The 144,179-nt window shown below is 39.5% G+C and overlaps 1 pseudogene; it reads right to left on the bottom strand.

The window, feature by feature from the left end:
• Positions 1-55,268: 55,268 nt before the first annotated feature.
• LOC149167256 (uncharacterized) lies at positions 55,269-117,982 on the bottom strand (annotated as a pseudogene).
• Between the last annotated feature and the right edge of the window lie 26,197 nt (positions 117,983-144,179).

The following is a 144,179-nucleotide window of genomic DNA, read 5'->3' as shown; positions in this document are numbered from 1 at the left end:
CAATTGCATAGTAGATGAATGTTGCTTTAGTCAATCTCTAGTTCAGTTTATGAATTGAACATTTGACTTACAAGCACTCTAGATGCCCTTTTTGTAGCTCAGTAACCTCCCAATATCATTCCTCTGTACTTTGCTCTTTACTGTCCATCATAGCTCAGCTTAAATCAATGAAATCAGCTACAAATTTGAGCCAAAACCCACCTCAGTTGTGCTCCTTGGCCCATCACACTGTCTGTCACTATCAACCAGTATGCATCACACCTCCCGAGCCAGAAAAGTGAGATTCATCCCTATTTCTATGAAGCCCAGGTGCAATGACTGACTGAGCCTATTTCCCTTCTTGAAATTTGGGGTTTTTTGTCCTTGTTTTCAGCTCTGTTTCATTGATTTGCTGCTTATGAACAGTGCCTCATTACTGAAGCCTACTTGCATTACATAGATCAGCCTCCATTGGTTAGGATTAGTAAAAAAATTATGTATTTTTACATCATTTACAATCCTTTTTCGAAAAGTTACTTAAATCAACTGTCGTTTTGATACAAAGAGTGTCGTAAGTATCGTTTTGTATCAAAAAGAGAAGTGTCCTCAAGTCTTCCTTCTCTGAATAGTTGATTGAACTTTTTGTCATGTATTTGATTTGATTTGTTGTTATTCGAAGTATCGAAAGCATTCTCTATTTGAAATTGAAAAGTGTCATTTAGTCTTCCTTTCTATTTTGAAAAAAGAAATTGTCGAAATGTCACTTTGAGTAAAGTATTTCAGATCTCTTGCTACATTTGTTTCTCCTTTTTGAAACTTCACACATTAAGGGAACGAAAAAAAAATACATGCATTTGCATTTTCATTTAGCTTGTGTGCGAAAATGATTTAGGAAAGTGCATTTAGAGTGTGCTCTTTGCTCTTTGTTTGAAAGAATCATGATTTTCTTTCCCTAGTAGCTAGGATTTTCATTGATCAAAATAAACAACAATTGTTTATCATTGTAGATTGCATTTTTAGGAATTTCAAATCAACATCACATGATGAACCATTGAAAGGCAAGCTTTTAAACAAGATCAACTCTAAAATAAATCTCAACGAACCTAACAACGCTTTGGAACCTAACGTAACACATCTAGAGGTCTAGGCTAGAGATGTGTTCCAGCATCATAAAATCTAGTATCTATCGTTTTCATTGAAGGTTGGGTGATTCCTCCTCTTTGATATGACAAGTGCTAGCACGGACTTGTGCTCCCCGTACCGTCGAGTATATATTGGGAGACCACAATAGGCTTACATCTTTTATCCATAGGAAGACGTGTCTGCTGCCCTATCGATCACAATGCACTAAAAACAACATTCAGGAAGATTAACTGCCGTACATAACTCCTTGGTAATTTCTCTTTAATTTATCACCAAGGTGTATATTGCAGTTTTGCGATTGGTTTGGTAATCCCTCTGTCTAGATTTCCAGAGTAGTCACTTTCCTTCCTTTTCGACTCTTTAAAGAAAATGTCCATCTGAGCACTTTTCACTTTAGGCTCATTAAAAATCAAAGGGGACTGGAGTCATCTTTAGCTTTTTCTCGACTCTTAAAAATTGAAAAAGCAAAGTTGCATCAAAGCAGCATTAAAATTTATTAAATTCAGAATAACATCCTTGTTCCTTCGTTGATCTTAGGTTGAGATAATGGAGTCCACCAATCAAGGAATCCCTTTCAAGGGGAATCCTAGTCCATTTTCTTCTTTGGGAAATGTTGGTGCTCTGTATATGGCTACATTGTCCCTCCCAAGAATCACAATTGGCCTGCCAGTCTGGCTTTTCACAAACTCTGTCATTCAAAATATCGTAATTCCTCAGAATTCAAATCAACATCCAGTTGATACTGAAGTTGACCCCTCGCCTTCTTCTTCATTTGTTTCTCCCTCCCCTTCTTCCTCTTTACTTGGTCAAAATAGTGATGCTAGCAACCAAGTGGCCAAGAAGAAGAAGAAAGGGAAGGAGAAGAAGAAAAAAATGCCGATTAAGCAAGGGGGCAACCATGAATCATCTGGTGAAAATCCGCACATTAAATCTCCCAGATTTCCTTACATAATTTGTAGAGGAGACCATTTTCATCGAGATTGTCCAAGCATTCCTCGGATCTTGAGAGAATGGTCGCCCCGTTCGCACCAACCAGTGTCATCAACCTCTGGTGATCATGTTGAGAGCACACCATCAACTAGTAATAATGGACAGAAAGGAAAGGTAAAAATTCCATGTAGGTTATGTGAAGGGGATCATACCCTTCTCCATTGTCCTTTTTTGGATGAAGCCAAAAGACTCTTGCATAGCCGTCCTACTTCACTGTAGTGACTTCCATCTGGATACAAGAAACTCTCCCCAAGTCATTTACTAGTTGAAAATCTGACTGACATAACTCAACTGTCAGTCGAAGCACTTATAGCTGAAAGTGAATCTTCTGAGTCCATACCAGACCAAAGTCAATAGGTCGAGGTGGAAGTCGACCCATTTTTACCTTTAGAAGATCATACCCTTCCTGAAGAGAGTGAGAACGATACCATTCAAATTATTTTTATCACTTCAGAGTTCGATGAACTTGGGGGCAATCCACCCATTCCATCACAGCAAGAAGAGAGTCCCCCAGTTCCTTCTACTTAAGGGGTTAATTCAACCATTTATTCGGTACCCCCTCCAAGTAGTCTAGTCACTTCCTTTGATTGGAATCGACTAGCAAGATCCCGCCTTTCGTCTAAGGTACCATTCCGGATCATAGTACAAGTTTACAAAATGATCTTGTCCAGCACTATCATAGATGAAGGGGCATCAGTGAGTATCCTTTCCTCAACTACTTGGAAAGTGCTTAGTTTGCCATTTCTTATGCCTGTCATATAGAATCTGTCAAGCTTTAATAAAGGAACCGGTCGATCGTTAGGGATCTTTCCTAAGTTACCGATAACTTTGGGAAGGAAAACCATTCACCTAAACGTGATGGTAGTCCTAGGACCGTTAGATTACAATCTACTCCTCAGACATGACTATTCTTACAAGATGGAAGCTATTGTAACAACACTCTTTCAAGTGATGTGTTTCCCGCATGAAGGCAAAAATGTCACCATTGACCAGCTTTCATTCCCTGGTTCAAGCATAGCTCCAAGTCGAGCATCATCCCTAAATGGTCCTTTCGTGTCGAGAGTCTCTCTTCAACATTAATTCCATCCACCTGATTGCCGGGAGTAGTTCGGTGAATGTAATGAAGCTTAGGGGGCATGAACCATTGTCTATTTGGTGGACAAACCCAGCTAAAAAGATAGGTTTCCCAGTAAGTAAGTGATTGGTCTGACACACCATTCACCTCTGTCTATTTGGTGGACAAAGCCAAGGAAGTGTTTTGTCTAACCGCTGACAAAAACCATCCTACTTAACCACAATGATTTCCCTATGATGACTGGAGACTCTCTTTTTCACTATGCTGGGGGCATGTAAACCTTTTTTTAATTTCATTTTCTAGCTTTTTAGTTTTTTAGCTTTTTTATCTTTTTAGCTTCTTAGGTTAGGTGATTGGTCTGACCCACCATTCACCTTCATCCGTGTTGCGGACGAAGAAAAGGAAGTGTTTTGTATGTTCCAAGGACAAAACCATCCTACCTATCCTCAGTAGTTCCTTAGCTTTTTTAGTTTTTATAGCTTTTTAGTTTTGTCATTTCTAGCTTGCATAAGAAGAAAAACTAAAAACTGAGCATAGTTATTGCATGGTTTAAACTTGTTAAAAAATAAACCTACCACTGAGCATAGTTATCACATGGTTTAAGCTCGTTAAAAAAATAAACCTACCATTGAGCATAGTTCCCCACGGTTCAAGCTTGTTAAAAAATGAACCCACATTCGGTAAATAACCTTTGTTATTGCCATGCTATCAGCCTTTTGAGCCCTAGTTGTGTTCCTACCATCATTGCCATCCTTTTGGCCAATCATACGCTTCCACTTGATTGTTTACCCTTTTGAGGAACAACTGCAATGAGTGGTCCTGTTAGCCAACCTCTTCACATGACCATATTTTGAGAAGTTCCAAGCTTACACGAAACCAGTTGCTACCCTAAATGCCACTCGTTCCTCAAAAACCAAGTTTGCTTTAAACTCATTTCAGACTCATTAAATATGAAAATATTGTCGAGCTATTTGCCTTTCCAGATTGCTAAAGTGATTGGAAGTGCCATCCCTCCTGTATATTTTAGTCTTTTTTGGACCTGAGGGATTATCTCACGAAAAGGTTCGAGCGCTTGTCTTTTCGGCTCGCTAAACATTCTAAAAGTCATCCCATCTGTATTACTTTATCCTTTTTTAGACTTAAGGGATTACACTATGAAAAAGAACTGCTAGAGTTTCCTTTTCATCCCTTTTCAAACTCTCTAAACATGAAAATGACCGAGTTGTCTTTGTCGTTAAACTCATTAAAACAATAACAACAAACTTGTCCACCTAGACAAGAATGAGTTTCACTGTCACTAGACTCGCTAAGACATAGTGACGGGTTTGCCTGAAGGGAAAATTATAGAACAAGCATATGTTATCCTCCTCAAGCTTGACAAAAATAAAGAGGAACTAGTCAGGAATGACTTGGTAAAAATGGAAGAGAACTTGATGAATTTTATAGTAGCAGGTCACTCTTGAACATGACACTTTTGCTCCATCACCTTGATTGAGTTGGGTTGGGTTATTTCGTTCACCAGTCATTTCACCATTGGTATTCCACACCATCCATCTATTGGGGTTAATGCTACCAATCCATCTCAGTGTCACCGATATGTTCAAGAGAAGTCATTCAGTTGAGAAAACACCATCCAGTTAATGCATCATCCACTGCAATACCTTCACCCTCCATTTTTCATGACCGCCATTCCTGAACCTTGTGTCGTCAGATCGTTTTCACCTCCAGAAAATCATTTGCTTCATTTCGTGTCATAGATGTGGGATACATTAAGGCCCTCCTACGATGGGCCACTTCTTGTCGACATCAACTCATTATCCAAGAAGTTGACTTAGAAACACCCCTTTCAGTACTTTGAAGCTTGCAAGACTCAATGGCAAGTTTCTCACTTCCGGTGACAGGTTGACATCAATGGCCTTCGACCAAAAGATTTTGCGTGGTGTTCGACATTGGATCATATATTCACACCACTTGAATTGTACTGTAGTACCTTGAGGGTCATCATCATTATCGATGATTCCTCTCGCATCTGTTAACAGCTCACATTATTGGCTGGTAATCAGGTGATGTCTTTCCATGTTTGACTTCACAACATATCTTCACATGGATTGACATGTACATCGGGCGAAGATTGAACGAGATTGAAGACCCCGGATCTAGTTTCATCCATCTAGGTTGTGATATATTCAGGGATATAAAGACATCAAATGTACATAGAAGCTGCACAGATGGTCATCCGAGCCAGAGGTGATGAATCTAGATTTGAAGAATCACCAATCTGCAGATATCGATGACTATCTTTTCTATGTACATGAAATGAATTTATAAATTTGAGCATGGGAATGCCCGCCTCAACTAGATCATGAAAATTATATTATGATGATGTATTTTATTGTATCTTATACAGGTCACCTTTCAGTTTCGAAAACCTCAGATCCTCATGATAAAGCATTTCACTCGACATCAAAGATTTACGACTTCATGCTTTAGGGGGCAACTGTTATAGACATATTTGGGCACTACAACCCCAATCTTATATGTCAATAAATTAAGGGCTCTCTAACCACTAAAAGTGTTGTTTCGTACCCTAAAGGATCATGGTCAACTGATTACATCATTCCGCAAAAGTTCCACCTGAAAAACCATCCAAAACTGGCCAAAACAGGACCATACTAACTGCTCCACTGTCAGGGAGCGATGCATACTGACTCCTACACTAGCCAGGTGCGATGCATACTAATGAGGCCTTCTGTAGGGTGCAATGAGCAAGGATGGACAAATGTCTGAGACAGTTTGCTAAGTGGATGCTCATGGAATCTTCTAGAAACTTCTCCTATGACACTTGCCTCTCTGAATTCGCCTAGGGATGAGTAAGAGATCCAAGAAATCTCCAAGTGGAACCAAAAACAACAAGTGGAATTACACTAATCAAAACCCTAGAGATGACTCACACCCTTGGACACATCTATAAATGGATCCCTCATATGAGAGATCTGGAGGCTGGAACTTTGTAATTTGCAAGGAAGTGTTGATAGTTTATGGTTGAGAAAGAGCATTGTATTGTTGGTATGATCTTTCTTTTCATGAGGTGAAGAGGGCTTTGATGCTGGGAGGATGATGCCGGATCAGACAGCTGGGTTGTAATTCTCCCTTTTATTTAATAAATTTCTTTGAGTTTTCTTCGATACAACTGTGCAATTGTGAATGTTATTATTTGTGAATGCCATTGTATGTTCATTATATTTTTGATTCTGCAATGTTTATGATATAATAGATCAAGATGCTTTGACGATGTTTTGTTACTGTGCCTCTACAGGTATTCTCTAAGTGGGATAAGTAGGAGAGGAGTCACAAGCTTTGTCAAGGGGGAGAGAGATCAAGCAAGGAGTCAAGCGGAAGATCCAGGTTGGTTCCTTTGCCTCTCTCTTATCTATCATACATAGAAGAAATCCCAAATTGCTTTGATTGTTTGTTTCTAAGATAGCTGTCAATCCTAGAGGGTTAGTCGATCGAAAAGACATTAGTTTTCCCGAAAACAGTGGGAGATCATTAGAATAGACTTCCTAGAAGGGATTGAAGAACCGAAGAAATCAAGAGCTATCCTCAAAGCCTTAAACACAATTTTTCTAATAAAAGACATCGCATAGGAATGAGCTTTGAGTTTTAATAGCTTTAGGCCAATATCCTTATGAAATTCTGCATATAACATTATAACCAAGATTATCTCTTTGAGATTTAACACTCAGTTACTAGTGTTGATTTCAGATGAAATCTCCAATTTCCTTGTGATAGTCCAAGAATTCACCCACTCTCTAAATACGTGGAGGATGCAATTTTCTCAATCTTGATCTAGCTAAAGCCTACAATACAATTAGATGGGACATTCTTCAAGAAATTATACTTAAACTATTTTCTCAGCCCAATAAGTCAAATGTGAGTAGCATTTCTTCTCTTTTGCCTCCATTGTTATTCTCATCAATGAGGGTCCCTTTAATTTCTTCAAGGCCTCTAGAGGACCTCAGAAAGGCTTCCCTCTCTCCCTATTCCTTTTCACTATTGGCATGGAACCACTTGGTAGAACTTTGGTTAAGGAAACATGGTAGACCTCGTGAAAGATTCCACCCTAGTTAGTAAACCTACTCTTAACTTTTTTTTTGTTCTTTTCTCGAAAAATTATGGAATCTATTTATCTATAGACATAAAAGTTGGTGGACAATCATGTACAAAAATTCAAATATCTTTGATTGTTCTGGACTATTTTTGTGTGCTTTCCCCTCTGTGACGGACAAATTTTGGGTAACAAAATTGTGGCAAGTATCCTGGGCATTTCTAGGGAGAAATATTGAGACACTTCAGTATCCCTGAAGCAGATTTCAATATCGTGAGGCCACCCGTAGACATCTACAGGCCGCATGAGCCACATCTCGGGTGTAGGGCCAAAATCTGTTGTAGTAGAATCATCTCACCCCCTGTGAAGCATACTCTTCATATCCCCTTAGGCACTTTAGCTGAGCATTGGAACCCTATTCTGAGGGTTTTTTGATCCTGTTCTGAGGTTATTCAATCATATTCTGAGGCATGGTTGTATAGATATTTGAGACATGGTTGTTCCCACCCTGATGGCACATCCAAGGAACTTTATCAATTTATGTGGAACTCAGCCACATTCCCTGAGGTAAATTATGTATTGTTGAGATTTGGTGAAATCTTTCCTAATGTTTCTGTGAAGCAAGAATACATCTACAAAGTGATCCTGAACTACAATTTATCTTTCCATGGATAATTATTCAGATTAGTACAAGTTGTGCAGGTTGTAGAAGAGTACAACTAGACTAGTAATTTTAAAAAGGATAAATTTTTTGACATACAATGTTGTGAAATATTGGTGGAAAATTTGTTGGTTATTGAAAAATTAAATTTTGTGTATTTTTCCCTCGAGAGATCATATTATCGTTGACTAGATTTTTTTTTTTGTAAAGAGATATTTGTTGTTGTGTAAACATCTATTGAATTTCTATTGAAAACCTTAGAATTAAAGCCCTAGGAAGGAACAAAAATTATCCTTGGTCACTACACAATTTACCACTAGAATAAAGAAATATTAATTTAAATAATACATCGCATTTTATGTTTGATGGGAACAAATAATGAACAAGATGATGCAATACTCTTCCAATGCCTTGTCAATTTTAAGTTGGGTGTAATATATTTAATTTGTAATCCAACAGTAACTACTATAGGCTATCAAAGAAGCCATAGGAAAACAACTCTGAATCCATTAACTGTCCAATGCATTAATATTTGTCATTATTTTACATCCTCCCCAAAAATTAATATTCAAATTTATTTTATGCTTTGTTCTTATATCTATTTTTTATAAATTAAAATTTGATGGCTTCCTTAAATTTTTCCTTGACATCAGTTTTATCTCGAGAGATACCATCATAGAAAACCTAAATGCGACAAAAAAGAATATGATTCTCACAATTTAAACTCCAAACACACAAATGCTAACATTAAAAGTGGATTTTCGTTTACAGGAAATAAGGCTCTAACCCAAAGTGGTCCCTCTCATGAGTTTGGTATTGTAATCCTTACTAATTTCAAGAAAAACTACAAATAAAATATCTCTCAAGCATTTATGTAATATTCCACAAACATATAATCTCATGTTAATGAAAGAAAGGGAGAGTTGTAATTAGTTTAAAAATCCTGGAAGACATCATGTGTTGCATTCATCTCTGAAAGGAGACTTAAAAGCCTCATGTGTACCTTAGGGATTATGGGCTTTGCTTGGCCCACAACCTTTTATTCACAATCTCCTAGATTTTATAGTGCCTAAAATACACTATAAGTGACATATTTGAGAATAATTTATTGAATTTGACTACCAAATGGTAATTTACCTATAATGGTTTTAACTTTTACTTACTAATGATTGATGGATGGCCCTTACTGAGTAACTTCAAGCTAAGTTTATAAATGACATTTATTTGTATTCTTTTATGAGTAGTGATTCTTTTGTCCTTGCCACAGCCATCTATTTTTTTGTAATCAAAGGGTCATTATATAATGATACACATTTTACCTTAATACACAACTGCACTAAGTTTGAAGTTACCTAAACACATAGTTTCACCTCTTCCATTCCATAAGTAAGTTTTGTCAATATGGTGGTATGCTAGATCAGTCTAAGTGGGTCACTGGATATGCCCCCCACCATGGTTCAAGTCTCAGCAATGGCACACACTCATGCTTGTGCTCATGCTTGTGGGTGGGCCACCACACATTAGCAGTCAGGGCCAAGTGCATGTACTAGGTGTCTTTTGTGGAAAATATACCCTCCACACACGACCTATTAGCCAAACAAATCCAACTTGAATGTCATTGGTTGTAGTCTCTCCCAAGTAGGGCAAAGTGAAGTAGACATATCATGATAACAGGAGTCCAATCAACAAAAAATGTGGGTTTACTAAAATAAGTGTAAGTTTTATCTAGTTATTCAGTAAAGTTTCCTAACATAGTGGCAAGTTATAATGCTTGCAACAATTATGAACATGGCAAAAAGTTTAGGCTATATCACAAGGTTCACTGAACTTCAACCATAAAGTTCAAAATTCAATGAATTCAACCAAATTCAAAGCTTTGTCTCGAATTCATAAAGATTAATACCTATATTTGTGCATAGTTTTAAAAACCAGAACCAAGTTTTCAGCCAACCCAGCTATCTAATCAAGTTTTGAACCAAAATTGGGTCTAATCAGGTTCAATGAACCGGATTTGAAAAAATACATATAAATAGTTAATCTATAATGAAATAATCTATTTTTAAGATTTCAACCCATGATTCCATGTGAATATATCAAAATAGAACTGAGCACAATACATATCAACAACAAAATACGTAATCAATGAGGCTCTAAATTGTCTCTAGATTCCAAAAACAATGCACCCACTAGCCTATTACAAATCACTGATCAACATGATCACTCATCAAACTCATCACATATTCACCACTACTAGAACTTCAGAATCAGTTTCCTCAACCTTACAATATGGTAGAAAAATACTAACATGCCTAACCAATTATTTTGATTTGAGTGACGGGTGCATTTTTGTTAAGGCCATAGAAAAGGAGTTCGACAATCAATACCACGAAAATCAAAGGTACATAAAATACTTTGTGCTCTTGATTAAACTCCAATCCCATACCCTCACAAATGATAGAATTCAATGAGAATGTTGCAATCCTAACAATCCTAAAATCATGATAACTATTAAGCCTGTTGAATTTTAAGCGGATATGAAATTCTAGTTTCTAACATATGAAATCCGATAAGGTTGGAACCAATATAAGACATCCTGTGACAATTAATGGTACCATTAAAAATTTAAGTAAAAATACTTTAAGAATTTAACATTACCATTGATTGTCGTAATTGCTAGGGTTGAGTTAGGTTTTTGTTTAGATCTAAGGTTTAGGACGGGGAGGGTTGGTTTTATATCCATGGGGGGTTTCTTGGGAGGGAGATAACCTCTGGGTCGATCCATAACAGCCTAAAAAATTTCCAGAGAAGATCCCAAACTCCCACAACATATGTGAGATATCACTTAGTCACCTAAAAAAGGTCCATCCAACCATGGTATAGCAAGAAATTTGAACACTAGATATAATGATGGCCTGGGTTCAAATACTCATAGAAAATCAAGCTAAGTTCAAGACCTAGGTTTCTTGACACATTTGATACTCCTCCATGGTAGAACATAGTCAAACGTAAAATGTTTGTAGTGTGGATCATCTAGGAAGTTGTGTGCCCTGAAGAGGAAAAGTATGCCTTGTCTGTTCCATGGATTGGGCTAATTAAAGTAGATAAAATAGTTCTTTTAGATAAAATAGTTCTTTTTTTTATTTAAAAGAATTATCTATCAAAGTACCACCCAACTCTTGTCTGGCCACAAATTAGTACACAAGCAACAATAATAACTAGGGTCTAAAAGTTGGCATAAGATAAGGCCAATTTCAAAACATGTTTTCCTGTGACAGAATAAATACTCCTAAATGGAACTTACTCAAGCAGGGGTAACCTTTTTTGTTAGTATGGATCATACATGAAGCTTAAATCATAGAAAGAAGTTTGGGCCTCCTCTATTCCATATATTGGGCTATATAAAATGGATAAAACAATTATTTTCATTTTAAAGAGAATTCCATAACAAAAGTCCATCCAGGCATGTTCTAGTGGAAAGTATGAACATGGAAATAATGATGAATAGGTTCAACAACTAGTGGACTCAGTACATGTTCTAGTGCAGCCTTTTATTTATATTATTTTATGTTCAAGTACTAGGAATACTGGGTATTCAAGTCCCAAATGACTTTAATAGAATAGATACGCTCAACAGCAACCACACATCAAAACAAGCATGTTTGATCAAATAGGGCTTGTTGTAGTGGGAAACAGAAGGCACTGTTATTGCCCCCTACTAGGTTTCCCATTTGAATGTGGATGATTCTTCTGATCTCTTCCAAATGGTAAGGCTAACTAACCACATCTTATAAAGTAATAACCACCCTCCAACATAAAGTGGGTTTAACAGGTGTTTTATCCAGTTACTTAATAATGGCACAATGGTTGCAGTGATGATAAACAAGCTAAAAATCTCGGGGGGCTCACTACCCATATTAAACATCTTCTGTGTAGACATAAGGCCTAGATGAGGTCTTGGGTTACTTTGATAGAATATATACTACTTGATAGTAGCCCTGAGCCAAATGTTACCTCTTTGTAGTGTGGTTCATATATGAAGTTTATCATCATCTAGTAGCAAGTTTGAATGCTTGCAAAAGCTAGTTGGCTCACTATCTGTGCTACTGCAGTCTTCTATTTAGACAATTTTAGGTCCAAGTCCTGGGGTATTTGAGTCCTAAGTGACTTTAAAAGAAAAATACCCTCAGAAGGAACTTCTAGTCATAATTGGCTTGTTTCATCAATGGGGGCTTTCCTGGATGGTAAAAGTGGGGCACTGTTACTACCAAGAAAAATTTCCTAACACACTACAAATCACAGGGGTCCATTACGCATACCAACATGGCCTTCTATGTAGATAAAGCATCATTCAAGTCCTAAATTACTTTAACAAAATAGATTCTCCTCAGCAACGTCCCTTAATCAAATGTAACCTGTTTGTCAAGTAAATAATCTACAGGTAAGCATGATTTCTCTATTTCATAAACTAATCTGTCGTTATTTAATAGAATTCCCTAACAAAGGGCCCATCCAACCATTTTCTAGGGGTAATTTTGAACACCAACATCAATGATTGGCTAGGATAAAAACCTATTAGTCGCACTAACTATGCTAGCACAATATTTCATTCAAATGTTTTTAGGTTCAAAGCCCAATGTGAATTTGATATAAGAGGTACCCTCAAGAGCAGCTGCTAGATAAAGAAGTTAGATGGGTTAGTGAAACCATGGTATTGTTATTAGCCCCATCGAGGCTCAAGTCATCCCGCGACATTTATGCTCACTGAAATTCATTCTTTGGGTTTGATACTTGTGATTCCTTCCACTTCTCTATCTCGGTTTTTGTTGGGGGTCACGTACACGTTTTTCATAAAAATGTAGGAATAGATAGCCTCTCAGTTGAATGATCATAATACCATAATATGACAACATGAATTTGTACTCTCCTAGAATGGTGTAGGTTTTAATTGTAAGATAAAACACTACCCAAATAAATCCCCCATTTGTAATACAAATCTCATATGAAATTTTATAGTGTGAACAATAATTTAGCCTCTTTTATATCAAAGTGTGATGATTAAAATGGAAAGAATATTTTATGGTTATTTAACAATACAATGGAATTGGGTAGAATACCTGATGTGTCATTGTTGGATGAGAACAATTGCATGATGGATGGAATTGGTCATGCCTGATTTGAAGACGAGTCTGAAGGCAGTGTTAGAGGAAATTCTCAATGGTGAGAGTTAGGATGTAATGGAGTTTGCTTTGAGTCTCCTCCACGAGACCATACATGTTCAGACACTATAGTAGGGATTCTCCTTTGAATATCCAATGAGGGTTTTTCTCATCCGGCATCAGAAGCATACACACAACATTTCATATGTGGCTTAGCATCTATTGAACCCTTTAGAGTTTTCTCTTATTTCACCACCCATGTTCTCCCACCAATTTGAGCTCTACGTCCAGTCACTCCTTTGCATAGGGCCATGGGGCTTCTTGAACATCTTCCCATCTGAAAACATTTGAATGGCTACACAAGATTAAAACACAAAAAAATTCCTATGAAAGGAAAGGGGAACGAGGAGTGAGGAACATATATTGCTGAGTGTTTATTAATTATTTATTTCATGGATATGTGTCATTGTTATGTTTATTCACCTTTTATCCCATGAGTATGTGTGATTGTTAATTTTACTTACCTTCTTTCCATTGCTTATATTCCTATTGTGTTATTCCTTTCCAAAGAAAAGAAAGCTATCATTAAAGGTTAATGATATAATGTGTTTTGTCACTCCATTGTAAGAACACTCTAACCACAAAAATATTTGCATGTTATGCACTATGTAATGTTAAATCTAACGATTTAATTATTACTTTGTGAATTGTTGAATAATACAGTATATTGATTGCCTTTTTAATATTTTCTTATATGTTCTCATTTGAAATATGATATAGAAAACCTATAGAAGTATAGGTACAATTGAAGAAAATGAAACAAAAATTTTATTTATAGACAAATACATGAAAATTTAGAAATATCACATGAGTGAAAGATTGCATTGTATACCCAATAAATAAATTTCAATTTCACTTACCAATGAGCGATATTTTTGTAGCATATTTAATTCTTTTGAGTTATCCATTGTTGCAATAGTGTGTCAAAGTTTTTTATTCTTTTCTGATAGATAAGATAGTTCATTCATGTCTTAGACCTTTCTCATATAGTGTTAGTATCTCATGACCTTGACAACCATGACCTTGATAAATAACGACACATATTTCATATCATCCCTCCATTTGAACCTATCACTTTAAAATATTTTCTCTCACTCAGTGTTGATAACTTCAGAAAATTTGTAACAAAGAGTTATCTCTGATGGTTTATGTAAGTGTCGACAATTTCTAGAACTTGATGTTCCTTTTTATAAATTATTTTGAGAAACACACTATGAGGTGGAAATTTGCACCATGTAATAGATTTCCTACAATTTATATGTAAAGTTTGAGAAGCAAGTACTTTGCAAATGCCACCCAATGTATGAAAGACACATTGTGAAAAATTAGACCATTAAATCTTCTTCAAATAGGAATGTCTAGCTAGCTGGAAGGGAACTTAATGAACTTTATGAGGCTTTATTGAACATCACCACACCTACAGAAAGCCAACAAATAGGACCTTTCAAATTTACATAGGCCCTTCCCTTACTGTATGTCACACCCCTCTTGATATCTAGATTAAAAGGGCTAGCAGAGAACATTCAAATTCATAGACCATATCATTAATATAGATTGATTAGGGAAGATAAGAAAAAATGTTTGGAAATTCAACTATCATAAGAATCTGAAACAATAGAGTCGTAATATGTATTGACAAAGGAAAAATTAGGGGGAAACCAACAATTCAATAAGCACCAAGCTCTAATGCATGCACTAGACAAAACATATAAATCTATCACTTTACTTTGTCACTTGCAATAGATAGATGACCTTGACAACCAGCGAAACATCTTCGATATCTTCCCTCAATTTGAACCTATCACTTTGAAAAAAAAATTGTCCCTTGGTGTTAAGACTTTCACAGAATTTGTAACAAAGAACTATATCTTATTATTGATGTAGGTGTCAACAATTTCCAAAACGCGATGTTCCTTTCTATAAATTATTTTGAGAAACACACTATGAGGTGGCATGCTACACCACATAATAGAGTTCCTACATTTTATATGCCAAGTTTGAGATGTAAGTATTGTGAAAATTCCACCCAATTATTTCACTTCACCCATCCCTTTTTGACATGCCTTTCTGGTGGCTTGGACTACACATATGGACGCTAGTGGATGGCTTAATAATTGTGAAGTTGTTATACATTTTGACTTTTTTTGTTGGAATTCTACTATATAATTTTGATCAAGATTATGATTTTTCATTGTTTAGAATGTGATCTTTAATGCATAAATGGATTCAACACTTTGAGATACCTGAGGCACTCATATTGTTGTAGTGTACCAACTGCTTATCCCTCCAAGGTTTGGAAACTTCTCACTATTTTTGAAAAATTGTTGGTTTTGGCATTTCATCAAACAATTTGACTATTCACTCTATTTTTTTCATTGTGGGTTTCAACTTATATTTTAGTGTTTTCAACATGTAATGGAATTGAAAATACAAGATAAATCAATTCCAACAATAATATAACAACAAGTTGAGCAAAGATAATGGCCAAGTCTTTGTTATAAACCAATGCATTACAAGTTGTCCTCTTTTTTTGTATGGATATGTAAATATGGGCTATTGTAGATGACCGTTATTGGTCAAATCACACCCAAATTTAGACTAAAGCCATGTTCCTCTATTCTCTTCCACTTTCAAGCTCTAAAACACAAGTATGTTCCTCCCACAATAGGTAACTTAGTTCTATTTACAAATAGTGAGGAGTATGGGTTGATTTCCACTTTATTTCAAACTTCCATGACCCTCCAAAATCTACTTTAGCTGTCAACTTATGAAATATTATTAATACCATTTGGTGCAATCCTATCTCTTCTTCAAAGTTCTCCCCTTTTTATGCTAAGTAAACCCCTCCAACTCTCTATTATTAGTTAGGTACAGGTATAGCCTATAAGTTCACCTTCCTTCCATAGAAGCTTGACCCATTTATAAGGTATAAATCTTTTTGACACTCAGTAAATAACACATAGAGATTCACCCTCTAAAACTTGACTAATACACCTTTATTAGAGGGTAAACTTGACCCACAATTTATTCTTAGCAACAATAGTCAATACATTCAAGAGAATTTTTCATCTTTTAATGAACTTGTGTGCCATCCTTGATTGGATTTTACCCTTGTAAAACCTTTGCAATGATCCCATATACTTCTTAGAGACTTACGCCCTCTAAGCCAATGAGAACCAGTCCACACTAAATTATTTTCTCAAGATTTCCTTCAGCAATTGTTGGGGACTAAACACCCTCAATTTAGCCTCCAATATCCTTTGCCACAATACATTTCGACCCTTATTTTACCATAGGGAATTTCAGACACCAATAGAAGGAGAAGTGAACCCCAAAATCTCTAGAACTTCACTATTCAAATACGCCATTACAAATTTATCTGATGGAACGTTAATTTGAGGAATAATTCAAGAAATTATTACCTTAGTGAGTCCCAAATCCTCCCCACTTTGAATCACTGTCAAATTTCTCTTCCAAGGCAATGCACCCAATGGTGAAATCTATATGATATCAATTCAATCTAGCTAGGATGGTTTTCTCACCACCAAAAATAGTGATTATGATGGATGCTTGTGATGCAATAAAATTAGAGACCTTTCTTCTTATTGTTGATGAGTATTTTAAGGTGTTTTAAAATGTAACTAGGTTCAGTCTTCATAATGACATGTAATTATAATCTTTGTAAATGATGAAAAGAAGAAATTAAAACTATTTTGTGATGCTTGCTTCATGGGTTTCATGCGGAAGATATTTTATCTAGTTGGTTCCCATTGAGAGCCTTCAGATTTGTCATTTGAGTCAAAGAGTTAATGTCATCTATGGAGAACCCTTCTTGGGATATGTCAACTGTATATGACTCTATAATATCCCTCCAACGACAAGCACAAAGTCTTCCTCTTCATGTTGAATTCAAGTCACAACAACTATATAAGAAGAGACAACTATAAATAGGCACCTCACCCTATTTATCACAGACATAAAATTTGGATGATTGTCATGGGTGCTAGATTCCGATTATCTATGATTCACATAACCATTTCAATGAAGGCTAGAATTCGGTGAAGATTACAATTTAGTGTGAGGTAAGGGAATTTAGATCCCTCTAAGATTCATGTTATAGTAATAGTGAAGAAGTGTCAAGTGAGGATGTCAAGTTAAGATAGGAAAGGAAGGGACAACAAGGAAGAAATCAAGTAGCAGTAAGGGCTAATATTAGTCAACAAAAGTTCAAATTTATTCCTGAGTTTCAGATGGATACATTGCAGTGACAAGAAGATAAGTAAGTTCTAATCACAATGACAAGGAATCATTACTATGACAAGAAATAAGGTCTCGATAGCACCAAAAATAGGCAGTGCCTTTGGTTTAGAATTTTGTATTACTATTAAAAGAGAAAGTTTGGTTTCCTTGACAAACACAATGAAGATAGTTGGGTGTCATCACATATGGTGTGAAATCTGGAGAAGAAGGAATCGAGAAAGAATGAACAAGAAGATGGAAGAGGACTTGTGTCTTGGTCATGGAGGGGCTACTAGGTCAAGGTTCTTGGTCTTGGTATTCATCAATTGGAATCTCTGAAGAATAATTTGTGTGGGTTTTCCTCTCAAAGAATGAGAGGTTTTGACCCTGCATGATACCCTACATTCTGTGTCTCTTCTATATTTATGTTCATGTATTGGTTATTGTTTGATTAACAAGAACACTAATAATATAAGAAGAAGAAGATCCTAATCTAAAGAAGTAAAATCAATTCACAAAAAAGTTACTAATTCAAGATAAATCACCTAATGCTAATTCCCTCGATTTGTCAACATGGTATAAAAGCTATGGTGTCAAAGTCAAGAAAAAGGGAATATCATCAAGGGACACTCAAAGATTAAATATCAAGAATGGGATAAAAGAAAGTTGAATAATATTAAAGAGAAGTTCAAAGATCTACATCGAAGAATCAAACCCTAGATCAAAGAAGAAGGTATACTTCAGAACAAGTCTTGGGATTATCAATCAAGGCCAAAGCCATATTCCTACTCAAGGTAAATATATCCTCACATCAAAGTAGCTATAATTCTACACCAAAATAAGTGTTGGATCCTATAGTCATGTTTCCAACATCGGGGGATATCCACTGTATGAAGTTCCAACTAGACCTCACACCATTTGGTATAGGAGTCCCATCTAGTATGATGGCCTAGTTGCCATTATCTTAAATATTTTCCTCAATGCTTACTTTTCAGCACAAGAGAGTGGTTCTCTTTGTCTTTTGAGAAGTGATGTTTGAGTGCCTAGTGATTGTAAGTGTCTCTTGTGTTGATGGTTCTTTCACCATAGAGGGAGAGGGTGGGAGTGAGTCCCAAGTTGGTTGGGAGGAAGTCCCAACTCTGTTAGGAACACAAAACACAATAGGATGTGCACAACTTCCAAAAGAACAGTCCACACGGATACCACAATCACAACACAGAAGGGAAGACAACACGTACAAAAATTAGCGGATGAGTCCGCGTGAGTGCAATGGTTGTTATAGCAAGTTTTATGTGAAATGTCTATTTGATGTCCGGGGAGGTAACCAACATAGGCGAGACATCTTCAATAGCATATAAAACACATTTTCATTAGCATATATGTATTACAACAAGTTAATGAGTTCAAGTGCTAAACACAGGTTAAAGCAACATGCATTACAAGTGTTCAAGATTAGTCTTACAACAGTTAAAATACATGTGTGAAAATGCTTTGGCCTGTTAGTAGGCTTCTGAATTAATTGAAAGTTCCAAGACATATCATTATACCATACATCACTGACGTAGTGGGTGGGGCATTGGAGCCACTACTCACTCCTCAAAGAAAAGATTACAGACTCTAGAGGCTATGTGGGAGGAGTTGAGGTGAAAAATTCCTTTACATGTACAAATGAAGGGGTATTTATAGCCAAGGGTGAAACTAACCCTTGTGGTTGTTTGACTACCCTCATGACTATTTGACTTCCATGACTTTTCGTACAACAAGTGGGTCTCTTGAACTTCCATGTTACATTACATTGATTGACAACATGGCCCACAGTAGATATGTGGACAACATTACTCATAACATGACTCAAAATGACAGTGTTGGTTCATTCGTGTTGTTTCTGGTGTGCATGTCCAGCTGCAGTGCTGCTGGGTGATGGATGTCCTCAAGGTGTGTCACGGATTCACCTCCACATGGAAAAGCATATAGAGCCTTCGATGGTCATTGATTCGCTTGATGTTGCATTCACACATTTCTCCTTTCTTGTATGTTGGTAAAATTGATAGCTTCATCCGTTCACGAAAGGTGTATGTTCGTCTGTCTGTACATTTGTGAAAACATCTTGCATGTTTTCTAATACATCCATCCGCAAACACATATTTCCATGATCATCCATTTGCGAGCACATCTCTTTGCATGCATCATATGTTCATCCATTGGTGAACGTGTCCTTCTACATGTGCTCCCTTTGTTCATCCCATCTGTGATTGTGCCATGTTTGTTTGTGTAGCTGTGTCTATAGTCACTCATGACGAGATGATATCAAATCCATAAACCTCCTAGTCTACCACGATGCATGATCATTTCGTATGTAGGTGACTGGGAGAGGTGAGAAGGTTGTGAGGTGGGATGGAGGCTCTTAGGCATTGCTGATCGAAACTATGCAGGATTCACTGGGTGATGAAGATGGGGAATCTAGATCGACCATGACTGTCTACAGGGTCTAGCTCGGCTTGAGGAGAAAACCACTCAGCTTTTGAGAGGAATAGTCCAGGTTGTGGGAAGGTTGGGTAGGGTAAATCTGCACAATTTGTGGAAAGAGCGGGTAGCAGGAGCTTGGCAGTCAAAACTGCGGAATTCCTGGAGGTAACTGGTAGCCAGTTGTCGGGACACTGGCAGCAAAAAATGCGAAATTCCTCAGGAAAACTAGCATTCAACTGTTGGGTCACTAGCAACAAAAACTACATAATTCCTAAGGAGAACTGGAAATCAGCTACTGGGTCACTGGTAGCAAACTATGCAATTCCTGAGGGGAAATGGCAGACAGCTATTCAGAGTTGGTAGTGGGAAAAATTGCATTGATGTTGGGAGGTTCGCCTTCTGATCACCTCTACACAATTTCTGAGCCGAGTTGACTGTTGAGCAGCAGAGGACTTGCTCATGAAAACTGCGCAATTTTCTTGATGAGAAGTTGGTCGACTATCAAGAGGGATGGCTGGAAAAATTGCGTAATCTTCTAAGGGAGACACGGACGGGAACTGGGTGTCTGTCCGACTTGTCTGCATAATTTTCTCTGTCAGCGAAGTGGGCAAGGTCTACATCCTCTATGCAATTTTTGAAGGGAGTAAGTCCTAAGGTGGCTACTGGGTCAAACTATCTGGTTGACTATCATCAAGGTTGATTGATCTACTTCTGGGAAGCACATCTTGAAATGGCTTGCTTGCGACTTCTATGATGTTCTAGGTGACAATCGATCGAGTCGATGGCGAGGTGATTGTCTGGTTGTCAGAGGGGAGTCCAATCGTCAGGACTTCAACAAAATGATTAAGTGTGTGAACGAGTGAAAGATGCATATGTGATCTTGCAAACAAACACTTACATGACTTGCCGATGAGATGACTCAAACCATCCAGACACACATGCTCAACATGATTGGTTGATGGTGTGAACGATAAGTGGCACACTTGTGATTGATTGCTAGTCAAACGTGATGACACTTATGCAATAGTGTATGTGACTTTGTGTGTGAGTGTGATAGATGTTTTCATAGAGAACACAACATGTACACACGAAACAAAGACCTTCAGCATGACCAAAACATGGTCGCGAGCATGACATTGACCTCAACTTGCAAAATCTTGGGTGAAATGATCAAGCAATGTGGGTGCGAAGACTTACACAGGCTCATGGAGTGAACCCGAGTGTGTGGAATAATCAAGTGAAATTCTCAAGGGAAGCTTCAAAATTGGATGTAGGCCAAAATTTTGGAGGGTGGCAGTAGCCGCTACAACACTTGACGACACACTGGTAGAACTCCAACTTCTCTATTTTGGTTCATTATCAGCACAGGGCCTTGATCTTCTGCGAAGTATTGAATCGATGTATGGGTTACTTCAGCTTCCCCACTTACCCCATGGACATACGTGATTCACCTTTTTTCAACTTAGTCAAACACAATCAAAAGTTCAGCTTGATCACAGTGTTTCGAAATCGGGAAGGGTAGTTTAGCTTGTGAGTTGAAAATTTTTAGAGTAGAAGTTTTCATCTCTGGTGTTGCTCCACTACTAGTAGGCCTGAACAGTACCCTGACAGAGTCACGCGGGAAAACACATAATGCTCCACTACCAGCGAGTGTGGTCAGTGCCCCGGTGGAGTTGCATGCTTCACCTCTCTACACGGGAAGTCTTTCTCTTCTTTTGCCTTTGTAGTTTTTTAAGAGGACTGTGCATAGGAACTTATTTATTTTTGGGGTGGAAGAGGGATCCCAACTTGTTAATAGAAGAAGAGGTTGGTCCTACAGAAAATCATGTAAGACCTGTGACATAGGTTTGCTCATTTAGATTTTCTCCTTCTCTGTTTCTACTAGTTGGATGAGCTTGAACACATAGAGCAGAAGGATGAGTACAGGCATGGGGCTTCCTAGTGTGGAAACAGGCTCATCGTTGGACCAAAAATCCCCTTGCAAAAGGCTTGTATTTTCTGTCAATACTTCATCGTCCAAAGGTTATAACCAAGCATAGATAAGCTGGACATAAGACTGGCCAAGTGCTGCAGTGTCACAAGTTTCTTCCAATCTCGGCCACATACTCTATTCAAAAGAAAGAACGCAGTAGTTGGCAGCACTTATTTCCATAAACAAAAATAATAAGGTATTAAGCAAACCAAACAAATGAAAAAAAAATAGTAAGCAAACTAAACAAAGTGAAAACAATATCAAGCAACCAAAGCAACCAAGTCAGCAAGCAAACAAACATGCAAACCAAAAAGCAAATACAAGAGAAAATGAAAACACTACTCCTACTCCTACATTAAACGATCGAGGTTACGTGAAATGAAATTTCCAATGAAGCCACCGTAGGCGTACCTGACCTGTAGTCACAAAGATATGAGTGATTAAAATAGATAAAAATAGTGTGTGACAAAAAATGAAAAAACTTGAAAAACTTGGACTTGAGAGAGAAGGTCTTGCTTGTGGTCAGAAGAGTGTCTCACAACCACCCAACGCACACGCTTACCTCTTCCATGAATATCATTTTTCAACAAAATTCGAAGGCCTCTTGCGAGTGTGTGTTGTTCTGCACCAAGTTTCTTAGTGAGTGTGAGGAAGGACTCAAGCTTGTTACCTGCAACACAACTCACCAAATAACATTGTTCCAACCATTCAATGATTGGATCATAAAATTCGTGATGGCTACTTTGAAATATTTGTGATCTTTTAGAAGATGGATTCCTAATTCGAGAGAGGGGATCACGATAGGAATCTGATATGGATAGATAGATATGGTCATTCTCATCAGTCATGTCAGGATAATGAGGGCCTACCATAGCCATCAGCACAGGCCAAGGTGACCCACTTTCTTTATAGAAATGTAAGAATAAAGATGTTACACAGTGAAAATCATAGTGTGTGAAGTGACTCTCATTTGATGTAATGCTGCAAAAATGATAAAATGCATGACAACCACCAAAGGTAGAAGAAAAATCAGACCAGGCGATCGACATGGCCGCTTCCCAGTTTGATATGAACAAAGAAAAATTCTTAACAATCGTGTAAATTCTCTGAATGAGGGAACCAAGTTTGTTGTCCACTAGACATGATAGAACACCCACCTGCAACTAGTGAAAAAGTGCGTAGGCATCATGGTAATCACAAAAATGTAGAAAGGATGTTAGCACTGTGAATGTGTGAAACTAGTTGGGGTGGTGAAATGAGAGTAACTTTATTTGCGCAATAGGTTGTGCGCTTGTCATCACACAGGGAGATTTCTAGTGTAATGAGTTGGTAGATTTGACATGTGAAATTTGCAAAAAGACCAAGGAGTTGATTACGAGAGAGAACATCCGATAAGTATGATTCTAGATAAAGATAGTCTTTGAGATGATCAAATTCATTGTCCCATGTTTAAATGAGGGACAAACACTCCCAACCCAAATTGGATGTAAGAGAGGTGCATGAAGATGGGCGTGTTGTAACGAACTCATCGATTTGATCATTAGCGAAAATATGAAATTTTGAAATATCACACCTAGAATAGTAAATATTCTTTACATGGGGATCCAAGTCAAGTGCAACCATGAAGATAGACAGATTGTGCATGAGAAACAAGATCTAATTTGGTTTTGTGGGCTTACCAGAGTCACGAGATCGTGACATAACCATCAATGAATGTTGAAGTGCCTCAACTCACTGGCATGTCCCGGAACATTCCAGAATTGAAAAATTGCATTTTGAGATATGAACCAAATCATGCATGGCTTGAGGATGGTTGTTGTTACTAATTTCACAACTACTCTTAGAATGACAACCATATTTGTCATAGGCTTCATCAAAATTTTCAGCAAGCTTACTTAACGAGGTGTCCTCATGCAACACACACGATGATGACGAGTGGGAAGAGTCTTATGTGTTGAGACTATTTTCATCATGGAGAACCTCATTGCCTTGTGTCGATCAAGGAGATAGCTCATGGGATGAAGAATCAAGAGAACGTGGAATATCCCTGACACATGTTGATTTGCTATCAATGATAGGACACACGGGCAAGTGAGGTGCAGAGGAAGCTTTGATATGGATGTCTTCTTTGACTAGTGTGCATTCTAGATTTGAGTTAGAGTGTACATGAGATGATAGTAGATCATAAGATGTGCTTAGGCATTCATCACAACGTACAGAAGCGTTGGAGTCATGACAACCCAAGACTAATAGTTGATCGAAATAATTGATTATGCATGAAGTTTCACCAAGATTCATGGATCGAGAATCAATCAAGAATGGAGGCTCAATGTTTTGACAAGAATTGATTATGTCTTCACCATCCTACTCCTCCGTTTTGTATGATGAGATTGCCTAGCACATGACTGCTACTTGAGCCAATAGCTCGAGAATCAAGAGAGTGCGTGTAGCTAGCTTGTGAAGTAGATCACTCAAGCGAGTCATGGTGCAAGGAGGTATGGCTTGTAAATTATGGAGGACGGCAGAGATGTAGATTAGACTCAAGACTTCGGTTATAAACAGTGACGTCCAGTTGTACAATGGAGGGATGATTTTTCACCATAGGATTTCTGAACCATTCTGGAATTTCCTTTGTTAGGGTGGGAGACAACCAAGAAGATGGTTTGGGAACATGTTGCACAGATTTCTCAGCTTTGCAACCACTGTGACGAGGTACCCGCTGCGTAGATTTCTTAGATTTGCGGTTGATGCGAAGGGGCACCTCTTCAAGACATGAGGTGTCTCGTGATCTGTAATAGTCGAGGAAGAAGGAAAAGCATGAGGTTCACCATTTTGAGAGACATGAACCAAGGGTTTCAGCTCTCCACTCATGAAGTCAAGGTCCACAAACTGTTCGGGAATTTCATGACATAGGTGAAGTAGGTGGGTAGAAAAGCCCTCAACTAATTCGCAGGGCTTCATTCTTAAATGAGAGATTCTTTGATAGACATTTTGGTGGTCACACTCATTGAAGGCTTCGTGTATCTCCTTGACGAAAGTGAGAATGGAATGGATGGAAGCAAGTGGCAAGTTATGAAACTACCTATTAGCATGACCTTCAAGGGTGAGGAAGAAGAGAACGCAAACAAGCTCATCACTATAGATTTCATAAGATTCACAGAAATGAAGAAAATAAAAAATGTGCTCTGTTACAGACATTATTTCCTCACCGTCAAACTTTAACAAGGACAAGTGATCAAGAAGATCATCGGGGATTGATAACTGAATGAGGGAGAAATGAGAGAAGCATCCTGGGAGAATGAATTTTGTTTTATTCATTGGGTAAGAGATTCAGCCCAAATATACATGCTTAGCTTGTCATCTATCCCTCCTTCTAGCGCCAAAATGTTGATGGTGCCGAACCCGCCAACATCAAGGGATCTCCCCGGTATGAAGTCCCAACTAGACCTCACACCATTTAGTGTAGGAGTCCCATTCGGTATGATGGCCTGATTTCCACTATCTTAAATATTTTCCTCAACTCTTACTTTTTAGCACAGGATAGTGGTCCACTTTGTCTTTCAAGAAGTGAGGTTTTTGTGCCTGGTGATTGTAAGTGTCTCTTGCGTCAATGGTTCTTTCAGCGTAGAGGGAGAGGGTGGGAGTGAGTCCCAAGTTGGTTGGGAGGAAGCCTGGACTCTGTTAGGAACACACAACACAACAGGACATGCACAACTTTCGGAAGAACAGTCCACAAGGATGTGGAAGTCAAAACACACAAGGGAAGATAAGACGTACAATGCGCAACAAATGAGTCTGCACGAGTGCAATAGTTTTTATAGCAAGTTTTATGTGAAAGTTTTGTCTGATGTCTGGGGAGGTAACCAACACAAGCAAGACAACGTTAAAAACATATACAACACATTTTCATTAACATATATGTATTACAACAAGTGAATGTGTTCAAGTGTTAAACATAGGTTAAAGAAACATGCATTACAAGTGTTCAAGATTAGTCTTACAACAATTACCATACATGTGTGAAAACATGCTAGCTTGTTAGTAGGCTTTAGAATTAAGTGAAACTTCCAAGACACATAGTTACACCATACATCGCTAACCTCGTGGGCATGGCATTGGAGCCACTAATTTCTCCTCAAAGAAAATGTTACAAACTCTCAAGGCTATGTGGGAGGTTTTGGCATGTGGGGACCTGACCCTGATTTAGCGTTAGTTAGCCGAACAAATCCTTACACTATTGGCCCTTTCGACATCAACCCACAGGGTGTCGACTGAAGTTTCACCCAAAGCAGTATGGGGGGATGTTGGAACCAATTTTCTGTACCCTTAGATGGTCGTGATGTTGGTTTATTATTTCTCTTCTTGCCTTCATGTAGGTCACTAAGTTCTAGGGATTTCCAGACTAGCTCTCTATTCCGTCGTTCATTACCTTTGCAAAAGGGTATGATTGACCTTCACGTAGCCCTAACCTGCAACTCAAGTACTTTCGCGCTACTATGGCAACATACCATGCAGATTCCCAAACTAGCTTAAGTGTCTTACTTATATTATTAGACAATCAAAGTTAGCACCATGTAAACAGATGTTCTTACTTACGTTCACTTAACCAACGTAATTACACACATTTGCACATCATATAAGCATTATAAATGAAATTCATACATAACATGTTAAGATGCATTAACGGGAACAAAGACATAGAATTTGCAGAATACTTCTCTTTATTGATATATTTCAAGTGATTACAGACTCTATCCACCTTGAACACACAGCTGCAAGGGTCTACACACTCAGCTATGGACTTCCACCCTAGGCCTTTGCACACTCAGCTACAGAGCCTCTCCCTATGCTATGACCTGAAACTTAGACTTCTTACTTTAGAGCTATGACTATCTTATTCCAAAACCATGACTCTAAAACTACTTAGATCTTAGCTCTTTTTATACAATCCCATGGTCCATGGACCATGGGTAGATCGTTTACAGCCAACATTACTTTACAAAAATAAGGGTAGACAACCCTTTATGACTCATGACAACTTCACACTCCACCACCACAAAATGTGGAGACTTTACTATTTTATTATAAGATTCAACCCAAAACATGGGATTTTAGCCCCAAAACTGTCCTTGGGGGATCCCATTCCCAACAGGCCCCCAACACAAACACTGTGACTCACCCTCGAGTCACTCGGCAAGTGCAGATATCTTTGCGTGAAGACCTTCCAGTTTGACTTGTATGACGGCAACCTCAGCTGTGCACTTTGCAACCACCTACTTCACATCTTTGACCATCTGCTTGGTAGCTACTCCTAAACTGTCAGCCTGAACCTTTTGTTGCGTCGCTCACAGATTCACAAGCTTGCCTTCAATAGATCTTGTCACCATGTAAGCCTCATCCAACTAGAGCTTCAATCTTGCCTTTGACACTGCTTCCTTGTGTTGCACTGCATCCACCTATTCGTTCACCTGCTTGGCCTCTAGCAGCTTTTCTAGTCTTTGTGTCAGCGCGACGGTTCATGCTATGCCCTTAACCTCATCGTAGTGTTGTTGTAGCTCTCGCGATTCCGTCTCTAGTCACTGTACATTGGGGTCCTCTTGTGTTGGCTTCAAGAGGACTGAACCAAGTTCAATTTTAGTTAGCCAAACAAAGCCCTACACTAATGACCCTTTCGACATTAGCCCGCGGAGCGCGGACTAAAGTCTCACCCAAAGCAGTATGGGGGGATGCTGGAACCAAGTTTTTGCACTCGTGAGATGGTTGTGATGTCGGTTTTATTCCAACTATACCTCCCTTCACGCAGGTGCCTTCGCTCTCTACTCTACCCTTCAATACCTTTGCGAAGTGTTACAATCGGCTTTTGTGCAACCCTAACCAGGGGTTGCAGTCTTTTCGCACCGCTAGAGCAGCAATTTGTGTTGTCTCTCAAACTAGGTTAAGTATCTTACTTATCTTGTTAGCAGATCTTAGTTAGCTTTGTGTAACCAGATTTTCTTACCTGCGTTCACTTAGCCAATATATTTATACACATTTCCGCATCATATAAGCATTAGAAGTGAAATTCATACCCAATATAACAGATGCATAAACAGGAAATAAATGCGCAAAATGATAGAAAAATTCACTTTATTAATGATTCCCTATAGTTATAAGCTTGACTCGCCCTCCGCACTCAGCTGCAGGGGTCCGCGCACTCAGCTGCGGAGCACTGAGCTTCTACACACTCAACTGCAGAGCCTTTACCTGCATTACAACCCAAAACTTAGACTTACACTCTAGAGTTATCTTGCATAGATCTTCACTGCTTAGACATTTTTTTTTTCTTCTAACTACTTAGAGCTTTGCTCTATTTATACAATCCCATGGTCTCTAGACCATGGGTAGATCTTTTACAACCGACATTACATTATCAAAATAAAGGCAGACAACCCTATGACTCTTTAACAACTACATGCTCTACACCCACAAAATGCGAAGTTTTTCCATTGGAATTACAAAATTAGACCAAACTCTGGGCTCTAAGGCCCAAAACTTCCCTTGGGGGATCTTGTGCCCAATAGGCCCCCAACACAAACATCGTCACTCACCCTCAAGTCACTCTATAGGTGCGGATATCTTAGTGCGAAGACCTCCCAATTCTGTTTGAATCGTTGCAACTTCGGCAACGCACTGAGCGACTGCCTACTGGACTTCCTCCACTCACTATTCAGTGACCGCTGCTGTTGAACTACCCCCCTGAATCCTCTCCTGAGTTGCTTACAGTTGTGCGAGCTTTGCCTCAATGGATGTTGTAATTATATATGCCTCATCAATCCATGGTTGTAGGTGCGCTTTTAAGACCGCTTCTTTGTGTCGAGTGACATACACCAGTTCCTTGAGTGCATTTTCCTACTACATCTATGCAAGCCTTTATGTAAGGGAAACCATCTACGTGGTCCCTTTTACCTCATTGTATTTTTGTTGCAGCTAGCGTGCCTCTGTCTCTAGGTGCTCTACATTCAGGTCCTCTTGCAAGCTGGTTAGGACCTTGAATGACTGTTCGAACAGCTTCATGTAGTCTGCAACTACACTGTCAACCACCGCGATCACTGTTGTAACCATGGTGGTACGCTGTTCCTTAACCTCTGACGACGTTGAAGGCTGAGCCTTCAACTATAGTTCTATGATCTGGAGGTTTAGCTCCAGCTAAACCCTGACCATCTCTACTCTTGGATCGTGCACCCATGTGGATAACTTATCGATGTGCGCCTCCACTAGTTCCTCTGCTTGAATTTCCAACTCTGGGACCATCTGGAAGGCTTCCTCTATCACCTGCATAATTTTTTGATTCTTCTCGACTACCTCATTGCACTGTAGGCCCAACTGTTCAATGTTGATGCATTTCTTGGTCACCACCTACAGTGTGCAACTCTCCCCGAGTGTAAGTTCTGCGGTGATGCCATCATGTAAGAGGTAGAGTGTCTCCTAAGGGAATGTAGCCATGTTCAACCCTAACCCTTTCAAACTGCTCATCGTGGGTCTATCGATCAATTTCTGTAGTAAGTGCCCCATCAGGTAGCACTATCATGTTGGTTACCTTGTTGCGCAACTTATCTTGGCAGCTGAAGTGCTGACTGCGAGGTTGGTGGACACTATGCCAGCCTATGAAGCGTGAACCTCGAACTCCTGCAGCTCTGTTTGAAGAGTCCCCAATACCAACTATTGTTGTTCCTTAAACTGTTGGAGAGCCTCTGCGATGACATCCCTCACCATTTCACCAATATCATGCAAATCCCCCTCATTGAAGGTGATTGGGTCGATGTCTTCGATGCCTTCGCTTTCTTTTGCAACATTTTTTGTTCTCATGGTCACGAATGCTTGAGTTAGGTGGATGTCATCTATGGGTCTGAACCACCTTGTTCTGTGTCAATCTCTAGTTAGGGCGAACGTGACTTATGTCCTTCAAGCTCTTCTTATCCTATTTTCTATTGTTGTTCCGCCAACTTCGCAACATCGTGTGCTACCTGGGCCTTAGTCACTACTTCTTCTTTCCTGTGCTTTTCTGCCTGTTGCGCTATATGAATTTTTGTCTCTTATTTCTTGTGTTGTGCAGTGGACTACTTTTTTCCACCCCGGAGCTAGCTGGCGTGCGCAACTCCAGCGTCCAAGACTCAAGGTCTACGAATATTACATTGTCGGTCACCAGGTATGGTAAATCATTCCATGTCTTCGTAGGGTCCTTTCGTGCCTTGATGAAGACATGGTGGAAATCTGCTTTGAACTCTACGAAGCTCTGCAAACTGTTTTAGACTGTGGGCGATAACCACGGCTTGCGATTGATCCCCATATGGATATTCATCTCCATGAATATCCAAAATATCTTTCTCTCCTTTATCCTCTGCACATCCTTGGTCGCCCACAGCGAAGCGTACTTCGCTGCCTCTGGAAGGTCCAGCGTGACTGAAGGGAACTAACTATCTTTGGGCAACACTCATGCCACCAATACGATCGACAATATGAGCCATGCATAATGAAATGTTTTTCCCTGCACTTGTGCCACGTGGTAGATCGCAAGGAAATCCCAGCATAGAAAGTTCACCTAGTTGAACTAGACTCCTTCTGCACATTGTGCCACTAGTGCAACCACTGGCATGGGAACCTCATCCCACGTCACTTCAACATCACCTTCTGTTGTAGGGAAAAGTATCCGACTCGGATGACCCTAACCCACTCTAAGGGTGACAGTTTCTTAGCAACAACTGTAAAACAAACTACTGAAAGTTTACTTCTTTATGAAAGCAAAAGAGAATGGAGGAAGCACTAACTGTTGCCTTGCGCTTAATGTCGAATCCAAACTCTCCTCTTTGGCCGCTTGCTCCTAGCTCTTTGTCCTTCTGCTCGCCCAGCTACAATGAGATCCTGCACAATGACAAAGAAGGAAACTACAAGAGGCATGCAATCATAACTGGTTCATGGATTAGTGTAAACCAAACATGCAATCATCACAATATATAATTGAACAAAATCACGTAGAAGAACCTCAATAGCTTTTATTAATGAAGAAATAAAGGTTCTGAGAGGATTACAACCATTGCAGGCTCCAACCCAGCAACACCTCCCAGCAGAAAGAATTGCTCTTCTTCACCTCTCTCAAACAATCACCCAATAACTCAAGAATGAAACCAACAACATATCACTACTTTGCACAAAATTCCAGCCTCCTGAGCTCATAGGAGAGAGCTCAATATATAGATGAATTGAGAAAGGATGAGTCAGCTTGCAACTGATGTGTAGCTGCCTTGTGTCCTCTCTCTCTTCAGTTAATCTTTAGTTGATCTTCAGTTCTTGAGTCCACTTGGTGAACCTTGCTTCCACTTGGAGAAACAAAGCCTCTGACTCATCACAAGGCGAAATACCTGATCCAAGTGTCATTTTTGGAAGATTCCAAAGCTATGACTCACTCTGCCACATGTCCAAACTCGCCCAACGTAGGTGGCCTTTGTTCTGCCTGCTTTGCAACGCAGGTACACCATGGAGCAGTTGTGTTTCAGCGCAAAAACCCAGTGAAGCACCTGCTTTGCTTTCAGGATTGCTTGTTTTTGAGTGTTTTCAGGTGGAGAACTGATCTGAGAGCTGTTGGTTTGCTGACCTTGTTCCTCTAGGGGTAGGAACATCATGTTTAGGGAACTTTGGATCCCTTGGATTATTGACAATTCATGCTTGTTGCTGTAAGGCACAAAATTGTCTATAACAGATGCCCCCTAAAGTATGAGGTCGTTTATCGGGTGAAATTCTTTATTGAGAGGATCCGAAGTTCATTCAATCTGCTGAGAAGTGTCCTGTAATAAGATACAATACAATACATTATTTTTCATACATTTTTCATGATCTAGCTGAGGCGGGCATTCCCATGCTCAGCTTTATAAATACATTTTGGTACATAGAACAGACGATCGTCTGATGGTAGACTGATAATTCTCTGCCGAATTTATCATCTTTTGAGAAGGATGATCATCTGTTGCAATGATGTACATATCAAATGTCTTTACGTCCTGAATATATATCGCAGCCCGGATGGATGAAACTAGATCCGGGGTCTTCAATCTCTTCCGATCTTCACTCGATGTACAAGTCGGTCCATGTGAGAATTTCTTGAAGTCGAACATGGAAAGACATCGCTTGATTACCGGTCAATAATGTAAACCGTTAACAAGCGCGAGAGGAATCACCGATAAGGATGATGACCCTCAAGGTACGGCAGTACAATCTACATGGTGGGAATAAAGGACTTGGCGTCGACCACCATGCAAAATCTTCTGGTCGAAGGTCATTGATGTATACCTGTCGCCGGAAGTGAGAAACTTGCCATTGAGGCATGCAAGCTTCAAAGTACTGAGGGGGGTGTTCCTAGATCAACTCCTTGGATAATGAGCTGATGTCGACAAGGAGCGATCCGTCAAAGGAGGGCCTTAATGAATCCCACATCAGTGACATGGAACGGAGCTAGTGATAATGATGAGGTGAAAACAAACTGTGATGTATGATTCAGGGTGGCGGTCATGAAATGGATGAAGGATAATGTATGGCAGTGGGTGGAGCAGGGTTGACTCTTTACAGAACCACATCTCTTGAACATATAACGACACTGATGTGATGGATTGGTAGCATTACCCCAATTGTGGATGGTGTGGCGAGGACCATGATTCTGCGATCGGTGAATGAAACAACCCAACCCGAAGCGGATGGAGGACAAAGTGTCATGTTCAAGAGCGACTTGCTACCATTAATACTGTGAGGTTCTCCCAATTTTTCCCCAGTCATTGCTGACTAGTACCTCTTTATTTTTGTCAAGCTTGAGGAGGATAACATATGCTTGTTCTATAACCTGCCCTTCGGGCAAGCCCATCGCTATGTTTTAACGAGCCTAGCGATAGGGAAACTCGTTCTCGTCTAAAGACAAGTTTGTCGCTATTTAATCATTTTAACGAGTCTAACGACAAGGAAAACTCGGTCCTTTTCATTTTTAGAGAGTCTGAAAAGGTACGAAAAGTTAACTCCAAAATTCCTTTTTCGTCATCTAATCCCTTAAGTCCGAAAAAGTATAAAACAATACAGAAGGGATGAATTTTCGGTTGCTTTAACGAGCCGAACAAAACAAGCGCTCGATCTTTTTGTGCAATAATCCCTCAGGCCCAAAAAGATTAAAATCTAAAGGAGGGATAGCTTTCCGGTCGCTTTAACGAGCTGGAAGGCCAAAACTCGGCAAACTTTTCATATTTTACGAGTCAGTGAAAAGAGCTCAAAGAAGACTCGTCTTTTGAGGAACGAGTGATGAACAGGGATAGCAGCAGATTCCAGGTACAGGTTGGAACTTTCCAATCACGGCAATGTCACAAGGATGGCTAAGTGAAATCACTCTTCGCAGCTGTTCCTCAAAATGGGTAAACAAACATATGGAGGTGAACGATTGGCCAAATGAACGGATGGAGGTGATGGCATATAAACACGACCAAGGGCTTTTAATATGGCTTTCAAAGGTTACATTTCTCGAGGTTGTTTACCAGTTCATTTTTTATGCGTGAGCTTGAACTGCTAGGGAAAGATTGCTCACAATTTATGTTTATTTTTTAACGAGCATGAACTTCTGCACAAAAATTGCTCGATTCTTGCGTTTATTTTTTAACGAGCATGAACACTGCTAAAACTGCTCGATTTATACCAGTCTTAATACAAGGAATGCTTTTAGGTGAGGTAATCTTATTTAAGGAGCGATACCTCACTAATTACTCCAATTTGGCAGGTTTTAACTTTTGCCCTTCATCCTTTCTTTATGCAAGCTAGAAACGGCTAATCCTACGAGTTTAACGGGTTAGACCTACAGGTTTAAAGGGAGGACCTAAAAATTTAAAAAAAATAAATAGTCGTCCCGTGCTTGCACTCCAAAAGGTTTGCATGCCCCCAGGTATAAACTATAATTTCGAGATTCTGCCATCTCTTACTTATTATCCGAAAAATGGTTTTGTTTGCTGCCGCAAACTAAACTCTCTTTTCGGCGATGTCTATCATTAGGTTGCTAAGGATGGTGACCACTTGTTGCAGCAATTTCATCTCTTTCTTTGAAGACTGCCCCTACTTATCCTTCAAAACAACTTGTTTTAGTGGGTGAGGCTTGACATTCAAAGATGGTGGCTTCTTGCTGCCACAAATAGACCCCCTCCTTAGGAGAGCCCACCTCTTTAGACAAAGGGAGCGATCGCTTCGCTTCAACATAACTTTGACAAAAGAATTTTCTCCTAGAACAACCCTCTCTTCCACTGCCGGACGGGGTACGGACTAGTCCATTCTTCTGCGGAAATTAACTTTATACCCAAGGTTTTCTCTGCCAGAGGCAGGCCAGGGTGCATGCCCCCTGGGTCCCAGTTCTTTTCTTTCCGAATTACTCGCATTCATCGGGAAGTAGAACCGGAGGCGGTGGCATTCCTTGAGTGAATAAACCGTTAAGGGATGGTATTTGACTATTTGCAATGCGTGATCCTGGAAATGAAAGTTGGTCTACGAGCTGGACCATTCTTCCTTCGTGCGGAAAACACATGCTTCTAAAGAGCGAGGACACTATCGCCTCCATGCAATATATATAGTCTCGTCCAAGGAGTAAGTTATATGCCAAGGGTCCCTGGACGACCATGATGTTCATGCGAACTGACTTCCCTTTCAATGTAAGCGGAACATTGGGGAGAATCCCTAACGGGTGACTGGTTCCTTTATCAAAACCTGATAGATTTCTCGTCTCAGGTAAAAGCGCTGGGCAACCCAGTGCTTTCCAAGCAACAGAGGAAAGGATACTCACAGACGCCCCTTCATCAATGATAGTTCCAGCCATCACCATTCTGTAGATTTGGACTATGATTCTGAATGGGATACTGGCTGGTAACCGGGGTCTGCCTAGTTGATTCCAATCAAAGGATACAACTAGGTTGCTTGGTGGTGGGACCGAATATACGGCCGGATACAACCCTGACGATGTTCCTTCCTGCGATAAAGGAATGGGCGCATTGCCCTGATGCTCATCAGAGTCTGTGTTGATGAAAAGAATATGGATGGTGTCATCCTTATCCTCTTCAGTGAGGGTGTCATTTGAAGATGGGTCTTCAATGACGGAGTCATTGGACGATGAAACCTCTGAAGGAAGAACCGGGTCAACTGCCGTTTCAACCTTTAGACTTTCGTCTAGTCTGGATTCAGCAGGTTCACTCTCAATGACCGACACTTCAGCCGACCACTTGGGCGGGTCAGCTGGATTTTCAACTATCGAGGGATTAGGCGCGAGTTTTTGGTATCCAGGAGGAAGTCGTAACGGTGAAACCGGACGATCTTCTAAAACTCTCTTTGCCTCATCTAAGAATGGACATCGGTGGATGGCATGCTCGCCTTCACACAATACACAGGGTGATCTTGGTCTCCCTCTTCGTCCTTCACTCTCGCTAGTTGATGGACTGCAATCAACATGACTACCAGAGGTTGATGCTACCGGATTGTGCAACCTTGGGGACCAGTCCCTTAGTATCCGGGGAATACAAGGACAATCACGATGGAAGTGGGTCCCTTCGCAAATGACACATGGCGATTTAGGCCCGGTCGGTGCAGTGTGTGGGTTTTTGTCAGCTGTCTTCTGCTTGCCCCCAGTCGCCTTCGCCATAGGCTCCTTCTGCTTCTTTTCTTTCTTCTTCTTTTCTTTCTTCTCCTTGGGAGGCTGACTTTTGCCAGCTCTACCTCGCGAAGATGAAGGATCAGAGGAAGTATTGTAAGAAGTGGAAGGCTGGTGGGTAGTTCTAGATTGTTCTGACTGTTGATTCGACTGCTCAGGATTAGTGGCGATCTGGACTACATTAGTTGAAAAGAGCCATACAGGGAGGCCGATTGTCAATCCTGGAAGAGACAATGTTGCCATATGAGGCACACCAACATCTCCCCAAGAGGAGAAGGGATTTGGACTTCCGCCAAGGTTGCCTCCTTGGTTGGTGGGCTCCATACTTTTCAACTGAAAGATCAACGTGGGAATAACAGGTGATTTTGTTCCGCTTAAAATAAATTTTATTAACGACGCTTTTAGACACAAACTTGCTTTTTCATGTTTTAAGAGTCGAGAAAAAGCTAAAGATGACTCTAGTCGCCTTCGATGTTTTAACGAGCCCGAAGTGACAAATGCTCGGATGGACTTTTTCAGTTATAGAGTTTGAAAAAGGCCAAAAGAAACTGCTCTGGAGTTCTAGGCAGAGGGTGTGCCAAACTTTTCGCGAAACCACAGAATACGTTTTACGGTACGGGTGGTCGATCTTCGTGAATGCTGTGTTCACTACATCGCGATCAGTAGGGCGGTCGACACGGCTTCCTATGGATAAAGGATAATTGCCTATAGGGGTCTCCCAATATATACGCGACGGTACGTGGGAGCACAAGTCCGTATTAGTGCCACCGACTCTCAGGAGGAATCACCCACCTTCGTAGAGATCGACAGTCACTATGTTTAACGACGCCGGAACACGTCTCTACCTAGACCTCTAGATGTTTGCGTTATGTTACAAAGCGTTGTTATGTAAATTGGATTTATTTTAATGTTGATCTTGCTTAACAGTTTGCCTTTAAGGATCACCACGAGATGTATATAACAAATTCCTGAATGCAGTCTAAGATGAGAAGCAAACTTTTCAATCTTTCAACTTTGAAAACCTTAACTACTGAGGGAAAAGAAAGGCAAATCTTTTCACACAGATCATAGAGCACACACTAAAATGCAAATTTTCCTAAATCGTCAAGCACATAGTCAAATGCAAAATGCACAATGCATGTATTTTCTTTTTCCCTTTCTTAATGTGGATGGATACAAAAAGAAAGTGGTTATATAACTTTGATTTCGATTTAAAGCGAAAGTAAACAAGCTTGTCCAAAATCAAAAGACACCTTAAGATTCACTTGCTTAATCACTGGAAATACATGAAATCAAACCAAACTAACGAAAGTAAAATGACTAATCAGCTATGGACAGCAAGCAAGCTAACTCTTTAGACCAGCAAAACGCCTAACACAGGTTCAGATCTAAGAGGCCAAAAGCATGACTAGTTTACTTTTCGTTATGGGAAATTGTAAATGAGCAAGAAATACAAAGAAAAAGTACAATTTCGTTATATAACAGAGGCAGAATGATGGCAAGTAATATTGGTTTCAAAACAGGTACAAGACTGACACCTAGCAGCAAAACTAAGTGAAAACAGGCAAGAGAAAGGAGGAAACCCCAAATGCACTAAGCAAATTTGGGTCAACGCAGGCTCTGCACAGTCAAACTGGCTCTCAGCGCAGGTAGCTAGTTCGGGACCTGCGTTGCAAAGCAGGTAGCCTATGTACTACCTGCTTTGGAAAACGAGAGTTGCGTTTTCACAGTTTCCAGGTCATAATTTTCTAAAAAATGCACGGTTTTTGCTCAAATCAGAAGCATTCAGTCAAGCACACTTAAAGGGATGATTTAGAAGGTGCAAAGCTATCACTAAGAGCTTACAAGGATCTTTGTAGATCAGCTCTTCAAATCATGAATCTGCTCAGAAAATGAGCAAGAGTAGCTGCCCCTCTACTTCGCTTTTGATATAGTCAAAAGCTTTTCGATTTGGTACTTTTTTGTTCAGGAGATGAATAGCAAAGATACTACAAACACAATCAAACGGATACGATCCCCAGCGGAGTCGCCAGTTTGTTGTAGGGAAAAGTATCCGACTCGGATGACCCTAACCCACTCTAAGGGTGACAGTTCCTTAGCAACAACTGTAAAACAAACTACTGAAAGTTTACTTCTTTATGAAAGCAAAAGAGAATGGAGGAAGCACTAACCGTTGCCTTGCGCTTAATGTCGAATCCAAACTCTCCTCTTTGGCCGCTTGCTCCTAGCTCTTTGTCCTTCTGCTCGCCCAGCTACAATGAGATCCTGCACAATGACAAAGAAGGAAACTACAAGAGGCATGCAATCATAACTGGTTCATGGATTAGTGTAAACCAAACATGCAATCATCACAATATATAATTGAACAAAAGCACGTAGAAGAACCTCAATAGCTTTTATTAATGAAGAAATAAAGGTTCTGAGAGGATTACAACCATTGCAGGCTCCAACCCAGCAACACCTCCCAGCAGAAAGAATTGCTCTTCTTCACCTCTCTCAAACAATCACCCAATAACTCAAGAATGAAACCAACAGCATATCACTACTTTGCACAAAATTCCAGCCTCCTGAGCTCATAGGAGAGAGCTCAATATATAGATGAATTGAGAAAGGATGAGTCAGCTTGCAACTGATGTGTAGCTGCCTTGTGTCCTCTCTCTCTTCAGTTAATCTTTAGTTGATCTTCAGTTCTTGAGTCCACTTGGTGAACCTTGCTTCCACTTGGAGAAACAAAGCCTCTGACTCATCACAAGGCGAAATACCTGATCCAAGTGTCATTTTTGGAAGATTCCAAAGCTATGACTCACTCTGCCACATGTCCAAACTCGCCCAACGCAGGTGGGCTTTGTTCTGCCTGCTTTGCAACGCAGGTACACCATGGAGCAGTTGTGTTTCAGCGCAGAAACCCAGTGGAGCACCTGCTTTGCTTTCAGGATTGCTTGTTTTTGAGTGTTTTCAGGTGGAGAACTGATCTGAGAGCTGTTGGTTTGCTGACCTTGTTCCTCTAGGGGTAGGAACATCATGTTTAGGGAACTTTGGATCCCTTGGATTATTGACAATTCATGCTTGTTGCTGTAAGGCACAAAATTGTCTATAACACCTTCCTTGCCAGTATTTGTGTCGCGACCTTAACTACAGGGTTGTTAATGCTGGAGATGGAATACCCTCACTTCTTCTCCAACTTAAACTTCTTTTTCACTGCCTCCGCAACAGCCAACTTGCCACCTTTTCCCTCTAAAATGTTTATTGGGTCCTCTCCTAAGCAAGGTAGCCATGTAATCCAGTGAATCAGATGGTCTATGATGGGGATGGGCCCCTCAAGCCACAAGCACCCATCATGCACCAAGTACAACATCTTCTTGATGATGAAGACGATCACCGGGGCACGATGGTAATGCGGCACCCAGAGTAGGTTTAGCAACCCGACCTTCTCTACACCTCTAAGCCATTTGCGTGACTCCAATTGAATTGTTCCAGTAGTCTCGTAAATCCTCTGGTGCATTATATTTTCAGTTGCTAAATGCAGGAACTTCTCATGGTATGTGAGGTCCCAATCTTCAAATTTAAGCACAGGAACCCACCCGAAGTGCAGTCCCTCAAAGATAATATCATCTGGGAGCAACGGAGTTTGTAGAGAGCTCTTTCTCTCATATATATCCTTTGGAACGTTGGCTTTAACCTTTCGCAGAGGAACATATTCAGGTAACTAGGTAATACGGTCCACACCCTGGATTTAAACTTCCATCTCTTCATCCTCCTCCTCCACCAGGATTTCTTCAAATTCCTCCTCGTTAGCCTCCAAATTAATGGCCTTCTCCTTTTCCTACAATGTGAGCTTGGTCCTTAGTGGATTTCTGGGTGATACACACATCAGGATCATGGCCTACTTATCCTTCATAGGTCTCGGTGTTTGCGGTGATTTAGGGACCTCAACGATTATTCTGGTGGTCTCTAGGGCTTCCACATCTGCAATTTCCTGTGCAGCTTCCTCGACTGTTATTACTCCTATGTCCATGGCTTCTTCGCATGCTAACATAGAATTACTCCATAGTTCCTTTAGTGTCTCGGGTAGTTTCTCAAACAATGAATTCGCTTTCAGAGTCTCGAATAAGTCTCAGTCCACGAATACATGAGCATGCTACAACTCAGTTCTCAAATTGCCAAGTGTTGTTTGCTGGACATCCACTTGTAATTTATAGCGCCTTTTGAATTTGAATTCGACTTCCCCCCCATATTCGATCCATTAATGCCAGCTTGGTGGCAGATTTCGAAGAATCTAACCCATAAATTTCGCCTTAAATGCCTGTTGCCTGCTCCATTTGGCCTCAAACCAACCATCAAATCATGAATGGTGGATTTAACAGTCACTTTCTGGCCAACCTGTGTGCCAGCACAGCTGTCTTCATGTTGTCACACACCTTGTGACACTTTTCTACTGTGCGCAATCCTGACATCGTGCAGTTCCCAGGCAGAGTAGTTTATAGTCTCATGCCTCCTTTCAGCTGCCTGGAGCACTAAGACTGTTTTTATGTCAGCTAGTCAGATGGCCGAGCCAACTGTGTATGGCTTCAACCGACTAGCATTCACATTTCCTGAGAAGGGATCTCCATTCAACTTAACCAGCTATATTGTGCCTTCGTCGGTAATCTCCTTATTAATATACGGACCTAACTAGTGCATCCTGAACTTTCTAGGGAATTTATCAAACTTACTATCATACAATAAAACTAGATCATTTACCTTGAATGTGCGCAACTTGATGTGTCAGTCATACCATACTTTTTCATGCTACTTTTGGACCTACTGGTGAAATCAAGCCAAAAATCGTTCTTCTTCAAGATCATCCAACTGTGCGAGCCTCTCCTCCAGGGCTCCGCAATCCATCATACCTAAGAGTGCTACTATGTGTAGACTAGGCACGATGTATTCCATAGGCATTACAACTTCCACCCCATAGATAAGCCTAAAGGGTGTTTGTCCCATCAGTTTCTTGCATGTCGTCCGATAATCCCATAACACCGCAGGTATGCATAGTTCCCAATCACTTCGCTGCACATTGCATACCTTGTGAGCGTGTTTTCAAGCACTTTCTTGAACACCTCCACTGTCCCATTAACCTGTGGGTGATAAGGTGTGCTCTTTTGAAGGTACACCTAAAATTCCTCTGTAAGTGCACTAATCGTCTCATTCAGGTAGTGTGTACCACGATCTCTCATCAAAATCTTTGAGCATACAAATCGCATCAGTACGTGTTGAAATAGAAACTTCATAACAATCGCACCCATGAAATCCTTCACAGGCTACGCTTCTGCCCAACGAGTCAAATACTCTGTCACAGTGATAATATACCTCGCGCCTGTCTTTCCTTGAGGTTTAATAGGTCCCACAAAATCTATTTCCCACTTTTCGAAAGGTTGCAACGTCATTGGTGGATTGAAAGGCATTTCATCCTTCTGCAATGGCCTTCCTTTATACTGACATACATCACATGCTTTGTGATATTCTTTTGAATCCTGATGAAGGGTTGGCCACCACAACCCGGCGCGTAGAATCCTTTGCGCGGTTGCTCTTCTTGCATAATGTCCTCCCGCGGCGACCCCATGAGCATCCATAAGGATGTTGCTTCATTCAAACTTAGGTACATACCTTCGCAGTACTTCATGATTCCCCATCTTATATATATGCCCAACAATGACACAGAAATCTTCTACGCATACCACTAATTCCTTCTTCTACTGGATAGAGTATCCTTCTGGTGCAGTTCCATTTGTTAGAATGTGTATTATATCTTTGAAATGTCCATCCGTGACGTGCATAGCAAAGACCTGCGCATCAAGTAATCCTTCCTCCAAACTAGTAGGTTCCTCCCCTGTCTTGATGCATGATAGGTGGTCTAGTCATGCATTCAATCGTACAGGCTTCACGAAAACTTCAAAATCGTATTCTTGGAACAATAAAATCCATCTGCAAATTTGCCCCCCCAACACAGGCTTATTGACCAGGTACTTTAGCATGGAGTGATTTGTATACATCTTAAATTGGCCTCCTAGCAAGTACTATCGGTACTTATAGAACGCATACACCATAGCTAGCCCCTCATGCTCAGTGGTGGAATAATTCTTCTCTACTTTGGATAATCTACAGCTCGCAAACATGATAGGGTGATCCAAGCCTTCTCTACCATCCTAAATTAGTACTACCCCCAGCGCTATAAATGACGCATTGACATGTACATGGAACTACTTCTTCTAGTTCGGGAAGACTAAAATCAGTGCAATAACCATCTTTTCTTTCAATATATCCAGGCTTTTCTTACAGTCATCGTTCTAGCAGAATGTGACATCCTTCTTCAACAATTTTTTTATCGACACAGTGATCTAGGCATAGCCTTTGATAAACTTTCCATAATATCTCGTATGTCCCAAATTATCGCGCAACTGTTTCACACTTCTTGGTGCTTCCAAGTTTAGAATCACTGTGATCTTCGTGAGGTCTACCATCAGCCCTTGTCTACAAACCACATGCCCTAATAGGTTCCCAAAAGGAACGAGAAACAAACACTTCTTGAGGTTGAGCGCAATTTGGTATCTTCAACAAGTATCCAACATCAAGCGCAAGCTCGCTAAATGGCCCTTAACCAGCCCAAATATAGTCCAGACATCAAAATAGACCTCCAAGAACTTATGAATATATTCCTTGAATGCTGCAAAAACCACATGTGAAAAGATAACAGGCGCATTCTTTAATCCAAATAGCATGATAGTATATTGAAAGCAACCCCACTCAGTCACGAACGTTGTTTTATCCTATCCTCTGGCATGATTTTGATCTGGTGGTACCCCGAGAACCCATCAGTGAAAGAATAAGCTCGCTGACCACCTACATTGTCCAACACTTCATCCATGAACAATGTTGGGAAAGGATCATGCACACAGGTGTCATTTAGTTTTCTGAGATCCACACATATCCTTATCTTGTCCTTCTATTTCTTCTCTTGCACCACCATTAGAATTACCCAATCAGATTCCTCCACAGGCTCAATGATGCTTGATGTGAAAATTTTGTCTAGTTCTACATGGACTTCTCCTTGTATTTCGGATTTAAGCGGTAAGGCCTCTTCTTAACTAGCTTCGTATCGGGCTTTAATGTGATCTTCATCACTCCTAGATCTCTGATTATTCCTTTCAAATCCATAAAATTGGTCGAGAATAATTCTGGATATTTGTGGAGTAATTCAGCGACCTTATCCACCATCATGTCATCCCAGTAGTCTCCGATCTTCACGAATTTGGGTTCTACCTCCATACCAATGTTCACCTGCTTAGTTTTCACCGACACATTTATATCAGGGTTTTTAATCTGTGGTCCTTGAACCTTGCGATGGCCTTCTGTTTCTGGAATGTTAATATTCTGTGGATCCTCATCCTCCTCTTTAGAAGTTACATTGTAACATTCCAGAGCGCGACTCCGCTGAGTAGCCCATTCAAGCTGAATCAGGTCTAAAGGCTCCTGCGGTATCCTAAAGATGGCTTCCTTCACCCCTTGTAGCGCTTCATCAATATTGTCCCACCCATTCTCAAAACTAAAGGTCATCATGAATCTTTCACGCAGGATATCCCATTCACCTGTCCCATGGCGGAGCTCTATTTCTATATACTAGTTAATTTGAATAACATCTAGAGTATGATAAAACAGGTGCACCCACTCAAGTTGTGGCTTTTTTCCATAGGCCAGCATCCACTTGGCCAGATGCGCACGTGGATCATCCTGCCGATCATACTTGTCTGTCAGTGACACCTTAGGCTTCCCAAATCATGTTGACATCATTCTCCTACATTTGCCCTAATCATCAAAGCTTCCTTTATGCATACCCCACCATCTTGTGGGTGTAGCACACAGTGCCCAGTCCAAGGCCTCAAATCATTGCTTTTCTAGAACCTCCCTTTTGAATGCATCCAAGAATGTATCTACGTCATTTAGACCATCATAAGTAGGCAGATATCTTACTTTTGTCGACACGCAACACAACGACTAGGTCATCATGTTGCAATTCAACATAGTTACTTCATGTAACCAATTTTGCCATCATTCTACTTCTTCATTAGAATATAAAGTGTAGGAACTCTCGCACTTCCATGTAATCCGCCCATCCACAATGGGATTCACCCAATCTTGGTCTCATGTTGTTATCTTTTAGATGCAGTCCAGATCATCATCACTCTCATAGTCGTGGACTAGTTCCATATAGCGAGATCCATCAGCAGGATCTAGGGGTATTATTACGCGTAGTGACTTCTTCTCAAAGATCATCTTCCAATTCTTCATATTAATTACCCCATTCATATTAGTGGCCCAGTCAATTCCCAGGAGTGCAGGGTAGCGATTGTTGTCATAAACTGAATTAGAGACCATTGGAATGCGGGTCTCCCCATCGCTCCCATTTCTGCTTTAGTAGAACATTCACATATCATACCTAATCCAGAATGACTTGATCCATCTTGTATTCTCCAATCTACGCAATGAGTCTAATTTCATGCCCCATCCTTGTTTTATGTTTTCCGATCTTCTAGACTACGCGCAGTTCTTCTGGCATGGTCCTAGCACATTTGTTAATGAGTTCTTGTAACCCTTTCACAGACTTACTGTCGCACAGTAACTTCATATAGGTTTCCAAGAATGTTGTGAGCATGGAGGGATCCATTTCCGGCTCAGGCTGATCTTTGCTTCCTGAAGTGGGGGCCTCAGTAAAGCTCTTTTTTGATTCCATGAAGGTTTCCCAAGCATTCTCCAAATCAAACTCATCTACTTTTGTCAAGGCTTTGTGAACCCAAGTACTATCTTCCAGCTGTTTCCCCTTGTCATCTCCCATCGCAATTCCACTTCGGAGCACTATATTGACATTCGAATATTCCACGCATGGCTCAGAACTCATCATCTGCAGGTTCTGAGTCGGGGGAGGTGGTAGCCCTCCTTTGTCACAGATCCTAGCTATCAGTGTAGGACAATATTCTATCTCATGATCAAATAGCGTGCAATACTTTCATGATGAGCATGTTGTATTAGTGCAATCATGGGCATAGTGTCCTGGCCCTCTATAATTGTAGCAAATCAACTATTCGCGACCTCTACCAGATAGTGCACCACAAAGTAGGTGCCACGCTAGGTCCTACTTGAGCTTACTGCCTTAGAGGCATCAGTTCTCCTCCTACATGGTAATTTGTAAATACTAGGTAGTGGTCTTTGTCATGACACTGACTCTTGCATTTCACGCATCATACCTCTTCATGCACTTCTGGTCAAACCGTCCTATCCTTCTTCAAGATTTGCATCTCAATGCACATATTCTTCAGCTGCATGTGAATCTGTTGAACTTCTAGATTAGGATCTTGCATCAGAGTCTCATGTAGTCTCATGGAAATATCTAGGGCCTCTGCCTGAGCTATTATCTTCTACTATGACAATGCACTCCTCAAGTGTGGTAGTAGCGAAGCTACAAACTACTCACGATGCTATCCATCCATCAGATTCATGTTTGCTTCACCAAACATACATTTTAGCCTCTGATCTAGTTCCCAAGGCATATTTCCTAGTAGCATCGTGATTTCTTTGAATCCAACAATCGACTGCGCTTTAGATTTAGGCCTGCTAAATTCCCTATTCTGTGTTTTGTCAATGTCCACTACTCTCGCATTCGGGTTATCGTTGGAGTACTTAATATACCAGGTTAGCGCGCGATCCTACAAGGTGCTAACTAGTGTTTCTTTATTTATATGATCATCTGTAACACCTTGAGCTTCCCATATAGCCTTCACTACGAACCAAAATTGGTTCTAATCCTGATTTCCCAACCCTTTGAACAAAGGTAAGTTCACTATGTTTGCCATACTGAATCACAGTGGTGGTGGATATAATACAGGCAAAGTTGGAGGTGATGGAGGTGAAGCTGGTGGTGGTGTGGGTGGAGGTGGTATTCGTGGAATTATTTGTCTTATCAAATGAATAGCACTTCACAGAGAGACCGTCGCAAGCTCTTTCTCATCCCCTCATGGAGGTGAAATCAAGGGGTTATGCTTTTGACCCTTATTTCCTTCGTTTCTGTAAATTCTTCCTCTTTATGTAGTCCTGAACATCAAGGTAACTGCATAACCCATCTTTTGCACAACAAAATTTTAATCCAAGTATTCAGAGACTCTATGTACATACCTTGCTGTCCTTTGAGAAAGTGTCACTCTACCTCGCTATAGCTAACTGAGGTGTCAACCGCAAAATCAGTAACAAATCCTCCTATAATGTGATCGAGCCAATGATCGATAGCGCATGCGATCTTATCCTCCGATGCTTCCAAATTTTTTACTAGCTTTGAGGTCCACACAATAGGATCGTCAAGTTTCTACCTTCCTTGGCTATCTTCTAGCTTCGCAATCCACTTCTATAGCTTAGTATGGAAAGACACGAAAAATATTTCATGGATCCTCGTATACAGGTAACTATCTAACTACTATTTTTTTGACAATCACTGGTTTCTATTTTCCTTTGCCACAAACTCGTGAATTCTTCTGTCCAACCAGACTTCAATTTGTTTCTTAGTTGGATTCCAATGATACAACATCACACATCTCTTATGCAGATTTTGGTCCCAACAACAGAACCATTTGTTGGCTTGAGGGGGCTTGACCCAAGTTTAGCATTAGTTAGCCAAATAAATCCCTACACTACTGGCCCTTTCAACATTAGCCCGCGAAGCGCGGATTGAAATCTCACCTGAAGCAGTATGGGGGGATGATGGTACCAAGTTTCCCCACCCTTGAGATGGTTGTGATGTTGGTTTTATTCCAACTATACCTGCCTTCACGCAGGTGGCTTCGCTCTCTGATCTACTGTTTAGTACCTTCGTGAAGTGTTACAATCAGCGTTTGCGTAGCCCTAACCAAGGGTTGCAGTCTTTTCATGCTACTAGAGCAACGATATGTGTTGTCTCTCAAAATAGGTTAAGTATCTTACTTATCGTATTAGAAAATCTTAGTTATCTTCATGTAACTAGTTGTTCTTATTTATGTTCACTTAACCAATATATTTGTATGCATTCGCACATCATATAAGCATTAGAAGTGAAATTCATACCCAATATAACAGATGCATAAACATAAAATAAATATGCAAAATTATAGAAAACTTCACTTTATTAATAATTCCCTATAGTTAGAAACTTGACTCGCCCTGTGCACTTAGTTGCAGGGGTTTGCGCACTGAGCTACGGACTACTAGGCCTCTATACACTCAATTGTAGAGCCTCTACCTATGCTACGACCCAAAACTTAGACTTACACTTCAGAGCTATCTTGCATACATCTTCACTACTTAGACATTGTTTTTTTTTCTTCTAACTACTTAGAGTGTAGCTTTATTTATATAATCCCATGGTCCGTGAACCATGGGTAGATCTTTTACAACCGAAATTACATTATCAAAATAAGGGAAGACAACCCTATGACTCTTTAACAACTACACGCTCCGCACCCACAAAATGTGGAGTCTTTACATTGGAATTACAAAATTGGACCAAAATCTGGGCTCTAAGCCCCAAAACTGCTTTTGGGGGATCGCCCAACATCTTGCAAGCTTGTCAGGATCTCAAATGAATGCTCAAAAAGTTGTGTGCAGTCTACTACTACACTATCCACCACCGCTACTACTTCTGTGACAGTAGTTGCCCGCTGCTCCTTCACTTCTGGTGGAGTTGAAGGCTGGGACTTCAATTGTAATTATGTGATTTGTAGGTTCAACTCCAAATGAACCCTCTCCATCTCAGTACAAGTGTCACACACCCCTATGGCTAGCTTGCGGATGTGCACCTTGACTAGCTCCTCCTCTGGAATGGCCAACTCTAGGACCATTCGGCATGCCTCATCAATGACCTACATAATGTGCATATTTTGGTCGGTTGCTTAAATCACAACGATGATGGTAGAGTCTTGTTGTAGTGCCATCTACTCATTATTGATCTACTGTTCACTGGTCACCTTGAGGGCACAGTGCTCATGGGCCCTCAGCTCTACAATCACTCCATCCTATAAGAGATGGAGTGCTTCACGCAGGAGCGCTACTAGGTTCAACTCTACTCCCTTTAGGGCACTGACAGTGGGCCTATCAGCTTCATTCTCCATGGTCAGTGCTCCATCAAGCAACACGATTGCACTAGAGTCCTTCACGTGTAGCATATCAGTAGCCTCTAAAGTGCCGATAGCAAGGCTGGTGGACACAGTCCCAGCCTTAGACGTGGAGGTCTACAGCTCTTGTAAACCTATCTATATATCCCCCAAGACTATATGTTGCTGCTACTCAAAATATTGTAGGGTCTCCGTGGTGACATCCCGCACTATGTCGCCGATGTCATGCAGATCACTCTTTGTTAGTGTGATAGGGTCCAATGATGTCTTGGTAGCCTTTGATTTCTTCCTGGACCCTCCTTTCTTCTGCTCCCTTGGGCACTTGATGCGAGTGGACGTCTCCTGAGGTTCCGCGTCGTGCTGCTGATCTGTCTCCTCCTATGTCTCAGGTGAAGGTGACCTCATGCCTTTGTCAGAGCCTCGCTCTGTCCCACCTATCTGCTTTACTATCTGTTGCATAGCCTTGCACTCCACATAGGCCTTGTCAGCGGCCTCCTTCTTCCTCTATTCGGCCAGCTGAGTCATCTTTAGCTTGGCCACCTCCTTCTTTCTCTAAGCAGTGGGCTTTCTTCCTCCCACTGCTAAGTTTTTGGTAGTGTGCCACTCTGCTAGCCATTTATCAAGTACCGCATCAATGGATTCATCCATTTCCAAATAAGGCAAGTCGTACCATTTATGAACAGGGTCCTTCCATGCCTTGATGGATACATAAATGAAAGTCTACTTTAAATTCTGTGTAGCCCTATAGGTTGGCATACACCATTGGTGAAAATCAGAGTTTGTGATTGATAGCCATGCATATGTTCATCTCCATAAAGATCCAGAAGGTCTTGTTGTCCTTGACTCATTGTACGTCCTTGGTCGCCCAAAGTGAAGTGTACTTCTCTGCTTCTGGTAGGTCTGGTGCAACCAAAGGGAACTGGCTGTCCTCTGGCAACTCCCACGCTACCAACACAATTGACAGAAAGAGCCATGTGTAGTGGAATGTCTTGCTGAGCTCCTATGCTTCATGGCAGTTTGTTAGGAACTTTCCACAAAGGTAATCTGACCAGTTAAACTGGACTCCTTCGGCACACTAGGCTACTAGCACGACGACCTACGCAGGCACCTCATTGGCACGACACTTCCTCATCACCTTCCCTACTAAGATCTGGGTGGCTAGCTTCACAAATATGCCATATCCAACATCTTCGATTCCTCCAAATATGCCATTTCCAACATCTTCGATTCCTCCAAATATCATGGCAGGATTCTCTCCTATATACATCACTTACGTTATCCTATGAATCAATCTATCCGTGATGGGTATTGGCTCCTCTAGCCACAGCCACCCATCATGCACCAAGCATAACAACTACTTGATGACCAATATTGTCACCGAGGTGCGGTTGTAGTGTGGCACCCAAAGCAAGCTGAGTAACCTTGCCTTGTCTACTCCTCTAAGCCACCTCTGCGGCTCCATTATGGTCATTTTGATGTTTGTATCGATGATGCGGCACATCAACTGCTCATTCGCTAGGTGCAGTAAATTCTCATGGTCGGCCAAGTCCCAGTCTTCAAGTTTTAACATCGGCACCCGCGCCACGCATAGTCCTTCGAAAACGATCTCATCCGATAGCAGAGAGGATTGCAAGGGGTCTTGCTCTCATCGATGTCTTTCGGCACCTTGATCTTGGCCTTACACGAAGGGACATACTTAGGCAACTGTTGACACCTAATAATCAGGATTAGGTGAATAAATTTAAATAAATAATAAGTAATATGAGCAATCATCAGGAGATGAAGTGAACAATCTCTCCCTCATGTATATAATAAACATAAACCTAAAGGAATAGATATAAGAATCAATTTGTTTTGAGGAGTTACTGCCTAGCCTGACATGGTATCAGAGCTAGCTCCCAAAATTAGTTGTAACTCCCTTCTGCCTGTTTCTTGCAGTCTGTCCACTGGCCCTGTGGAGTCTGCTTACTGCAATCTCTGTCCACTATCTACTGCACTTTCTGTCACCTCCACTGTCGCCGCCACTCTGTAGTCGCTGGCACTATCTAATGCATAATCATTATCTGGTGTAGTCGCTGCCACTATCTAACGCATAACCATTCTACCCTTTGTTTTTTTTCAGTTACCCATGCGATATTGTCCACAACTACTCTGCGTTGAATGAACCCCTGTGGTGAACGCCTAGAGAATGTAGCTCTGAATGAAATATCCTTTATACCCTTCGAAACCTTGCTGAAGTTGTTGGGTCATCCACAGATGATGGGAATTTTGTGTCTTCTGAAGAGCCGGCGAGGGCTCCGAACTAATGCAAATCTTGTAGGAAGTGTGTAGGATTGACGGGTTTCAAGTGTTGGTGTGGTTATATTTTCTATTCTTTGCACTGTTATTCAGATAAGCATGGATGCTCGTTTGATTACAAGGAGGTCGGGCATTAGGAGATCGAGAAATCTAATCCTGTGATGAAAGCCGAAAAAATTTAGAAGAAGAATCGGTTGACTGAGAGACACCAAACAGTCATTCATGCTCACTTGGGAAGATACACTCTTCAGTTCTAGAACAATAATATCAGTAAGGGACCTAGTGGTAGAGTTGGATGAAGAAAGCTGTTGATGGTATCAAAGCACACCTGTGTTGATGGTATCATGGTTTTGACAAATTCGAATATTTAATCAAGATTTATTTAAGAGCATGATAATAGAGTGTAATCAACACACCTGCCTGTGGTGAAAAGCATCCATCCATTTTTTTTGACAAATTCCAATATTTAATGAAGATTTATTTAAGAGCGTGATAATAGAGTGTGATTAGCACACCTGCATGTGGTGAAACCAATTGTTCCATTTTTTTTGACAATTTACATCAATTGTATTTACATCAGAAATCAAGTTATGATAGGTGTTTGAGCAGTTGATATTCTATATAGAATACAGTTTTACTCTTTGTATATTAAATAAAATTCTTACCTAATAAAGAAGGAAGAATAAGGTTGTATTATTCTAAAGCACATTTTTTCCAGCAAAAGTATCTTTTACAGTACATAGTTTTTTTATAGCACAAGATTTTACAATGCATTCAATCATATCCATTGTGGGAATAGTTCTCACCGGCAAGGAGAACTATCCTGAGTGGTCCCGGATGATAAAACACACCCTCATTTTCAATGAGTTGTGGAAAGGAGTGTGCATTGGAGATGGAGAAAAACAACCAGAACAGTCTACATCATACAAAGAGCTCACCATTTGGGAAAACAAGAACAGCAAAGCCTATGGATTAATTACAACATCAATAAGTGAAGAGGTGAGTCGCCATATTATGCCATTTTCAACTGCTTTCAAAGCCTTAAAAAAGCTAAAATAACTCTATGACTCACATTCTGCACTTGAAGTTGTTCAACTCATGATTAAACTCTTCACTCTTGAACTACAAAATAATGATCCTCTTACTCTTGCATCTGAATTAAAGTCTATAATGCATGATATCTAAGCCACTAAAATTGATTTGGATATTCCTCTTATCACTTTTCTCAAGGCACTTTATCCTACTTACTCCAATTATCTCGAGTCATTGCAAGAAAATGGAAATCTTAAAGACATTACCTTTGACTCTCTTGTGAAAAAAATTGCTGAAAGAGAGAAAGATTTTGGAAATAAGAAAGCCCCTGAATCTTCTGAAGAGGTTGTGTGCCTTGCTCATAAAGAAAAGCATCCTGCTCAAGATTCTTCAAGAGGAAGAGGAAGATACTTCAGAGGCAGGGGGGGCAGACACTCTTAAGGAGAAAAGGTAAATTTGCACTACATACGCTACAAAAGAAATGGATCACATGATGCCTCTTTATGCAAGTTACCATGGGACAAAATTGAGTAGCAAAGAAACCAACAAAAAGGTAAAACTGATGATACAGACAAAGGTAAAGAACCTCAATCTGCTCACTATGTTGTGGCACAATGTAATATTGGAGTAAATGAAGATTTATTTAATGCTTCACTTGCTTCTTGGAAAAATGATTGGTTGCTTGATTTAGGAGCAACCTGCCACATGACTCATAGAAAATATTTTTTTGAAGAATTTACTGAAAATGTTGATGGAGCAGTATACTTTGCAGACCAATAAAAAATCAAGCCATCAGGGCTTCGAACAATTAGGCTTAAACTGCCAGGTCTTCCAGACTTTCTTTTGCATCATGTTCTATATCTTCCACAGCTCAAGAGAAACTTGTTGTCCTTGGTCCACATCCGCCAGCAAGGTCACTCCATTCATTTGTTTGATGGAAAGCTTGAGGTAAGAAAAGCATCTGACCACTCACTTGTCATGAGGGGAATAGAAGAAGAAAGGCTTCTCAAGCTGCAAGGAACCTCTGCTCGTGCACAACATTTCTCATACAATTCTCGTTATGAAGAAGGTACACTTCCATCAAGTTTATTATGGCATGCTAGATTTGGACATTTGAACTATGACAACCTCCACTTGTTGAAGAAAAATGGTGTTGTTGGTTTGCCTACAATTCCTAGGAAGCTTAAGCAATGTGATGCTTGCATTCTAGGAAGCATAGAAAACAATCTTTTCATGATTCACATTCAAGAGCACATAGAAAACTTGAACTCATTCATTCAGATTTATGTGGTCCAATGCATGTTCCTTCTGCAAATGGAAATAAATATATGATGATATTTATTGATGACTACACCAGAATGTGTTGGGTTTATTTATTGAAGAACAAATCTGATGCTTTTCAAACATTCAAGAACTTTCATAAATGGATTGAAAATGATGCACAATCTCATATTGGGTCTATTCACACTGATAATGGAAAAGAATATACATCAAATGAATTTGAAAACTATCTTTGCCAACATGGGATCAAACATCAAACAACTATGCCTTATAATCCCCAACAAAATGGTGTCACTGAAAGAATGAATAGGACAATCTTAAATATGGTACGATCCATGCTCTTCTTCAAAAATGTAAAGATAATGTTTTGGGTTGATGATGTTCTATGTGCTACACATATAAAGAATAGATGTCCATCTAATGCTATTAGAAACAAGATTCCATATGAAATGTGGTATGGACATGTTCCTTCGGTAAAGCATCTCAGGGTCTTTGGTTCCACCTGTTATGCCTGGATACCAAATGTACATAGAAACAAACTTGGTGCTAGAAGTTGTAAATGTATCCTCCTGGGGTATTCAAACACTTCCAAAGCATATTTTGTCTATGATGAAGTAAATAAAAAGTTTGTTGTATCTAGAGATGTATTTTTTCTTGAATCATCCAAAACTGACAATATTATTGAATGGCAACTTGATCACTTGGATAGATTTGAAAAAGCAAAATCATTTCAAGAATTTGATAATCAGATTCCACATCTTGAAGGGGGGATTCCTATACTAGATCAACATGTGGAATCTTCTTCTGAAGAACACTCTCCCCTACATGAAACTCCAACAATGGATGATGCTTTAAGTGATGTGATTGATAGAATTGGGAGACTCAACCTTGATTCAACTCAATAAGCAAAGTAGCCTGGAGCCTCTGAGAAAAGTCCCCCAAAGTGGCTGACAAAGACACTTGAAAGTGTTCATCCTGATGAGGTTGGAAAGACAAGGACTAGAAATTCAAACCGGCAAAATGGAGGTGATGTAGATGACTCTAATTCACCTATTGATATGGATGTTTGTTATGATTGTGAATTGAACTTGTCTATAGATTTTGAACCAACGTCCTTCAAAGAAGCTGCTTCTCATGATGAATGGAAAGAAGTGATGCAAAAGGAGTATGATGCCCTCATAAAGAATGGCACTTGGAAGCTGTTTGATCCTCCATTAGGAACCAAACCAATTGGCTGCAAGTGGGTCTACAAGAACAAGTATAAATCTGATGGCTCACTTGACAAGCATAAAGCTAGGCTTGTGGAAAAAGGTTTTGCACAGAAGGAAGGGGTCGATTATGAGGAGACTTTTTCCCCCATAGAAAAATGGGCTACCATCCAGACACTCTTTGCCCTAGCAGCTCAGAACAGTTGGAAAGTCCATCAAATGGATGTAAAAACTGCTTTCTTGAATGGAGATCTAAAAGAGAATGTTTCTATGTCCCAGCCTGAAGGATTTGCTATGAAAGGAGATGAACATAAATTATGCAAACTTGTGAAGTCCTTGTATGGCCTCAAACAAGCACTGCGAGCCTGGTATGAAAAACAAACTGAGCATCTTCTGAAACTCAATTTCAAACATTACGATCTTGAAGATGCAACTTTATTTGTCAAGAAAGTTGGAAAAATAGTTGTATATCTTGTGGTATATGTAGATGATGTTTTGATGACAGGGAACAATGAAAGCTACATTGCATCCATAAAGAAGGAATTGGGGAAAATTTTTGAAATGACTGATTTGGGTTATGTTCATTACTATCTTGGTATTGAAGTAACCCAACATCCGAAGTCCATATTTCTTTCTCAAAAGAAGTACATTGGAGATCTGTTGAATAGGTTTGGCATGACAGAATGCAATCCTCTTACTACTCCAATGGAACAAAACTTAAAGCTCACATCTATTGAAGGAAAAGAATTTGAGGATGCAACAAAGTATAGACAGCTTGTAGGAAGTCTCAACTACCTAACTACTACCAGACCAAACATTTCATTTGTTGTTGGAATCGTCTCCAGGTTTATGCAAAAGCCTTGTGAGGGACATTGGTCTGCTACAAAAATGGTTCGAAGGTACTTGAAGGGAACTCAAGACTTTGGAGTCAAGTATACACAGGTGGACGACTTCAGCTTGATTGGATAGTCTGATTCAGACTTCGATGGAGACAAAGAAACTGGGGTATCTACTTCAGGATATGCTATGAGTCTTGGATTAGGAGTTGTCTCCTAGAGATCATGCAAACAATCAGTTCCAGCAGATTCCACAACAAAAGCAGAATACGTGGTAGCAGCGGAAGCAAAAAAAGGAATTGTGTGGCTCAGGAAAATTCTTGAAGACTTGCAGGTAAAACAAGTACAATCAACTCCACTCATGATTGACAATACCTCTGCAATAAAGTTGGCCAAGAACCCAAAGTTCCATGATCGAACGAATCACATCAATACCAAATATCTTCTGATTCGACATCATGTTGAGGCCAAAACAATCCATCTCCATCATTATTCCACTAATGAGCAAATTGCAGACATCTTCACCAAGGCGCTTGGAAGATAAAAGCTTGAATGATTCAGAATGATGCTTGGACTCACCAACATCCCTTCAGATTAATTGGGGAAATTTTGACACCTAATCATTAGGATTGGGTGAATATAATGTAAATAATTAATAAGTAATATAAACATTCATCGGGAGATGAAGTGAATAGTCTCTCCCTCATGTATATAATAAAGATCAACCTGAAGGAATAGATATACGAATCAATTTTTTTTGAAGAGTTACTGCCTGGCCTGATAGTAGCCGAGTAATAAGGTCCACACCCTAGGCTTCAACCTCCTCCACTTCAACTCCCACATCCTCATCATCCATTGGGATGTCTTCAATGTCTTCCTCCTCCGGCTCCAAATTTATGAACTTTCCTTTCTCCTATGCGGTGGGTATTTGTGAGTTTCTCCTTGGCAATGCATGCATTGGTATGGCAGGCCGCTTTCCCTTTATATCCTTGGAGGTCTCTTTGGTTGGGGTTGGATTTGGTCTTAGCATCCTCGATGATTTGGGGACTTCGACTAGTACTTCGACAACCTCTTGAGCAACTACTTCTGCCTCCATCTCAACTTCCGGCACCGACTCCTCTACTTCAATGTCTATAGCTTCTATGGGTGCCAACATAACGCTTTCCAACAGTGCTCGCAACGTCTCTAGTAAGTTTGTAAATGTTGGAGTCGCTTTCAATGCCTCGAATAATTCTCGGTTCATGAGTCCCTGAGAGCTCAACAACACAATTCTCAAAATTCCAAGTGTTTTTCGTTGGTCATCCACTTGTAATTTATAGGGAATTTTGAATTCAAATTTGACTGTTCCCCCCAAATTTGGTTCCTTAATGCCGGATTGGCAGCTGATTTTCAAGGATCTAAGCCATAAATTTCATCTTAAATGTTGGCCGCCCGCTCCATTTAGCCACATTTATACTGTCAAATCATGAACAATGACTTTATCGATCACTTTTCGGCCAACCTGCACAACTTCTCCCTGGGTTGCACAGCTCTCTTCGCACTGCCACAAACCTTGTGACACTTCCTTGCTTCGTGTAGTCCTCAAATCATGCAGCTCCCCAACTTGGGCAATGTAGTTTATAGTCCAACGCCTCCTTTCAACTTCTTGGAGTGCTAAGACTATGCTACCTTCATCTAGTCACACGGTTTGACCACAGGTGTATGGCTTTAATCGACTGCCATTCACCTTCCTTGGGAAGGGTTCTCCATTCAATTTAACCAACTGTACCGCTCCTCCATCGGTAATCTCCTTAATGACATAGGGCCGTAACCAGTGCATCCTGAACTTCCTTGGAAATTTATCAAACTTGTTGTCATATAACAAAACCTGGTCATTTACCTTAAAGGTGCACAACTTAATGTGTTGATCATGCCTTGCTTTTTCATGTTGCTTTTGGACCTCTTCATGAAATCTAGCTAGAAATATATCTTCCTCAAGCTCATCCAACAGTGCAAACCTTTCGTCCAGGGCTCTGCAATCTGTCATACCCGTTATTTCCACTATGCACAGTCTAGGCACAATATATTCCATAGCCATTACCACTTCAACACCATAGACAAGCCTAACGGGAGCTTGTCCAGTGAACTTCTTGCATGTCATTCAATAAGCCCGTAGTACTGCAAGTATCCATAGGTCCCAATCACTTCGTTGAGCATTGCAAACCACGATCAACGCATTCTCTAGTACTTTATTGAATGCTTCCATTGTCTCGTTAGCCTACGAGTGGTAAGGCGTGCTCTTTTGGTGATATAACTGAAATTCCTCCATTAGTTCACTGATCGTCTCATTCAGAAAGTGCATACTGTGATCATTCATAAAAATATTTGGACAACCAAACCATGTCAGTACATTCTCAAAGAGGAACTTCATAGTAGTCGCGCCTGTGCAATCCTTCATAGGCTATGCCTCTGCCCAACGAGTCAAATACTCCATCACGGTGATAATGTACCTTGTTCCCATCTTTCCTTGGGGCTGAATGGGTCCCACAAAATCTATCACCCATTTCTCAAAGGGTTATAACATCTTCTGTGAATTTAGAGGCATATCATCCCTCTGTGATGGCCTGCAAATCCTTTGACACACTTCAGATGCCTTCCAATACGCTTTTGAGTCCTGATGGACGGTTGTCCACCACAACCCTGAGCGTAGAATCTTCTGCACTGCCACTCTTCCTGCATAATATCCTCCAGCGGCGCCCCCATGAGCATCCATGAGGATGTTGATTCTTTCAAACTCTGGTACATATAGTCACAATATCTCATCAGACCCCATTCTGTACAAATTCCCAACAATGATAGAAAAATATGTCGCACACACCACTAATTCCTTCTTCTGTTGGACGTTGTAACCTTTCGAGGCTGTCCCTGTCATTAGGAAGTGTATGATATCCTCAAAATGACCATCCATGACATGCACTCGAAATAGCTACACGTCAGGCAATCCTTCTTCCAAATTAGCGGGATCCTCCATTGTTTTGATGCGCGATAGATAGTCTGGTCCTGTGTTCAGTCATCTAGGCTTCATAATAACTTCAAAATCATATTCCTAGAGCAATAACAACCACCTGCAGATTCTCCCCCCCAACACAGGCTTATTGACTAGGTATTTCAATGCGGAGTTATCTGTATACATCTTAAAATGGCCTCCGAGCAAGTAGTGTCTAAACTTCTGGAGCACATACACCATGGCTAACCCTTTGCGCTCACTGGTGGAATAGTTCTTCTCTGCCTTGGATAACATCCTACTTGCAAATGTAATAGGATGGTCCAAGCATCCTCCGCCAGCCTATGTCGGTACTGCTCCCACCACTATACATGACGAGTCGACATGTACATGAAACTCCTTCTTCTAATTCGGGAAGACTAGAATCAGCACGGTGACCATATTTTCTTTCAATACATCCAAGCTCTTCTTACAATCCTCATTCTAGCAGAATGTGACATCCTCTTTCAACAACTTTGCCATAGGTGCGGTGATCTGGGCATAGCCTTTGATAAAAATTTTGTAATATCCTATGTGTCCTAGGGTATTGCGCAGTTGTTTCACACTTGTTGGCACTTCCAAATTTAGTATCACCATGATCTTTGTGGGATCTACCATCAATCCCTATCTGCAAAACACATGACCCAACAGGGTCCCAAAAGGAACACAAAATAGAAACTTCTTCAGATTGAGCGTAATCTGGTATCTTTGACAAGTATCTAGCATTAGGCATAAAATGGCGACATGGTGTTTCACCAACCCAAACAGAGTCCAGTCATCAAGGTATACTTCCAGGAACTTATGAATAAATTCCTTGAACGTTGTAACGATTGCGCATGAGAAAATCGGAGGTGCATTCTTCAATCCAAATGGAATTACAGTGTACTGGAAATACCCCCACTCAATCACGAAGGTCGTCTTGCTCCTGTCCTCTAGTGAGATTTTGATCTAGTTGTATCTAGAGAACCCATCAGTGAAGGAATATGCTTCCTGGCCACCTACATTTTCCAACACTTCATCCATGAATGGAGTCAGGAAAGGATTATGTACACAAGCATCATTCAAATTTTTGAGATCCATGCATATATTTATTTCATCCTTCTGCTTGTTCTTTGTACCACCATTGGGCTTACCCAATTAGATTCTTCCATAGCCTCAATGATGCTTGTCGTGAGCATCTTGTCTAGCTCTAAGTGGACCTTCTCCTTAAACTTTGGATTGAGACGGTAAGGACTTTGCATAACCAGATTCACGTCGGGTTTCAATGTCATCTTCATAACACCTAGGGCTCTGATTATCCCTTTTAGATCCATATACTTGGTAGGGAATAAATCTTGGTATTCATAGAGCAATTAAATGACCTTATAAACTATCGTGTCATCCTAGTGGTCTCCAATCTTCACAAATTTAGGTTCCGCCTCTGTACCAATGTTTACTTGTTTTGTTTTCAGTGGCATGGTTATATCAGGATTCTCAATTTGCGATCCTTCAACCTCACGATGGCCTTCTCTCTCAAGGATGTTATTATTTTATGGATCCTCATCTTCTTCTTCAATGGTCACGTTATAACATTCCAGCGCGTGACTCAGCTAAGTATCGCACTCAGTTTGAACCAGGTCCAAAGGATCCTACAACATCCTAAAGATTGTTGCTTTCACCTCTTGGAGCACCTCATTGATATAGTCAAACCCATCTTCAAAACTGAATGTCATTATGAATCCTTCGCGCAGAATATCCCATTCACTAGTACCATGGTGGAGGTTCATTTCTATGTACCAGTTCATTGGGACGACATCCAGCATGTGACAGAACAAGTGCACCCATTCAGGTTGGGGATTCTCTCCATAAGCTTGAATCCATTTGGCCAAGCCTATGCGTGGATCATCCTGCCCATCATATTTGTCCATTATTCGCACCTTCAGTTTAAAAAAGTGTGTTCTCATCATCCTCCTACATTTGCACCAATCATCAAAGCTTCCCTTGCACGTACCCCACCATCTTGTGGGCGTAGCATGTAGTGCCAAGTCCAACACTTGGAAGCATTGCTTTTCTAGTACCTCCCTCTCAAATGCATCCAAAAAGATATCTACATCATTCACGCTATCATAATTGGGTAGATTTCTTACCTTTGACGACACATAGCACAGCGATCAAGTCATAATGTTACAGCTCAGAGTAGTTACCTCATGTAACTGATTCTGCCAGCACTCGAATTCTTCGTCAGAGTCTGAGGCGTATGAACTCTCGTGATCCCATGTAATTTGTCCATCGGTTGTTGCATTCACCTAATCTTGGTCTCATGCTATTATCTGCTAGATACAGTCCAGATTGGCATCGCTCTCATAATCACAGACTGGTTTAGTATAGCGTGATCCCTCAGCAGGATCTAGAGGTGCTATTACACGGAGTGATTTCTTCTCAAATATCATATTTTTCTTCTTTAGATTGATTACCCAATTCATATCAGTAGCCCAGTCAATTCCTAGGACTGTAGGATAGCGGTTGTTGTCATCGATAATTTCTATTACTTCAAAGTTAGCCATCATGCTTGCACCTTCAATATCTACAGTCACCCCTTGTAGCCACCCCATGGGGATGATATTCTACTGGTTCTCCATCCTTAGCTAAATCGGATACCACTACAGTGTAGGTCTCCCCATTCATTCCTAGGTCTGCTTCGATAAGACATTCGCGTCTGACCCCAAGTCCAAAATAACCTGATCGATTTCATACTCTCCTATCTGCATAGTTAGTCTCATCTCCTGTCCCGTCCTTCTCTTGTGTTTACCAATCTTTTGTACTACGTGTGGCTCACCCAGAGTATTTTCAATGCATCTGTTTATGATATCTTGTAGCCCCTTCATAGCCTTGCTATCACGCAGTAACTTCATGCAGGTCTCTAGGAAACTTTTAAGCATAGAAGGGTCCACGTCCTGATCAGGCTTATCCTTGTTCTCTGAGGTGGATAACTCAGCGAAGATCTTCTTCACTTCCATGCAAGTTTCATGTGCACACTCCAAATTGAGCTCAGCCTCCTTCAGCGGAGTGTTGCGAACCCATGTACTATCCTCGGGTTATTTCCCCTTATCATCTCCTGTTGTGATTCCACTTCAAAGCACTATATTCACATTTGGATCCTCTTCACATGGCCCAGACCTCATCATTTGCAGGTTCTGAGTCAGCTGAGACAGTAGTGTCCCTTTGTCACATATCCTTTCTATCAGCGTGGGACAATCTTCCATTTCATGATCAAACAGAGTGCAATACTTGCACGACAGACATGTTGGGTTAGTGCAATCATGGGCATAGTGTCCTAGTCCTCAACAATTGTAGCAAATCAGCTGTCCTTGACATCTGCCAGGTCCTCCTCTGCTTCATCCTCGTCCGCACCCCTGAAAGCCTGTCCGCGCCATTCCCATGCTCTGGTCGGGGGGCCATGTTTCTGCCTAGACCCTATAGGTGGGTGTTCTATCCATCATCAATTCATAATTTCTACAGTTACGCTCATCGTTCCCTACCAACCTGCAGAAGTTGTAGAAAAGTTGTTGCGATGTCTGTACAAACTTTTGTAGAAAATGATAGTTGTTTCTGGCATGTTTTCCTGCTACCTGACATATAGCGCACCAAAATGCAAGCCCCGTTCTCAGTCCTGCTTGAGCATCCAGCCTCAAAGGCATCGGTCCCCCTCCTACAATGTAGTTTGCAAAGACCTGGCAATGGTCTTTGTCATGCCCTTGACCCTTGCATTTCAAGAACCATATCTCTTCGTGCATCTTTGGTTAAACTGCTATATCCTGCTTCAAGCTTTGCATCTCAAGGCAAAGATTTTTCAACTATGCATGGATCTGTTGAACCCCCAGATTTGGATCTTACATCATTGTTTCATGCAGTCTCATTGCAATCTCCAAGACCCCTGCCTGAGTTATTATCTTATGTTATAACAGCGCAACCCTTTAGTGTGGCAGTAGCGAAGCCGTAAACCACTCGCGTTGTTGCCTGTCTGTTAAGTTCATATTGGCTTTGCGTATTTTATAATTCAACCTCTGATCTAATTCCAAAGGTGTCTCACCTTATTTCATCACAATTTCCTTGAACCCCATAATTGACTGTGCTTAAGATTTAGGCCTATTGAATTCTTTGTTTAGCGCGGTTTGGATGTCTGCCACTCCAGCATTAGGGTTATCATTAGAGTACTTGATATACCAGGTTAGTGTGCGATCCTGTAGAGAACTAACCAATGTTGCCCTCTTCATGTGATCATCTATAATTCCCTGAGCATCCCATACAACTTTCACGACGAGCCAGAACTAGTCTGGGTCCTCATTTCCCAAACCTTTGAACAAAGGAAGCTTCACTAAATTTTCCATATTAAACTGTGGTGGAGGTGTGTTATAGACATTTTTGGGCATTGCAACCCCAATCATAAATGTCCATAAACCAAGGGCTCCTAAGTCCCTAAAGGTGTTGTTCCAACCCCTAAAAGAAGAAGGTCAATTGATTACAGCATCTCCCAGAAGTTCTCCATGAAAAACTACTCAGAAATGGTCAAAACTGGACCATTTCACCTGCTCCATGGTCTAAGTGCGTTGCATCCCACCTGAATACAAAAAGTAGGTGCGATGCATGTTGAAAATCCCTTCTATGGGGTGCAATGGGCGAGAGTGGACAAATGGCAGGGTCAATCCGCAAGGTGGAGGAGCATGTAATCTTCCAGAAACTTCTCCTGTGACACTTGCCTCTCTGCATTCGACCAGGGATGAGTAAGAGATCATCAATCTCCAAGTGGAATCAAGAACTATCAGAGAGAGGACACTAATCAAATCTCAAAAGCTGACTCACCTCCCTTGCAAACATCTATATATGGATCCGTCATCCCAGAGATCCAGAGGCTGGAATTTTGTATCTTGTAAGGAAGTGCTGCTAGTTTCTTGGTGCAATATCATAGTGTTGGGTGATCTAAGCTTTTCATGAGGTGAAGAAGGGCTTACTTGCTGAGAGGATGATGTTGGGTCAGAACAATTGGTTGTAATCCTCTTTTCTCTTTCTTGATTATCAATAAAGTTTTTCAAGTTTTCCTCCACATTCTTCTATAATTGATGTTTTATGCATTTGTGTGGTCAATATACATCTAGTCCTATATTGTTTATGATAATAGATCTATGTTCTTGGATAGTATTATGCTACTTTGATTCTAAAGGTGCTCTGTGAAGCTGGGTAGACAAGGAAGTGAGTAGCAAAGATCTATCAGAAGGGAGAGGAATCGAGCAAGGAACCAAGTACAAGACAGAGGTTGGTCTCCTTATTCCCCACTCATCTATTTTTCATAAAGGAAAACGAAAGTAGTTTTTAGTTTGTTTGTTTCTAAGGTAGCTACCAGCCTTAGTGGGACTAGAAGCTCTGCATAGACACTAGCTTTCCCGATAAAAAAATGGCGACTCCGTTGGGGAGCGAATAGATTGTTTGTTTATCTACATTTTTTCACTTTATAAACTTATAGACGAAGCCTGAAGTCAAGCCAGCTAGCCCTCGAACTGCATTTGCTATGCAAGTGCAAAGTAGATCAATGCTGCTTCAGTCTATCTCCGGGTTTTGTTTATGAATTAAACGATTGATTTAAAAGCTCTCTAATTGCCCTTGTGGTGGCTCTAGTAACCTCTTTAGATCTACCCCTGTGATTGATTTACTGATTACCACTTCCTCGGCCTAATTCCCTGAACTGAGCTGCAAACTGTGACTCGGAACCTAGCTAAAGTCTCGTCCCTAGTCCATCGCACTGTGTCTTCTTTGAAACTTGAATGCATCACACTTCACAAGTGTAGTAGGTGCCTTTCATTTCAGTTTCCCTATGCTACAGGTGCGCTGATCAGAGCTCCTCTGCTCTTAGATTTTGGCTTCTGTGTTCATACTTTTCAGCTCTATTCAGGAGTTTTGCTACCTGTAGTCAATACACCTCTATTTGAAACCCCTTTCCTTGTTGTTCTTCTGCCTCCATTGTGCAAAGAACTGTAAATGTTTTTATGTATTTTTGAGTCCTTTTCAGTTCTCCTTTACAAAGAAGTAGCGTAATTGTACTATCGTTTCTTGATTTGAAAGTGTCGCAAGTGTCGTTTTCAGTCATAGAAGAGAATTTGATTGTTCTTGATAGTCGATTACACTGTTACTCTTGTATTTGATTTGAATTAGTAGTTTTTCAAGTGTCGAAAGAAAGTTTTCAATTCCAAATAACAAAGTGTCGTCATTGTCCTCATTTTGTTTTGAAAAGGAGCTTGTTAGTAATTGTCGCTTTGAAAAATAATTCAGATTTGCGCTTAGCTTTCTTTTTATCATTCACACATTAAGAAGGCTGAAAACAAATACATGCATGTGAATTTGCATTTAAACTGTTTGTTGGTTTGATTTAGGACAATGCATATAGTGTGTTCTCTCTGCTCTTTGTTGAAAGAACGCCATCTCTCTTTCCTTAGTAGCTAGGATTTTCATTGCAAAAAGAAGATTAAACGACTGTTTATCATCTTAGATTGCAATTTAGGAATTGTACATCTACATCATGCGGTGAACTTGAAAGGCAAATTTCTTAAGCAAGATCAGCTATAAAATAAATTTAATGAATCTAAAAACGCTTTGGAACCTAACGCACAACATTTAGAAGTCTAGGCTAGAGACGTATTCCGGCGTCGTAAAGCTTGGTAACTGTTGTTTTCACTGTTGGTTGGGTGATTCCTCCACTTTGAGATGATAAGTGCCAGTACGAACTTGTGCTCCCACGTACCGTCGAGTATATTTTGGGATACCACAATATGCTTAATCCTTTATCCATAGGAAGATATGTCTGCCGCCCTATCGATCGCAATGCACTTAACACAACATTCAGGAAGATTGACTGTCGTACCGTAAAAATTATTCTGCAGTTTTGCGATTGGTTTTGTAATCCCTCTGTCTAGATTTCCAGAGCAGTCCCTTTCGTTCCTTTTCAAACTCTTTAACAGAAAAGGTCCATCTGAGCACTTGTCACTTCAAGCTCATTAAAAATTGAAGGCGACTAGAGTCATCTTTTGTTTTTTCTCGACTCTTAAAAATTGAAAAAACAAGTTGTGTCAAAGCGTCTAAAATTTATTTTAAATGGAATAATCATCACCTTTCCTACGTTGGTTTTAGGTTGAGAAAAATGGAGTCCACCAACCGAGTTCCCCTTGGAGGAAATCCTAGTCCCTTCTACTCTTGGGGAGATGTTGGTGCACCCCATATGGCCACATTGTCTCTTCTAGGATTGACAATCGGCTTGCCCGTATGGCTCTTCTCAACTTCTGTCGTTCAGAACACCATGATTCCTGAATAATCAAGTCAGCAACTAAACGATACCAGAGTTACCCCCCAACCTTATACTTCGTCCAATTCTTCCTCTCCTCCTTCCTCTTCACTTGATGAAGCTGGTAAAGCTAAGAATCAAGTAACTGAGAAGAAGAAGGAGAAGAAGAAGAAGGAGCCAAAGGCGAAAAGGGGTAACCAAGCATCGTCTAGCGAAAATCCACACACTGCACCGACCAGGCCTAAATCGCCATGTGTCATTTGCAAAGGAGACCACTATCATCCAGATTGTCCTTGCACCCCTCGGATCTTAAGGGACTGGTCTCCTCATTTTCACAATCCGGTGTCACCAACCTCTAATGATCATGTTGGAAGTACATTGTCAACTAGTGAAAGTGAAGCCCTTGGACAAAAAGGAAAATATAAATTTCCTTGTAAATTGTGTGAAGGCGATCACGCCATCCACTGTTGTCCCTTCTTAGACAAAGCTAAAAGAGTTTTGGACGACCGTCCGGTTTCACCACTACGGCTTCCTCCTGGATATAAGAAACTCTTGCCGAGTCCATCACTAGTTGAAAATTTGGCTGACATGCCCTTGTGGTCGGCCGAAGCGTCTATTATTGAAGATAAACCATCTGAATCCATACCAGACAAAAGTCAAAAGGTCGAGGCGGCAGTTGACCCGGTCTTGCCTTCAGAGGATCAATTTTCAGATGATACAGTTGCCGAAGAGAACAAGAACGACACCGTTCAAATTCTCTTCATGAGCACAGACTCCGACGAACATGGGGGAAGTCTGCCCATTCTTTTACCACAGGAAGGAAGTTCGTCAGAGTCATATCCGGCCGTTTATTCGGTCCCACCTCCAAGCAACCTGGTTGTTTCCTTTGACTGGAATCTACTAGGCAGACCCCGTTTACCGGCCAGTGTACCATTTCGAATCATTGCTTAAATATATAGAATGGTCATGGCCGGTACCATCATAGATGAAGGGGCTTCTGTGAGTATCATTTCCTCAACTGCTTGGAAAGCGCTTGGTTTTCCATCGCTTTTGCCTGAGATGAGAAATCTAACAGGCTTTGACAAAGGAACCAGTCGACTGTTAGGGATCCTTCCCAATGTGCCGATAACATTAAGAAGGAAAACCGTTCACATGAAGGTAATGGTAGCCCAAGGACCCCTGGATTATAATCTACACCTTGGACGAGACTATATTTATTGCATGGGAGCCGTCGTCTCCTCACTCTTTAGAGTAATGTGTTTTCCGCACGAAGGAAGAGTGGTCAAGCTCGTAGACCAACTTTCATTCCCCGGTTCACACATAGCAAATAGTCATATGCCAACCCTGAATGGTCTTTTTACGCAAGGAATATCTCATCAATCCCCAGTCCGTCCTCCCGATTAGCGTGAATGATTCAGAGGACATGACTGAAACCTAGGGGGCATGCACCCTGGTCTGCTTCGGCAGGAAAACCTTGGGTATAGTGTAGGTTTCTGTGGAGGATATATTACTATTCTAACACACCCGTCTATTTAGGAAAATGGGATTAGGCTGGAATAAGATTCCCTTGTCAAAGTTATGTGAGTGGAGGCGTCTGCGCCACTCACCTTTGTCTATTTCGGTAGACATTGCCGAGGAAGTGTTTTGTTTGTGACACGGATGGAACAATCTTTGGTAACCTTGAAATTTTTTGCTATACCTGGGGGCATGCAAACCTTTTGGCGTGCAAGTGAAGAGAGACCATTTATTTTTTAAATTTATAGGTCCTCTAACCATTTAAACTCGTAGGAATGGTCGTTTCCTAACTTGCATAAAGAAAGGATGCGGATCAAAGCTTTGTAAGGTGCAAGCTTCTTAAAAATGGCATCTTAGATGAGACATCCTTATTATACGACTGGATCGAGCAGTTTTAACGTAGAATTCAAGCTCGTTAAAAAATAAACATAAGCAATGAGCAAGTGTTTCCCCCAACATTTAAGCTCATTAAAAAATGAACTATTTTCCAGTAAATAACCATCGTGAATGTATTACTTCAGCCTTTGAAGCCTTGGTCGTGTTCTCATCATCACGTCCACTCTGTATTGGCCAATCATTCACCTCCACTTGATTGTTTACCCCTTTTGAGGAACAACTGCGAAGAGTGATCCTGTTAGCCATCCTTGTGACACTGCCATGATTGGAAAATTCCAACCCTTACCTGGAATCAGCTGCTACCCGAATCTATCGCTCGTTCCTCAAAGACGAGTCTCCTTTAAGCTCTTTTCAACTGACTCGTAAAATATGAAAAGATTGCCGAGCCATTAGCCTCTCCAGTTCGTTAAAGGGACCGGAAGTGCTATCCCTCCTCTAGATTTTAATCTTTTTGGACCTGAGGGATTATTACACAAAAAGATCGAGCGCTTGTTTTGTTCGGCTCGTTAAAATTACCGAAAATTCATCCCTTTTGTATTATTTTATACTTTTTTGGACTTAAGGGATTAGCTGACGAAAAAGGATTTTTGGAGTTTCCTTTACGTCCCTTTTCAAACTCTCTAAAATTGAAAAGGACTGAGTTATCTTTGTCGTTAAACTCATTAAAATTGAATAGCGACAAACTTGTCCATAACAGACAAGAACGAGTTTCACTATCGCTAGGCTCGTTAAAACATAGCGATGGGTTTGCCCGAAGGGAAAATTATAGAACAAGCATATGTTATCCTCCTCAAGCTTGACAAAAATAAAGAGGTACCGGTCAGCAATGACTGGGAAAAATTGGGAAGAAAACTTGAAGAAACTTTGTTGGTAGCAAGTCGCTCTTGAACATGACACTTTCACTCCGCATCCAAGTCAGGTTGGGTTGTTTCATTCACTGGTCACATCACCATGGTTCCGTCACACCATCCACATTTGGGGTTAATGCTACCAATCCATCATGTCAGTGTCACCGATATGTTCAAGAGAAGTCGCTTAGAGAATTCACCTGTCTCACCCACTGCAATACATGTACGCTCCATTCTTTCATGACTGTCACCCAGAACCTTATATCACCAGAGGGGTTGAAGTTCATCAGAGTCATATCTTGTCGTTTATTCGGTCCCACCTCCAAGCAACCTGGTTGTTTCCTTTGATAGGAATCTACTAGGCAAACCCCATTTACTGGCTAGTGTACCATTTCGAATCATTGCTCAAATATATAGAATGGTCATGGCCGGTACCATCATAGATGAAGGGGCTTGTGTGAGTATCCTTTCCTCAACTGCTTGGAAAGTGCTTGGTTCGCCATCGCTTTTACCTGAGATGAGAAATCTAACAGGCTTTGACAAAGGAACCAGTTGACCGTTAGGGATCCTTCCCAATGTGCCGATAACATTGAGAAGGAAAACCATTCACATGAACGTAATGGTAGTCCAAGGACCCCTGGATTATAATCTACTCCTTGGACGAGACTATATTTATTGCATGGGAGTCGTCATCTCTTCACTCTTTAGAGTAATGTGTTTTCTGCACGAAGGAAGAGTGGTCAAGCTCGTAGACCAGCTTTCATTCCCCGGTTCACACATAGCAAATAGTCATACTCCAATTTTGAATGGTATTTTTACGCAAGGAATGTCTCATCAATCCCCAGTCCGTCCTCCCGATGAGCGCAAGTGACTCGGAGGACATGACTGAAACCCAGGGGACATGCACCCTGGTCTGCTTCAGTAGGAAAACCTTGGGTATAGTGTAGGTTTCCGCGGAGGATATATGACTAGTCTGACACACCCGTCTGTTTAGGAAAATGGGATTAGGCTGGAATAAGATTCCCTTATCAAAGTTATGTGAGTGGAGGCATTTGCGCCACTCACCTTTGTCTATTTCGGTAGACATCGCCGATGAAGTGTTTTGTCTATGACACGGATGGAACAATCTTTGGTAACCTGGAAATTTTTCGCTATACCTGGGGGCATTCAAACCTTTTTGGTGTGCAAGTGAAGAGCGACCATTTATTTTTTTAATTTATAGGTCCTCTAACCCTTTAAACTCATAGGATTGGTCGTTTCCTAACTTGCATAAAGAAAGGATGCGGAGCAAAGCTTTGTAAGGTGCAAGCTTCTTAAAAATGGCATCTTAGATGAGACATCCTTATTATACGACTGGATCGAGCAGTTTTAATGCGGAATTCAAGCTCGTTAAAAAATAAACATAAGAAATGAGCAAGTGTTTCCCCCAGCGTTTAAGCTCATTAAAAAATGAATTATTTTCGATTAAATAACCATCGTGAATGTATTACTTCAGCCTTTGAAGCCTTGGTCATGTTCTCATCATCACCTCCACTCTATATTGGCCGATCATTCACCTCCACTTGATTGCTTACCCCTTTTGAGGAACAACTGCGAAGAGTGATCCCGTTAGCCATCCTTGTGACACTGCCGTGATTGGAAAATTCCAACCCTTACCTGGAATCAGCTGCTACCCAAATCTATCACTCATTCCTCAAAGACGAATCTCCTTTAAGCTCTTTTCAACTGACTCATAAAATATGAAAAGATTGCCAAGCCATTGGCCTCTCCAGCTCGTTAAAGGGATCGGAAGTGCTATCCCTCCTTTAGATTTTAATATTTTTGGACCTGAGGGATTATTACACAAAAAGATTGAGCGCTTGTTTTGTTCGGCTCGTTAAATTACCAAAAATTCATCCCTTTTGTATTATTTTATACTTTTTCGGACTTAAGGGATTAGATGACGAAAAAGGATTTTTGGAGTTTCCTTTACGTCCCTTTTTAGACCCTCTAAAATTGAAAAGGACCGAGTTATCTTTGTCGTTAAACTCATTAAAACTGAATAGCGAAAAACTTGTCCATAACAGACAAGAATGAGTTTCACTATCTCTAGGCTCGTTAAAACATAGCGATGGGTTTGCCCGAAGGGAAAATTATAGAACAAGCATATGTTATCCTCCTCAAGCTTGACAAAAATAAAGAGGTACCGGTCAGCAATGACTAGGGAAAAATTGGGAAGAAAACTTGAAGAAAATTTGTTGGTAGCAAGTCGCTCTTGAACATGACACTTTCACTCCGCATTCGAGTCGGGTTGGGATGTTCCATTCACTGGTCACATCACCATGGTTCCATCACACCATCCACATTTGGGGTTAATGCTACCAATCCATCATGTCAGTGTCGCCGATAAGTTCAAGAGAAGTCGCTCATAGAATTCACCTGTGTTTCACCCACTGTAATACATTTACGCTCCATTCTTTCATGACCGCCACCCTAAACCTTATATCACCAGATCATTTTCACCTCCATTAAAATCGTTTGCTCCGTTCCATGTCATTGATGTGGGATTCACTAAGGTCCTCTTATGACGGATCGCTTCTTGTCGACATCAGCTCATTATCCAAGAAGTCAATCTAGGAACAACCCTTTCAGTACTTTTAAGCTTGCATGCCTCAATGGCAAGTTTCTCACTTTCGGCGACAGGTTTACATCAATGACCTTCAACCAAAAGATTTTGGGTGGTGTTCGATGCCAAGTCCCTTATTCACACCACGTGAATTGTACAGTAGTACCTTGAGGGTCATCATCATTATCGGTGATTCCTCTTGCGCCTATTAACAGCTTACATCACTGGCTGGTAATCAGGCGATGTCTTTCCATGTTCGACTCCAGAACATCTCTCAGGTGGATCGACTTGTACTTTGAGTGAAGATCGAACGAGATTGAAGACCCCAGATCTAGTTTCATCCATTCGGGTTTCAATATATATTCGGGAAAATAAAAACATCAAATGTACATCATTGCTGCATAGATAATCATCCAATCTAAGGGATGATGGCTCTTCCAGAATCATTAGTCTACACTCAGACGATTATCTGTCCTATGTACATGAAAATGAATTTATAAAGCTGATCATGGGAATGCCCGCCTCAGCTAGATCATGAAAATTTTATGAAGATAATGTAATGTATTGTATCTTATTACAGGTCTCCTTCCGGCTTGAAAGAACTTCGGATCCTCATGATAAAGCATTTCACCCGACATCAAAAGATTAATGACCTCATGCTTTAGGGGGCAACTGTTATAGACATTTTTGGGCACTGGAACCCCAATCATAAATGTCCATAAACCAAGGGCTCCTAATACCATAAAGGTGTTGTTCCAACCCCTAAAAGAACAAGGTCAATTGATTACAGCATCTCCCAGAAGTTCTCCATGAAAAACTACTCAGAACTGGTCAAAACTAGACCATTTCACCTGCTCCATGGTCTAAGTGCGTTGCATCCCACCTGAATACACACAGTAGGTGCGATGCATGTTGAAAAGCCCTTCTATGGGGTGCGATGGGCGAGAGTGGACAAATGGCAGGGTCAATCCGCAAGGTGGAGGAGCATGGAATCTTCCACAAACTTCTCCTGTGACACTTGCCTCTCTGCATTCGACCAGGGATGAGTAAGAGATCATCAATCTCCAAGTGGAATCAAGAACTATCAGGGAGAGGACACTGATCAAATCTCAAAAGCTGACTGACCTCCCTTGCAAACATCTATATATGGATCCCTCATCCCAGAGATCCAGAGGCTGGAATTTTGTATCTTGTAAGGAAGTGCTGTTGGTTTCTTGGTGCAATATCATAGTGTTGGGTGATCTAAGCTTTTCATGAGGTGAAGAAGGCTTACTTGCTGAGAGGATGATGTTGGGTTAGAACAATTGGTTGTAATCCTCTTTGCTCTTTCTTGATTATCAATAAAGCTTTTCAAGTTTTCCTCCACATTCTTGTATAATTGATGTTTTATGCATTTGTGTGGTCAATATACATCTGGTCCTATATTGTTTATGATAATAGATCTATGTTCTTGGATAGTATTATGCTACTTTGATTCTACAGGTGCTCTGTGAAGCTGGGTAGACAAGGAAGCGAGTAGCAAAGATCTATCAAAAGGGAGAGGAATCGAGCAAGGAACCAAGCACGAGACAGAGGTTGGCCTCCTTATTCCCCTCTCATCTATTTGTCATAAAGGAAAACGAAAGTATTTTTTAGTTTGTTTGTTTCTAAGGTAGCTACCAGCCTTAGTGGGACTAGCAGCTCTGCATAGACACTAGTTTTCCCGATAACAAGGTGGAGGTGGTACAGGTGAAGTCGCAGGCGATGGTGGTGAAGTTAGAGGCCGTGTGGGTCGACGTGGCAGTCACGAGAATCCTTATCTTATTAACTGAATAGCACTTCGTGGATAAGCCTACGCTACTCCCTCTTCATCACCTCGTGGAGGCAAAATTAATGGAATATATTCAGGACCCTTTCTTCGTTCATTCCTATAAGATTTTTTGCTTCGCGTAGCTCCAAGCATCAAGGTAGTTGCATAACCCGCTTTTTGCTCAATAACATTTTAATCTAGGTATTCAAAGATTTCAAGTACTTACCTCACAGTCCTTTGAAAAAGAGTCGCTCCGCCTCACTGTAGTTTACTGAGGTATCAACCGTGAATTCAGTCACAAATCCCCCTATGATGTGATCGAGCCAATGATCAATAGCACAGGCGATCTTATCCTCAGATGCTTCCAACTTCTGTACTAAATCCGGGGTCCAAACAATAGGATCGTCATGTTTCCACCTTCCTTGGCTATCTACTAGCTTCTTGATCCACTCATATAGCTCAACAAGAAAGGAGCAGAAAAAGATCTCACGGATCTCTATAAAAAATTATCTGTCTAGCCACTGTTCCTTTGTCAGTCGCGAGTTTCTGTTCTCCTACACCACAAATTCATGGATCTTCCTATCCAACCAGTATCTAATCTCTTTCTTAGTTTGACTCTAGTGTTACAACATCACACATCACTTATACAGATTCTGGTTCCGGCAACGAAACCATTTGTTGGATTGTGGGGACCTAAACCAGGTTCGATGTTAGTTAGCCAAACAAATCCCTACACTACTGGCCCTTTCGGCATCAGCCCGCGGGGCGCGGACTGAAGTCTCACCCAAAGTAGTTTGGGGGATGATGGAACCAAGTTTCGACACCTTGAGATGGTCGTGATGTCAGTTTACTCCTTCTCTTCCTACCTTCATGCATATCATTTATTTCTAGGGCTTGCTAGACTAACCCTCTATTCTGCCCTTCAGTACCTCTGTGAAAGGGTACGATTGACCTTTGCACATCCCTAACCTGTGGCTCAGGTACTTTTGTGCTGCTATGGAAGCATACTGTGCATATTCCCAAACTATCTTAAGTGTCTTACTTATCTTATTAGACAATCATAGTTAGCATCGCGTAAACAGATGTTCTTACTTGTGTTCACTTAACCAACATAATTACATACATTCACGCATGATATAAGCATTATAAATGAAATTCATACATAACATGTCAAGATGCACTGACAAGAACAAGGGCACAAGAATACTTCTCTTTATTAATGTCTTTCTAGTGATTACAGACTCTATCCACCCTGCGCACACAACTGCAGGGGTCCACACACTTAGTTGTGGACTTCCACCCTAGGCCTCTATGCACTCAGTTGTAGAGCCTCCACCTATGCTACGAACTGAAACTTAGACTTCTTACTTCAGAGCTATGACTATTTTATTCCTAAACCATGACTCTAAAACTACTTAGAGCTTAGCTCTTTTTATACAATCCCATTGTCCGTGAACCATGGGTAGATATTTTACAGCCAACTTTACTTTACAAGATTAAGGGCATACAACCCTTTATGAATCATGACACCTTCACGCTCCACGACCACAAAATGCGGAGAATTTACTATTTTATTACAAGATTTGACCCAAAACATGGGCTTTTAGCCCCAAAACTGTCCTTGGGGGATCCTGTTCACAACAAGAGGAGTTGAGGTGAAAAATTCCTTTGCATGTACAAATGAGGGGGCATTTATAACCAAGGGTGAAACTGGCCCTTGTGGCTATTTGACTACCCTCGTGACTATTTTACTTCCATGACTTTTTGTACAACAAGTGGGTCTCTTGGACTTCCATGTTACATTACATTGGTTGACAGCATGGCCCACAATAGAGATGTGGATGACATGACTCATAACATGACTCAACATGACAGTGCTAGTACATTCATGCTGCTACTGGTGTGCATGTCTATCTACACTATTTTTGGGTGATGGATGTCCTCATGGTGTGTCACAGATTCACCTTCGCATGGAAAAGTGCACAGATTCTTCGATGGTCATTGGTTCGCTTGATGTTACATTCATAGATTGCTCCTTGCTTGTATGTTGGTAAGCTTTACAGGTTCATCTGTTCACGAGAGCTGTATGTTCGTACGTCCGTACATTCATGAACACATCTTGCATGTTTTCTCGTCCGTCCGTACGTTGATGAACACATATTGCATGTTTGCTCGTCTTTCCATTCGTGAACACGTCTTTGCATGATCAACCATTTGTGAGCACATCTCTTGGCATGCATTATCTGTTCATCCGTTGGTGAGCCTATCCTTCTGCATGTGTTCCCTTTATTCATCCCATCCGTCTTCATGCCAAGTTTTTTTGTCTACCTATGTCAGCTGTCACTCATGACGAGATGAAATAAAATCCATAAACCTCCTAGTCTACCACGATGCATGACCATTTCAGATGAAGGTGACCAGGATAGGTGACAAGGTTGCGAGGCAGGATGGAGGCTCTAGGCACCTCTAATGAAAATTGTAAAGGAGTCACTAGGTGATGAAGATGGGAAATCCGGATCGACATTTACTGTCCATGGGGTCTGGCTCAGATGGAGGGCAAAACTACATAGCTTTTCATAGGAACAGTTTGTGTTGTGGGAAGGTTGGGCAGCCAAAAATACACAATTCCTTGAGGGAACTGGTAGCTGGCTGCTGGGACACTGGAAGAAAAAACTGTGTAATTCCTGAGGGGAACTAGAAATTAGTTGTTGGGTCACTGGCAGCAAAAATTGTGCAATTACTAAGGGGAACTGGCATTCAACTTTTGGGTCATTGGCAGCAAAAACTGCGCAAATTCCAAAGGGGAACTGGCAGTCAACTGTCAGGAGCTGCTTGTGGGAAAATCTATGCTAATTCTGGGAGGATGGCCTATTGAACACCTTTGCGTAGTTTTTGAGCTAAGAAGACTATTGAGCTATTGAGGACTTTCTCATGAAAATAGCATAGTTTTATTAATGAGAAGTTGGTCGACTGTCGCAAGGGCTAGCTGGAAAACCTGCTCAATTTTTTGAGGGAGACAGGGATGGGAACTACGTTTCTATCCAGCCTATCTGCATAATTTCCTTAGCCAGTGAAGTGAGCAAGGTCTATAGCCTCCACTCAAATTTTGAGGGGATTCAATCTCGAGGTGGCTTCCGGGTCAAACTCTTTGGTTAACCAACATGAAGGTTGACTGGTTTTCTTGCGGGTAGCGTATCTCGAAATGGCTTGCTTTGTGCTTCTGTATTTTTCTAGGTGATAGTCGATCAAGTCGATGGAAGGGTGATGGTCTGGTTGTTAGAGGGGAGTCTAGTCGTCAAAACTTCAACAAAATGACTAAGTGTGTGAATGAGTGAAAGATGCATATGTGATCTTGCAAACACACACTTACATGACTTAATGAAGAGACGACTCAAACCATCCAAAAACACATGCTCAACATGACTAACCGATGGTGTGAGCGACAAGAGCGACACTTTTGATTGATCATTGGTCAACCGTGATGACACTTGTGCAAAAGTGTATGTGACTCTGTGTGTGAGTGCGACATATGTTTTCATAGTGAACACAACACGTACACTCGAAGTAAAGACCTTGATCATGACCAAAACATGCAAAAGCTTGGGTGAAATAATCAAGCAATGTGGATGCTAAGACTCACATGGGTTCACGTAGTGAACTTGAGTGTGTGCGATCATCAAGTGAAACTCTCAAGGGAGGATCCGAAATTGGATGTAGGTCAAAATTTTGGAGGGTGGTTGTAGCCACTACAACATGTCATCATCAAGAGGCCATAAATACCCTCATTAAAATCAAGGTAGCTTGAAGTACTTTAAAGACAAAGATCACATCATCTTAGGGAAAGTTGAAACCCTAGAAGCATTTCAGATCTACACTCATTCACTTCTAAATAAATTGATGTATCTTGAAGGTGAGAAGGCATTATCATCATCTTGAAAAGCTATAAGGCAAGCTCCCTATCATTTTAGCAAGGATCCCCTCCTTATCCTTGAAGAAGATAATTTGAATAAGAATCAATCACCATCAACAAAGGAAGCTAGATCTAAAGGCATTGACATCATAAATGGAGCAATATCCTTTATTGAAGAAGGGATTTTCAGTTGGAAGAAGATCATCCAAAAGGAGCACTAATACATCCTCTTCAACCACTATCAAAGAGATTAAGTTGAAGATTTCATCTTCACTTTAGTATCTTTCATTCTATAATGAAATTTGGTAAAATGACTTCATTTTGCAAGGAGATCTATCAATTGGTTGGGTCATATAAATTCCTTGCATCGAAAAGGAGGATAGACATATTCCTTGAAGAAAGTGAAGTCATTGAATGCATAAATGAAAATGTCTCCTCTAAATACATGGAAAGAGATTCTTATGAAAGGTCCCCTCATATAGCAATATTGGAGACATCAAAAAGATATGTATAATAAGTTAGTAGAACTATTATCTGAAGATGCGATAAATTAGGTCACATCACTTAGATATGATCTACAAAAAATTGAAGGTATCAAAAGGTGAAGGGATATCTTCATAAGATCTCAACTGCAAGATATAAGAGAGATGATAAGGAAATAATCATCGTTATTCTAAATGCACTAACTAATGAACAAGGTAACAAATGTCTATGAGGATAAGAAGGCTATCCCATTCAACAACTTATGGGTTCTATGAAATATAGAAGAAGATAGGTTGGGGGAAAAAATCATTCATACATTTTCCTAAAGGAAAGAAGAAGATAGCTAAGATTCAATGCTATGAGAATTACAGGAAAGATTATCCTAATCTCAAGTAGGGAAATAACAATAAAGATAAATAATAACTCCATTACACCGAAGAAGTGGAGAAATATTACAGAAAGAAGTTCAGGGAAGAAGAAAAGCATTATAAGTAAGAGCTCATGAAGTCACCATAGGAAACATAAAAGATGTCTGGTAATCAATTATGAAGGATATAGTTGTTGAGAACCTCATTAAAAAATTCAGAAAGGAAATAAGTCATCGAGGACAAGTCTCGTCATACATCAAGTCAAAGGGAAACATCTACTGGATAGGGATATACAATATCCTGAAGATTCTCTGATGGAATCCTCATCGAAGGATTCACCGATCTAGAGTGGAAGAAAGTGTTTCATTAAGAATTCCAAAATGTTGAATTCATGGGATGATGGTATTATTACATTATAGATGAAGGAGATCAAGGGTTTGAAGATATTTTCAATCAAGGAAGCTACTAAAATAAGCGTAGATGACCTAAAGGTAAATGAGGTTGTATGCTTGTATTTGATTTTATAAATTCATGTTGTATGGTTGCAGGTAACTTGGATCACTACTCTATTTTGAGAAGCATGATTAAAAGAAATGAATCTCCTCCTATGAATGAATGTTGTAAGGCATGGGTCACACTAGATGAAATCAACATAATATGTCCTCATATGGGGTATGATATGGATGACTCCAATTTAGGAACTTCGAATGGAAGCTCCTGGGAATATCATGGGTGAGGAAATGAAGGAAGAGGTCATGAGATATGAAACCATAGTAAAGGAAATCAACATTCGAAAGACCAAGAAGATTTGACTATGAAATCTCCCAGAAAGATATGAAGACTCTGATGGAAGTCTGAAAAATATAGAGACCCTTGACAATGGATATCTTTGGGAGATATGTCAACATGTATGTAGGAAGTTGATGCACACTAGAACATTTCAAGATGAAATACCATCACAAAGGTAATTTTGATTTAAGTGTTCATTTCTTATTTTTAAACAAATATCTAGATGGGTTTATCTAGGTCCGCCAAGGGAAGCAGCATGACAAGAATCAAGGGAAGATGAAGACTATAATTGATCACTTTCTGATAAAAGGAATAATGACATGACTGACCCATGATGAAAGTGATGGATGGTCTATTCCCTATGAAGAATCCAGAAAATATGAAGACTCCTCGACAAATAAATTCATGACATTGAAGGAAGGATCTCTTCAAGAAAATGGTTGACGTGCTGTTGTAGGTCCCTAATTAAGAGCGAGCCTGAAAACAAGTTTCTCACTTGGAAGAAACCTGGAAATTCTTGAGCCAAGAGGGAGATTAGGAATGGATATGTTCTCCCTAATTTAGAAGGGGGAGAGAGACATCATTTTGGTCTTCACCTGGGAATATGGAATGGAGGATTAGGTAAACATCTGACATTTAATTCTCTTTGAGGATGAGATAGGGCATCCAAGATAAGAGTAGTCATAGTGGACTGATATTCTTTGAGGAATGACTACCCAAGATAACAATAGTACAAAGAAGTTCATACTCTGTGAACACCTGGGTGGAGTATGTACATTGAGAGACAATGATTATGGTGTCTATAAAGAATTGGTCTCATGTGCTTTGATCATGCGGATAGAGTTGTTAGTTAAGACCTTATTATGTGACAATGTTGGTTCAATATGATGCTAGACAGATGGGTTACCAATCCGATTCTTCTTATGAGAAATTTTTTAGATTGAGAATGACCAAGTGACATTATGAATACCTCCCTAGTTAAGAGGGGTTTTTGTAAACTGTAACTAGGTTCGGTCTTTATAATGACATGTAATTATAATCTTTGTAAATGATGAAAAGAAGAGAATAAAATTATTTTGTGATGCTTGTTTCATGGGTTTCATGAGAAAGAGATTTTATGTAGTTGGCTCTCATTAAGAACCTTAGGATTTATCATTAGACTCAAAGAGTCAATTTCATGTATGAATAACCCTTCTTGGGATATGTCAAATGTATATGAATCTATAATAACCCTTCAATGACAAGCACAAAGTCTTCCTCTTCATGTCGGATTCAAGTCACAACAACTAACTCATGTAGACTTCTTATTATGGAGACACATATGTTCATAAACTCATCTCGGCTTATATATATGAAAAGAAAAATATAAATAGGCACCTCGGCCTATTTATCAAAAACAAAAAATTCAGACATCCTTCTCTGAGTTTTAGGGATAACTATGATGTGTGATCAATTCGAATTATCTTTGATTTTCATAACCATTTCATTGAAGGCTAGAATTTGGTGAAGACTATAGTTTAGTGTCAGGTAAGGTAATTTGGATCCCTTTGAGATTGAAGTCACAATGACAATGAAGAAGCATCAATTAGGATGTCAAGTTTGAATAGAAAAGGAAGGGAAAATGAGGAAGAAACAAAGGAGGAGTAGGGGTTGATCTTAGTAACAAAAGTTCAGATTTCTTTTTGAGTTTTGGATCGATACATTGCAGTGATAAGAAGATAAGTAAGTTCAAATCATAGTTACAACGACTCGTTAATGTGACAAGAAAGAACATCTCGATGGCGCCAAAAAGAGGCAGTGACTTCAGTTGAAAATTCAGTGTTACTGCTGAAAGAGAAAGTTTGGGTTCCTTGAAAAACATAGTGATTGCAGTTGGGAATCATCACATATGGTGTGAAATCTGAAGCATAAGGAAATGAGAAAGAATGAATGAAAATATGGAAGAGGACTTATGTCTTGGTCATGGAGAGGCTACTAGGTCAAGGATCTTGGTCTTGGTATTTGTCAATTGGAATCTCTATAAGAAGAATTTGTACAGGTTTTTCTCTCAAAGAGTGAGAGGTTTTGGCCTTGGATAATAGCCTACATTATATGTCTCTTGTCTATTTATTTTCATGCATTGGTTATTGTTTGATAAATAAGAACACTATAACAAAATAAGAAGAAGATCCTAATCTAAAGAAGTAAAAAGCATTCACAAGTAGTTACTAATTGAAGAGAAATCACCTAATTCTAATGCCCTATATTTCTCAACATGGGGGATTCTTGGATGAAGTTGATCTTGATATTCATTTTGAAATCAAAGAGACACTTCCTGGCTATTATTATTTGATGGAGAAAACCCCTAATTCTCATGAAAATGAACATGGAAGGCAATAAATAATTGATGAACACGGTCTTGAGGAATGTGCCTCAAACTCTAATATGGCTAGTATTTATTTCCAAAGTGTTGAGAAAATGATCTTTGACATTGAATTTAACAGTCACAAGTCTCATTTTATGTATGTTAATGACTTCCTAATTTATGATATAATGGAAAAGGTGATATAGGAGTAGTGTATTACATTTAAACTAACATTATCTCACTCCCTTGATGATGAAGCCATTGAAACCATTACTTGAAATTTGAAAACAACAAATTCAAGTCATATATGGTGGATTTTGAAGGTTCTACCCTCTATTCAAATCATGATAAATATGACAAGAAAGTGTGCTCCGACAAGTATGTCTCCCTGTAAAATTTAGTGTATGATAATACAAGTTTGGCATTTGAAAACTACAAATACACCAATAACATTGATGAGAAACCTAGCTTTGCAAAAGAGAGTCTCTTCTCAATTGTAGAAGTACAATCCATGTTTCATAAATGATGTTTTCACTGGCTGGCATGAGGAAAATATGTGCAATTATACCTCTAGTTCTAGTTTGAGAGATCAATTCAATGAAAATTCAGCTAACAAAAATCAAACCAACTTTGATTTTAAAATAAATTTGGAATTAATGTGGAGTTTACAAATTGATGAAGATACTTAGAAACCTATAACTAAATATGCCTTTAAAAATGACAATTAAAATCCAAGTCCTGTTAAACAAGATGAACTTCAAGAGGCAATAATGGAAATGCATGACAAAGCTAATCCTCAAAACACAAGCTTGGTTGATTTCCAAATTATGTTGACTAAGATTAATCCAAAGTTTGTTTCAACATTTGAGTGTAGTAGATCTAACCTACAGATATATGAAAATAGAAAATATGCCCAAAAATAACAAGATCAAAATGTAGAAATGCTTCTCTTTATTAATCAAAACACTTGAGGTAGGGTAACACCATATAATCACTCCTTAAGGAAGGAGAACACTCCACAAGCCATATGCTTCCCAAGACAACAATCCTTGACATCCCTCAATGAAGAGTCTCTAGCCTCTATATAGGCTTCATACATAAAATACTATGGGTCTCTCAATACCATATGTCTAATACCATGAGCTTATCACATTATTTCCTAACTACTTGTGGTCCCTTACATTATGCGGGTTAACCACTTTATTAACTATTGCCCATTTATTTATTATCCTTAAATCTCATTATTTCCTTGGGTACCTCCCTCTATACCCCATATTATCCCCCGTAGGTATACTACATTCCACCCCCCTTAAACATGTTTTGTCCTCGAAGCATGACAAGAACACAAATAATAAGACCTACTCAAAGGAGTAGTCAATTGCTACCATGCATCTGCATCTAGCCATCCGAGAGAAAGGTGAACACTCAATCTAGTTGGTGCATCACTCGCTTGATATAGAAGCTGGTTCTGGAAGTTCCTCTATGTTAATGGTCGTACCTCTCTATCTATTGCCCAGGAATTGTGATTCTTATTGCTAATTTGTTGCCACCTTGATGGTTATTTTCTAGCTAGGTGCTGTGGGTGGACTCCTCATATGATGTGTGAGTACCTGTAGGATTTTCTACTTTGGACTCCTTGGAATCTACTTATTTACTGATTTAAATATCTTGCAATGTAATTTTCTTCTTTTGATACTAGAGCTTTAGGAATTTCTTCTACAAATTAATATTGGTAGTACCAATTGATTTTATCCAAGGGTATCCCAAAACAACATCCACATGATCCATATCTGAAATATAAAAATATGAATGCAACAATACTTATCCATAAAAATCTTCAAATATTTATAAATTTGAACATCCTCATTATCAGCCTGTGTGTTTTCAATGTGTTTTGCTAGAACTTGCAATTTGTTTTCCAAATTAACATTGATAAAATTATGCTTGCAATTAGGATTGATAAACACAGTGATATTCTCCTTCTGAATACATCCATGAACCTATAATAAGGAGATACCAATAGAAAATAACCCCTTATGTTTCTCATTATCTTGTTTTCTAGCATGAGACCAATTGTCGAGAAGGACTTTTTCAAATTCTTTGTAAATAAGGCTTACCAACTTCTGGCTATCAAGTGAGCCCCACCATTTAGCCGCCTCATTTTTCAAATAAATTCATGTTGCATCTTTCCAAAGTGTCATCCATGTTGAATTAAGATTTTTTAGGAATTCTTCAATAGTGGGTCCATTATCACATCCTATAAAAATCATCTCAGTAGAAGCGAGGAAGTAGAATGAGGGTTCTGAAAATTTTTACTACTTTATGCAGAAAAATTAAAATAGCCACAACTCTGTTAATATAGTTCAAAATCCTTATTATAGCCCATTTTTAGAAATGGAATGGTCATTTTTCATCTTCCCACATGATTGAAATTTTGATCTGGGATCTCTGGAACTTAGATTCCGGCTGCAACTATCCTGCCATCATGAAAATTCTGAAAAAAAATAAAATAAATAAATAAATAAATTTCTGATTTTTAATCAACGATATCTCGCTCATCCCGACTCCGATTCGATTATTTTTTTTTTGAAATTGGGAAATTTTCAAGAGGAGCATATATCTGCGTTATTTTTTCACAACAACTATAAAAATTCACAAGAGATTTGTCGTCCATGAATTTCCATCAAGAAAAAGTTTACAACACAACTAATTTTGAATCAACGATATCTCCCTCATCTGAACTCCGATTCGACTGTTGTTTTTTGAAATTGTGTATTTTTTTGCAGGGAATATATATCAGCTATTGTTTTTTGCAATTTTTTCACCAAGATTCTTAGATCTGATGTGCAAACTCATCATCCCAAATATCCCGCAAAAAAAGAAAAACAAAATGCTTGCCCTCTTCGCCCAAGAAAGTTCTCTGATACGACTTGTCGTAGAGCTGACCTACAAATATATGAAAATAAAAAATATGCCCATAAATAACAAGATCGAAATGTAGAAATACTTCTCTTTATTAATCAAAACCCTTCCAGTAGGGTAACATCGTAAAATCACTCCTTAAGAAAGGAGAACACTCCACAAGCCGTATGCTTGAAAATACAATAATCCTTGACATCCCTCAATGAAGAGTCTCTAGCCTCTATATAGGCTCCACACATACAATACCATGGGTAATAACCATGGGTCTCTCAATACCAAATATCTAATACTATGGGCTTATCACAATATTTCTTCACTACTTGTGGTCCCTTACATTATTCGGGTTAACTACTTTATTTATTAACTATGGACCATTTATTTATTATCCTTACATCTCATTATTGCCTTGGGTACCTCCCTCTATGTCGCATATTGTCCCCCTAAGTATACCACATTGAGGAACATGGACCTGGTCTCACATTGAACCAAATGAACATTCAGATCGAAAAATATGAATTGGATCAAAATTTTTACACTTCATGTATGATCAAATATCATGATGAATGGGTCTTTCTGTCCTCGAAAGGGAAAAGTCTTGTCACTCTGAAAACTTTTGCAGCATCATACCAAATTCGAAGGGTTCAGTGTTTGCAATGATAAAAAACACCCCTTTTGTACCCACATCAAATCTTCAACAATGGGAATAGAAATGGTATTAGGCATCCTTACCTAGAAGAAGAAAAAGAGGTGCCTTTACTCTTTTTCGGACTAGAAATGATAGAGGTAGTGGCCTATGAATACCCCGATGTCAATATATCAATATTTGTACGGTCTTCATGCACAAAGGAAGAAGGTATTTCATTTATAAAATATGGAGAATTTATGTTTGGATATATGTATGGAATAAGATTATGTGGCCATTATATGCTCTCTAGAGAGGCCCACATCCCCGACTAGGAGCCTATGTTAGCACTTAAATATGTACATGTAGTTTAAGTCACATGATTCAATAGGGTATGAATCAATAATATAATTTAATTGTTGTAGTGTTTCCCCTTGATTCCATTTTTGTTTGTGCTTTCCCTAGTTGGTTTGAACATGATCAAACAATTGTGCAAAACGTAGGAACACGGGGGATGTGAGGAAAGATAGCTTTCAATTGAATGTGACTTTTCCGACGAAAGACCATGATTAAGGAGAATTTATCCAAGAAGTACAGGATCTAGCACATAAGCGAAAATGTTTGTCCTTAACAGATACCAACAACACTAGTAAGAGATAATAGGAGGCCACCAAATCCATATATATATATATATATAGATATATATAATACCACCCAAAAAGTATGCAAAAAGTATAAAGAAACAAGCATATTGAATACATACCTCTTGTTCCATCCATGAATGCCTTGAAAAAATGTAGTGGAGTTTTCTTCAATCCATCTTGGTTCACAGTTTCACCTTAACTCTTGCAACGACACCGTCCTAACAACCACAATGGTCAGGTTTGAATCTAGTCCCGCACTATTGTCAACGTGGGCATCCTCGTATTAGTGTGCGCTTGCATATGGATATGGGTATGGTCTGAGGTCGAGATCGATTGTAAGAGTCATGGGTTCAATGCATGTCCCCCTCCTCCTGTCATCCCCTTCCCTGCCGATGTCCCCCCGCCCGCATTGGCGAAGGTAATTTCATCCACCAAATGGATAGGAAAACATTTTGGGCTATGGAAATACGAAATAGAGAGTACTGTAAAATAAGCAAGGTAGAGATATGGCCCACTTGCAATGATTTTCTCATAAACACAAGCTCTCAAACCTAAGCATGTAAGAAAAATAATATTAGAGTGATAATATCTAAAAAATTTAGTCATAAGAGAAATAATACTATCAATTTCACCAAATGTTGCAAAGGAAACATCATAAGGCATAAATCTGAGAAGCATTGTGACATATAAAGAATCATTGAAGACGAAAATTAGTAAACAAAATGTCTTTTAAAAGTAGAACATAAAGATAAAACACTTACATTATGCCAAATTGACATATTTTCCAACATATATTGCCACTTAAAATTCAAAGATGGTCTTTGAAGTTCCAATAGCAAATATTTCATATATTTTGAAAAAACATAGGTAGTAGATGACATCAGATAAGTTAAATAAAATAATATTAATTCATGAAGAATATGATGGCTATCTTTCGAAATCTTAATTTGCATCCCAACCTCACAAATTTTAGATATCATCACATAATAGATGAAAATGATCCAAACACTAGCTCCCAATTATTTATAAGTTTTGGTGGAAAATCTACAACCTCGAAAATATCAACATTCATCATTTTCACAAAGTGCCAACATATCGCACTTCATTGACTAGAAAGTCACAATCAATCACAATGAAAAACCCATATGCCCTAGGCTAGAAGAACCAAACCAATATTGTAGAATAAATATCATGACATTTATCCGTAGTGTTTTTTTAATCAAGAGTTTTTGATGTACCTAAATAGCAATCAGATAAAATTGGATTGCAAGATGGATGTTTCCTTTCTCCTAGATAAGGAATAAAGAAGAATGGATAGAGCAGAATGCACATTCTCATGGTGGAAGCACATCTGGATTAGAACCTTTCAAATGTTCATTATTTGAATGCAGTTGGAAATCTTAAATAGAGCACCCACATAGGAAGTTCTTTAGATAAGGAATGGATCAAGTCCAAGCAAATGTGTCATGTGTAAAAGAGGTGAAGATAACATAGGCCAGTTACTGATATTATGTCCTTACTAAAGGAAAGTTTAGACTGAAATGGATTATTTGAAAAGGATAAAGGATTGTGGACAAGCAGGTTATGGTAAAGAGTTCTTTAAAAAGTGGTAGAAAAAATAGATCTCAAAGACCTCAAAGGCCTTACTCTAATAGTATTATGGGGAATCTAGAAATATAGAAATGTTGAAATCTTTGAAGACAGGTAGATAAATATTTTTCAATGCGCCTTCCAAGGTCATTCAATCTTCTCAAAATTCAAATATTTTTCATCAACACCTACACAGAAAAAGTTGATTCGTGCTCTTATGAACAAATCTGGAAGATGGGGATTACTTCGATGTATCTAGTCAAAGCACCCCGCAAAAAAGGGGATCCAGAGGTGTTCTCTATCTCAAATTCTCAATAACTCTCACTATATTAGATTTAGGTGAGGATCAAATAACTACACTGAGCCTATTACCCTAACAATACTCTTAAGACTAGGAATCCACAATGGTATTTAAAAAATACAAGTGCTTGGTGACTCATTGTTGTTAGAAAGTGTGCCCCAGATCATCTTCTACCAGGTTCGAGCATATGTGGCAGATGTGGGCACCTTCTATTACAACAACATTACACAAATCCATGAAAAATTAAATTCCAAACAACATAATGATCTATAGGTGAGAATGAAGCAATAAATAGGCAGTAAGGGCACATCACAAATTTTAGTATTCCAGCATTATGGGTACATGCATGCATGTATGCACCAACCATAAATAGAATAGGACAATTTTATCATTAGACTTCACGTTAAAGATAAAGTGTTAAAGTTAGATGAGGGGTTCTGTTTATTTTTCACAGTCTTTCTGAATAAAATTTTTATCCGTTAGATAGAGTGAATATCCAAACATCTATGAAATATATCTACTTTTATGAACCCAAGGTGTCACTTATAAGAGAGAGAGAGATTATGGATCTGTAATAGTGTTAGTTTCAATTCTTACACAAAATCCTTTCGAGCAAATTTTCTAGCAGATTTTTATTTAGCAGTATTGGAATAGCAGTACAGGGGCTTTTTACATTGATCTATTTGTTCCAATGTATGTATTCCAATATTTTTATAGATTATAGTGAGATTCAGATTGTAGCTTGGATTAGCCTTTAAATTTAGACAGTGTTAGTTTCCATTAGAAGAATAATTTGTTTACAATGTGTTAAACAAATTCATAATGGTATCAAAGAGGTTTGATAAAACCTTCTAAAAATCCTTGAAAAGATAGTAGGACTACTACCTATGAAACAGGAACCATTTACATGGCACTCCAAGATCAATGAGTAACTTTCAAATTTGGGTTTCACTTAGACAGATGCAGATTCTAATTTTTACTATTTGGTTTATCATTCTAATCTACTTGTTTTAGTCCTATATGTAGAAAATCTTACACTCACATGAAGTTCAAAGAGATTCACAAAATGGTACAGGGAAAAATTGGAAAGAGAATTTGGCATGAAAGACATTGGCTTGATGCACTACTTGTTGGCTCTAGGGGTGTAGCAAAGTGCAGGTGAAGTATTCCTTGGACCTAATAAGTATGTAATTGAAATTCTGAGAAGATTTCAAACGATGGAATACAAACCTATGGCTTCTCCTATAGTATGCAATTGAAATTTTGAAGAGATTTCAAATGATGTACCGCAAACCCATGGCTACTCCCCTATGGTAGTAAATCCATTGTACTTTGTTGATTCTAATTTAGATTAGATGAACATCTATGTACAAGGAATTGATAGGTTTCCTCCTGTACTTATTCAACACAAGGCCTAACATTTTTTTGGAGCCAACACTTTCAGCACATGGCGCAACCTAGGCAAGTTCATCGGGTTGCTGCAAAACACAAGCTCTAATATTGAAAGGGGGAAGTGAATTTTGCATTGAGATATGTTGGTGATGCAAAGGTGGCGTTGCAAGTTTTTCAAAATTCTGATTGAGCAGATAGTGTTGGTGACACAAATAGCACTTCAAGGTGCTCTTTAAGTTTAAGTTTAGCTATAGTTTCCTGGTTCAGTAGTTAACAAAGTACAAACTTATGCAGTACTCAGTTCAATAGAAGTAGAATATATGGCTTTCAGTTCTTCTAGTTGTGAAACCAACTGGTTTTGGAAAGTTATTAACATAGCTGACAAATCAAACTTTGGATACTTCTGTAACAATCAAAGTTGTATCAAACTCTCTAAAAATCAAGTTTTTCATGATCAATCCAGACACCCTGAGATTGGATAGTATTTTATTAAAGAAAAGAGTTCATAAAGGAGTTGTGGTTCTACTGCACATTCCGACAGATTGGTACGTACCTGGTATTTTGACTAAACCTTTGGCCAAAGGGAAGTTAAAGATGACTTGGATTGGTGGGGAACACTTTTCTTGATAAGAGGGATTGTTAAATAGTCTTCCTCTGGTCATCTTCTACTGGGTTGAAGCACAAATGGAAAATATGGGCACCTTCTGTTATAACAACATTACATAAAATATACAATGGTAAATTTCATACAACATAATGATAAATATATGAGGATGTAGAATAAAACGGCATTGTGGGAAAATTTCTAATTTTAGCATTCCATAAGTGAGTGTGCATTTATAAATCAGCTATAGATAGAATAGCATGAGTTTATCCTTACTCTTCATTTTAGAGATATGGCAATAAAGTTATACGAGGAAATTTTGTTATATTTTTAATAGTCTTTGTAAATTCCTTTTTGTATCCATTAAATAAAGTGCAGATCCTTCTTGCATCACAATCTCTTGTATGGAGATCCGAAGATCGAAGAAATAGATCTATTTTTGTAAACCTAGATACCCACTAAGATCTATAAGGGAAAAGGTTAGGGTACATATACATATCGATATTAGAGAATTTTAGTTTTATTTATGCTACAGAAAATTATGCACATCAAATTTTCTAGCATATTTTCATTCAATGATAATGGAATAACATTAATTGGGGTTCTCGACAGTGATCTACATGTTCTGTGTATGTTTTCTAACTGTTTTCGTTTATAGGCTCAAACAAGATTTAGATTACAGTTTCGATTAGCCTTTAAATTTAGTCTGTGGTAGTTTCATGTGGGAGAAGAATATTTTTACCAAGTGTTCCTAAATTTCATCAATTGTTAGTAATTAACTAGATGAGTGGAAGTAGCAGAAGATGAAATCAAACATTCTGTCCTTTTTTATTTCAAAGTGCTTTGAACACTTCTTCAAAGAATTAAATGGTCAAGTAGACACCTTAAGGAAGGAAGGACTACAACTGGTTGAGGGTTCAAGGTTATGGAGGGAAATCAAGGATTGTCATATCTTACATAAACGTATTTCTCCATCCTCGAATGGGGACTTTTATGACAGTCAATTTTCTAAAGATGATCCGAGTGCCTCAAAAGACGATTTCTGAATTTTAGAGAAGATACAAGACCCTTCAATCCATATCAATTGTTTCTGCAGGCTTAGCAAAGAATGTATATTTTCGTTTGGATATTTCTCGAAGCTTAAAGAATTTATAGAATGTATTCTTCATACTTAGATGAAATAAAAAAATTTTAAAATGAGGAAAAGAGTATCAATATCAATCGATATGTAAGACAGTAAATGCACCAAAAAAATACAGATTGAAGAAATATACTAGTAGCAGAAGATGAAATCAAACACTCTGTCTGTTTTTATTTCAGAGTGCTTTGAACATGTCTACAAAGAATTAAAGGGCAAAGCAAACACCTTGAGGAAGGAAGGACTATAGTTGGTTGAGGATTCAAGGTTATGGAGGTAAATCAAGGACTGTCATATCTTACAGGAACATATTTCTCCATCCTCAAATGGAGACTCATATGACAGTTAGTTTTCTGAAGATGATCCAAGTGCCTCAAGAGAAGATTTCTGAATTTTAGAGAAGATACAGGACCCTTCAATCCATATCAATTCTTTTTGCAGGCTTAGAAAAGAATGCATATTTTCATTCTAATATTTCTTGAAGCTTCAAGAATTTATAGAATGTATTCTTTATACTTGGATGAAATAAAAATTTTAAAAAATTGAGGAAAAATATGTCAATATCAATCGATATGTAAGTGAATAAATGCACCAAAAAAACATAGATTGAAACAATATACCTGTTGTGAGTCTGTGAGAGAAAATATAACCATCACATCTTTTGGAAAATGTTATTTTGAATCAAGAGCATCATCTTTACAAATCAAAAATCAAAAACCCCTGTGGAGAAAAAATAGGACCCTGCAAAATCTGAGATCGCAAGGGTTCCGAGACTATGTAGCTTCAAATTTCCCTCCCTTGAATCCCTCCACCTCATGAAGATCACTTTGAACTCAAAAATCCTGATTTCTTGCATTTTGAGCCCATGAAACATCTTCACATACTCAGGAATGTATACTAAGTCCTAGATAATGGCCATATCGTTGAGCTTTAAAAACTTTACCACTTGTTGGAGCATCTTCGCTTGCTCGGCTACCGCGACAGAGCTCGTGTGCCCGAATTCTTTGCCCACTGTGTGGAGAACAACGACGGCGACCACCTTGTTGAAGTAATCATCCATAAATGGAAAATTTTGAGCATCCCTGCTTCTGCAGGTAACATATTCTTGGACTCCATCAATGGCAATTTTTCTCAGAGTGGATGACATGGATTTTTTCCTGTCAAGCCACAGATCCATTCCCACTACCCACTCATTGCTTCCTTCCTTCTTAAAATGTATTGCCACACCATTGAGAAGGATCTCGTGCCCTCATCTGATGTCCAAAGATATTTTAATATCGAACCAATCACCTACCATGCATACTATTCTCTACAACATTTTCCAGTGAAGGATAACATCAGAATACTAGATATTTTCCATTGTGACCAAGAAACAAATCTCTTTTCATATATTACAAGAACATATTTATCCATCCTTGAATGGGGACTCATATGAAAATCGGTTTTCTGAAAATGATCTTAGTGCCTCAAAAGAATATTATAAATTTTAGAGAAGATACAGGACCCTTCAATCCATATTAATGCTTTCTGCAGGCTTAGCAAAGAATGTATATTTTCATTCTGATATTTCTTGAAGCTTCAAGCATTTATAGAATGTATTATTTATACTTGGATGAAATAAAAAATTAAAAAAATTCTGGAAAAATATATCAATATCAATCGATATGTAAGCCAATAATGTTGAGATTGCAACAAGATGATGGAGCTTAGTGAAAAGAGTCACCTTCACTAAGTGGGTCCGCATGCAAATTATGGCACAAGTTCTATTTTTGATCACAGTGTGAGTGATCACAATGTGGGTGACCAAAGTGTGGGTGATCAAAGTCTATTTTTAGACTGGCTGTCAAAAATAGAAAAGTCAAATATTATTGTCTCATAATAATATTTGGACTATAAACTTGATCTTATTCTCTTGGAGCACTTCAGTTTGAGCTACAGATGTGGCCCATGCAGGTGTCAGAAGGAAGTATGGTTTTCTTATGAGTCATTTGAGTTGTTCCATGCATGACTTCAGTTAGAACTCAATTAGTTGAGTTTGGTGGAGTTGATTGTGGAGTTGATGGAGTTGTGTTTAGTTTGACTTGGTTAAACTAGTTGTTGTTAGTCTAACTGCAGATAGACTAATGATGAGTTGTTAAACTAAGTATTAACTCATAATACAACTATAGAATACATCAGTTAACTTAGTTGTATGTCAGTGCATGTTCAGTTCAGCAGGGACAGGTGTTAGAGAATCAGATTGCTATCAGTTGTAACTATAGTTGTGCATCAGATCTTCCACAATCAAAGGATTGAGTATGCCAATGAGTTTGCTCATGTATTTTCCTAGTTTGTAGCGTCTGCTCACATCTTACACATTGTGAGTGACTCTTTGGAGGTGAAATACGAGTTTGGTACACCATTCTCATTCATTCTTGAGCAGGTATTGAGCAGTGGAGGCAGGCAAGCAGTGGAATAGATTTGGAGATCAGATCTTAGCTGTATTATGTGTAACAGGTGGAGCTGGTACTGGATTGCTTGTGATAAGCATTGTACATTGTAATGTTACATGGTCTCAATCATTAATATACATATAGTGTGGGGTTTTTAGCGAGATGCTTTCCCTGGGTTACATACTGTGTTAATGTGTGAATGCTCTTGATGTTTTATTGTTATTGATGTTGCTATATTGATGATCAACGTAGAGGAGCTTATGTATTGTTTATGTATTCCGCAATAGTACATGATCATGATAATCTCCATATGTGTTAAATTATTCAAAATTTCTACAAATAAATCCACCAAAAAAACAAAGCTTGAAAAAATATGCCTGCTGTGAGTTTGTGAAAGCAAATATAAGAAGCACCTCTTATGGAAAATGTTATTTTTCACTAAGAGCATCATCTTGACAGTTCAAAAACCCCTGTGGAGAAAAAATAGGACCCTACAAAATCCAAGATCGCAAGGGTTCCATGACTATGTAGCTTCAAATTTCCCTCTTGGTGCTGCAACAACATATATCACTTTTCTCCCTCGAATCCCTTGACCTCATGACGATCACTCTGAACTCAGAAATCCTGATTTCTTGCATTTTGAGCTCACGAAGCCTCTGGACATACTCGATAATGTATACTATGTCCCAGATAATGGCTATCCTGTTGGGCTTTAAAACCCTTACCACTTATTGGAGTGTCTTGGTGTGATAGAGATCTTGTTTCCATTTCATTTCCCATTGTGTGGAGAAAAACGACAGAGACCACCACGTCAAAGTAATTGTCCATAAATGGAAGATTGTGAGCATCCCTGCTTCTACAAGTAACATATTCTTGGACTCCTTCACTGGCATATATTCTCAAAGTGGATGACATCGATTTTTTCCCATCAAGCCAAAGATCCATTCCCACTACCCACCTTCTGTTGTCTTCCTTCTTCAACTGTATTGCCACAGCATTGAGGTCAACTGCATTGCCACAACATTGAGTAGAATCTTGTGCCCACATCTGATGTCTAGAGTGGTTTTCACATTGAACCAATCGCCTACCATGCGTACTATTCTATGTGACATTTTCTAGTGAAGGATGACATCAGAATACCAGATATTTTTTGTTGTGACCAATAAACAAACCTTTGTGAGAGCCATCAAAGGACCTAGAAAACCTATCAAACCTACCTGATTTAGTTAGGTAGTTAAAGGCAGTGGATCGAATGGCTTGAAATATTTCAATTGTCTAACATTTGATCCAATATTTAGTTAGGTAGTTAAAGGCGGTGGATCAAATGGCCTGAAATATTTCAATTGTCTAACATTTGATCCAACGGTGCAAATAGCCACATAGTGGAAGCTAGGGGAGTTGTTTTCAAAGGGAAAGGCCTTATGGAATAATTAGAGCACTATGATATTTAAAAAATTTAGTGACAATGATGCCATATTTTGATATAAAATAAACTCTGAAAATTGCAATTCTTAAAATCTCTTGTGTAGTTATCTAATGCCATTCAAGTAGAATATCACAATAATTTAGGTCAGTAATTATGTGATCATCTCTTTTATTTTTTTAAAGGAATGTTTTCTAGGCATGCACCCCATTAAGCATAAATCATATTAACATATACCTTTCAGGTAATATAAATCATCCTATGACTATCCTCAAAATAATTATCACCCATAGCCTTAGTGATGGCATAAGGTTCGTGTCAAAGTGGTATGAGGTTCTTATAGGAGTTTGTAAATTTCCCTTTATGCAAGTCCAACCATAACTTGTCACCAACCTTAAACTTATGTGAAACCCAATGGATTGTGTATCTACTTGTACTTGGCATTGGAAACTTTCTACAAAATATCATGAACTCATTGTTGAATTTTTCAGATACGTTCCTCAAAATTGGTTCCTTTACTTACCTCGTTCCAAGTATAGGAGGCATCTACATGTGTTATACCATGAATATAGCTACATCAATTTGTGCCAATTGTTGGGACCCAAGCACACCTAGAAAGGCTTATAGGCAATAGAAATATGAAGAGCTATGTCAAATTTATGTGGAAAACATGGAAGGCTTTCAACATGTGTATGTGGATGCTCACAATCGTATACTCTAAAGAAATCTATAATAATCTTGTAGACTACTACTTTTTATTTATCAATCTAGGGAAGGAAGGTAGTGGATTTGGTCAAAATTGATGTCCATCATGGACCAAAGGTTAAACCAAAAAATACTAAGGAACCTACTATCCCTATCAAGGAATATGGTCTTCGGAAACCCAAAATTAACCAAAATATGCTCGAAGAAGGACTTATGACTGGATTTTGTTGCGACAATCTTCTTAAAAGGTTCCAAAATTCCCATCCTAAGGAAGAAATAAAAAACAACAAAAACACATATGTTAACATGCTTGGTTGAGGGAAAACATGACATAAAATTTAGGGGCACTAACTCCCAAGGGTTATCTAGTGTAGGTAAAGTCCTACAATTGGTGTGGATGGCCATTTCTTTTGGTAGAATATAATTCTTCCATACTTGTAGGCTTCAAAAATAGACTGCATCTCATTGTCATAGGTTGGTGTTGATGCCTCAAAAATCACTGCATCAACATCGGGTAAAACCACCCGGTCCGAACCTTAAAGCAGCTCCTTTTCCATTTGGTGTGGTGGATCCAACTGGATGTAATGGGACCAGTTTCCCAGTGATATATGAGTGGATGGATGATTGGTTAGTAATATATAATGAGAATCATAAGTGCTCTATTCTAAAATGCAAAAATATGCAAAGATAACTAATCTATCATGGGAATTCTTTCTCTTAGTGTGATTCTTGATTGTTCTTATTGATAAGTAAACATGAAGATGACATACTCATAAATAAAAATATGCATTCATATGATAATTACTTTGTTCAATTAATTGAACAAAGTAATAATTAAAACATTATCGCACTAACCATAATATATCACTGACATATATATATATGAAAGATGACAATTCAGAAACATTCAATAGTGAAAGGTTAAAGAATTTTTGTAGAAACATATACACATCAATAATAGAAAAGTTGATAAATGCTTAATTCACATAGAAACATAAAGCAAAAACATGGATAGAAATACCGTATGCATTTGGATCTCCTCCGATGTGAATCACATTCAAATTCTATCTTCTACTTTGAGAATACTTTCATAGTAAGCAAAAGTGCATATCTCATAAATGCCTTCTTTGTCAAAATTCAAAATTAAGGTCCAGTGTTTTATAAAAATAAATATATTGGAAGCACAGTAGTGCAACTCCCAACTTAAGTCTTAATAAAAAAAATGAATACCCTTTCTAAGAACATGAAAGGGTATTTAAATACTACAAAAATAACAAACTATGAAAGAAATATGCTATGTGCTGGTATAACCAAAACATAAAAATATGGAGTTCATCTTGAAATAGCAGTGCTGCAGTTGGTTGAAGGGATTCATTGAATCAGCTTATCTTCTTGTGATCGAAGTTAACAAATTGCAAGCATTGGTTGGACCTCTGGTGGCTGACTCATATGAGAGTGTAACTGAGCTACAAATGTGGAATCAGCAAGTTCGAGGATCATGTGATTAACCATAACTATGAGACACTTCATCACCATTCACTAACTATGTGGTTTTACAAGGAAAAACCAAAACGTTTCCCATGTTAATCTATGAATGCCTCCAATCAGTTTTTCTCTATGCATTAGCTCCTGTTTCCACTGTTGTTCTAATGCTTTCACCTATAAGAGTTTGCCTTGAGAGCATTCTGTTATTAGATTACATAAATATAGACTGTTGTTGATTAATTTAATCAAATTATTTGTTGTTGATTTGCATCTGGATGTAGCTCTCTTAGCTTTCATTAACTGAGACACCCATTTGGAAAATAGAATTTCTTTATGTGATTCTTGTATCTTTAGCAAGTTGGCAACTTTTCCTTCATTTGAATCTTGCCAAGATAGGAACTTAGTTAAGCATTGATCTACCTTTTCTAACTCAAGTCTTGCATCTACTGATTTATCGATCACATCTACTAAGATATCTAAAGGAATAGCCAATGAGATATTATAACACAGAAGTTCCAACTACCGAGATAGAGCCTTAGTCATCTCCAGGGCTTCAGTTCTAAATTCTTCTATCTTGTGATATCCTTTGAATTGCTCTATTTGATCCTTCATTTGACTGATTTTCTCTTCTTTTGATTTATTCACTTGCTCGTTCAATATTTGTAGTTTGCTCAACGCTTGGGGTAACTCTTGCTGCTTAAGGATGGCCTGTTCATCAATTCTCTACTTTTCATTAACTAATTGTTCATTCAACTGCTCATTAAGCTATCTCTGTCCCGCTAACTTCTGTTCAAGCTGCTCTATTTTTTGTTGTTGCTCTACCGATTGTGCCTCTAGCTGAGTGATCACCTGACCTTTTTCTTTCAATAAATGATTAATCTCTAAAACCTTATCTATTGTTGCCACTGTATATGCTTCGGCATACTGAGAAAGTTTGGTTCAATCTTCGAAGAGATTTACTTCCTCCCTCCATACCACATTCATCATTTCCATTTGAGGACTCAAAAGAGGAGAGTGATCAATTTTCCTCTTTTTCCTCTGTCTTTTAACTACAGCCGTATGCTTAGGGTTGTAGAAGACATCTAGTGGTGGTATCTCTTCTACATGCAAAACAATTTCATTAGTGGGGTTTTCAGGGATGATCTCAATTTATTTATGGAACTTGGGTGGGCCGCTTGTTCCCGCAATCAGAACTATGTCGACTACTGTTTTCTATGTTGTAGACACCTCTGGTGTATTGAAACCTTGGGTGTTCTCTGTATTACTGATGATAGAATCGAATTGTTCCCATTCCTTGATCAACTTAGGGTCAACATTAATGTGTGTATCAAGGGGTTCACAAACTATTACCTACTTCTACTCCTATTCTGGTGTCTTTTTCTTCTTAAGAACCTTCTCCATTTCGGGAGCATTCTTAGTGATTTTCTGTTCACTGTGGCCTTGTGGTTGAACCGTTGAGGTTGTAGCTAACAAATATAAAGACAGGGTTTCCAATCTTTGGGCCCTCTGTCTATTGAATTTTTCTAATCCTCATGTTCCCAATTTAGTCTTAGCCAATCATTTGACATGGAAAAATAGTTCTACTGAAGAAAACAAGTCTTCAAAGCTATCCTCTTCATCATCAAATCTGGCAATTTTAGCCTGATAAGTAACATTATAGGCAACCCTTTTAGCGTCATACTGCCTTTTTGGAATAGTTCCAGATTTAACAACTTGATTTTCTTGGCCTCTTTCTCTACATGTTTATAATAATGCAGAGTAAAGGCACCACATTGAAGTGGAAATGTAGGCCACATGTGTTTCTTGGAATCCCTAATGGTCTTTGACATTCCTGCAATTGTTATCTGATATGCTAATTCTCGGCCCAATAGTTTATCGAGGATGTACAGAGGAAGAACATGAGGATCAGTGAGACTACCAAATAGCCTTATATAGGTGAATTTCTCTTCTCCAAACCAACTACCCACTGCTGTTAGGTCAATTGCTGCTTCCTCGGATATCCTTGGGGCAGGTTTATTGAATAAGGAGTAATGTATAGGAAGAATAAAAACATTACAAATTCTATACAAATGGTTCTTATAATGGGCCTCCCATAGCTCTTTATGATAGATGTGAATGGGATTGGGATCCTGGGGAGTCCATTTCCATCCGAGAATAGGGTATTCAGAATTAAAATAGATGGTGTCCATAATATAGGCACTGAAGTAAAAAGGAGGTATCACCCGAGAAACCACAGACCTCTTTCTTCTATATTCAAGTATCTCGGTGGCCATTTTGTCAGACAGAATGTTTGCCTAGTCCATAATATAGCCATGAACTGTAGCTTCCATTAAAGGAACCATATATATATAGAAGTTAGCAGAATTATGGACTCCGAAGAGTCTGCACATTAATGTGCCAGCATAGCAATAAGCAGAGGCTAATGAATCTACAGAGTACATACCCGATGTCTCATGCTTTTGTTTGCTTGGGAGGTGTCTCCATTGCTTGATGGGGTCTGATTCAATGTTGTTTCCCTTTGCAAAAGCTTCTAAGAATGCTTTATTATAATACTTCTCTGGCTTGGTAAATGATACATTTGTCTGAGATCCTTTGCTCTAAACGACCTGAACACTTTTCCTTCGGCTATTCTAAAAGTCCTATTTGTAGTTGCAATGCTTTCAACAATCCATCTCACCATGTCATTATATGGCAAAACCTTGGCATGCACTGCTATCTTGAGTAGGAATGAGTAGGCCAATTCTTTCAATGTATTTTCGGATTTCCTTGTAGAATCTGCAGTAGCTTCTTCTTTGAGTTCTTCAGGCTCTTCCATGTCTAGTAGATTATAGACACTCTCCCAGCTTGCTTTTCGTAAACCAAGGCAAGCCGTATCTGATATCAATCCTTTCTTATTCGGCTTTGGTTGGCTTGGTTCTTTAACTACGATAGGGGCCTTGGCTTTCTTCACATTCTTTCCCATATTTTCTGGATTCATAAGATTAGAGTAGCTTCACACAGACAATGGAAAACATAACAGAGAATTATTTGTGTTGAAAGCTAAAATGGAATGAAAATAGTTAAGGTAATTCGCATATGATAAACCCAATGTATTTAGGAATCACCACGGGTGAAATCCTCGAAGGATTCACCCTTAACTATGAAATTAATAACCATCATATCAGCCAATTTTAGTAAATAAATGTCATAATTACCCATCGCATCGGCCATATGCTTAATGATCCTTTCAAGCGTGTCTTTAGATTTCCCTGATTAGCGATCAACAATAAATCGCAAATTGCAATCGGGAGATTCAATGGGTCGAGCTTAGCACTTCATATTAATAGCTCTAATCGCGATAAAGGAAAATATAATAAGGCGGGATATGTTCAACGAATAGTTTGGTTTATTTCTTTTAAAATTTATATTCGGAACCAATACCTTTTAACAAGGTTTCCTTGAAATGAGCGCCTTTCTTTATAATATCTCAATCGAGGGATTTTAAGTCCTTCTCGCTATATGTTGTGTGATACCTCCAACTGTCGATTGTGATTACTTTATCAGATCGTAGGTTTTAATGAGGACCTTTTATGAGTGCATCCTTTTATTATTGCGATATGCGATCTTCGATTGCTTTATCGCATCGGAGAATTATTGATGATGACTTTTCAAAAGGATACTTCACATTTTATCAACAGTTTTTTTTAGATAGGAGTTCAATTGTATCAGGCCTTTTGATAAGGGCTTTCATGTGTTATATGGTTAATTCCATGCAAGCAATTTTATTGAATCACTAATTTACTAAGTTTATTAAAAAGGGACCCATTTCTAATTAAAGTCTTTCGTGTAAAAAATTAAGAAATGGGGGGTTGTTATATAGCACAATATTTGGCAATTCACTAGAAGAAACAATTATCTCTGAGAAAGTAATGCAATATTCTAACTTTCTTTATTTTGAAACCTTTTAGTAAAGAGACAATCTAAGGACAACTAGATAATCATGAACTCTTAATATAAAAAAAAGTTTCTGCAATCTCTTTCTCATCTTGAAAATAAAAACATTCTAATTTTATTTGAGCCTTGATTGGTTGATAAAGATAAAACAAGAAGATTTCTCCAACTTAGCTTATAGAATGACTCCATTTTCATAGGTAGAGCCACTACATTTATAGTCTCAACAGGGTTACCTTTTAACCATTCAATCATTCATTGTTCCATCCATTTCAGAGTATAATTTCTAAGAGTAAATCCAAAAAGATATGTTTCCACATATTTTCTTTATTGCATTTTCCATCTTTTTTATTTTTTATTTTAAAAGATAAAAAGCCATTGTCCTCATTTGGTGGCTAGGTATTAACAATGCCATTCACTGGTTGTAATTGAACTAAACAAGTTGGCTCGTGATGAGACCCTTTATCTTATAATTATAAGCCATTACCCTATTTTGATATGCAGTATTGGTAATGTCAGTTTAATTAGTTCCCTATGATCATGGTAAGCATGCTAATAATGAGACCCCTTCTCTTTTATATCAAACGTATTTTATAATTACACTCTGAAAAATCACAATCTTTGTGGATGAGGTGAATGATCTACTCCTTAAGAGAATATGGATGACAATGTAAGAGTTGAAGATGCTAAGTTTGGACAGGCCTTTGCTTTTTATAGATAACCTTGTTCGGGCTTTAACATCCTGGAATGATTTACACCATTCTCAAGATTTGAAAAGATCTTACAAAAATAAAAGAGTTTTTTAGAGTTTAATTGTATCCAATTCCCTAGTACTCCCTACTTTTCCTTTAAGGCTTTCATCTATCAAAAGTAAATATTAGTACTATTTTCTTTAAGAAACTTTCAAAATAGTAAAGGCCAATAGAAGGCTATTTCCAACCTTATTTTCTAGCAATCAAACAAAACTACAAATCCACACAAATTCACACAAAATGAATATTTAGAAATAAGAAGGGGTTACCTTCCTAAGTAAATAATTTATTCAAAATAAGCCCATTGACAGGAAGAGAAACTCTCTTTCCTGATAGATCTTGCAATATGAATGTTGATGGGCCTATCTTCTCGATGATTTGAAATGGTCCTAGCCACATTTTTTGAAATTTAGTGTGTTTACCTTTATCTTCGTGGGCTTTGTCCCATTTCAAAACAAGATCACCAATTTGTAAAAAAATTGGGCTGGTGGAAGTTGTATCAAAAGAGGACTTAATAACTTGTTGATGCTTTGCATGTGTTATTCTAGCTTTTTCCCTTTCTTCTTCTAATTTAAGGATTTGATTATATCTCAATTGAATAGCAGATGAGGGATTTTATTCAATAAACTGCACTAAGGCTAGTGATGGGAGTGCTAAGTTGGCTGGTATGACAGCTTCTTTTCCATACACTAAATTGAATGGAGAAGTGCCTATTGAGGCCTTCTGCGTTATGCGATCTGCCCATAGTGCAAATACTAAAGACTTATGCCAATTATTTTTCTTTTGATCAACAGTTCTCTTAATGATTTTGATAAGACTTTTATTGGTTGATTCTGCTAAGTCATTACCTTGAGGGTAGTAGTTTGTAGAGTATTTCATTTTAAACCCTCTTTTAATAGCAAATTCAAGTATGGTATTTCCAGAGAAATAAGATTCATTATCAAAAATGAGAGCATTAGGTATGCCAAACCTGGTAATGATAAACTGATCTATGAAGTTGATAATTACCTCAGAATTGGCTACCTTCAAAGGAATCGCTTCTACCCACTTTGTAAAGTAATCCATGGTTGCAAGGATATATCTGTGTTGTTTGGATGAATGTGGAATAATTTCTTCGATGATATCCAGTCCCCATTGTTCAAAAGGTTGTTTGATGTTGACTGGTTGCAAAGGAAAGGCTGCCTTCCTTCGTCTTCCACTAGTAGTCTGACACATTCTGCATTTCCTTACATATTCATGGGAATATTTAAACAACATGGGCCAATAATAACTAGCATGTATAATTTTGTAAGCTGTTGTATCACCTCCAAAATGTCCTCCTACTAGAACATCATGTAATTCCTGCAAGACATTTTGTGCCTTAGTTTTTTCAAGGCATATTGACGAAACCGAATCGTAATTCTTTCTAAATAACATATCATCAATAATCTTGAAGTTTTTAGCTTTCAGTTTTATTGCACGTTTATTTTTATAGGAAAGATTAGAAGGAGCATATTCATTTTTTAAATAAAATATCAAACCTACATTTTGAGATTCAGGATTGATGGTACTTATCTCATTGATCTCCTCAATATTGTTAGAACCTTAATGTTCCTGAATGTTAGAAGCTCCTACTAACAACTTGCAAAAACATTGGCTTTGACAATATTTGTTGGTTTAATGTCCAAATCATATTCTTGTAATGCCATGACCCTGTTTGCCCTCCTCTGTCCCAATTCCCTTTGGACTAGCAATTGTCTCACTACTGAAAAAGGGACTATTACTTTTGTACGAGTCTTTAAGAGGAAGGGCCTAAAGTGTTTAATGGATTTGAACACAGCGAAGGCTTGCTTTTCTACATCGGAGTAATTAAGCTCAGCACCTTGAAGATTTGAACTAAAAAATGATATGGGTGCTTCCATGTTTTGATCATTGATTTGTGTCAACATAGCTGCATAGGAAGTATCAGATGCCAAAGTGTATAAAATGAAATGATTTGAAAAATTGGGAGTGTTTAATGTAGGAGCATTTATGATTTTTTGTTTGATTGAATCAAAAAATTCCTTTTCTTTATTCCCCCATTTGAACATTGATTTTTTCTTGATCATGGTCTATAATGGTAAAACAATCTGTGAAAAATCTGGAACAAACCTTTTTACAAAATTTATTTGACCTAAAAATGATTGCATAAATTTTTTATTATGTGGAAATGGAATTTTAGAAATTTCCTTGATCCTATCTGGATCGATATAAATACCATCTTTTGAGACAATAAACCCCAAGAGTTTACCTTGGTCAAGAGCAAAAAATGATTTCTTAGGATTCAATGAAATCCCATACCTTTTATAGCATTCAAAGATTTGTTTCAAAACATGTAAATGGTTTGCTCTTTTCTTGGAGAACGCAGTAATGTCATCTAAATAGACAATAACTGACTTATTAATTAAACCTTTGAATGCTATATCCATTGCTCTCTGGAATGTAGCTCCAGCATTAATCAATCCGAAAGGAATTTTTTGATAGGCATATGTTCCCCACTTAGACCTGAACGTAGTCTTGAGTCTACCATTTGGATGCACTAATATTTGGTTATATCTAGAAAAGACATCTAAGAAATACATTAATTCAGAACCAGCTACTGAATGAAGATTTTGTTCCATTGTTGGTAGTGGGAAGTTATCCTTTTGACTAGATTTATTAAGATTTCTGAAATCAATGCAAATTCTAATATCACCATTCTTCTTCCTAACAGGCACTAAGTTAGAAACCCACTTTGAATGTCTAACACGAAAAATTATCTTAGCCTTCAAGAGTTTGTTTAGCTCTTCTTTAATCTGAATTTCAAGGTTCGGATGAATTTTCCTCAATTTCTGCTATACTGGCTTCTCTTCGGATATCATTGGAATTGTATGTTGTATGATAGAAGTATCATATGTTTTTAAGTCATCATAATTCCAAGCGAAAACATTTTTATATCTACTCAAAAGTCTTATAAAAGAAAGTCTTTCTTCTGATGTAATCCCTAATCCCAAATTGATATTTTGGGGTTTGGCCTTAGTGCCAAGATTTATTAATTCGAATCTCAAAGTAGAACTTTAAAGTTTTAAATTAGTAACTTGTATAAACTTATCCTTGATATCATATAGATCCTCAAGCTTGACTACTGATTTAGGTATAGAATTTTCCTCAAGTCTTTGCTTCATTTGAAGATCATGCTCACTCTCATCAATAATCTGGTCATCATAGGATTTATCAGAAGTTAAGAAATTTAAAATGTCGTCGTCATGATTGAATACCTGCCAGTTAGTGACATTGTCTGGAACCAATGGTCTAAAAATTAATTCTACTGAAAATCTATCAGGGTTGTAATCCTCGGATGGAAGGAGCTTAGAAGCAACATTGGCTAGTAAATCAGCTGCTGCATTCTGAGATCTAGGAATGGGAGAAATATTAAATGCTATAAAATGAGATATAAGGTCTTGAAAAAAGGACTGATAATGCTTAAGATGACCAAAAAGGCAATGTATAGTATTTCTTTCTTGTTTAATAACAATTTCAGAGTCACCGAATACGTTAAGATATTGCATTTTCAGGCCTATTGCTTTATAAATTCCTTGAATCAACGCCTCATATTTGGCAGTATTATTTGTACACTCAAATTCTAGTCTACAGGATAACATAGTTTTTCCTCCTTCAGTACTAACTAAAATACATCCTGCTCCTACACTGTCATTAGATTTTGACCCATCAAAATATAAGAACCAAAATACAGGTTTATCTACAGTTTTATTTACAATTTCCTCAACAATATTAACACACCTTGATGTATCCATATGAGAAAAATTTTCTATTTGAGATGTGAAACTATTGTGAGAAGCGTGATGATTGAGCATTAAAATTACCAAAGAATGATTCAGATGAGTAGTTGCCAAGGATGTTATTGTTTAATGCTATGGGATGGTTTTCTTGCTCAAATTCTGTTATAGTATGAGTCATATGTTTCTCCCGATCGATCTTGATCTGATTTGGCTTCCCTTTGTAGGGAAGCCACATATGAAACCAATTGGTAGAAATGTAACCATGGAGTTTCTCATACCAATCCCTACATAGGATTAAACAATAAAACTCAAAGATGTTAGCAATCAATATATCAATTCTCTGAACTACTGTTGGATTAGCTGATAACCTAATGGTAACTGAATTGATTTTCCCCAATACTTGGACCTTAGTTCTATCCAACTGAACAATATGCACTGCAGATTTTTGAGGCTCAATATTCAATTTTGAACAGACTGAAGTTGGAATTATATTTGATGAAGCCCATGAATCTATCAAGAAATTGTGCAAGTTTCTATTGTAGATTTCACGGGTCAAGAGGAAAGGAGGGGTATGAGAATTAGATCTATCTCCTATCAACACAGCATCAGTAACTTCTACTCTATCGAATGGCGTCTTACCTGTTCCATCAACTGCCTTGGATAGTACAACATTTTGAAGAGGAGAAGAAGGTACTGAATTTAATTCTTTGAGTAGCAATTTCTGTTGATGCTTGAGCTTGCTAAGCTCAAATATAGAGATATTTGCTCTAGTTTTCTTCACTTCAGTGATGTTGTAATCCATAGAGTCAGCAACTACTAATGTCTTAGATGATGAAGGTGGATTGGAAGATGATGGCTGATTTTGATTAGGTACTGTTGTAGACTTCTTTGTGAGAACCTTATCTTTGGTAGTAGGACCCATATTATTCTTCTTTTGAGTTGGTTGAACAGGTTTAGTGGCTCCTTTACTCATGGTACTTACTGGGAAAGCTTCTTGTTCATTTTTAGTAAATGAATTGGGCAAGATGAAGTCCCACATACCATGACATTCTACAACCTCTTCTTTCTCAGTTTCCTCAGATGATAAGATTGTATCTTCCTCTTCATCATTCTCTAGAACTTTGATGAAGATGGTGGGTAAGTGAAATTCTTTTGTAGATGAATTCTCAATAAACTGTGCTTTGAGCCTTGAAGTCGACAAGAAATGTTGGAACAATACAATTCCTTTCAATCGTCACTTCCACACAATCCACCCCTCCATAACCGTTGTGAATTACATCTTCGGGCCGAATACACCCTCGTATTATGAGGTATATTTCATTAAGGACACAGATTGAGAAGATCGATACATAGATCTGATTCTGCATTAGATATAGCATTAGGTGGTTTTTATTCAGGTCTTTTGAAGTTTCTAAATGGCTTCTCAGTGAAGGTCTCAGCTACTTGTTTTTAATTTCTACCATCTCATTTGACATAGTCTTTAAAACCTTTTGTAGACCTTCCATATCATATGGATCTTTAGCCATTTTCTTCTTTGAATCATCTTTAAAAGTAACTTTTTTGGACTTTCACTCTTCAAGGGCAGTTTTCTTCCTAAGGCAATGATACATTTTTCAACAGCGATTTCTTCTTTCATATTTTCTACTAAAGTGGGCTTTGCAGCACTGTCAACAAAGATTGCTATGTTTGAAGGTAAGGCCTATATGTACCATTCACTTCGAACCTCTTCACTAGGTTTACAAGCAGTAGGAATCTTATTTAAGAGCTTATGAAATTGTGAATTAAAATCTTTCACTGGTTCTCTTTGCTCGATGTTGAGATTTGAGATATCGTTGATTAATGTCGTTGTTGACCTGTCATCTCCGAATTTAGTCAAGCATTGCTCTTGAAAAATGTTCCAACTAGTAATGGATCCTGATGGTAATCAAAAATGCCAAGACCCAGCTACTCCTTGGAAAGTATATGGGAAAAGCCTAACAACCACATCTTCTTCTGTTACTCCTTTTAAGTTTGCTGACAACATAAAGTTGTTTATATGTTCTTCTACTAGTATGCTTGTTTCTAGGTTAAAATTTGGCAGCCATTTTTTGGATGAGCTGGAAATTGACTCAAGGGTGTAGGCAATGTGACTACCCCTGGATTGTTCCATGGTCTTTGAGCCATTATTGAGCTACTAACAAAGGAAAGCGCAGATGAAGTTCCTAGTGGTCGGGAAGAAGATGTTGAAGTTCCAGTACCTTGTTGAACAACAATATGGAGTGGAGGAGTGGATGGTTGACTTTGCAATGGAGAAGATGAAATGGATGATGATGATGAAAGAGTCTCACTATCATACCCTTCAGGTGTCTTCTTTTCTCTTTTCCTTTTAGGCAAAGATAATTCTGTAGGTTCAATACCAAGCTTTTCGCTTTGTAGTCTGGTAAGAGGATGGGAAGGAATGTATTGTGAAGTCACACTACCTTGAGATTACTCAGATTTCTGTGGTTATATTGAAAATCCTTGAAGTTTATGAACTAGAGACTGAACTTCAGAAGGTCCAAGAGTGGATTTATCTAATTTTTTTGGGGGTTCAACAGTGGTTGTTGCTTTCTCCACTTCTCGCTTAGAAATTAGAGATTGAGAATGCAAGGGAGAAGTCGGAGGTGAGGCGGAGGGAGATTTACTCTTAGAATGGGCTATAGATTTGAACTTGCTTTCCATTCATATTTCATGCCCTCCTTCTAGCACCAAAAATGTTGATGCCTAAAAAATCAATGCATCAACATCGGGGAAAACCACCCGTTCCGGACCTTAAAGCAGATCCTTTTCAATTTGGTGTGGTGGCTCCGACTGGATGTAATGGGACCAGTTTCCGAGTGATATATGAGTGGATGGATGATTGGTTGGTAATATATAATGGGAATGATAAGTGTTCTATTCTAAAATGAAAAAATATGTAAAGATAATTAATCTATCCCAAGAATTCTTTATCTTAGTGTGATTCTTGATTGTTCTTATTGACAAGTAAACATAAAGATGACATACTCATAAATAAAAATATGCATTCATATGATAATTACTTTGTTCAATTAATTGAACAAAGTAATAATTAAAACGTTATCGCACTAACCATAATATATCACTGACATATATATATGAAAGATGACAATTCAAAAACATTCAATAGTGAAAGGTTAAAGAATTGTTGTAGAAACATATACACATCAATAATAGCAAAGTTGATAAATGCTTAATTCACATAAAAACATAAAGAGAAAACATAGATAGTAGTACCGTATGCATTTGGATCTCCTCTGATGTGAAACAAATTCAAATTTTGTCTTCTACTTTGAGAATGCTTTCATAGGAAGCAAAAGTGCATATCTCATAAAAGCCTTCTTTGTCAAAATTCTGAATTCAAGTCCAGTCTTTTATAAAAATAAATATATCAGAAGCATAGTAGTGAAACCCCCAACTTAAGTCTTAATACAAAAAATGAGGACCCTTTCTAAAAACATGAAAGGGTCTTTAAATACTACAAAAAGAACAAGCTATGAAAGAAATATGTTATGCACTAGTATAACCAAAACATAAAAATATGGAGTTCATCTTGAACTAGTAGTGCTGCAGTCGGTTGAAGGGATTCATTGAATCGGCTTATCTTCTTGTGATTGGAGTTGAAAAATGGCAAGCATTGGTTGGACCTCTGGTGGTTGACTCATACGAGAGTGTAACTGAGCTACAAATGTGGCATTGGCAAGTTTGGGGATCATGTGATTGACCGCATCTATGAGACACTTCATGGTCATTCGCTGACTATGTGGTTTTACAAGGAAAAACCAAAACGTTTCCCATGTTAAGCTGTGAATGCCTCTGATCAGTTTTTCTCTATGCATTATCTCCTATTTCCACTGTTCTTCTAATGCTTTCACCTGTGGGAGTTTTCCTTGAGAGCATTCTGTTATTGGATTACATAATATAGATTGTTATTGATTAATTCAATCAAATTATTTGTCGTTGATCTTCATCTGGATCTAGCTCTCTCAGCTTTCATTAACTGAGACTCCCATTTGGAAAATAGAATTCTTTATGTGATTCATGTATCTTTGATAGGTTGGCAACTTTTCCTTCATTTTAATCTTTCCAAGATAGGAACTTTGCTAAGCTTTCATCTGCCTTCTCTAGCTCAAGTCTTGCACCTATTGATTTATCGATCATTGCTACTCAGATATCACATAAACGAACAACCAATGAGATATTATAACACAGAAGGTCAAACTGCTGAGATAGAGCCTTGGTCATCTCCAAGGCTTCAGTTCTGAATTATTCTACCTTGGGATATCCTTTGAATTGCTCTATTTGATCCTTCTTTTGAGCGATTTTCTCTTCTTTTGATTTATTCACTTGCTCGTTAAATAGTTGTAGTTTTCTCAATGCTTGGGATAACTCTTGCTGCTTAAGGATGGCCTATTCATCAATTCTCTGATTTTCATTAATTAATTGCTCATTCAATTTCTCATTAAGTTGTCTCTATTCCACCAACTACTGTTCTAGTTGCTCTATTTTTTTTTGCCACTCTATCGATTGTGCCTCTAGCTGAGTGAATGCCTGATCTTTTTCTTTCAATAAATGATTAACCTCTGAAACCTTATCTATTGTTGCCACTATATATGCTCCGCATATTGAGAAAGTTTGGTTAAATCTTCAGAGGGATTTACTTCCTCCCTCCATACCAAATTCATCATTTCCATCTGAGGACTCAAAAGAGGAGAGTGATCAATTTTCCTATGTTTCCTCTGTCTTTTAACTATAGCCCTATGCTTAGGGTTGTAGAATAGATGTAGTGGCGGTATCTCTTCTACATACAAAACAATTTCATCAGTGGGGTTTTCAGGGATGATCTCAATTTCTTTATGGAACTTGGGTGGGCCACTTGTTCTTGCAATCGAACTATGTTGACTACTATTTTCTGTGTTGTAGACACCTCTGGTGTACTTAACCCTTGGGTATTCTATAGATTACTGATGATAGAATCAATTTTTTCCCATTCCTTGAACAACATAGTGTCAACATTAATGTGTGTATCAAGGGGTTCATTAACTGTAACCTACTTCTGCTCCTGTTCTGGTGTCTTTTTCTTCTCAGGAACCTTCTCCATTTCGGGAGCATTCTTAGTGATTTTCTGTTCATTGTGGCCTTGTGGTTGAACCATTGAGGTTGTAGCTAATAAATCTAAAGGTATGGTTTCCAATCTCTGGGCCCTGAGCCTATTGAATTTTTCTAATCCTCCTATTCCCAATTTAGTCTTAGCCAATCCTTTGACCTGGAAAAATAGTTCTGCTGAAGAAAACAAGTCGTCAAAGCTATCCTCTTCATGATCAAATCTAGAAATTTTAGCCTAAGAAGTAACATTATAGGCAACCTTTTTAGGGTCATACTGCCCTTTTGGAATAGTTGCAAGATTTAACAACTTGATTTTCTCAGCCTCTTTCTCTGCATGTTTATAATCATGTAGAGAAAAGGAGCCACACCGAAGTAGAAAAGTAGGCCACATGTGTTTCTTGGAATCCCTAAGGGTCTTTGACATTCTTAGAACTGTTATCTGATATGCTAATTCTCGGGCCAATAGTTTATCAAGGATGTACAGAGGAAGAACATGAGGATCAATGAGATTGACGAAAAGCCTTGTATAGGTGAATTTCTCTTCTCCAAACCAGCTACCCACTGCTGTTAGGTCGACTGCTGCTTATGATAGATGTGAACGGGATTGGGATCCTAGGGAGTCCATTTCCATCCAAGAATAGGATATTCAGAATTAAAACAGATGGTGTCCATAATATAGGCATTCAAGTAAAAAGGAGATGTAACTCGAGAAACCACAAACCTATTTCTTCTATATTAAAGTATCTCAGTGTCCATTCTGTCGGACAGAATGTTTTCCCATTCCATAATATAGCCATGAACTGCAACTTCCATTAAAGGAACCATATTTATAAAGAAAATAGAAAAATTATGGACTCCGAAGAGTCTGCATATTAATGCACCAGCATAACAATAAGGAGAGGCTAATGAATCTACAGAGTACATACTCGATGTCTCGTGCTTTTGTTTGCTTGGTGATCTGAATCAGATCCACAAAAGACTGTCAAGAACCTTGACTGTATCGAGTTGAACAAATCCTTGAAAATTCCAAGACAGCGATCAAAAATGCCTTGAACCATTGGCAATGGCCGCCAACATAGAATGAAGAGGACCTCGGTCAAAGCGCGCTGACCGAGGCCCATGGAGACTGTGCAGGAGGCCAAAATAGCCCCTGGGAGCCCCAGATCGGGAAAAGGAGGCGATTTTGATGTGCGATTAGTGCTTCGCTGGTCAAACAGGGCTAAAGTGGAAAAGCCTTAAGCACTCGGTCGCGTTGGGAACTGGAGAACTGCAGGCGGAGAAACAAAAAGTGCTAAAGGACAAAGGCCGGACCCGCGCTCTGGAAAAACAACGGTATTGATCGGGGTGCCCTTCAACGGTAAGAGGTTTTGGAGGAGAGCGGAGCGATCCCACTCAGCGATCGACGCATGGCAGCAGAGGTGAGAGAAAAATTGTCATGATCGCGCGCTATCGGTCAAGCAAGTCAACCACACTCAACGTGCATATGACGTTGGATCTAGAGGAGCCCAGATCAGATGGCTCAGATTGCGCCTGATGGAGGAAGCAGAATCGACAGGGGATTAAGCCACATTTTGAAGGGATTTGGAGTCTGTTTGACTACCATGGTGGAAAAAGAAAGCATACACGGCGTAACGGAAGAACCGAATCGATGAAGCATGCTGGCACCATTTAGATGGAGACACGTGACCACTTCCCGAGTGTTCATGTTGACGCTGAACAGGGAACTCCAAGTGCAACTATAGGAGGTGAATCAATGCAAGCGGGAGAGGAATCGAACAGGCATAGGGATCAAATGGCTAAAGCCATGAACAGAGACAGTCGAACTAAGAAGAAGAAGAAGAAGAAGAAGAAGGGGGATTGAGAAGAGTCTGAGCAACCAAGAGAGACAATGAACAGTGCACCCTGAGAGGAGGACTAAGCACAGAGATTAGTAAAGCCAAGCAGAGGAGACAGAGGGCCGAGCTGACCACAGGCAACATCGAGCACCAGAGAGCTTGAAGATTCAAGCCTTCCTATAGAGTAATCTATCTGGATTGAGCATCACAGTTGGCTCTTTCCACTGTAGACGAAGGGTCACAGAGCTGGTAGGAAGAGAATGAATCTGTGTACTCTGAGTGGCTTGGGGAATCCAAGAACCACCCTACTAAGAAAAATCTGCTGTCAGGAGAACTCATATTGAGTCCCTGTATTGTAATTTCTCTATTGTAAGACACAATAAAACAAGGCCACCACTGAAGCTGGACCAGATACGTAGCCCTGGAGAGTAGGGTGAACTCCTTATTAAAATTATTTGTGTCTTTGTGTTGCTTACTATATTTCTCTGCTATCTTTCCACTTATTTTCTATGTATTGGCAATCTGATCGATCCGTTGTTTCAATAACATAGAACACACACACTAGCACATGAGTCTGTAATACATTTTGTTTAATAAATCTTCAAACTAAGATCACTCATAGGATGATTATCAAGTCAAGTGGTATCAAAGCTCTAGGCCGTAAGGTTAGACAAGCTTTTGTTGGGTTTAGCTGTGAATGCTCACTAGATCAAAGCTCAAATTAGGAGAAGGAGAGTTGGTGGAAACTAATCCTGAAATTGGGAGAGTCTATTCTCGGAAGACAATGTCAGAGGAAGGTTCCATAGGGCTAGACCCTCAATTCATAGAAAGTTTCCTAGCTATAATGTCTATGGTCAAAGAAATGTATAGGGACTTTAGAAAGCATAGGGACAAAGATTCATCAGGTTCTAAGCAAGATAAAGAAAAAGAAGAGTCGCATTCCCATGACCACTCCAAAGGAAAGGGGAAAGAGGAAAGCTTTCTCACACCTTCTAATAGCCCTGTGCATAATAAGAAAGCATCTTTGATTAAGTTAGATGTTAAATTTGATTTGCCTATATACAATGGAGAGCTAAATGCTGAAAAGTTGCACAATTGGATTAGACAAATTGATGTGTATTGCAGGGTACAAAACATAGACTCAAACAAGAGTAAGATTCAACTGGCAAGCCTACGCCTAGGAGGCACTGCCTTGGTTTGGTGGGAAGGCAGAACCCAAGCTGATATGAAAATACATGGTAAGACCATCTTTGTCTGGAGTGAATTTGTTGCTGCAATCAAAAAGTAGTTCTATCCATTGGCCTACATGCAACAAGCCATGATGAGTTGGAAAACTCTTCAGCAGATGAAAAGCCAAAGTGTACAAGGGAATGCTCAAGAGTTCAGAAAGAGAGCATTGTTGTTGGGTATCTCATTAGACTCACCAAAGACTCTTTTGAAGAACATTGGTGGTCTACACAGCTACATGAGGCATACCATCCTCATGTTTAATCCCACTAGTATAGATGAGGTATCTATACAAGCTACTCATCTAGAAGCTAGAGGAAAGAATGGAAATCCAAAAGTTGGGGGACCATCCCAACCCACTGTAAGAAAGATCAAGGAGAAAAAGAAGTAGAAGTGGAAAGCAAGGAAGGCTAACACTACACAAAAAGGCAAAGCTTCATGCACTCACTGTAAAAAGGAGGGGCATGATGATGAGCACTGTTGGATTCTACATCTAGAGTTGAGACCTAAGAAGTCTGAGGGCAAGAAGAAGAAGACTGTTGTAGCTATTCAGAAAGATTTGGGGTCAGACTCAGGAGATGAAACAAGCATTGTAGCCACAGGTATAAAAGGTAAGAATTCTGAAGCATCTACTAGTAATTTTGTTCAATCTGTTATTGATGGAGAACATGAGAGAAAAAGGCATGAGCTTTTCCATATTCGAGTTGTTTCCAAAAATCAAAAGATTGATACCTTGTTTGATAGTGGCTCACAAGTAAATCTGATTTCTGAAGCAATTGTAAATAAATTGGGATTAGCAACTACACCTCATAAGAAGCCATACCCATTAGGATGGTTGAATGATAAAGCACAACTACAAGTGACTAGACAGTGCAAACTCAAGTTTTCTTTTGGGTCAACATTTGTAGATGAGGTTGAGTTAGATGTAATTCCTTTAGATATATGTGGAATTGTTTTAGGAAGTCCCTACTTGTATGATAGAAAAGCTATTTTCTATAGAGCTGAGAATAAGTATCTACTTGTTAAAGATGGAATCGAATACTTTGTAAGGGCTCATAAGCTCAAGAATAACTATACTCTCATCAACTTAGGATAGATGAAAAGAATGATAAATTCATGCAAACAGTTCTTACTAATGGTTGTAAAGGAAAAGAAATCTGATAAAACCAATGTATTTGGGGGCTGTAATGCTGATCAACAAGCTGATATAGAAAATATTGGTTCAGATTATGATGTCTTATTTCAAGAACCTAAAGGTCTGCCACCCAAAAAGGGAATAGTACATGATATTATTTTGCAGCAAGATGTTCCTTTGCCTAACATTGGGATGTACAAGTTGTCTGCTTTAGACAAGCAGGTGCAGGAGTTGCTTAAGAAAGGGTTCATCAGGCCTAGCACATCACCATGTGGGTCACCCATTGTCTTGGTGAGAAAGAAAGATGGCTCGTGGAGAATGTGCATTGACTACTGAGCATTGAATAAGATAACAATAAAAAATCATTATCCCCTTCCTCACATAGATGATCTTTTAGATCAATTGAAGAAGTTGTTTACTTCAGCAAGCTGGATTTTCACAGTGGATACCATCAAGTCAAAGTTGCAAAGCAAGATACATGGAAGATTTCTTTCAAAACAAAGCAAGGATTGTATGAATGGCTAGTTATGCCTTTTGGCCTAACTAATGCTCCTGCTACTTTCATGAGATTAATGAATGATGTACTCAGACCTTTTCTTGATGATTTTGTTATTGTGTATCTTGATGACATTCTGATTTTTAGTAAAATGTGGAAGAACACTTAAAGCATGTTAAGCAGACATTAGATGTTTTGAGAAGAGAAAAACTTTATGTTAAACTCTCCAAATGTGAATTTGGCAAAACCTCTCTAAATTATTTGGGTCACATAGTAGGGGGAGGTGAATTGAAAATAGATCCCTCTAAAGTGGTAGTCATTGTAAACTGGCCTAAACCCCAATCTACTACAGAAGTGAGAAGCTTCTTAGGAGCAGCACAATATTGGAGGAAGTTAATTTCAAATTTTTCCTCAATTGTAGCTCCCTTACATGCTTTGATAGGATTGAACAAGGTGTTTCAGTGGGAAGGAAAACAGCAGATAGCGTTTGACACCTTGAAAGAAAAGATTAGTACAGCACCTGTACTAGCACTGCCAGATCTACAAAGACCATTGAGATCCAAACTGATGCCAGTGACTATGCCATGAGAGCAGTGTTGACACAGCACGGTAAACCCATATGCTATCATTCTGAGACTTTTAGTCCTACAGTAGTTAACTATCCTACCTATGATAAAGAATTGTATGCATTAGTTCAGAGTGTGAAAAAGTGGAAACATTACTTAATGGGCAAAGAAATAGTAATACATACTGATCATCAGCCACTTCAATACCTACACTCCCAAACTAAGTTGCAACAATCAAGACATTACAGATGGATTGGTTTTCTACAATAGTTTCATTTAGTCATTATATATAAAAAGGGCATACATAACAAGGTTGCAGACATGTTATCAAGACCCATTATAAATTCATCTACCATACTTAAGCATAATTCTGTGCTGCATGAAAGCTACATAGAATAGTATGCTCAGGACATGGATTTTCAAGATGTATATGCAACTTTGAGTCAAGGCAAAAGAGTAGAAGAATTGGACTATCATGTGAAGGACCGACTCTTATATCATTGTGCGAAACTCTGCATTCCACAAACTGAGAGAGTAAAATAATTAGGGAAGCACACACTTCTCTAATATCAGGTCACTTTAGGGTAACTAAAACAGTTGCACAGCTGCAAAGGTTCTGCTATTGGCCGAAAATGAATGAGACAATTTCTAGATATGTGAAGGGATGTGCGAAAAGCAAGCCCAGTAACAAAAAACTAAGCTTATACACTCCATTACCAGTTCCTTCTCACCCTTGGGAAAGCATTTCCATGGATTTTGTTGGAGGACTGCCTAAATCTAGGAAAGGTCATGATTATCTGTATGTTGTTGTGGATAGGTTCAGCAAAATGTGTATCTTGATACCCTGTAGTAAATAGATTACAGCTGAACAAATTGCAAAATTATTCTTTGAACATGTATGGGTTGATTTTGGATTACCCACTTCTATTGTATCTAATCGAGACACCTGATTTGTAGGGAAGTTTTGGTCAGGTCTATGGGAACTAATGGACACCAATTTGAAGAAAAGCACAACTTTTCATCCACAAATAGATGGCCAAACAGAAGTAGTTAACAGGACGGTGATCCAGTTACTACAAGGATATTGCAGCAAACATCCTAAGCTTTGGGATGAACACTTTTGTTATGTGCAGCATGCTTACAATAGAGCCAAAGACTCTTCTACACAAAGATCTCCTTTTGAGACCTGTTTTGGTTCCATATCAAGGTCTCCTTTGAATTTTGTCTTTGGTAAAGATACCATGGTTGATAGACACAGTGATGTGGACAAGGAAACTAGGTTCATTGAACAGATCCATGAGATCCACCAAGTAGTATAGGAACAGCTGGAAAGGAGCCAGGCCAAGTACAAGGCTAGGCATGATAAGCATCAGATGGAGCATAGTTTTCAACTTTGAAACCAAGTCTGGATGTATATCAGCAAGGACAGGATGCAAGGTGAAGGTAAAAAGCTAAAACCTATCAGGTATGAACCCTTCAGGATACTTGAGAAAATTGGTGAAAATGCCTTCCGCCTTGAGTTACCAGCTTACATGCACATCTACTCAGTCGTAAATGTAGACTGTTTGAGGTTGTTTGAACCTTCAATGATTGAGGAACCTGAAGAGCAGAGTCAATTACCTTCTGTTGACGACCCGCTACCTAAATATATTAATGAGTTGTAAAAAGATACAGTGCTGGATAGAAAGGAAAGAATGACATGCAGTGGACAAGTGGAATACCTCAGGATTGGGCTTAAGGGTTTGAAGCCGAGTAGTGCAAAATGGATTGAGATTGGACAGGTGAGACAACAGTTTACTCACTTAGTTGATGCTTGAAGAAAACCAACTTTTGGTGGTTCGAAAGCTTTTTCAGTAGGGAGGCCGTGATCCGAATCGGATCCACAAAAGACTGTCAAGAACCTTGACTGTATCGAGTCAAAAAAATCCTTGAAAATTCTAAAACAACGATCAAAAATGCCTTGAACCAGTGGCAATGGCCACCAACGTAGAACGACTAGGACCTCGGTCAAAGCGCGCTAACCAAGGCCAATGGAGACTGCGCAAGAGGCCAAAACAACCCCTGGGAGCCCCGGATCAGGAAAAGGAGGCAATTTTGATGCACAATGGGCTAAAGTGGAAAAGCCTTAAGCACTCGATCACGTTGGGAGCTGGAGAATGACGGGTGGAGAAACAAAAAGCGATAAAGGACAAAGGCGGGACCCACACTCTGGAAAACTGGTGGTATTGATCGGGGCGCCCTTGAACAGTAAGAGGTTATGGAGGAGAGCGGAGTGATCCTACTCAGCGATCGACGCATGGCAGTGGAGGTGAGAGAAAAGCTGTCGTGATCACGGATTATCGGTTGAGCAAGTCAACCGCGCTCGACATGCATATGACATTGGATCTGGAGGAGCCCAAATCGGACAACTGAGATTGCGCCCGATGGAGGAAGCGGAATCGGCAGGGGATTAAGCCACGTTCTAAAGGGATTTGGAGTTCGTTTGACCGTCACGGTAGAAAAACAATGCAGACACAGTGTAACAAAAGAACCAAACCGACGAAGCATGCCGGCACCAGTTAGATGGAGACACGTGGCCACTTCCCGAGCATTCATGCTGACGTCAAACAGGGAACTCCAAGCCCAGCTGCAGAAGGTGAATTGACGCAGGTGGGAAAGGAACTGAATAGGCATAGGGATCGAATGGCTAAAGCCATGAACAGAGACAGTCGAACTAAGAAGAAGAAGAAGAAGAAGAAGAATAAGAAGGGGGATTGAGAAGAGTCCGAGCGACCAAGAGAGACAGTGAATAGTGCACCCTGAGAGGAGGACTGAACACAGAGAGCAGTAAAGCCAAGCAAAGGAGACAGAGGGCTGAGCTGACCACAGGCAGCGTCGAGCACCAGAGAGCTTGAAGATTCAAGCCTTCCCATAGAGGAATCTGTGTGGATTGAGCATCACAATTGGCTCTTTCTACTGTAGACCAAGGGTCACAGAGCTAGTAGGAAGAGAACGAGTCTGTGTACTCCGAGTGGCTTGGGGAATCCAAGAACCACCCTTCCAAGAAAAATCTATTGTCAGGAGAACTCATATTGAGTCCCTGTATTGTAATTTCTTTGTTGTAAGACACAATAAAACAAGGCCACCACTGAAGCTGGACCGGAGACGTAGCCCTAGAGAATAGGGTGAACTCCTTATTAAAATTGCTTGTGTCTTTGTGTTACTTACTGTATTTCTCTACTGTCTTTCCACTTATTTTCTGTGTATTGGCAATCTGATCGATCCATTGCTCCAATAACATAGAACACACACACCAACACATGAGTCTGTAATACCTTTTGTTTAATAAATCTTCAAATTTAGATCACTCATAGAGTGATTATCAGATCACTAAGGAAGTGTCTCCATTGCCTGATGGGGTCTGATTCAATGTCGTTTTCCTTCGCAAAAGCTTCTAAGAATGCTTTATTATAATACTTCTCTAGCTTGGGTAAATGACACATTTGTTTGAGATCCTCTGCTCTGAACGACCCGAACACTTTTCCTTTGGCTACACTAAACATCCTGTCTGTAGTTGCAATACTTTCAACAATCCATCTAACCATGTCATTTTATGGAAAAACCTTTGCACGTGCTGCTATCCTGTGTAGGAATGAGAAGGCCAATTCTTTCAATGTATTTTCTGATTTTCTTGTAGAATCTGCAGTTGCTTCTTCTTCGAGTTCATTAGGCTCTTCCACTTCTAGTAGATTATAGACACTCTCCCAGCTTTCTTTTCCTAAACCAAGGCAAGTCGTATCTGATATCAATCCTTTCTTATACGGCTCTGGTTGGCTTGGTTCTTTAACTATGATAAAGGCCTTGGCTTTCTTCACCTTCTTTCCCATCTGTTCCAGATTCATAAGCTTATAGTAGCTCTGCACAGACAATGGAAAATGTAACAAAGTAATATTTGTGCTGAAAGCTAAAACGGAATGAAAACATTTAAGGTAATTCACATATTATAAACCCAATGTATTTAAGAATCACCATGGGCGAAATCCTCGAAGGATTCACCCTTAACTGTGAAATTAATAGCCATCATATTGGCCAATTGTAATAAATAAATGTCATACTTACTCGTTGCATCGGCCATATGCTTAATGATCCTTTCAAGCATGTCTTTAGATTTCCCCAATCAGCGATCAATGATAAATCATGAATTGCAATCGAGAGATTCAATGGGTCGAGCTTAACGCTTCAGATTAATAGCTCCGATTGAAATAAAGGAAAATATAATAAGGCGGGATATGTTCAACGAATAGTTTATTTCTTTTAAAATTTATATTCAAAACCAATACCTTTTAGTGAGGTTTCCTTTAAATGAGCACCTTTCTTTATAATATCGCAATCGGGGGATTTTAAGTCCTTCTTGCTATATGTTGTATGATACCTCTGACTGTCGATTGAAATTAGGTTATCAGATCGGAGGTTTTAATGAGGACCTTTTATGAGTGCATTATTATTGCGATATGCGATCTTTGATCTCTTTATCACATTGAAGAATTATTTATGATGACTTTTCAAAAGGATACTTCACATTTTATCAAAAATTTTTTTAGATAGGAGTTCAATTGTATTGAGCCTTTTGATAAGGGCTTTCATGTGTTATATGGTTAATGCCATGCAAGTGATTTTATTGAATCACTAATTTACTAAGTTTATTAAAAAGGGACCCATTTCTAATTAAAGTCTTTTGTGTAAAAAATTAAGAAATGGGGGGTTGTTGTATAGCACAATAGTTGGGTATATATGAAACCCATCATATATTGTTTGTTTATGATAGACCATCTAATTTTTGTGTCATGTGGACAGTACATCGACAACATGAATGATTAGCTCATAGGGTCCCTATTGTGTAACCATTCATTGAAAAATGGCGTTGGAGATAATATTGTTTCCATAAATAAAAGAACCATAAATAGGCTCATGAACACCATTAATATCTACTGGAGGTGTTGCAATTAAAGAAATAACTAATACAAAAGTTATGTTCAATAGGATATGGATCATCAAGATGTTGAACCATCCATTGTAAGGATGGATTTCAGTGCTAGTGATCTAGTCACATAAAAGACCCCATAAATTTGTGCTAGGTGCCAAGGTGTGCCATCATGTGCTAGGAAGTGTTAGGAAGGGCCAATGAAACACAAGGGAGAACTAGGTCAAATTAATGAATGCAAATGAATGAATAATATTTTGTGACAAGAAGAGCCAGTGAGTTACAAGTGTGCTAAGGAGGGAGTGACAAGGTATGCTAGGTAGTGTTAATGCATGCTATAGGTTGGGGAAACATGAAAAGATGTACCAGGTGTTAGGGTCTGTCAGTGGATGCCTGGGAGTGTTATGGCATCTCAGGGAAACACAAGGGAGCACTAGTTTCAAATGCATGGAAATTAATGAATAAGAGTGTATGGCAAGGAGAATCAACGAGTCCTAGGTGTGCTAAAAAGGAAGTGATAAGGTATGCTAGGTAGTGCTAAGGAATGTTAGAGTGCCAGGGTGACACGACAAGATGTCCCGAGTGCCAGAGTGCACCAATGTGTGCCAGGAAGTGTTAGGGAGTGTCACAGAAACACAAGGTAGAACTACTTCAAAATGCATTGAAATGAATAGATAAGAGTTTGTGATAGGGAGTGTTAGCGAGTTCCAATTATGTTGAGGGAGTGACAAGGTTATATGCCAGGCAGTGTCAAGACATGCTATAATGTGAGGGCATGGAAAAGAGTGTTAGGGTGTGCTAGTGAGTGCCAAAGCATGCCAAGGAATGCATGGGATGCTAACACACACCACATAGTGCCAAGGGATTATTAGATGTTCCAACTGTTATAACAAGTCAAGATGTAAACAATGTTGCTTAGTTCTTTTATGGCCACGATTGGACATGAGCCTTCTCTTCATAAATTGTTAAGTTGTATGAGTTTAGATTCAACATGAGTAGCCCAAGATTAGTTATCAAATGTTCTTAGGTGAAAAAGAAATAGTCTAGTTATATTAACTGTAGCCTGGTCAAGTTGTTCTTGTCGAGGCATGATTTGGTTGGGTTCCCATGTTGCAAAACAAGTAAGGGTAGGTGTGAGGGCATGATAGCTAACGATTTCTAGGGCATGATAAGGAATGAAAAGGCATGCTAACACATTCCAGGCAATATGAATGCATGCTGAGGAGTGTTTGGGAGTGTTAGGGATCACAATGAAGAATTAGGTCAAAATGCATGGAAATGAATGAATAAGAGTGTGTGCCAAGGAGTGTAAGTGAATTCCAAGTGTCCCAAGGACGAAGTTTGTTAGGATAATTTTAGAATAGGACTTGCAGGAGGTAGGCCTACAATTTTGATAAGGGGTTGGAAAAAACAAATTTAGATAAAGGGAGACTTTGGGCTAGGCACAACATTATTTTTTCAATGACTTGGTTGGTTTCCTCAGTTGTGAAAAAAACAAGGTTATTTATAAGGGAATAACAACTAGGGAGTGCCAATTTGTGCTTTGGAATTCTAAGAAGTTCTAACACATGCTAGAGAGTTCCAAGGAATGTTAGGAATTTTAAGGCATGTCAAGTGCTAAGGCATAGAAATATGTGTTAGGTGCTAGGGTGTGGTGCCAATGCATTCTAGGGAGTATTAGGGAGCTCTAGGAAACACAAGGGAGTACTAGTTTCAATTGCATGGAAATGAATGAATAAGAGTGTGTGATACAGAGTGTTAGCAATTTCCAAGTGTGCTAAGAAAGGAGTGATATGGTATGCTAGGTAGTGCTAAGGCATGCTATAGTGCTAGAGAAGCATGCCAAGATGTACCAAGTGCCAATGTGTGCCAATGTGTGCTAAGGAGTGTTAGTGAGTGTTAGGGAAACACAAAGGAGCACTAGGTCAAAATGCATGGAAATGAATGAATAAGAGTGTGTGACAAAGAGTGTTAGGGAATTCTACGATGTTAAGGAGGGAGTGACATGGTACGCTAGGATGTGATAAGGCATGTTATAGTCACAAGGAAACATTTACATTAGATGTTCCAAGTGCCAGGGTGTGCCAACGTGTACTAGGAAGTGTTACAGAGTGCTAAGGAAATAGAAGGGAGCACTAGATCAAAATAATGCATGGAAATGAAAGAATGAGATTTTGTGATAGGAAGTGTTACTGAGTTCCAAGTGTTCTAAGGAGGGAGTGAAAATATATTCTAGGTAGTGGTAAGGCATGTTAGAGGCCTAGGAAACATGCCAAGATGTGCTACATGCTAGGATGTGCCAATGCACGCTATGAAGTGCCACAGAAAGACAAGGGAGCACTAGTTTCAAATGCATGGAAATGAATGAATAAGAGTTTGTGACAGGGAGTATCAGTGAGTTATAGGTGTGATAAGGAGAGAGTGACAAGGTATGCTAGGTAGCGCCAAAGAATGCTAGAGTACTAGGGTGACATGCCAAGATGTGCCAGGCGCCAATGTGTGTCAATTTGTGCTAAGTAGTGTTAGGGAGTGCCATGGAAACACAAGGGATAACTAGCTTAAAAAGCATGGAAATAAAGTTCAAATAAGTGTGTGTGATAGGGAGTGTTAGTGAGTTTCAAGTGTGTTAAGAAGGGAGTGACAAGGTTATATGCTAAGCAATGGCAAGGCATGTTAGGGACTAGTAGGGTGTGTTAGGGAGTGTGAAAACATGCTAAAGAATGTAGGGGGTGCTAACACATACCACATAGTGCAAAGGGATTGTTAGACATGCCAAGTGTTATGGCATGTCAATATGTAAACTATGTTGTTCAGTTGTTTTATGACCACAGTTGGACATGAGCCTTGACTTGGTAAGTTACAACTTGTTAAGCGGGATAAGTTGAAATTGTACGTGAGTAGCCTGAGATGATTTATAGTCAATTCTTAGGTGAACAAGAAATAGTCTTTTTGTAGTAACCATAATTCTGGCAAGTTGTTGTAGTCAAGGAAAGGCTTGGTTGGGTTCTCAAGTCCCAAAAACGTAAGGGTAGTTGTGAGGGCATGATTCCTAAGGAGTTTCATGGCGTGCCAAGCAATGAAAAGGAATGCTAACATGTGTCAGACATTTTCAATGCATGTTGAGGAGTGTTTGGGAGTCCCAGGGAATCACAAGTGAGAATTAGGTCAAAATGCATGGAAATAAAGAAATAAGAGTATGTGTTAAGGAGTGTCAATGAATTCTAGGTGTCTGGGGGACAAATTGTGCTAGGAGAAGTTCATAATAGGACTTGCATGAGGGAATCCTATGGTTACAATAAGGGGGTGGTCAAAGCAATTTCAGAAAAGGGAGACTTTGGGTTGGGCACAAAATTATTTTGACAATGACTTGGTCAGGTTCCCATCTCCCAAAGAAAGTAAGGCTATCTATGAGGGCATGAAAACTAGGGAGTCCCAAGGTGTGCCAGGGAATGGCAGGAATTATTAACACATGCTAGATAGTTTCAAGACATGTTAGGCATGCCAAGACAAGCCAAACACTAAGGCATGCCAATTTGTTCCAAGTTCCAAGGTGTGGCACGAACACATGATAGGGAGTGTTAGGGCCAAGTGTTAGGGGAACAAAAGGAAGCAATAGTTTCAAATACATGTAAATGAAGTGTCAGCAAGTTCGAGGTGTGCTAAGGAGGGAGTGACAAGGTATGTTATGTAATACCAAGACATGTTAGAGTGCTACGGAAGAATACCAAGATGTGCCAAGAGCGAAGGTGTGCAAATGCGTGCTAAGGAGTGTTAGGGAGTACGAAGGAAACACAAGGGATAACTAGGTCAAAATGCATGGAAATGAACGAATAAGAGTGTTTGATAGGAAGTTTCACCGAGTTCCAAGGTTTTCTAAGGATAGAGTGACATGGTTTGCTAGGCAACGCTGAGTCATGTTAGAGTGTCAGGGTGGCATGCAACCAAGATGTGTTAGGTGAGAGAGTATACCAACATGTGCTAGGAAGTGTTAGGAAGTTTCAGGGAAACACAAGGGAGCACTAGGTCAAATTAATGCATGCAAATGAAAAATTAAGAGTTTGTGACACAAAGTGTCAGTGAGTTCCAAGTGAGCTAAGGACGGAGTGACCAGGTATGCTAGGTAGCGTTAAGGCATGCTAGAGGCTAGGGAAACATGACAAGATGTGTCAGGTGCTAGGGTGTTCCAATGGATGCCATGGAGTGTTATGGAGTGCAAAGGAAAGTCAAGGGAGCACTAGTTTCAAATGCATGGAAATGAATGAATACGAGTGGGTGACATGGAGTATTAGTGAGTTCTAGGTATGCTAAGGAGGGAGTGACAAGGTATGCTAAGTAGTGCCAAGGAATTTTAGAGTGCCATGGCAACATGGCAAGATGTGCCAGGTGCCAGGGTGTGCCAATGCGTGTTAAGGAGTGTTAGGGAGTGCCACAGAAACACAAGGGAGAACTAGTTCAAAATGCATGTAAATGAACAGGTAAGAGTGTGTGATAGGGAGTGTTAGTGAGTTACAAGTGTTGTAAGGAGGGTGTGACAAGGTTATATGCTAGGTAGTGATAAGGTATGCTAGAGTTCCAGGGCATGTCAGGGAGTGCTAGGATGTGCTAGGGCATGAAAAGTATGCCTAGAAATGCAAAGGATGCTAACACACACCACATAGTGCTAAGGGATTTTTAGATGTTCCAGGTAGTATGGCATGTGAAGATGTAAATTATGTTTCGTAATTGTTTTATGGCCACAGTTGGATGTGATCCTTGACTTGGTAACTTGTTAAGTGGTGTGATTTGAGATTGGACATGAGTAGCCTAAGATGAGTTATAGATATTCTTAGATGAAAAATACATTGTCTAGTTGTAGTAACTGTAAATTGGTCAAGCTATTATAATCAAGGAAGGATTTGGTTGGGTTCCCAAGTCTGAAAAAAGGTAACAATCGTTTTAAGGTCATGATAGCTAAGGAGTGCCAGGGTATGACAAGGAATCAAAAGTTGTGCTAATGCGTGGAAGATAATGTCAATGCATGTTGAGGAGTGTTAAGGAGTTCCATCGGAACACATGGGAGAAATAGGTCAAAATGTTTGGAAATGAATGAATAAGAGTCTATGCCAAGGAGTGTTAGCCAATTCTAGGTGTCCTAAGGATGAATTGTTTTAGGAGAAGTTCAGAATATGACTTGCAGGAGGGAATCCTATGATTTTGATAAGGCATGGAAAAAGGAATTTCAGAGAAAGGGAGACTTTGGGTTGGGCACAACATTGTTTTTCTAATGACTTGATTGGTTTCTCAAGTTGCAAAAAAAGTAAGGCTATCTATGAGGGAATGAAAGCTAGGGAGTGCAAAGGTGTTCTAGGGAATGTAAGGTTCCCATGTCATGGAAAAATGTAAGGCTAGTTGTGAGGGCATGAGTGCCAAGGCATTTTTGGAATGCTAACATGTGTCAGATAATGCGTGTTAAGATCTACCAAGTGCTAAGGCATGCCAAGATGTGCAACGGTGTGACAATGTGTGCAGGGGATGTCAAGGAAACAAAAGGGAGAAACAAGCTAAACTATAAGGAAATGAACAGATAAGAGGGTTAATAAGTCATCAGTTTACCTTTTCCATGAGGTTCATGATAGGCACACCAACTCTAGGTGCCAATAGGTGCCAGGTGCCAAGTGTTAGTGCATTATAAGTGCCAAATATTCCTTTTCTACTTCTCATATACTTTCCAATAATCTATCTCAAATAACTTTAATATTAAACCATGCCAAAGAATACCAAGTCATCTCAACGCATGTTAGACATGCTAAGACTTACCAAGAGCCAAAACATGCCAAGTGCCAATGTGTGTCAGGGAGTGTTATGCATGTTATGAAGTGGCAGGACTTGTCGAAGAGTGCTAAAGTGTGCTACAGAGTGAAAATGAATGTTGAGGAGTGTTATGGAGTACTAGTTCAACACAAGGGAGCACTAGATCAAAATGCATAGAAGTGAATGAAGATGAGTGTGCGTCAAGGAATATCAATGAGTTCTAGTTGTCATGCCAAGGAGGGAGTGAGAAGGTACGTTAAGGAATATTAGGGCATGTGAAGAAGTGCCAAAGTGGGCTAGGTAGTTCTAGGGTGTGCTAACATGTGTCAAATAGTGTCAAGGCATGCTAAGACATGCCAGGTGATAAGGCATGCTAGGATGTGCAAGGTATCAGGGTATGCCAATATGTGTCAAGGGGTGTACAATCAACAAAAGGAAGTAATGCGCTAAAATTCAAGGAAATGAACACATAAGAGGGTTAATAAGTTAGGAATTTATATTTTTCAAAAGGAGCATGCTAGGCACACTAATACTAGGTTCCAATACACGCAAAGTGCTAATGTATGTCAATGCATGCTAAGGTGTTCTAGGGCATGAAAGGGACAACAAGGCATACCGACACATTCTAGGAGAGTGATATGCTATGCTAGGGCATTGCAACATTTGCTTGGGAATCCTAGTCATGGCAATATGTTCTAGGCATGGATATGTTCCAAGAAATGCGAGGTGCCAAGGAATGTGTTAGCATGTGCCAAAGCATGTTAAGGTGTGCTAGGAGCATTGAGGAGTGTTAGGTCTCTCTCATTAATAGAATTGACAAAGCTTGATTATGTATTAAATAATATAGTTACTAAACACACTAGTGGAACTCTATCTAAAGGGAATTTTCTAGACAATAAACCTAATAAAGATGAATCATGTGTTTACTCATAGGAAAATTATATCTCATTACTTGAGGTAAATGATACACAATAATTACTTATTAACATATTGACTCACTCTAACCACTATGGCCTTGGACACATAATAAAAAAGACTTCACAACAATGGTATTAAATTATTAAATTCTAAGAAAAAATATAGTAACATGCAGATAACGTCATCAAAACTTCATTGGAATGATCAATGATGACGCACAATCTTTGACCATCGCCAAAAGTAAGAAAAAAGAGCATTGGTGAGGTTCAATAAAAGATCATCATTATAAGTGTCAACAAAGAGAGAATTAGTGACAAGACTTTAATGATCCTCACCAAAAGTGTCATTGAAAATGGCTTTGGTGACAAACCTTAAACAACCATCAATATACACACTTACAACAAAGTTTTTTAAGGACCGTCGCCATATGCTTCATTGGTGATGGACCTTAAAGGTTTTTCATAGGCATGACCCTCACCAATGACCTTTTTTATTATAGTTATCCTTCCCTTTGAGTACTGAGCATGTGATTACTTCATCATTTGCTGGTGAATCTAACACAGTTGAAGCTGAAGCACCTGAGACTTTGTTGCCTGAGGTCATTGAACCTGAATTTACTAAATCAGAGACTTTATTACCTGAGGTTAGTCAATCTGAGGTACCTCAGCCATGTTCCTGAGTTACTTCAAGACTTCCCTCTTCTCTTCCTTTGTCTCAGACACAACCACAACCATATATCTTGGAACCGATAGTGAACCCCTTCCACCTAGCCTTGTGAGTATCAAAGAGATACCACAGAAAGAACCTCATCCCTCTACTCTTGTTCATTGGAGTGGAATTCATTTTATCAGGATCATCCTCTTGCTCTTATTCAAACTATACAAACACTCGTTTACTTGATTCTTCCCACTCACCATTGAGTTTCTCACAGCAATATTTTTTGCGACAGTTAACCATGAAAGAATTCGCTATGTTTTCCCATCCTATGTCAACCACTATGGCTGAGACAACTAGTGTTGATTCTTCATCAATTTTTCCAACATCACCAGAGGCACATCTGTATGGTGGTCTGTCCTTCCCAACTGGTTATCATTCTTTATCTGGTACCTTCTCTCATACAACATCCATTCCATGGACCTCTCCCTTGTTATCTATTTGTGGATTTCCATCTGGCACATTTTTTATTATCACTATACATCCTGCTCCCTATCCCCCATATACACCTACAGTTGAATAGTAGGATAGCCCTTATGTTAGTGGGCTTTGCTATCCTCAAAACCCTAGCTCTCCTAATGTTGGGTACCCTCTACAAGGGGAGCAGCTTCCTCTATCATCCCATTCTCCTTTAGTAGGGGGAAGCATGTTGTTGGTATACCTTGAATTGGTTCTCATCCTTATCTAAATCTTCCATATGCCGGAATGGTTTCTAATGTTTGGAAACCTAATTTTCCTGTACAACCTAGTTTAAATATGGATCCATTCTTGAACTCTCAACCTGTGTCATCCACATCTCAAATTCCTACATATTGTTTTGTGCCTATACAAGCTCAAATTCATGTAAGCCAACCTTTATAGGATATAATTGTTGTTTAGTCTATTCCATCAGTCTCTCATACTCCCCATGTTCCACTTACCAATCATTTACAAGGTACCTTATAGTCTCAATCTCTTGGACAAGGTGTTCCTTAAATTCTAGTAGGAAAGATTACTTATGGTATGGCACAACCTCCACTGAATCCACCTTACGTTGGGATGAAGAGAAATCCCATAGGGAAACAGTATCAACCTTATTAGGGTATTCTTAAAGTGCCCTATCAAGGCTAGCAAGTCAAAACCAAGCCTCTCTAACATTTCCAAGGTTATCTTGGAACTGAACAACAAGGTTATGCATATGCTGGATATGTGAATCCTCCTTATTTTGGTGCATGTGATCCTCTTTATCATAACCCTCCCTATCATGAAGAAAAAATACATGTTGGTCAAGTTATTCTCTCTTATCCAGGTTACCCTCCACTAGATTTTAATAGGCAGTTACCATTTGTGGAAACTCTCAAATTTCCTAATTTGACTCGGCTCACCAATGATCCTATTGCTCATTCGCCTTAGTGGTTGATTATTCCTATGAAATTGAGTTCTGATATCCCAAAATTCAATGGGAATCCTGGAGAAGACCCATCAACGCATGTCAGGACTTATCATCTATGGTGTTCTTCGAACTCCCTTAATGATGATTCGATTTGATTACGTCTTTTACAAGCACTCCTACTGGTATGAAAATTAAACGATATATTGAATTACCTAGAGCTTCATTTAAAAATTTCATTTCTTTGGCTACCACCTTCCTCACACATTTCTACTTACTGTTGTAGGGAAAAGTATCTGACTCGGATGACCCTATCCCACTCTAAGGGTGATAGTACCTTAGCAACAACTGTAAAACAAACTACTTAAGGTTTACTTCTTTATGAAAGCAAAAGAGAATGGAGGAATGCACTAACCGTTGCCTTGCGCTTAATGTCGAATCCAAACTCTTCTTTATGGCTGCTTGCTCCCAGCTCCTTGCTCTATTGCTAGCCCAGCTACAGTGAGATCCTGCAAAATAGCAAAGAAGGAAACTACAAGCAACATGCAATCATAACTGATTCATAGATTAGTGTAAATCAAATATACAATCATCACAATATATCATTGAAACAAGAGCATATAGAAGAACCTCAATAGCTTTTATTAATGAAGAAGTAAAGGTTCTGAGAGCGTTACAACCATTGAAGGTCCTAATCCAACAACACCTCCCAGCAGGAAGAATTTCTCCTCTTCACCTCTCTCAAGCAATCACCCAATAGCTCTATAGTGAAACCAACAACATATCATTACTTTGCACAAAATTCCAGCCTCCTGAGCTCATAGGAGAGAGCTCAATATATAGATGAATTGAGAAAGGATGAGTCAGCCTGCAACTGATGTGTAGCTGCCTTGTGTCCTCTCTCTCTTCAGTTAATCTTTAGTTGATCTTCAGTTCTTGAGTCCACTTGGAGAACCTTGCTTCCACTTGGAGAAACAGAGCCTCTGACTCATTACAAGGCGAAATACCTGATCCAAGTGTCATTTTTGGAAGATTCCAGAGCAATGACTCAGTGTGCCACTTGTCCCATCTCGCTCAGCGCAGGTGGCCTTTGTTCCACTTGCTTTGCAACACAGGTACACCATGGAGCAACTGAGTTTCAGCGCAGAAACCTAGTGGAGCACCTGCTTTGATTTCAGGATCGCTTGTTTTTGAGTGTTTTCAGGTGGAGAACTGATCTGAGAGCTGTTGGTTTGCTGACCTTGTTCCTCTAGGGGTAGGAACATCATGTTTATGGAACTTTGGATCCCTTGGATTATTGACAATTCATGCTTATTGCTGTAAGGCACAAAATTGTCTATAACAGATGCCCCCTAAAGTATGAGGTCGTTTATCGGGTGAAATGCTTTATTGAGAGGATCCGAAGTTCATTCAATCTGCTGAGAAGTGTCCTGTAATAAGATACAATACAATACATTATTTTTCATACATTTTCATGATCTAGCTGAGGCGGGCATTCCCATGCTCAGTTTTATAAATACATTTTGGTACATAGAACAGACGATCGTCTGATTGTAGACCGATAATTCTCTGCTGAAATTATCATCCTTTGAGAAGGATGATCATCTGCTGTAATGATGTACATATCAAATGTCTTTATGTCCTGAATATATATCGCAGCCCGGATGGATGAAACTAGATCCGGGGTCTTCAATCTCTTCCGATCTTCACTCGATGTACAAGTCGATCCATGTGAGAATTTCTTGAAGTCGAACATGGAAAGACATCGCTTGATTACCGGTCAATGATGTAAACCGTTAACCAGCACGAGAGGAATCACCGATAAGGATGATGACCCTCAAGGTACGGCAGTACAATTCACATGGTGGGAATAAAGGACTTGGCGTCGACCACCATGCAAAATCTTCTGGTCGAAGGTCATTGATGTATACCTGTCGCCGGAAGTGAGAAACTTGCCATTGAGGCATGCAAGCTTCAAAGTACTGAAGGGGGTGTTCCTAGATCAACTCCTTGGATAGTGAGCTGATGTCGACAAGGAGCGATCCGTCAAAGGAGGGCCTTAATGAATCCCACATCAGTGACACGGAACGGAGCTAGTGATTGTGATGAGGTGAAAACAAATTGTGATGTATGATTCAGGGTGGCGGTCATGAAGTGGATGAAGGATAATGTATGGCAGTGGATGGGACACGGTTGACTCTTTGCAGAACCACATCTCTTGAACATATAACGACACTGATGTGATGGATTGGTAGCATTACCCCAATTGTGGATGGTGTGGCGAGGACCATGGTTATGAGACCGGTGAATGAAACAACCCAACCCGATGTGATACGGAGGACAAAGTGTCATGTTCAAGAGCGACTTGCTACCATTAATGCTGTGAGGTTCTCCCAATTTTTCCCCAGTCATTGCTGACCAGTACCTCTTTATTTTTGTCAAGCTTGAGGAGGATAACATATGCTTGTTCTATAACCTGCCCTTCGGGCAAGCCCATCGCTATGTTTTAACGAGCCTAGCGATAGGGAAACTCGTTCTCGTCTAAAGACAAGTTTGTCCCTATTTAATCATTTTAACGAGTCTAACGACAAGGAAAACTCGGTCCTTTTCATTTTTAGAGAGTCTGAAAAGGTACGGAAAGTTAACTCCAAAATTCCTTTTTCGTCTTCTAATCCCTTAAGTCCGAAAAAGTATAAAATAATACAGAAGGGATGGATTTTCGATTTCTTTAACGAGCCGAACAAAACAAGCGCTCGATCTTTTTGTGCAATAATCCCTCAGGTCCAAAAAGATTAAAATCTAGAGGAGGGATAGCTCTTCCGGTCCTTTTAACGAGCTGGAATGCCAAAACTCGGCAAACTTTTCATATTTTACGAGTCAGTGAAAAGAGCTCAAAGAAGACTCGTCTTTTGAGGAACGAGTGATAAACGGGGATAGCAGTAGATTCCAGGTACAGGTTGGAATTTTCCAATCACGGCAGTGTCACAAGGATGGCTAAGTGAAATCACTCTTCGCAGCTGTTCCTCAAAATGGGTAAACAAACATATGGAGATGAACGATTGGCCAAATGAACGGATGGAGGTGATGGCATATAAACACGACCAAGGGCTTTTAACATGGCTTTCAAAGGTTACTTTTCTCAAGGTTATTTACCGGTTCATTTTTTCTGGGTGAGCTTGAACTGTTAGGGAAAGATTGCTCACAATTTATGTTTATTTTTTAACGAGCATGAACATTGCTAAAACTGCTCGATTATATGGTTTACTTTTGATTTTTACCATAAGTAGCTTCTCTTTTTCCTTGATAGCACTGCATTTTTCAATTTGCTGCAACAAACTAGTTAGAAATGAGTAATATTTACTTGAAAATGAGATTAACACATTAATATTTACCTTGAATTACGTAAGAAAGCAAATAACAAGGGTTTTACCTCTCATTTTACCATTTCATTTACATTTTGCTTGTTGGAGCTTTGGAGGAGCCTCTTTCCCCTCGATTTTCATCAGCTGATTCCGGGAGATTCTGCGGACGATTTTCGGCACCGTTTGGACCAGGTAGGAGCTAAACCTTAGCTCTTCATTTTCATGGTTTCATTTTCCTGTTTTATGCCTGTTTTGCTGTTCTATTGAGCCTCTGGGGTTTTGCCAGGGCACCCTCTGATCAACGCAGGTTCCCCATTCGAAAACTACGTTGGGATCCAAGCTGCTTGAAGGCAGCTTGTCTCCCAACGCAGGTAGTATACTGGGCACCTGCTTTGGGGCATAAAAGCAACAATTTTTTACAGATTTTGATGAAATTTTCGCCAGTTTTTCATCAATTTCAGGAGCTGACTCATTCTCTTGTTTGTTTTGCAGGGATTCTTGAACAAGATGGCCCTAACATGGCGAGAACGAGAACATGAAGAAGAAGATATGATTGCCCTTCATGATCCTGTTACGGTGGGCGCATTACGAGACTGTGGTTTACTGAAGTTTTTCCGTATTTCTAGCATGAGAGCACAGATTTCACTACTGCAGTACTTCCTTGATGCTTGGGATCCTGTTAACCAAGTATTCCAGATCAGGAACAAACCTATTCCATTGACTGTGATAGATATTTACTTCTTGACTGGCCTGTCAAGGCGAGGTGCCCCTATTTCTTTATCAGGTACAGTTCGGGGGAATGATTCCGTGAGAGATTATGTCCGCCAGTATTGCAGGGAGGGGTCCCAGCCGAGCAGAGACGGCAAGGTGGTTATCCGTGACGTTACTAGCAGGCCTCTCAGGTCCATTCTGTATACTCTTGGTAGGATGGCCGGTAGCGCATCTTTACATGTTGCCAACAGGTCTCATATGCAGCACGCCTTGGAATGTCTCCAACCGAAGATCTTCAATTGGAGTGATGCAGTGCTTAGTCAGATGAAAAATCAATTGAACAAGGTGAAGGACGGGAAGCTAAAGAACTTTGGTTTTGGTTCGATTCTGACTGCCTTCGCCTTGGAGAAGATCCCTCTGATGCAACCTCAGTACATTGATCTCGGAGTGCCTTCTCCTACCGAGCCACATATGCAGCGATGGGTCGATCACATGTCCAGACATGCAGGTCAATCCCAGATTTCTTTCAATGCTGCTTTCTTCAGGTGGTTCGATCGCCAGGAGATGGCTTTTTCCGAGTACCCATATGTTGGTATGGATTTCCGGGGTGATCCGGATATGGTACTGCCAGACGGTGTTCAGTGGGATGCTACTGGTAAGAACTTCAACCATATTACTGTTCATTGTTTTCATTCATAATGTTCTTGTGCTTTATTCTCTCAAGACTTTAATTGAACTCATGTGCGCTCGCAGATGTCGGTCCTGTTCGTCCGGCAGTTCGTCTGAGACCACCCGTTGCTGCTCCGGCAGAGGAGCCTGCTCGGAGAGTTATTATCCGTGATCTTAGTGACACAGAGACCCTTACAGCTGTGCAGGGTCAGGTTGAGAACCTTACCCGTGGTCTTCCGGATGTACAGATTGACGAGTTACCTTTACCGATGCAGCAGCATACTATCGGTGTGCCTAGACGATGGACCCGTCTTCTGCGCATGATAGCACAGACTGTGGCTTACTATCAGGAGCATCACTAGGCTAGGGTGCCCCCTAGCATTTTGAGTTTTTAGGTCATATGACCAATTTTTGTCTCGGTTACAGGACATTATGTATGAACTTTATGAACAGCTTATATATATATTTTGATTTTCGAGTCTTATTCTGGTTGATTTGGATGATTCATATGTACACTTTTTATGATGTGTCCTTTTTATAAATGTTGCAAATGTCTATCTAACACATAGTTTGCCAATGAGTCAGTTAATGTGTTTAGATTTCTTGAAATGTGTTGATATTGAATTGAATCAAATCGTCTTTCCAAGATCTTTACTCTTAGGAACATGCGATAAATAGCTGGATTACGAACAGAATATATACCATTGAGTTGTAGTACTACGAGCTGTGAGTCTAGCCTGACAATTAGTCGGCGTATGCCTCGTGTGATGGCATCAGAGAGTAGTTCTATCAACGCGCTATATTCAGCGATGTTATTCGTTGATTGCCCAATACATACACCTCTGAAAATTACTAACTCGCCGCTTGGATCAAAAATGGCCCATGCTGCGGAGGATAGGTTCCGCGAACTACGACTCGCTCCGTCGGCATATCCAACACATGTCTCCATAAGGTTTGACATCTGCAACGAATGAAAAAGGGGAATCACTCAACCAGAACAAGAACTTTGGCGAAAACAAAATACAACAAAAGCATGCAGGTTACTATTTAAGCATAGTAACGCTTGAGGTACAGCCCGTTCCGGGGCTGCGCCAGTGGAATTCCGTCGTAATCTATTAACTCGTAGGCTCCTTTTGCTAACACTCTTTTAACAATATAGGGGCCCATCCATAAGGAATTGAATTTACCTGCTCCTAATTTATCGGATTCTTGGTCATAAAGTAAGACCAAATCACCTTCTGAGAAGACACGGGGTTTGACATTTTTGTCGAACTGAGCCTTGACTCGTTTCTTATGGGCTTCGTTAGCCAAAGCGGCATCACGATGGGTTTCATTCAATTGGATTAATTCCAAGAAACGAGCCTCTTCTTTCGAAGTTCCGGGGCGGAGATCAATTGCGAGTTTAAGCGACGAAATTTCACACTGGATCGGTAAGACTGCTTCTAGACCGTACACCAATTGGAAAGGTGTGAATCCGGTCGTGTTTCTTACCGAGGTTCGGTAGGACCACAAGGCTGCATACAGGATTAGGTGCCATCTTCTTTTATGAACTCCGATCATCCTTTGCAACATACGCTTCAGGACCTTGTTGATTGCTTCAACTTGTCCGTTGGCTTGTGGATAATACGGAGTAGAACTGTCGTGAGATAGCCCTAGTTTGGCAGCTAATTCGACCATCATGTGATTGCGGAAATGCGATCCATGATCTGTAACTATAGCCTGGGGTACGCCGAACCTGGCGGCTACATGATTAAAAAAGAAAAGGGCAGTTGTTTCACCAGTATTGTCCAATGTAGGCATCGCCTCGGCCCACTTGGTAAAATAGTCAACTGCGACTATAATATACCCATGCCCCCCGGTCGAGGTGGGGTTACATTGCATGAAATCGATGCCCCATTTGGTGAAAGGCCCAACCGCAACTATTGGTTGCAGCAGTGCGGGTGGTCTTCTGGTTTTGCTATCAAAGATTTGGCAGGAATGACAACTTCGGACTGCGATTATGCAATCTTTAAACATTGTTGGCCAAAAATATCCTGCTCTTAATATCTTTTGGGCTGTAGCGAAACCTGATTGATGCCCCCCACACGCGCCTGAATGACACTCATTCAGGGCTTTTTCGGCTTCTTCATGGGTGAGACACCTCCTCAGAACGGTATCGACACCACGACGGTAAAGAGTATCACCGACGATCATGTAGTCTTTTGCTTGGTATCGTATACGTTTCTGTTCGGAGTGCGAGGTGTCAGGCCGAAACTTTCGGGTTTGGAGATAGATAATTATATCTCCATACCATTCATCGCTTGCAGATATCAGAAATAAAGTCTCGTCCACTATTGACTCCTTGGAAGTTTCGTCATTGGACGATGATGGGAGATCGCATAATAATTCTGCGAATACCAGAGCTTTCTTTGACTTGGATTTCACAAATCCTAGATCAAACTCTTGAAGGATCGCTATCCATTTGGAATATTTGCCCCCCAGCAACTGTCGCGACAGTATATAAGTCATGGGGTTGCAATCTGACAGAATGGTAGTTTTCCTAAAGAGGATATAATGTCGAAATCTCCGTACCGCTTGAACAGCAGCGAGGGCTAGCTTTTCAACGTAAGAATATTTACTTTCTGTATCATTTAAGTTTTTACTTAAATAATATACAGGGTGTTCAACTCCATCGACTTCTTGTACTAAAACCATCGCAATGGTTGTATCTGCCGTAGCTAGATACAGGTTAAAATCCCTAAGATAATCTGGGGCGTACATTAATGATGCTTTTACTAGGGACTCTTTCAAAGCGTCAAAGGAAGCTTGCGCAACCTGGTCCCAATCGAAGGGTACATCCTTTTTCAAAAGACGTGTATAACCTTTAGCAAGTTCTGCGTAATTTGGAATGAACCTCCTCAGAAAGTTTGCTTTCCCTTGGAGTTTTTGAATCTGAAGCAATCTCGAAGGTGGAGGCAAATTAATGATTGCCTGAACCTTACAGGGGTCGAGACGAATCCCATCTTTAGAGACTACAAAGCCAAGTAAACGACCAGAACCGACGCAAAACACACATTTGTGAGGGTTGAGTCTTATCTTGTAGTGTCGGCAACGTAGAAATATCGCTCTTAAATGCTGCGGATGATCAGTCCGCTTTCGCGAATGAGCCGGAAGATCGTCGAGATATGGTTGAACAATGCTCTTGATGTCATGGAAGGCGTAATTCATAGCCCTCGGAAAAGTTACCCCTGCGTTCTTCAAGCCAAAGGGTAATTTTCGATAAGCGAACGTGCCCCACGGACATATAAATGCAGTCTTTGACTGGTCCTGTGGGCGGATATTTATTTGATTATACCCGGAAAATCCATCCATAAAGGAAAAGATTTCACATCCGGCGCATTCATCAATTATCTGGTCGATGAAGGGCGTAGGGTAGTTGTCCTTCGGACAAGCTTGGTTTACATCCCTATAATCGACGCACACTCTTATCGTCCCTTGTTTTTTCATAACAGGGACAATATTCGATACCCAATCGGTTAGAGGAACCGGGTAGATGAATCCAGCATGGAGAAGTTTCTCAACTTCTGCTTTAATGGCAGCGGCTTTCTTAGGGTGCACCTGTCGAAGCCGTTGTCTTACTGGTTTGACATTAGGATACATTTTAATTTCATGTTCAACGATACTCAAGTCGATGCCTTGCATTTCATCATATGACCAAGCAAAGACATCTCTAAATTCGCGAAAAAGAGCGTTATATATTTCGAGTTCTGAAGGGGAACAACCTTTGCCAACATGAATATTCTCTACAACACCTATTTTGGTCGAGATATTTATGGCTATAGTCTCTTCAATATTGGATAAGTTTCGCTCGGAATCCACCGTGTTTACAGTATTTGTTAGGAATTCAAAGACTGAAGGGTGGTAAAGATCCTTTTGAGTATCTTCTTCGTATTCTGGAAGAAGGGAACGATGGTGGTGGTCATTCCATGGTGCCCCCTCAATCATCATTGATTGTAAGATTCCTTCGTCAGTCTCATGTACTTTTGACCAAGGATCTAATGGGGTACCATTTTCTCTAGATCTATCTACCCAAATGCTCGATGAGCGCTGATTGGGGTTCGCCTCCCAGGCCTGAAACATTGATTTCTACAATATTTCAATGGGGCTTGGTGGCAAAACCATCGAATGATCCATAGCGACTCTGCCTTCTGTGACTTTCAAGGTGGATACCATATTGCATGTTGCTACAAATGGTACATTTCCTATGCAAATAGGAGGTGGTAGCGCGAAAGTTCCCATCATAGTGGGATCTTTCAACAGACCTACTCCAATATCTTGAATCGACCGGTCGCCATGGATCATGGGAACGCTTCCTGTAACTTGTGAACCATTAGGGAGGAAGTTTTGTTGATCGACGACCGTAATCCCTCCTTCAAAGGGGAATGCGATCTTCCAAAAATAGGTCGACACAACAGCCTGCATGGCATAAATCCACGGTCTTCCCAGTAGGATGTTATAGTCAAGATTGCCATCAATGACTTCAACATCTATTTCTACTGTTTTGCCCCCTAGTTCAACTTTCAGGTTACTAAGGATACCGTAAGGGGTATATATCCTTCCGTCGAATGATTTTAATGTTGTCGATGATCGCGACAAGGTTGGAGATCCTAAAGTCTTCCAGCAACTCATCGACATAATACATGTCGATGCCCCCTCATCGATAATCGTTCTATGAACTGTTTTGTTGAGGGCTTTCACTTGGACGAGGAAAGCTAGTTGAGCTGGTAACTGAGGATCATAACCTTTGTGATCAAAGGACACTAGATTGGAATCTTTAGGATCCACCCCACCAATTGCTGATAACAATGCCTGCCTTTGGGATGGGCAATGTTGTAGTACCTCAAGAGTCGACATAGCAGATGGCGATTGCGCCAAATCTTCCACTATGTTATAATGTTGTGCCGCTCTGGCACGAGGATTAAAGGTCGACTTGTGCACTACTCCCTTTGGCGGTTTTATTGTTAATTCATGCGTGATGGGGGTTACGACTTCTGCCAAAGTTGTTGTCGGACTGCTAGGTTGATCTTTACCTTTATCGTTCGACACCTGTGGGTTCCCGTAATCTTTGTTCCTTGTCGAAATTAAAGCATCATTTTGCTGTTTTGAAACCGACAACATAAGCACTTGAGATGGGGAAGCATTTCCACTATCAACCAGATTTTGACCTGGGTTAGGAAATTTATCACTTGACATAGTTGAGGTATGAGGACTTTTAAAGAACCTCTTTAGCTCAGCTTTGAATGGGCAATCCTTAGTGTTGTGATCTTTGTCATCGCATATTTGACATGGATACCGTTTCCTATTCCCAGGAGGGTTTGAAGAATTTTTCTTAGGAGATGACTCACCTTGTTTATTCTTCTTCCCTTGGTTTTGTTTCTTCTTTCTTCCTTGTTGATTGGTTTCTTTGCCCTTATCTGTCGATACGACATTCACTTCCGAAGCAAGAACTTCTTCATGCGCATTTTGATTCGAATCCTTACGGGCCTTCTTTTGATGGGTCTTTTTCGGATTCGTGTTTGCCGTGCCAATCACGCCATCACCGGCATGAGAGTCACTATTTGATTTAGGAGGAGGAGGGATTGAAAACTCTGGTCTAGGGGCGTCTGGTATTTTGTCATAGAGCGTGCCGGACTGAGTATATACTAAGTCCAAATATTGTGCACGAGCGATAACCTGCTCTTCTGTTACGACTCCTCCCTTTGCTACATCTTCCGTTATGGCCGGAAGTAACGACTTTATAAACCACTCAGCTAAAAGCTGATCAGGAACGTATGTTTTAACCATTCTTCGTCGACGTCGCCACTCATGTATATGATCTGATATATGAGTTGTGGTTGTCTGTTTGAAATTGGTCAATATCTCTGTTCCCGTTTCGTACCTTATTGGTAATTGAAAGTGGGTTAAGAATGTCGTGGCAAGGGAGCTAAAATTGTCGAACGAGGCTCTAGGCAATTCTATATACCATTTTGCCGCTGGACCTGTCAATGTCCTCTGAAAAAGGCGAAGCCTTATCGAATCGTTAGTTAAAGTGTTCGACGAACACCATAGATGAAATGTCATCACATGATTCGACGGGTCTTCACCTGGATTTCCATTGAATTTAGGAATGTCAGATGGAAGTTTGCGCGGAATCACTGGCCACCATGGGGCGTAAGCAATTGGTTCATTGGTTAACCGATGTAAATCAGGCAACTCTAAAGTCGCCACGAATGGTAACTGTTGATTCAAGTTAGGTGAAGCGTAACCAGGATACGATGGAATCGCCTGAACAGTTGGTCTTTGCATACCAGCATAATGGAGTTGATGTTGGTATGATTGATACGGTTGATGTACTTGACCACTATAAAGTGGTTGATTTTGACCATTTTGAATATATGGTTGTCCCGTATTCGCAAAGATTTGCTGTTCAGAACCCTGGTACACTTGTTGGAATTGCGGCTGTTGGTATTGCACTATCCACGGTTGCGACACCATGGGTTGTTGCGCTATACTAACCATTGGACCAAGATGTGGGGTGGTTGTACCCGACTGTACTTGTGTTGCCCCACCAGTAGGCGATTGTGGTTGGGTCGCAGGGTCAAGGGGATGTTGCATGAGAACCTGAGAAATCTGAGGTTGACATACAACAGGCATTGTTTGAACTTGCGACACGGTCACAATAGCCGGTGTAGTTGGGATGTTTGTCACAGGTACACACTGTTGCATAGAATATACAACTCTTGGTGGCTGGGATAGCATAGGTACCCAACTACTCGTTGCAATTCCACCATAACTTGAATAAGGTTGAGAACTCCCGTATGGGTACCCTCCCAGAGGGGGTAATGAAAGGGCATACTGCCCCCCATACGGTAGCAATCCAGAACTCAAGGCAATTGATTGTCCTGGAGGACTGGATGGCCTAATTAGATTCCCAAAAGGGTCAATTTGATGAGTCTCACCATGAGAGTTACCAGACATTACTCCGGAACAAACAGGAACAGACCATACTGTCGAGATAGTCTCTTGGTGGACTCCTTCTAGCGATTGAGAGCTAGTTGGGACAGATGGTATCCCGGCGAACATTGTTGGATTTGCAGCAGGTAATTCTGTCGTCGCCGTGTCATTTGACACAGTCCTAGATGTTGACGGTTGTTCAGACATTTTTAGTCTATCCAATTGATCGCCTAGTGATTCTATAGGGACTTCCACTGGTGATGGACAAAATTTTGTTGTAGCAGGAAATAGAGTGACCCCTACTCCAAACTGAATTTGAGTGGATACTTGCGGTTCCTCTATAATTTCCTCTATCACAATCAGACCAGGTGGAAGAGGAAGACCGTCAGGTCCGTAAAAGATTTCCGGTGCCGAAGAAGGGGTTGTATCAAAAGCGACAGATGTTTGAGGAACAAAACTCTCTGGACCAGTTACAGATGGAACTGGTTCAGTCATACAAGTATTAGCCCCCAGACTAGGATCAATATTACTGTCCCTCTGTGGCGGTTGAACTTCTTCTATGGAGGAAGGGTTTCCGGAAATGTTTGGAGTGACCAGAATCTCAGATGTTGTTGGAACACTTGTTCTAACTTTTAAAGGAGATTTTGAACTGGTTCGACGAGTTCGCTTTGCCCGGATTGTTTTCGATTCCGGACACAAAGATGGTTGACTCGCAAGCCTCCGAGAACAACGGATATTCAATTGACTTTCTTCCACGATTGCGGATTACTCGATCAACTAAAATATAAAGGGGAAAATTTTTGTTTCCGATTTGAATGAATTTTATTAAACGCTTTTAAACATAACTTTGCTTTTTCATGTTTTAAGAGTCGAGAAAAAGCTAAAGATGACTCTAGTCTCCTTCGATGTATTAACGAGCCCGAAGTGACAAATGCTCGGTTGGACCTTTTCAGTTATAGAGTTTGAAAAGGGCCAAAAGAAACTGCTCTGGAGATCTAGGCAGAGGGTGTGCCAAACCTTTCGCGAAACCACAGAATACGTTTTACGGTACGGGTGGTCGATCTTCGTGAATGCTGTGTTCACTGCATCGCGATCAGTAAGGCGGCCGACACGGCTTCCTATGGATAAAGGATAATTGCCTATAGGGGTCTCCCAATATATACGCGACGGTACGTGGGAGCACAAGTCCGTATTAGTGCCACCGACTCTCAGGAGGAATCACCCACCTTCGTAGAGATCGACAGTCACTATGTTTAACGACGCCGGAACACGTCTCTACCTAGACCTCTAGATGTTTGCGTTATGTTACAATGCATTGTTAGGTTTATTCAGTATATTTTAAGTTGATCTTTTTAAAGTTTGCCTTTCAAGGTTCACCACGAGATGTATATGACAAATTCCTAAATGCAGCCTAAGATGAGAAGCAAGCTTTTTCAAATCTTTTTGACTGATGAAAATCTTAACTACTGAGGGAGAAGAAAGGCAAATTCTTTTCACACAGCTCATACAGCACAAACTAATGCACTTTCTCCTAAATCATCATGCAAAATTTTTCAAATGCAAAATGCACAATGCATGTATTTTCTTTTCCCTTTCTTAATGTTGATGTTTTACAAAAACAAAGTTGTTATATAACTTTGATTTCGATTTAAAGCGAAAACAAGCAAGTTTGTCCAAAATCAAAAGACACCTTAAGATTCACTTGTATAATCACTGGAAATACATGAAATCAAACCATAATGACGAAAGTAAAATGACTAATCAGCTATGGACAGCAAACAAGCTAACTCTTTAGACCAGCAAAATGCCTAACACAGGTTCAGATCTAAGAGGCCAAAAGCAAGACTAATTTACTCTTCGTTATGGGAAACTGTAAATGATTAAGAAATAAAAAAGAACAAGTACAATTTCGTTATATAACAGAGGCAGAATGATGGCAAGTAATGTTGGTTTCAGAACAGGTACAAGACTGACACCTAGCAGCAAAATCTAAGTGAAAACAGGCAAGAGAAAGGGAGGAAACCCCAAATGCATTAGGCAAATTTGGGCCAACGCAGGTGCTGCACAGCCAATTTGGCTTTCAGCACAGGTAGCCCCTTCGGGACCTGCGTTGCAAAGTAGGTAGCCTGTGTACTACCTGCTTTGGAAAACGAGAGTTGCGTTTTCACAGTTTCCGGGTCATAATTTTCTCAAAAATGCACAGTTTTGGCTCAAATCAGAAGCAATCAGTCAAGCAGACTCAAAGGGATGATAAGAAAGGTGAAAAGATATCACTAAGAGCTTACAAGGATCCTTGTAGATCAGCTCTTCAAATCATGAACTTGCTCAGAAATGAGCTAGAGTAGCTGCCCTCTACTTTGCTTTTGATATAGTCAAAAGCTTTTCAATTTGGTACTCTTTTGTTCAGGAAATGAATAGCAAAATACTACAAACACAATTAAACAGATACGGTCCCCAGCGGAGTCGCCAGTTTGTTGTAGGGAAAAGTATCCGACTCGGATGACCCTATCCCACTCTAAGGGTGATAGTACCTTAGCAACAACTGTAAAACAAACTACTTAAGGTTTACTTCTTTATGAAAGCAAAAGAGAATGGAGGAATGCACTAACCGTTGCCTTGTGCTTAATGTCGAATCCAAACTCTTCTTTATGGCTGCTTGCTCCCAGCTCCTTGCTCTATTGCTAGCCCAGCTACAGTGAGATCCTGCAAAATAGCAAAGAAGGAAACTACAAGCAACATGCAATCATAACTGATTCATAGATTAGTGTAAATCAAATATACAATCATCACAATATATCATTGAAACAAGAGCATATAGAAGAACCTCAATAGCTTTTATTAATGAAGAAGTAAAGGTTCTGAGAGCGTTACAACCATTGAAGGTCCTAATCCAGCAACACCTCCCAGCAGGAAGAATTTCTCCTCTTCACCTCTCTCAAGCAATCACCCAATAGCTCTATAGTGAAACCAACAGCATATCATTACTTTGCACAAAATTCCGGCCTCCTGAGCTCATAGGAGAGAGCTCAATATATAGATGAATTGAGAAAGGATGAGTCAGCCTGCAACTGATGTGTAGCTGCCTTGTGTCCTCTCTCTCTTCAGTTAATCTTTAGTTGATCTTCAGTTCTTGAGTCCACTTGGAGAACCTTGCTTCCACTTGGAGAAATAGAGCCTCTGACTCATTACAAGGCGAAATACCTGATCCAAGTGTCATTTTTGGAAGATTCCAGAGCAATGACTCAGTGTGCCACTTGTCCCATCTCGCTCAGCGCAGGTGGCCTTTGTTCCACTTGCTTTGCAACGCAGGTACACCATGGAGCAACTGAGTTTCAGCGCAGAAACCTAGTGGAGCACCTGCTTTGATTTCAGGATCGCTTGTTTTTGAGTGTTTTCAGGTGGAGAACTGATCTGAGAGCTGTTGGTTTGCTGACCTTGTTCCTCTAGGGGTAGGAACATCATGTTTAGGGAACTTTGGATCCCTTGGATTATTGACAAGTCATGCTTGTTGCTGTAAGGCACAAAATTGTCTATAACACTTACCCATCAAATACAAAATGGGAATGGAACTTCTCAACAAATTCAAAAAATATGATTCCGCTCATGTTGGGAGTAGGATCCCCCAAGGGCAGTTTTGGGGCTAAAAGCCCATGTTTGAGTTAAATTTTGTAATAAAATGGTAAAGTATCCACATTTTATTGTCACAGAGTGCAAAGGTGTTACGTGTCATAAAGGGTATTCTCCCCTTAGTTTTGTAAAGTAAATTCGGCTGTAAGAGTTCTACCCATGGTCCGCAGACCATGGGATTGTATAAAAAGAGCTAAGCTCTAAGTAGTTTGAGGAGGATACAAGGACATAAAATCATGAAGAATGTAAGAGAGTCATAGTTGTGAAGCAAGAAGTCTAAGTCTTGGGTTGTAGCACAGGTAGAGGCTCTGCAGCTGAGTGTGCAAAGGCCTAGGGTAGAAGTCTACAGCTGAGTGTGCGGACCCCTGAAACTATGTGCGCATGGTGGAAAAAGTCTGTAAACACTTGGAAGATGTTAATAAAGAGAGATATTATGCAATTTATTTGTCTTTGTTCTATAGATGCATATGGATATTTATGTATGAATTTCCTTTATTGTGCTTATATGATGAGTGAATGACCGCAATTACATTGAATAATTGAACGCATTTATGAATATCTGGTTATGCGGTGTTAACTATAATGATTTGATAAGATAAGTGAGTTAGTTGGATTAATTGGGGAATTTGTATGACATGCTACTCTAGCAATGTGAAAGTACCTGAGTAGTAGGCTAGGGCTGCGTAAAGGTCGATCGTATACCTTCGCAGAGGTATTGAAGGTAGGAATAGAGGGTTTGTCTTGCAAACCCTAGAAAGAAGCAACCTACATGAAGTCTGGGATAGAAGGAACCAAACAACATCACAACAATCTCAGGGTGCAGAAACATGGTTACAGCATCCCCCCATATTGCTTCGGGGGGACTTCGATCCGCGCTCCGCAAGCTGATGCCGAAAGGGCTAGTAGTGTAAGGATTTTTTTAGCTAATTAACGTTGAACCTAGGTGTTATCACTGAAAATATTTCAAAGGAAAAGGAGAGCAGAAATCTTCATCAAATTCAAGCAAGGCAGCTCCTCAATTAAGCAAGGTATTTTCTTCCAAGTTGTTTTGTCTAAAGAAATTTCAAAGGAGAAAATGTCAAAAGAAAGGAAAATATCATCATCAGTACAACCATCACCAACGTACAAGAATGACAGAAACAAGGCAGCCAACAGTCAAGAAGAAAGACAGAGCTTTGAGGAGGATAGGAGAAATTTTTAAACCAGCTACGAATCCACG

Source organism: Pinus tabuliformis, chromosome 5_1 (assembly GCF_031772625.1).
Source record: "Pinus tabuliformis cultivar Carrire ecotype Pingquan chromosome 5_1, CPIR1, whole genome shotgun sequence".
NCBI classification, from domain to species: Eukaryota; Viridiplantae; Streptophyta; class Pinopsida; order Pinales; family Pinaceae; genus Pinus; species Pinus tabuliformis.
Note: the sequence above shows the minus strand (reverse complement) of the source record. Positions and strands in the feature narration are given on the sequence as shown.